The 144179-nt window shown below is 40.5% G+C and overlaps 2 long non-coding RNA genes across 3 annotated transcripts; one reads left to right on the forward strand and one right to left on the reverse strand.

Moving 5' to 3' along the window:
- Positions 1-19004: 19004 nt before the first annotated feature.
- Positions 19005-74705, reverse strand: LOC144370605 (uncharacterized). 2 transcript variants are annotated; one of them, XR_013430515.1, is made up of 3 exons: positions 74590-74705; positions 73808-73857; positions 19005-19584 (listed from the first exon to the last, which is right to left on the reverse strand). It is a non-coding gene; the product is annotated as an uncharacterized LOC144370605 (long non-coding RNA). The 2 variants fall into 2 exon arrangements; XR_013430514.1 differs by lacking the exon at positions 74590-74705 and having other exon boundaries at positions 73808-74349.
- Positions 74706-111889: 37184 nt separating this feature from the next.
- Positions 111890-115229, forward strand: LOC144370359 (uncharacterized). The gene is made up of 2 exons (XR_013430344.1): positions 111890-112192; positions 113865-115229. It is a non-coding gene; the product is annotated as an uncharacterized LOC144370359 (long non-coding RNA).
- The last annotated feature ends 28950 nt before the right edge of the window (positions 115230-144179 follow it).

Raw genomic sequence — 144179 nt, forward strand, 5'->3', positions numbered from 1 at the left:
GGGCAGGCCAGTGCGCAAGGTGGTGGTGCTCCATCACCGCTGCCTGCCGTCCTGACTCCTTGCCACATTTCACCCCTCTGCTGACATGTTATGGCAGAAATAGCCATATTCCTGAGAAAGCACCATGTTCCGCCATAAAGGCAGATAAATAGGAGATTAAATTAAAAGTGGAGCACCCGGTTTGTCTTTGTGGCTAATTTATGAGCCCAGTCCCCTGGACCTTCTAAACATGCGGGCGGTAACGGATGCCTCTGTACCCAGAAGTGCCCATTAGAGTCAGACTCCCCCGCTCAGTCCTGGCGCTGCCCCTGCTGTGGACACTGTGACTTATCACCCGACTACAGCACAGCCCGGCAGGCACTGCACCATGTAACTCATGTAACTTCAGTGAGGACTTCCTCCCAGGTCCAAGTTCAACCTCTTCTCAGATTAAGTGGCTGCAAGAAGGAGACACTTAGTGACTTGGGAACTCCACTGGTATGGCTCTCCAGGGCCCCTCAATCACCAGCCATCTCAGGACTCCACACGCTCCCTGAGGATGCTTGTGCTCCTGGGTCCTGCCCCCAAGGTCAAGGGCTCCGACTCCCCCTGAAAGAAGCATTCAGCTCACAGTGGCCAGTCCTGACCCATCCTTCTATCCCAGACAGCAGGCCTCTGCGAGTGTTCTGGGAGCTGCTCCACTTGCTTGGAGGCACAGGTCAGCTTCCTGCCTGAGGCTCCTGCAAATAACAAGGATGGAGGATCTAACTGCTCCTCCCTGACCAGCAGTGTACCTGCCCCTCTCTCCCTCCTCAGGTGAGAGCGCCCCTCTGGGTCTTAGGATGCAGAGACTCCCTGCTCACACTTGCCAGGAGAGAAGGGCCAGCAGGGGAGGGGTGCCTCTTGTTTTAACTCCAGTCCACATGTGACATATACACAGGAGCGTGCAGGAGCCACCCCTCCTGGCTCTTGCTCACAGTCCACTTGGGGACTCATCATTGGCAGGGCCTTTCCAGGCACCCAGGCAGTGCTCGCTGCCCTGACTCTGGCCCTGTGTCTCCTGACTCAGGCTTCAGAGAGCATGTCATCTGATGTGCCCTGGGCCAGCCTGGCTTTGCCTGGTCATTTGTGGAGATGCGGGTTGGTTTCTTTGCTTGGCCACGGGCTGCTGCCTCCCATGTCCTGTGGGGTTCACATCATGGTGTTCTGATTCCACTGTCAGTGGGACTTTGAGAGGTTCACAGGCCCTTATGTCCGTGCCAAGTGCTGCCTGGAAGCGTGTGTGACTCATGGTGGCATGGCCATGCGTCTCTGGGCGGGGATGCACCATCCTTGGGAGCCGCCACTCAGCTCAAGTGGACACTGCTAAAAAGTATTCAACGCTATCCTGAGCTTGGCAAAGGCTCTGGGCTCCAGACTGTTCTGCGGCTGCCTCCCCCAGCCACCATCTCCCTATGGGCAAAAGACTTGGGGTGCAGATTCCCAAGATCCGGAGCTGGGTAGTGAGCGTCCCTCCCCACTGTCCCTGTCTGTGGGCATCAAGCAGTTAAAAGAGGTCATGTGCTCTAGTGGAGGGGTCATGTGCCCTAGTGGAGGCAAGAGAAGCCCAAGGTCAGGATGCGGAGGCCACACAAAGCCACTTGGGTTCCCACACCACCACGAGGGTGATCATGAAAGTCCTGGAGCCCAGTCCCCCAAGCCCCGTGATCACAGCGGATCCAGCACAGGTGGCAATCTGTCCCCAGTCTGTGGGCTGCCGGCCTTGGCATGTCCTGCTCCACACTCTCATGTCTACCTACCCCGGGACCTAGCCCTGGGTGGTTGCCTGTCAGGAAGAGGCAGGGGAGCTGCGGGCAGTTCCCACAGACGAGTCCTCATGACCAGGATCACAGCTACAAGGACCAAGGCCAAAGCCATTCACCTGACTGAGCCCAGAGTGTGGGGGTCAGTCCCACCCACTGCAGGAAGAAGTGGCAAACCCATAAGGAGGACATACATACAGGGTGAGGACAGAATGGGGGTCCATTTGCCTACCTGCCAGGAGTCCCTAGCTATTTAGGGGTTGCTATAGCATCTAGTCTTGTCACCTGTGTCAAGGGGACTGCTCACTCTGGGGTATGCCCAGCTTGGGTGGAGGTCTGAGCCCAGGGGTCTTCTCCTGCAAGGCCAGGGTCCTCCCCCAGCACAACAAAGCACAAAGTAGTAACAGTCCCCCTGGGGAGAGAGATTAGCACTGGGCTGAACAGAGGAGGGGGCAGGAGGAACAGTTGTCTGCAGAGGCCCCTCTGCCAGGGCAAAGGCAGCCTGAAATCACTCCCCTTCCCTCATTTGCATTTCTAAGGTGTATTTCATCCCCACACTTCAAAGTTCCAGGCTCACCATCTCTCCTGTGGGTTTCAAATGGAAAATGTCATATCACAGTTCTCCATCATGTCTAATTCGGGGAGCTGAATGTGAGGCTTGCCTAGCCTGAAAGCAAACAGGCCCCTCTCCTCCTGCCTGCTCCTGGGGGCATGGAGCGGGCTGCCTTCCTGCAGATTCAAAGGAGAGGAAGGCTCAGCGTGCTGGTGATTGGCATCGAGTCCACACACACCGCCAGCTGTCAGGGCTTCCAGACAGCAGCGTGGGGTTGTTCACGCTGTGCCACTTGTTGAGACAGAAGAAGGGGCCGCGTGCGCCTGGACATCCATCCTGGAGCCTCGTGGACATGTATGTGGCCTTCCATCGACTCTGGGGCAGATCCCAGTTGAACACCCCAGGAAAGGAGAGAAAGGGGAGGTGGAATTTGTTGAGCCCTGCCCCTGCTTCAATTGGTGATTGTGGCCTTTGCTTAAAAACGAGTATCCCGCAGGCCTGGCTTCATCAATCTCCTCACGTAGAGGACTGCAGCAAGACCTGAGAGTTGAGTCAAATGGCCAGAAGTGCTGAGCCTGCTCCCAGCCTGGGCTCCCACAGGTGCCTCCTTCTTATCTGGGGACAGTGGTGGCCCAATGGTAGAACTGTTCTGAGGACAACAACATCATCATCTTAGTCCATTGGACCTGCTTCACCATCCAGGACTGTCCTGTGAACAGCAGAGTGTGTTTCTCACAGTGATGAAGCTCTGGGGTGGGAAGTCTTACTGGGGTGCCAGGATGGCTGGAAACTGGGAGGGCCCTCTTCCAGAACACAGAGTCTCCTTCTCGTTGACTCTCTGAAGACCGTTTGATAAGGACATTACTCCCATTAGAAGGAATCCACACTGTGATCCCCTTCCAGCGGCCCCCTCCCCTAGTAGTCACTTGGGTCTGGGCCCACATCTGACTTTTGGTGGAAGCAGCTCTCCACTCCTCTTACCATCTACCCAGAGAGAGCGCTTGGGCCTTGAAGGAACCCACCTTGGGAATGAGGTCCTCAGTATATGCTCTGCCCACCACATCCCCACAAAAGGCCCTGGAAGGTCTCTGGCCACTGACACTGAGTGAATCCTGGACATGTGGCTTCCACAGTGTGTGCCCTAAGGATGAGAGAGTCTGAGGGCTGGAGTCCAGAGCTGGAGACCTGGGGGCCAGGAGAGCACCCTGTGAAAATGGCATTCTCGCCTCTCCTGAGCCAAATCATCCTGCACCAGCATTTGGTGACTCCTCTACCACCCACTGAAATGTGTGTGAGGGCATCAGAGAAGGGAAGGTCAGGGACTCAGGCACACTGAGGATAAGCAAGTGGCCACACTCTTGCTAGATCTGGGAGGAATCCCATCAACCACAGCAACTGGAGACAAGATTATGCTTAGGCAAATGACTCATGGCTTTTGCATGCCTTACCCTGGAAAAAGAGTGACCTGAACTGTATGGCCAGGGAGGACCAATGTCCTCCATCTCCTAGATTCCTTTCCTAGATCTGACTTGTGTTCTGATATAGGGAAGTCACCTTGGGACTGGCCCTTTCACTTAGGCTGTGCTTTCTGAGGTGGGCAGGAGGGCAGATCCTGTTCCCATTTCCCTCAATCCTGACATTTCCTGAGAACACCATGGAGGGATAGAGATCTCAGCAAATCATTCTGCAAGAGGCCTCCACAATGAGGCAGAAGTCTAAAAATAAAGACTACGGAAAGCAGAGCTGGACTGGAGGCTACAGGTTTTCATGTATCATAAGAGTTTGATCTAACAGAGAAAAAGACACTGGATAGTGAAAAACTCCATATTCACACATCCATCTATCCACTTATTCATCATTCATCCATTCACCCACCCATCCTCCATCTATTCATCCATCCTCCATCCACCCATCATATACCCACCCATCCATCTATCCATCTGTCATCCACCCATAATCCATTCATTATACATTCACCATCCATCCATCATCCACCCATCATCAACCCATCATCTTTTCATCATCCATCCATCATCCACCCATCATCCACCATCATCCACCCATCATCCACCTATCATCCACCCATCTTTCCTTCTCTTCATCCATTCATTTTTGGCAGTTGGATGACAACAGAGCAAACAACTGAATTTCCAATGTGGAGATAGAGGAAATAAAGAAACAAGTACAACATAAAGGATGTTAAATGAAACACACAGACACAGACACACACACACACACACACACACACACACACACACACACACACCCTGCTAGAGAGTAAAATAAATGAAATGGAGTTAGAGAGTGCCAGGGATAGTGTCATGGTGGTTTTTAATAGAGGCAATAATGGCGTAGGTCCATGGAGGGGCTGAGGGACTGCACAAGATTTGAGGAGATAGCCAGTGGCCAATACTGGAAAAGAAAGAAAGCAAAGCTTAGGAAAGCAAGGAGGGCAGTGACCGCTCCTGAGCTTTGAGCAGGGTGGGGTCCTGTTCCTCAGTTAAAGAGATAGTGTCAGAGCAGGCTGGAAGAGGAAGGATGACTAGGATTTTGGACTTAAGTGTCCAGTACTATCTAGAGGTCACACTCCTGCTACAGTGGTCACTATGTGCTGTCCTAGTCATGAAACACACAACAAGCCCTTAACACACTTGTTTTTAAGCATCCATCATCCATCCATCCATTCATCTATCCATCTATCCTTCTATCCACCCATGCATCCAACCATGAACCCATTCACCCATCCATACATACATCCAACCATCCTTCTATCCATCCATGCATCCATACATACATACATCTGTCCAACAACCTATCCATCCATACATCTGTCCATCCATCCATCCATCCATCCATCCATCCATCCATCCATCCATTCATTTATCCATCCATCTATCCATTCATTTATCCATCCATCCATCCATCTATCCACCTACCCTTTTATCCACCCATGCATCCAACCACAAACCCATCCACCCATCCATACATACATCCACCTATCCTTCCATCCATCCATCCATCCATCCATACATACATACATACATACATACTAATACATATATCTATCCAACAACCTATACATACATACATATATACATACATCTATCCAACCAACCTATCCATCCATCCATCCATCCATCCATTCTTTTATTCATTCATCCACACATCTATCCTTCTATCCATCCATCCATCCATCCATCCATCCATCCATCCATCCATCCATTCTTTTATCAATTCATCCATCCATCTATCCTTCTATCCATCCATCCATCCATTTATCCTTCTATCCATCCATCCATATATCCTTCCATCCATCCATCTATCCATCCAATCCATCCATTTATTATTCTATCCATCTATCCATCCATCCTTCCATCCATCCATCCATCCATCCATCCATCCATCCATCCTATCCTTTATTGTTCCACCGGGGAACAATGATGGATACCTAAAAACAAAAGAGGTGGGGATTTCTGCAAGGAGAATGGCTAAGAATTTACTTTTGAAAGTGATTCAGTGAAAGAAAATAATGAAAAAAATAGGCAATATTTTCATGGAAAAATACTCATGAGAAAAGAACACAGAAAGAGGGGAAGGGAGTGGCAGGGGCCTGGGGTCTTCCAGGGGTTCCCATCTGCTCTGTGCCTTTTGCCCTCTGAGGTCCAGTGACAAGTATGAGAAGGGGCAGTGCTGGCTTTGGCATTTTGAACCAAGAGTAGCAAGAGCCATTCACCACGAGTTTGCTCCCCACAGGAGTGCTACAGAGCTGGAGGAGAGTGGGAAGGAGCCAGGGTTGGTGCACAGCCCTGTCCCTGGGAACCCTGAAAAGAAGTGAGAGCAGAAGATCCAGCCAGGTGTGAGGGAGACATGGACGCCAATGCCTGGGAGTCCGGGGATCCAAGCTGTGGCTCTCACACCATGCTCTGAGCAGGAGGAGGTGGGTTCTAACCTGGGATTTGCCAAGTTAAAATATGAGAAAAAAACTGAGGAAAACTAAAAGGATTAAGATCATTACAAACAACATCCAAAATGGTAAGCAAAAAGGAGGAAAATAAAGACAAGTTGGTTAAACCAACGTGAGGAAAAATAAAACAAACAACAACATGGCCCACAAGAATGGAAAGGGGGACGTGAACCCTGGATTCCACACCCTAGACACATGCAAAGGGATGGGGCCTTCTGGTGGACACAGTTGGTCTCCACCTCGAGTAAAACACAAGGGAGTCCCCGCCCCCCAAAGCAGGTGTGCCCTGTGTGCCGTCCAGGAGTACTGGGGGACCTGGGATGTGGCCACTCAGGCAGCAGGGGGAGAGTGCATCTCCACCAGGACAAAACCAAACTGAAAGTTCAGGTTCTGCAGCATGAACCACCCACACCGCACAGAGCAGCCTCTGGCACAGACACCACTGTGAGCCAAGAGGGTGGTTTAGCACAATGGCACTGCTGGCCCTGGAGGACAGAGCAGCAGCACTGAGCAATACCCCCTAGTGCTGGGCCCCCTAATGCTAGGTACCCTTGAGGTAGACACAGCAGATCCAAATGGCACCTCAAGATGCCATGAACCCATCATGGCCAACAGCCCCATGCCACCAGGCGACTCACAGAGCTGACTGAAGGCCCAGTACACACACTCTGCCACTTTAAACAGCTCTGCTGGACTCAGCCACACCGGCTAGTTCACCATGGCTATGGCAGCCCTCAAGGGGCACTGGAGAGCAGAATCTTCCTAACAGGTCACACGGCCTGCAAAGTAAATCACCAGGGGTGTCATTGACTCCTTGCAGAAGAAGCTCACAGCCTCTGACGCAGAAGACCCCGAGCGTTGTGAGCCTGCTGCACCAGGAGGCATGGGCAGGACCTCCCTTGTGGCTTGGGAGAGTGCCCCGAGCACAAGCGACACCTGCAAACTTGACCACCTTCCAAATCCCCAAGAAGTCTCAGGAGTACTAAAAAAATTAATAAAGTACAGATCATGTTCTCTGACTGCAACTCGATAAAAATTCATTTCCAAATCATTTGTGGGCAAATGGAGATATGCGAATGGGAAAGAGAACATATTTGAAACTAAATATGTAGGGCTGGGGATGTGGCTCAAGCGGTATCGCGCTTGCCTGGCATGCGTGCGGCCCGGGTTCGATCCTCAGCATCACATACCAACAAAGATGTTGTGTCTGCCAAGAACTAAAAAATAAATATTAAAAAATTCTCTCTCTCTCTCTCTTCTCTCTCTCTCTCTCTCTCTCTCTCTCTCTCTCTCTCTCTCTCTCTCTCTCTCTCCTCTCTAAAAAAAATGTAATGAAAATGCTACTTATCAAAGTGCATGTGATGCTGTTAAAAAAGCACTTGAGAGAAAATTGATACCTTCAGAGTGACTGTTTCTGACAAGGGGAAAAATGGTAAAATTAATGACTGAGATGTCCTCCTCAAAAAATTAGGAAAAGAACAAGATAAAGCCAAGGAAAGGAGAGGGAGAAACCATTTTCATAAATAAGTGGATGTGAGTAGAAAATGAGTGGCGGAGTGACGGAAGGCTTGGGCAGGTCTGCCAGTCCAGCGCCTCTTCATCTGGGCCGTCTTCCTCCCAGGCTGTGGGACAGGACCTTCCTGTCTCCTGACCAGGACCAGGCCTCACTGAACTCCAGCTGGGTCTGTGTGCTCTACACATCTTGCTGTTACGGATCGAATTTGTCTCACAGAAAGGACCATGGAGTCCTAACTTGGAGCCCTGTGAAGGTGGCCTCATCTGAGCCTCTAGCAGGGGAGGTCAAGCTGAAAGGAGGCCATTGGCTGGCCCCTGCTTACATGGCTGCTGTCCCCACAGAAGTGAAACTGGATACAGGCGTGCACAGAGTGCAGTGGTCATGCAAAGACCAGGCTCAGGATCTGACCCCACAGGATATATGATAGCTTCAGCCTCAAGAAGCTGGAGCAGGTCTGGCAATATCCTTCCCATGGTTTCAGGGAGTGGGCCTGCTTCCCCCAGCCCCATTCCCAGCCCTAGAGCAATGAGATGGTGCCATAGTTACCGCTGTTGACCGGTGACGAGTCCTTGCTTCCCCAATGTTGAAGAATAACACAAGAGTGCACGCCTAGGCAAGGTCAGAGTAGAAATTAGAAGTTTATTAAAGGACAGCAGAAAAGTCTTCTCCCAGAGAAAGAAGGGGACCCAAGAGGTGGAATCCGTGGAAGTGCGGTTGTTTCTCCTTTTTATAGTTTAGGTGATGGAATGTAAGGGGGAAAAGTTGGGACACAGGTGGGCCAAATAAGTAATCTGGGCAGGAAAGACTTCATTATCACTTCTTTGGGATGGGCTATCTTCAAATCTGTTGGGGCTCTTATGGGGTGGACTTTGGCCTAGGGCCTTTCCGGGACTTCATTAACATTCCATGAGTTGTCCTGTGTTTCCCCGGAATCATTCTCGGCATGGCCTCCATTTTAGATTTCACTCGATATTAGACCCAATTTACCTAACTACACTGACTACCTAATTTTAAATCTGGCTTCATTCCCCCCTCTAATTTTGGGAACTCCTTACTACTGTAAGGAAGAGGGGCGAAAATATTTATGGCTTCTTCAGGCTGAAAAGGGACAATGTGGGGCAAGCAATTTGGAGTCCCCCTTTAAAAATAGGGTCTATCGAGTGGTCCATGATAGAAGTCTGATTGAGAAGTAATAGACTGGAAGGCCATTTGAGTGATGGGTGGTCTATAGGAGAAACAAGAATTCATTAGTACTGGAACCAGATTGATGCAGCAATAAATGTCACAGCACAGGAATATGCAAATGAGTATGATGACAAAGACAGAGACTAACAATGTTTTCCACCAGGAAGTACCAGAGAACCAGGAGCTAAGATATTGTTTCCATGACAAAATTGCTGAGGACATGGCTTCTATCTGAGCATGTAAATGTTTAAAGATATTTGTCACATTACCAGAATTGTCAGGAATGTAAACACAACATTTAACTTTTAGGGTTACATATGTCCTTTTCCTTAAGATAGAGTTTAATAATTTAATGTCATCTGATTTTGCAAAATTCTTTTATTAGTATGACCTCTGTGTCTAATAGAGAGATCTTTAATTCCGTTACTTAGGGATTGATAACCATACTAGCAAACACGAAGCCTACCTGTGTAGGTTAGGAATATCTGTAGGCCTCAAACTAAAAACTCCTCTGGCAGTTCCTTTTAATAGTTATCAGGCATTTCTGTCTGAGAATCTCTTTTGCAGCCTCCAGTTTACTTATTCTTGGAAGTTACATTTAACTATTATTATCATTTAAAATGCCCAGGAACAGCTGTGTTTTGGCTTTAACTGTCTTTGCTAGGTGTTTAAGATGAAGTAGTCAACTGACTTGTTTCTATCTATTGTTAACAGTCGGCTGAGTTTCCCTGGGAGTCCTGGGGGAACTTTACAGCAGTAGTGCTGTTTGCCCTAAGATGGGTCCAGGCCTTGCTTGACCATGTGGCTTCCCTTGGAAGCATCAGGGATGTCTCCCTTTTCTGATGACCCTCCTCTTCACAGAAAATGCACTGATTGGCTTTCTGTCCTCCAGTGGTCTCATTAATCTCCCTGAGTAGGAGGTTATGTGGCCCAGAGTTGCAAAGCTCTTTGGAGACGTCCCCTGTTTCCTGGATTCAGACTGACTCAGAAGGCAAGAGCCAAATATTGGTTTTCTTGGCCCTTTTAATTTAACTTTAATTTTAAAACTTAATCTTAAACATCCAGCAAATAAGTTTCAACAGCCTTATATTAAGAGTACTGGGCTTTAATATCTATCTCTCTATCCCGTAGGTGATAACTCCTTATCTTAAATTAACCCAGGTTGTGTGTTCTTAAATCAGTACCTCTGCAAAACACTAACAGGCAATCTTTAGACCATTTATAAGAAAACTACAAAATAAAATTAACAAGAGTAAAAACATTTAGTTCAAGCAATAGCTACCTCGATTTTTGGCAGAATTATACATTATAATCCCCTGTTTGAGATCCTAGTAATCTTGACAAAAATCAATTTTTGGACAGAACTTTAAATGTACTGAAATCTGGCCTACTTCTTTCATAATTGTGAGATGGGACACAGAGTCTTATCTCAGGTAAGGCAGGGCTCTTCATAAATCTTAAGTACTGTAGTTCTGAAACTGATCTTTACTTTTTAAACATCATTTTACAAAGCCTACATAAATTGTTTAAGTTTACATGAATATTAGCTAACACAATATAATATCACAACTAAAACATGAATTAAAGAAAAGCTGAAAGCTTTTAACCTTTTATAGAAAAGTAGCAAAGTACTTTTGTGTTTTACAATAAAATCTTTACACAGATTAGGCTCTCATTAACTTAAAAATAATTTAAATTGTATCTTAGTATAAAAAGTAACATAGAAATTTACATATCTTATTGATAATAAGTCCAGTTATAGAACACAAATGATATAAATAAATCTCCAACATGTTTTTCTTTTAAGCCTAAAATTACCATACAACTGTAGGACACCAGCTTGATAAAACGCTCTTTCTAAAGCTTCTACCTTACAGACTTGTATACCTGGAAGATATGAACACATTAATAGCACCACAACTACATTGATGCTTTTACATTAACCAAGTTTAGCTTTTAAAGAAATAACATAGCACAATTTTCTAAAACAACAGTATGTGTTTAACCAGCTGTTTAATTTCTTTAAGATTTCTTGCTCAAAACTTACACTTATAACCAACTTACACAAACCTTCTTTATATCACTTACTTAAACCCTCTTAATTACTTAATTATATAGACTTTTATCCAGAAACATATTTTCCCTCTATTAAATCCATACCTAGAACCTTCTAGTTTCTCTTTTCACCTGTTAACCGCATTCTGTTCACATTTTGAAACAATACTTGTAAATTTTTGAATTTAGGCAGATTATTTCATAGACATCAACATTTTATTAGGGCCTTTTTTGAATACCTAGAAAAACTTATAAGCTTAACTTTAAAGATGTCTTTACTTTTATCTGTTTACCTCATCTAAATTTGAATCATGTGAATCAAAGATATTTGGATCCATTTTTTAAATTTTTCATGAGTGCTCCTCATTTATCTATCAATTGTCATATCACTGCATGATATATGGACATACACACACACAGACATACCGGCACACAACACGTAACACAAGTGTAACACATAACACAATAGTAAAGGCCTTGTAGCTTTTTATCAGGTGAAATCTCATTGCAATGTTTTAAAAAAACTCCAGTTGATCAAAAATAGAACTTATCAGAAAAACATTAACTTGTCTGTAGGATCAAAATCATGAGCTCAAAAAAAAATACAGAATCTAAGAAAAGGCAAAAGTCCTAGAAAAAAAATGACCAGCCAGTAATTAATAAATGCCATACCATTTACTTTTTGGTTTGGACTAGTTTGAGTTCCCATAAAAAGACACTTTTACTCTTTTTTTTCCCTTGGGCCTCAGATCTGTCTCCTACTGAGCTCCAGGCTTCTTCTATTTGCATTTAAACTTAAATCCTGCCTGAGGTCTGGGAGGAGCAAGAAAAACTGGAATTCTGAAGAGAAACCTTATGCCTAAGGCATTTTAACCTTAAGTCACAATTTTCAGGTTTGGATGTTGAAAATTATGATACAAGTTTAAGATACAATTCTCAAAATTTTATAACTTCACATTTTCCTACACTAGAAAAACCTGCTCACACAAAACTGAAAATAGGATCTCTACCATCAAAAGAAATTTCTTTAGGATAATTGAGCCATATCTTTTGTTCTGAAGTTTCTAAAGTAGTATTAAGTTACATTAAATCTCCTGAAAAAAATTTCAAAAGAGAACCACACACTACCATGTATATCCAAAATTAAGCTTTAAAAATTTTCAAGACTATTGCTATTTAATGTCATTTTAATAAGCCAGACCAACGTTCCAATTCAACACTTTTTTTTTTCTAAATCCTACACACTGAGGAGAACAGATACCACATCATAATTTACTATCCTTGCCCAAGTTAATGCACTGGTACACCTAGTGAAATTTTCTCAGGCTACCCTGTTCAAAAACTGATGAAAAAAAAAATAAAACTAAATGATTGGGAGTTACTTGCCAACTTGAAAGTGGAGTTCTTTAATTTTCCATCCTAAGTATTTAGCATGAACTATCTGAAATCACAAACTAAACAATTACCTAAACCCAACTTTTAACTGCAAGATTATGCAATGCTTCAAACTCATTTAGATATTAGATTGTTACAATGAAAAATCATCTTTTAGATACACATTTAGCCAAGATCATCCCCAACAAACAATCTATAATAACCTTTAAAACAGAGCAGATAAGAGAAAAATCTCTCCAGGTTTTTAACTCCCATTTAATTATGACTTCTACATCAGTGGCACCATAGATTTCCGCATGAGTGGACCAGATGTATTCACATAGGGGCAACTACAGGTGTAAAATCAAGGGTCTCAGTGTGACGACTTTATTGCATTCAGTGTCCCCCCTTTTTTTTAATTTTTAAGTAGACAGAGATGGAATAATCCTTACAGTGCAGGGAAGGAATGAGGAGGTTCCCCAAAGCAAAATGGCTTTGGCAGCTGCTGGGAGTCCCTCAGTCTCTCCTTTTACTTATAGGATTAGCTCCTTTGGTTAGGTCCAAACCCAGGCAATCTGGCATATCTCCTAACTTTCCAGTAGTCATTTTTTTTCTGCCTTAGGTCTTGAAGGGGGAAGGGTTATGTACTTTGATTGGCCCAAATTCTCCTACTGGCATCTCCTGGAGAGGTAATATATTTGGTTTGACTGTTGGGGCAGACACAGCAGATGGAGATTTTGTGGGTCCTCCTGATTCTTTTTCCTCAGTGAATCCCCAAGATTTTCTCTCTTCATGGCAGACATCATAGGTAAGTCTACTTTACACTGTTGGCATAATTTAGGATTTTCCCTTAGAGCAAAGAAAATCTGAACATACAGCACCTCACACCATTTCCTTTTTTTGTAAATTTCATCAAACTGTAAAATTGTATTAAAATTGATATTTCCCTCTGGTGGCCAGGTTTCACCATCAGAGAGTTTGTATTGAGGCCAGGCCAAGAAAATGAGGCGGTTTTTCTTGAGCATCTGAGGGTCAAATCTATCCCAATTTTTAATACACTTCTAGTGGTGCACCTGGTGTATTGGAGAGAGAGAAGCTCCTATCTGACTGAGAAGAAAACAGGACTCAGACGCCCATGCTGTGCCAGAGAAAACTATTCTCATTAGGGATGTCTCCCTAAGCTTGAGCTTCCTAAATGATCCAGAAAACCCGTCTCTCACCTTGCTTTGCCAAGGGGTTTCTGGTCCCCTTTAGCAAAGTGCTAGGGTCTCAGTTTGCCCTGTTCCAGAGACCCTGGGAGGATTCAGACTTAAGGGCATTACTGCTTATTCTCCCGGCCACTAAAAACGCATTGCAAAAGAGAATCATGCACTCTTTTATTGCCTTTGCTCTGTAGACTAAAGGAACTGCCTAAGGGTTAAGGGATATCTACTGGTTGTAAGGTAGCGCTTTCTATCAGAGTGATTTCCGAAGGAGTTGATTCTAAAAATGCCTCTCTAGCAGCTTAAAGAGAACACATAGGGGCGGTAAAACAGACTAGTGAAAGTTACCTATGAACCTTAGGGAACCTGGGCAGATTTTACTAATTATCTCATGCCTTTCTCTCAGTCCTACAACCTGAATTGCTAACATTTCAGACCTTTGAAGGAAGGGGAGCATCCAGGGGGGAATGGATGCAGATTTGGGAGTGTTGCATAGCCCATATGGAAGCAAATGTAATCAGGGCTTTCCCTAAGTGCCATTCATCTACTGATCACCTTAGATACCCCTGAGGGCTGTCTGGGGGGGGGGCTCAAAAGAAAGGAACCTTAGGAATACATCTGAGTGTAGCCCAGATCAGAATTCCTCAGTTGTTCCAAACTCGTTCCTCCACCTCCACCCATCGAGGCAGATCAGGATTTGGGACACTGTGTACTGACGCCAATTGCTTTGCGGGCCCAGACAGAAAAGTTGGAAGTGGCTTTGGCAGAACCCAACATGCTTGCTCTGTATTGAACAGGTGATTGAGAGCTGCCTAGGCCAGGAAACCTCTTACCCGAGTCTTGAAGAGTGGCGGCTGCACTAATTGCATTTAAGTAGTCATCGGGTGCCCACCTCACCCTCCAGAAAGAAAGAGAAAGATACACATCAGATAGACATGGGGTGCGTGGAGAGGGATTACCTCGGTGTAGAAGAATCTCCGAGATTGGACCTCAAATATATTACCGCTGTTGACTGGTGACGAGTCCTTGCTTCCCCAATGTTGAAGAATAACACCAAAGTAGCATGCTGAGGCAAGGTCAGAGTAGAAATTAGAAGTTTATTAAAGGACAGCAGAAAAGATTTCTCCCAGAGGAAGAAGGGGACCCAAGAGGTGGATCCATGGAAGTGCGGTTGTCTCCCCTTCTTATAATTTTGGTGATAAAATGTAGGGGGAAGGGTTGGGACACAGGTGGGACAAACAAGTAATCTGGGCAGGAAGGACTTCATTATCACTTCTTGGCATGGGCTATCTCCAAATCTGTTGGGGGCTGTTTCCTCTGTTCCATTAACATTTCTTTGGGGTGGACTTTGATCCACTTTGCATTGAGTTTGCTGTATGGTTGTAGATAGTATATACTTGCTGTTGCTGAGGACAACATTTCTCAGAGATCTCTTTGTCTATGTTAGGCTGTCTGCTCTGCTCTGACCCATGTTGATGCAGAAAGTTTGAGTTTCAGAGGTCTCAGCCTATGGGAAGCCAGCTCCAATGCTCTGGTCATGAGGTGAGAAAAACTATCATGGAAGAAGGGTAGTTTGCAAGAAGCCTCTAAACTCATGGCTTCTATGAAGCAGAAAGAAAGGAGGACCAAGTGACAAAATATAATCTCCAAGGACATGCCCACAGTGACCTCCTTCTTCCAGACACGCACATTCTCCATTTACCAACCAATGCAGCACTTCTTCAAAATTATGAATCCACCCAATGGATTTATTCATGGATTATGGCACAAATCTCATAATGTAATAATTTCACCTCTGATTATTCTCACATTGACTCACTTCAGCTTTTGAGGTACACTGAACTCCAAAATTTTACATGCCACCCATGATCCCCCAAAGCTATTAACATCTCACCCTGGAAAATGTGTGCAGTATATTTCCAGTAGATGCCCAAATCTAAATAGTTTTAGCATTGCCCCAAACTGTAAGTTCAGAGTCTCTTCTGGGACTCAAATTAGACTTTTGGTTTTCAGACCTTGTAGGAATCAAAATCAACTCATGTATAACTAAGGTACAGTGGCACAGAGTAGGTATTTCCATTCCAAAGGGAGAAATAGGCACACAGAAAGTAAAGCTGGCTATGATCAAAACCTAAATGTAGTTGGGCTAACAAGTCCTCTTTCCCCATGCTCAGCATCTGGGCACATGTTGTGGACAGTGGGCTCCAAAGGACTTGGGCAGCCCTGACCCATGTCCTCTCACATAGGCTAACTGTATCCTTAGCCAGAAATCTCCTGACATATAGTCCACATTGCCAGCATCTCTTAGTCCCAGGGGTCACTACTGAAGCTTCAACTTACTTCTACAACTACACACACGACCCTCTCAGGGCCTACTTACATGAATTCTCACTTTGTTACACTTTATCTTCCAGGCCGACCTTTGCAATCTTGTGGAAGCCTTTATGACCATCTAACTCCAGGATCCTGCATGTCTGCAGAACCAGCACCACATGCTGGAAGCCACTGTCTGCCCCCATCTCAAGCAGTAGCCAAGCCTCTGAGGACCATGGAAGGGGCAAGTTTTGTGTGGCTGAGTGAGCATGGAGAACAAACTTCCTAGTAGTTTCTCTTCTCAGTAGAATTTGTATATTCATATCTTGTGAACATGATTTGTGAATCTGGCCAATTCCTGAAATGACCTTAAGCTACTTCTCTACTGTGTCTGTGTAATTTTTTAGAATCTCTTTGGTGACTGTAATGCATTAACAACCACAATTCCTGAGGCTCAGAATCACTCTCGCTTTTCTGACCAGAATGCAAGCTTACACTCTTCCTTGTGCTCCACCTTCTCCCAGTAAACATGAATAAAAGCTGCTAGAAACATCCATATCACTGCTTGAATGCTGTGCTTCCTTGACATTTACTCCATCAGAGTAATGAGTATATCACCTCTAAATTTAGCCACAGGAATGTAATAGGAAATATGCATAAAGTAGACAATATCTTTGCCAGAATGTAACATAAATATCTTCTACTAACTTTTCCAGCAGAATCCTCCTCCTGTGCAAACTCATGAGCACAGTGTTTCCTAGCAACAATCCTATCAGCATTTTGTTCTTTAGAGCTTCTACCAGAATCACATGATAAGTTCACTAACAATGTTCAGAGCTTTTCCAGCTTACATCTCCAAACTATTCAAAGTATTATCCCAATTATCAAAGTCCCCACAACTTTCTGAACCAAATATTCAGGCAAGTCACTGCAAACAACTCACCTGTTGACACCTATTTCTATTCTAGGTGGCTTTTTTTTGTCTGTATGAAAGAGATGACTAGAATAATTAGAGGAGGAAAAATTTATCTTTCTTCGATTCAAAGGTAATTCACAGTCAGCTGTGTTCCTAACTCTGGGCACAGTATGAGGCCAAACATCCTGTCAGAAGAATGTTGTTTAAGAAAGCAGCTCAGGCATGGCCACTTGGAAGCACAGAGCCGGCAACTCACCAGGCACAAAATGGAAACCCCTCGGCACATTCACATAGAACTACTTCTTCTAGCCAATACCTACCAGCCTACACTTGTCTCTTGTTTAATCCTATGCATGCATTAAAGCTCCTATAACTCTATCTTTTCACCTCAAAACTTTCTTGCAATAAAAAGTAGAGTCTTGACAATGCATAAAACAATGCAGCAGTGTGACCATTCTTCCTGGTATAGTCTGTCAGAAATTATTCACTTCTTTTGGTTTCAAATGCTTCATTAATATCCAGTCATTTTTTTCTTGTAGAGAAATGTTTTACTAAATCCTATTTAAATTTTCCAATTTGTCTGTGGATACTTTTTTCTAAAACTCATATGAGGTCTTGGCTCAGTGTGTAAACTAATAGTAATTGTCCCTACTCCTGAGTAGAACATGATGAGGTCAGTTAAATTCAATGAAGAAAGTCCATATGAATTATTCAATTATTTCTTTAGTGGATAATGAAGGCTTGACCTGTGTGCAAGTCCACAGAACTCTAAGTACATTTGATCACCACCTTCTGGGAGAAGCATATGTTACTGGAAGAAAATAGAGTAGCAATAAAAAGTCGTGAGTATTGGGTGGTGTGATGTTTGCACTGTGGGAATGTGCCTGAGGAACTTTGATACCAGACAGTTGAGCTAAATAGAGTCGTAAACCTATAACAGAGGTTCATGCCAATAAAAAGCAGGTAGGGTACAACTTTATCTGAACATCATCCCTAACACATTGAGAAGCTGTCCGAAAGTGAAAAATGTAATTGCAGATGTGGACTAGTAGTAATGCAAAATAAAGCCATTCCATGAGCACCTTCAACTCTTGTCATTGTCCAAAGATCCCTTTGATTGTCTTCTCTGTTTGTTAGTTCCTAACATATGACACAGTAAAAGTGAAAGATGGTCGACCACCTCTGTGCAGAAAAATGAGGCCCATGAAATTGTGCTGCTCAGTCTGATGATCTGTGCTGTTCTCCCTGTAACATACAATAGCACCCAACTCTGGCTGTCTTGTACAGAGTTTGCCCAGGATCATGGGTGCTAGAAACCTTGACTCCTCCATTGCAGAGTTGGCAGGGTGTGTAGCATAAATCTGCAGTGCACGACAGCTCTTAATCTCAAATGAGCAGTGACTGCCAGTTGACCTCTGAGGACATTTGGGTTTATTCAGTACCTGCAGTTTTCATGTCCTCAGTCTACTTTGTGCATCTGCAACTTGAAGGTGTAGCCCATTCATCTACAGGGTGATCTGGTTTAAAAGCAATGATGGCACTGTCACTGAGTTGACAGAAGCACTTGTTGTAGAAATTTAAAATAATTATGAGGGAGAAACCAGAAGAATTCCTATGACTAGTTAACAATTGAAATATTTTTGTCTGCTTAAAAAAGTTAAGAAGAAATGTTTTCTTATGAGGGTACTCAATTTTAGGAATTGGGAGAGAGATTCTAAGCGGTGGGTGTATTCCATCAGGTAAGAGAACATCTGGCCTACCAATGGCATTGTAGGAAAGCCTTGCCCAACTGACATGTTTTGTCTTTCAAAATTAATGCTTACTGGTACATGTCATCCAACTTTGTGACATGGAACTAACTCGTGCATCAGTGTGTGATAGTACAAAAGTCAGAACAAGGTTGTGTGGAAATCCAGTCTGGCTGTAGAATGTTCAGTCACCTTCTTGGCTGTGGAAATGGAGACTGTCCCAAGGGTTGGATCAGAGTGAAAACTCCAAACCCACCCTCCATTCTCTGAGCAGGGATAGCCTTTATTTATTGGACAAAAAGGAAGCAGCTGAGATTGAGAGATTGCCTGGCCTTTCTAACAGTAGTCTAGTGCCGCGGTATGGCTGGGCACAAAATAACCGAGCTGCCACACAGCCTTGTAGGTTCAAACAGCAACCTTTATTCCCAAACTCTCACCAGCACTCTACCCACACTTCCCAGGAACACACTGCCTCCACTGAGCTCCATGTGCCAATTCTCCCAGAACCCTGGGAGAACTCAACAGGGACTCCAAAGTAGCAGGCTTGAAAGGCAGAAGGATCCACCCTAATCCCAGCAGGATTTGTCCTAATCACAGAGCCACCCTAATCCTGGAGCAGGGTCACCATTTAACCATTCCCTCTGGCAAAAATGCCAGGCATCATTCTGACTAAACTGTGGCTCTCAACAGTCTAGTAGGTGACTAGCACCACCATGAGAGGAAAATGCAGCCATGTTGTGTCCTCTTGTTCCCATGCACAGAAGCCACACAGGGTGGCACATATATCTGGCTTGTTTAGTTCTTGATCTCAGATGCAGAGAGATTCTCTTTCACAGCAGTCAGCCACTGCAGAACTTGGGTGGTCTCCATATAGAGCATGTCTCCACCTTGAAACCTTTGTTACTTTGGGGAAGTTTGAGTTCCCTGATGGGCCAGTCCAGGTGGTGAGTTCATTTCTGTGGCAAAGGAGGTGGAGCCTGCAAATGAGAAGGAGTAGAAAAATCAGAGTAAGAAAGACACTTCCAGGGAAAAGAATATTTTGTTCATAATATTCTCTACTGGGTGCTTCCATCTTGCCCTCTGTCAGAGATAGCTGCTCAGGTATATTTATTCTTAGTTCAAAGCTAGTTGAGGGCAAGTATCAACAAATATTCAACAAGCCTTAGCTTAATTCAACAATCGTTAGCTGAGCAAGAACCTCATTCCCTTGGTGCTGCAGTGCTCTGCTTTCAACCTGTGATGGGCTGAGTTCTCTGCTGCTTGGTACTGATCCTCGCCAAGGATAACTGCTGTATTTGATGACAAACACCCCACCTGAGGATCACTAGGCCAGACCCAATGTGACTACTCATGTCCCACATGTTAGAAAGGTCTTCCTCCTATTGAGATGAAATGGAATGTTTTTGAGAAATAGAAAGCTGCTCTACTCCAGATTCTTCAATATAGAGAATGTGAAGCAAAGCAAAGCATAGAGTACAAAATCATGGAAACAGGAACCTCAGCGTTCTCATGAGGGCACACATCATGGAACAGTTTCATGGTCAAAGTCATGGTGCTATCAAACTGTTGACAACTTACATAACTTCATTGCTGCCCTGTTTCTGGTCTGGTCACATTTCCTCCTGTAAAGCCCAATTCTGCTTTCTATGTAAACACAACATGCACTCTTTCTTACATCAGTTCCAATCCACTGTGATTTACGCTTTATAGTCATTTTAGATGTTTTCTTTTCATTCTGCAGGATTTTCAAACTTTAGAATTCCATCAGACTGTTAAGAGAATTTTTATAAGGCCTTTCCTAATTGATCTAACCAATCTTATTGAACCAATCTTTTTGAGCAACAGCTTTTAAAGATTTTAATATATCATTAATGAGGGAGACAAGTCTATATTATAATAGTTGGAAGATTCATCTATACATGTGAATTATTGAAGTCAGTGTATTTGAAAATGAATGCCAAACTTTTCTTCCTAGTAGGGGAGGGAAGACCACTGAAACTTCCTGGATGAACTTTATTTCCTGTCTCTCCATGAGAGTTATTTGGAATTTCTAGGAGGAGTCACAGACTTTTCACATTTTGCCACATGTACTTTATCTTGCCTTTTCCCTATTTACACTTTTCCCAACAGAAGAAAATACTCCACTCTTAATACTGTCAGGACAACATATTATTGGCCAGCCTCCAAGTGTGCTTCCCAAATTTTGGAGGTTTATATACATTGGTTTGAAAAATATTTCAAAATCCTTTCATATAGGAGGTAGTCAATAAACCATGTTAAACTAATATATCACGGAATCTGGGGATGGAAAAGAGGCTTCATTCCATGTCTAATCCCTGAAAGTTGCTATGGAAGCTACTGGAAAGACCCTGTTAGAGGCCAAATTGCATGTAAGTGAAAATGTCTTTGAGAGGAAAGGTTTTATTTTCAAACTCTAGAATTCATGATAGAGATCAAAGAATCAAGCCTCTGGTACCTAAGTTGTCACATAGAATTAGTGACAACCTAAATCCTTGTGATTGTTTTGTTTCAACTCTTGGGTTAAATTCCCAGGTTATATTAGGATGGCATATTGAGTCCCACAGCTTTATTTCTCACCACTTTTTGATATGAATGAAGAATTTTAAACATTTTAAACTTCTTGCATAGGAAAACAGTGCTTTTCAGGAATTTTTTAAAGAAATTAAATATTCTGTGCTTAGGAAACATCATTCTTCCCTCATGGTGAGTATCCTAGGGAAAGCCTCCAGCACATCTTTCCCCACTGGGCTACCTGCTTCCAGGCAACATCCCCATTGTATTAGGAATGAGCCCCTTTGAATAAGACTCTCCTACTGACCACCTCCCAATAGCTTAGTGCACTCTTGTAACGCAGGGTGATAACCTATCGTGGTCTTCTCATGATACTTTATGAGCTGTCCTGGAACTATTAGCACCCCATGTTTCTTAATCTCCACCATTTATTTGGCTCCAGCAAACTTTGTCTTGCTGTTTCCTCAACTGCAAATAAGTCAAGTTACTTCTGTCCTCAGAGAATTAACATTTTCTATGGCTTGCATTCAGACTGATCTTACTTCAGAAATGGACTTCTCCCTCAATCTTTTTAGGTCTTGTGACAAATGTCACCTGAGTTCTCAGTAATGGCACTGACCACCTTATCAAATGCCCTGTCTCTCTCTTTGTTCATACCTTGGTTAACTATTTTTATAGGACTTATTACTGTCTAACATTAGATTATATCTTTGTTCATTTTCAGTCTTCTTCAGCACAAGCAGCTGATTCATAAAAGAAAGACTGTTTCTCTGTCCCCACATGAATGATTTTGCTCCTGCAGGAAGAATTCAGACTCTGTGCAAAGATAATCAAGCAAAGGAGTCTTGCCAACAGTGCAAGGTGTTTCTGGGAAACTGAGACAGCACATAGCTCTAACCCTTAGGTCCAGGTTTTATAGAATCCTCTTTGAGGAAACAAGTGAATATCGGTTGTTACAGATTGCTTAATGTGAGAAATACACAAATGGGGAAAAGCCAGTTCCTGAAGGAGACCCTTGCTCTTTCACAATAAAAAATCCAGGGATTTCACTACAAACCTCAAAATGCTTTGATAATACTTTCAATTTGTCATTACTTATTTCTATGCTTTTTACTTTCATAAAAAGCTTTTAAATAGAAAATTAATTTGTGAATATGTGAAAGTTATTGATTATCTCTTGAATAGAAATGGACTTAATGCACTTAAATCCCTTAGAAATTTTGAAGCATTCTATAAAGCTGTGTTTGGCAAGGGGACAGGGTTGGACAACTGAAAATAGAACAACCCAGGGTTTATGTAATAATCTAATGGAAACCCTCAGGTCTGTCCTTCTCCTAGCCCATCATTCTAACATATTATTTCTGAAAAGGGTGATCTAGGATCACTGAGCATACTGAAACTTTTCAGGGAGTCCATAAGATTGCCATGGTAATTTCATGATATCACCAAAGTCTTGTTTACTTCTTTCATTATTTTTGACACAAGCTTATACTGGCATTCACCAGAGGCTAACTTGTTTGTGGTAGTGCAACAGGTTAAATGTAGAAACAGATATGAAAATGGAGTTATCTTCTATTCAGCCAAATGTTAGAGATATTTGCAAATATGAAAAACAATATCACTCTTCTCACTGAATAGTTTTGTCTTGGAAATGTAGTTTGGGTGGAGTTTGTGTAGCATGCACTCTAGTAGTTGAACCCAGAGCCTCACCCGTGTACAGTATGTGCTCCAACACTGAGTTTTACCTTTAGCCCCATAAAATGTACTTGTATTTAAAAAGTATTAGTTGATAGACATATAATGAATATATTATTATATATTTTAAATGAACTAACAATTAACAAATTATTTTTATATTTAATGACTTCTGAATTTTAATTTCTAATAACATAAATATATATAGATAGTCTTCACATAAGCAAACATTTGAGTGCAGAATAACTTTTAAAAGCAGAAGGAAGCTCACAAAGTTTAAAAACTACTGTTCTAAGACATTAAGCTGTCAATGGATACACTCCAAGTGAATATTTTACAAATTAAACTTTAAGACAATGAAGACATAGTGAGACTTTGATAATTTTCATTAGCTGATTAATTTTAATTAGCTATATTTCTCTGGTCTCCAAGATAATTGTGATTCATTTTTTTGTATTCATTATGTATTCATCTTTCCTCAAAGGTTTTTACTATGAGATATTTGTTTCAGCTTGTCTGTACATACAGTTAAATAAAGTCTTGCAGATATGGAACCATGGAAATCAGTGGGAATTTTTCTGTCCTAGAATTGTGGCAATGAGCACAGGGTCCTGAACTGAACTGCCTAGGTTTATTCAAACCTTGGGCTTCCTTAAAATATGGGTTATATTACTAGTTCATTCAAAGTTCTTGTAATATGATTACATAGCTTCATACTTACAAAGAATCCAGAATAGCACTAGACACACTTAACAAGCGTTAGTTACCCTTATAGCTAATTTAGTAACTTTAGCTATCATTATATTCGTTACTGAGAATAATATGAAAATAAGACTTGGAATTCTGGAGGGAAAGGGCTATTAAAACTTAGGAAGTATTGATGAATCAAAGGAATTAGGAATTGGATGGTAAATTAAATCTTCAAATGAGTCAGTTTCCTTTTCTGAGAAATCCTTTATGTTTTTATCCATGAGTGAAGTTCCTCTCTGGTACATGAACTAGTAAAAATATAATAAGGCTTCATTATGCAGTTTTAATATAAAAGCAAAGAAAACAAAGACTGCATGTTATGAAGACTAGTAACTATTGTAAAGGCAATCTGTTAGCTCCCAAGTATATCATCTCCTAATGACATTGTTTCCCAAGATGGGACACCATATTTAAAATGATATTGCAGGAGGATAAAAGTCCTGACATAGCATCCTGAGAATCAATGAAAACCAGCCTTATAAAAGACAGTCTGTTGAGACCTGTTTTCATTGTTTGCACTAGGACAACAATAGGAATAATTTTTAAAAAAATATCCTAGATCTTATAAAATATTCTTATATTTGCATTGTACCTATGATGACCTGTAAAATGGTAGTTTTGCAATTTCTTTTTTTCATCATGGAAAACTGAACCCAAGGACTCATGCATGCTAGGCCAGCACTCTACCACTGAGCTATATCCTCAACCCAGGTGATTTTTAATCCTAATCAGTATATGCAGATGTTTATATTGAATATCTGTTCATATTAAAATTAGAGTCACTAAATATATTTTTCAGAGTATCAGTATTAGGTCCAATGGAAGAATACACTTTCAAATATCTGGTGTGGCCAATCATGTTTGAGGTGGTAAGTGCCCCACCATTGGCTGCATAGAACAAAAGTCTACATATCTTCATTAGAAAGAAATTTAAAATCTCATAGATTCATTTAATTCTTCTCTTTACTCTTTCCATTAATGTTCAGCAAACAATTCCACTGCCCTTCCTTTGCCCATGTCAGAAATAAACCTTTCATATGCTGGACAACTCTCATTCAATTATTCAACAAGTTGGCTCTCTGAAATTACTCTCCCTAGATACCATTTTCATTCTATGATATTCTCCTACTCAAAAAAAAAAAAGAAAAGAAAAGAAAAGAAAGAAAAGAAAAAGAAAGAGGTCACTGAATCATTAATCTTGTTAATATTTTTTATAAGGTCTACCCTGTTTGTTTAGGCCATTATGATCCTGCAAATGTCCAGGGTCGAAGTTGAAGTGACTTGGTTATTTTGTATCATGAGTTCACCCTCTTTGAAAGCAGAAACCACAGATTGTGCCTCCCTCTTCTTTTATCCTCCTATGCCTCTTTTCTGCCCCATATATTGTTTTTTACTTGTAAGAACATGCTTAAAGCATCACAGTGAACTGTAATATGTTGACTATTTCCTTATTTGAGTCATTTAATACAACCTCCATTTCTGCTTGCTGGATATGACCTCTTACATTCAAAACTCTCTCAACTAGATATTTGGACTTGATACTAAATTGCTGGTTTTGCCTTGATATAGTCATTGTACAGCAATATATCTGTCACTATTTAGCACATTATGAACGTGGGATGGATGATGAGACAGAGAACAAGAGAAGAATGATCAAAAAAGTTACTTATCCTATGTTGAAAACACAGCAAATTACAAGTGCTTATTATTTAAATAAACTTTGACTTCCAAAACCTGATATAACCATTAAATTTTAAATTATATCTATTAGACATACTGTTACATAAACTATGATACATCTAGCACTATCCCTTACAAAACATTTATATACTAACCTCAAAATCCATTTTTAAATCTCAATATTTTAAGTAATGATTTATTTTTTGTCATTTCTACAAATGTTACTACAGGGGGAAATGAGACCCAAAAAGATAAATGGTAGAAATTAAAATAGAATCATCTCTCTTATGCTAGACAATGGATTCATAAAGCCACATAAAAATATAAATCATCTTTATGGCAATCATTACAAGAATTACTAGTATTAGTCTTGCTTTAAGTAAGAAAATAAATTGCTTTGCTCAAAATATAGAAGACATTAAGGAGGAAATTAAAAACTTCTTAGAGTTAAACGAAAACAAAGACACAACATATCGGAATCTATGGGACACATTGAAAGCAGTTCTAAGAGGAAAATTTATTGCTTGGAGTTCATTCCTTAAAAAAAGAAAAAACCAACAAATAAATGATCTCATACTTCATCTCAAAATCCTAGAAAAAGAAGAGCAAAACAACAGCAATAGGAGTAGAAGGCAAGAAATAATTAAAATCAGAGCTGAAATTAATGAAATCGAAACAAAAGAAACAATTGAAAAAATAGACAGAACTAAAAGTTGGTTCTTTGAAAAAATAAATAAGATCGACAGACCCTTAGCCATGCTAACGAAGAGAAGAAGAGAGAGAACCCAAATTACTAACATACGGGATGAAAAAGGCAATATCACAACAGACACTTCAGAAATACAGAAGATAATCAGAAATTATTTTGAATCCTTATACTCTAATAAAATAGAAGATAGTGAAGGTACAGATAAATTTCTTAAGTCATATCATATGCCCAGATTGAGTCAGGAGGATATAGACAACCTAAACAGACCAATAACAATAGAGGAAATAGAAGAAACTATCAAAAGACTACCAACTAAGAAAAGCCCAGGACCAGATGGGTATACAGCAGAGTTTTACAAAACCTTTAAAGAGGAACTAACACCAATACTTTTCAAGCTATTTCAGGAAATAGAAAAAGAGGGAGAACTTCCAAATACATTCTATGAGGCCAACATCACACTAATCCCTAAACCAGACAAAGACACCTCCAAGAAAGAAAACTACAGACCAATATCTCTAATGAACCTAGATGCAAAAATCCTCAATAAAATTCTGGCGAACCGGATTCAAAAACATATCAAAAAAATTATACACCATGATCAAGTAGGATTCATCCCTGGAATGCAAGGCTGGTTCAATATAAGGAAATCAATAAATGTTATTCACCACATCAATAGACTTAAAAATAAGAACCACATGATCATCTCAATAGATGCAGAAAAAGCATTCGACAAAGTACAGCATCCCTTTATGTTCAAAACTCTAGAAAAATTAGGGATAACAGGATCATACCTCAACATTGTAAAAGCAATCTATGATAAGCCACAGGCCAGCATCATTCTGAATGGAGAGAAATTGAAGGCATTCCCTCTAAGATCTGGAACAAGACAGGGATGCCCTCTCTCACCACTTCTGTTCAACATAATTCTCGAAGCACTGGCCAGGGCAATTAGACAGACGAAAGAAATTAAAGGCATAAAAATAGGAAAAGAAGAACTTAAATTATCACTATTTGCTGATGACATGATTATATACCTAACAGACCCAAAAGAGTCTACAAAGAAACTATTAGAGCTAATAAATGAATTCAGCAAAGTGTCAGGGTATAAAATCAACACGCATAAATCAAATGCATTCCTGTATATCAGCGACAAATCCTCTGATACGGAAATGAGGACAACTACTCCATTCACAATATCCCCCCAAAAAATAAAATACTTGGGAATCAACCTAACAAAAGAGGTGAAAGATTTATACAATGAAAATTACAGAACCCTAAAGAAAGATATAGAAGAAGACCTTAGAAGATGGAAAAATATACCCTGTTCATGGATAGGCAGAACCAACATCATCAAAATGGCGATACTACCAAAAGTTCTCTATATGTTCAATGCAATGCCAATCAAAATCCCAACTGCATTTCTTGTAGAAATAGATAAAAGAATCATGAAATTCATATGGAATAATAAAAGACCCAGAATAGCAAAAACAATGCTAAGCAGGAAGTGTGAATCAGGTGGTATAGCGATACCAGACCTCAAATTATACTACAGAGCAATAGTAACAAAATCAGCGTGGTACTGGTACCAGAACAGACGGGTGGACCAATGGTACAGAATAGAGGACACAGTAACCAATCCACAAAACTACAACTATCTTATATTTGATAAAGGGGCTAAAAGCATGCAATGGAGGAAGGATAGCATCTTCAACAAATGGTGCTGGGAAAATTGGAAATCCATATGCATCAAAATGAAACTGAATCCCTTTCTATCACCATGCACAAAAGTTAACTCAAAATGGATCAAGGAGCTTGATATTAAATCAGAGACACGGCATCTGATAGAAGAAAAAGTTGGCTATGATCTACATACTGTGGGGTCGGGCTCCAAATTCCTCAATAGGACACCCATAGCACAAGAGTTAACAGCTAGAATCAACAAATGGGACTTACTCAAACTAAAAAGTTTTTTCTCAGCAAAAGAAACAATAAGAGAGATAAACAGGGAGCCTACATCCTGGGAACAAATCTTTACTCCACACACTTCAGATAGAGCCCTAATATCCAGAGTATACAAAGAACTCAAAAAATTAGACAATAAGACAACAAATAACCCAATCAACAAATGGGCCAAGGACCTGAACAGACACTTCTCAGAGGAGGACATACAATCAATCAACAAGTACATGAAAAAATGCTCACCATCGCTAGCGGTCAGAGAAATGCAAATCAAAACTACCCTAAGATACCATCTCACTCCAATTATTTCTTTACATATTTACTAAAGTTAACAATATTTTAATTGCTAGAGGGCAGCCAAGGACCTTAAACTCTTTGCAGGGAACAATTGACATGTTTATCATTACAAAATCTCTAAATTTTTACAGTAAAATTAGACTAAGTTGTTATAGAAGCTTGTTTGTTTTGATTAACCTGACCTATTAAATTAAGTCAAAACCATCAAATAATTTTTGACAGGGACTAATAATCCCATGCCTAAGAATACCCAGTTTCATAACACATTAGAGTAGGGATATTTAGGTAGCAGTAAATAATATATATATATATCAGTAATAATACTCATCATAACAAGAGTTTCTATTTTCCAAGGCTCATGACATTTTATGATTTGATTTTCAATTTCATAAGAATTAAATTATCTTCTGTTATTTTCTTGTTTACATACCTTTTTTTTCTTCATTCAGAGTACTGCCTTTTGGATATTGTTCTAGTAATTTACAGTTTGTGTGCTTTTGAGGAAGATTCAGTAAAAGGAAACAAAACACACACAAAAATTGCCTTTGCTTTTTGATATCTGTAAAATGTTGTTAGAGGGGACACATTTATATTTAAATTTAAATTTTGGGATTATAAGAGTTCATTTGCCAATGTTGCAGAATTATGTCAGTAACATATACAATAGTAACTTGGAGTCAAAAAACCACAAGGCTTAAAAATGTATGAAGATGCACTAAAATCATTAGAGGTTGATAACTTTTTTAACTGTTAAATTTTAAAATTTAGGGGATCCAACATGGCAGCTGGTGAGGAGAGATCAAGTCTCTGACCTCTTCAGCTACGAAGGCATAGAGAGTTGTAAACCATTTAAATGCTGTTTGCTCAGGATCACTAAGCAATGCTGAGCTGACGTGGATCTGGGGAGAACAGTCTGGGCCTCTTAGAACACACACTGAGCCTGGACCAGCTGAATTCAAGCTCCCTTTCTTCTGAGTCTCGCAGACTAACCGCTGTGACTCAGCACTAAACGATCCTGCTGAAACAACTGGTCAGCCCTTCTGAACCTGCGGAGGTTAATACCATCCGAGCCTTTATAGGCAGTGGCCACAAGTTTGAGACGGGGCTTGGGGGAGCCAGTCAGGACCCACACATTGCATTGGTCACCTGTAAAAGGGAACGAACTGTCGCCATTTGCATGGGATACCACCATGGCAGAGAACTGACGTCACCAGAATGCAGCAGAGGAGATAACTACATTGAAACTGGAAGCGACAGGTTTCAATGTAGCTCTCCCTCTCCACACAGCAGGGAAACCTTAAGGGCCCCTCCCAGCTCTCCCGTGAGCATGATAGTGAGACTGAGGGAATCAGGAGTGACTCAGGACTTGTGGTGAGGAACCCCCAGCTACCTCTCCCACCATTGCTGACAACTGAGGTCTCTTGCACAAGTACCAGGGGCATGGCTACCGGAGGGCAAGCAAAATTCGCTGAGGGTTGTCAGCCCCAAGCTCCACAGACTTAGGGTCTGAGGGAATGGCAAACAGGGAGAGTGTGCCCACTTGTTCAAGAAAATAGGGCTCCCGGGAGCAGCAGACCTGGTGTGTAGCCAGTATTGTGGTGAGCGTCACCTGTGAGTGGGGCCTGGCTTGAGGAAAAGTGGGGAAGTAACTAGACACAAGAGAATGCCCTAGGCACTCAGGATTGGAGACTTGCACAGTCTGGTTGGAGGAGCTGTTGCACAGTGATGTGTTCCGGAGAACTGAGAGGTGAAGCTTGGCCCGGTGGGCACAGCTCCACCTACTGGAAATGAAGTTAATCAAACTCTAAGACTACATTAATTAATTTTTTTAATTTGGTTTTTTTTTTCATTTTTTTAGTTTTTAATTTTTTAAATATTTTCCATTATTTTTTAAATTGTAATTTTTTGATTATTTTTGCTAGTTTTTTTTCTTTTTTCTTTTCTATTTTTTCTTTTGTCTTCATTTCTTTTCAATTTTCATATTCCCCCTTCCTTGAATTCTACCTGCTTACTCTCATTGTCTTTAGTGACTTCTTCCCTTACCTTCTAATACCTTTCCTCCCAAGCATCAAATAAATATATAGGAGTAAACAGTAACTCAGCAGTCAAACAGAACAAAAAGTGACATGAGCAGCATGAAAAAGCAAGGAATAAAAGGAGTTCAAACAATGCAGGACAGTCAAAATATTCAGGAGGACCTGGAGGAATCAGGAAAATGGTCAAATAAAGAACTCAAGGAATACCTTAGACAGATGGAATGGAACCTTAAAGAGGATATGAGACAGCAAATTCAAACAGTGAAAGAACACATTGAGAATGAATTACATAAACAGATAAAAGAAGCAAATAAGCATCTTTATCAGGAGATAGAGATTGTAAAAAAAATCAAACAATAATTCTAGAGATGAAGGAAACTATAAACCAAATTAAAAACTCAAATGAGAGTATCACTAACAGAGTGGAACAAGTAGAAGCCAGAACATCAGATAATGAAGATAAAATACATCATCTTGAAAAGAGTCTAGCCAACTCAGAAAGGCTGGTAAAAAATCATGAGAAAAACATCCAAGAGATATGGGATAACATAAAAAAACAAACTTAAGAGTCATCATGATAGAGGAAGGTATAGAGGTTCAAACCAAGGGAATGAGCAACCTGCTGAATGAAATAATTATAGAAAACTTTCCAGAATTAAAAAAGGAAACGGATATACAAATTGTTGATTCATACAGGACACAGAGCATACAAAATCACAGTAGACCAACGCCAAGACACATTGTTATGAAGATATCCAATATAAAGAACAAAGAGAAAATATTAAAAGCTACAAGAGAAAGGAGACAGATTACATTCAGGGGTAAACCAATAAGGTTAACAACAAATTTTTCATCACAGACGCTGAAAGCGAGGAGATCCTGGAACAACGTATTTCAAACACTGAAAGACAATGGATGCCAACCAAGAATTTTGTATCCAGCAAAATTAAGCTTCAGGTACGACAACAAAATAAAAATCTTTCATGATAAACAAAAGCTAAAAGAATTTGCAGCCAGAAAACCATCATCAAAAAGCATCTTGAGCAAAACACTACACGAGGAAGAAATGAAAAACAATAACCAAAACGAACAGTGGGAAGTTCCTCAGTAAAGACAAAGGGTGGGGGAAAAGCTAATCATGGAGAAACAAACTAAATTTTAAAAAAAGATAAATAATCAAACATGGCTGGAAGTACAAACCATATATCAATAGTAACTCTAAACGTTAATGGCTTAAACTCTCCAATAAAGGCTGGTAACATGGATTAAAAAGACAAATCCAACAATATGCTTCCTCTAGGAGACACATCTGATTGTAAAGACATACATAGGCTGAAGGTGAAAGGATGGGAAAAAATATACCATGCAGATGGTCTTTGTAAGCAAGCAGGGGTGGCCATCCTCATATCAAATAAAATCGACTTCAAGACTAAGTTAATCAAAAGGGATAAGGAAGGACATTATATACTGTTAAAAGGAACCATTCACCAACAAGACATAACAATTATCAATATTTATGCACCAAAGAAGGGTGCTGCGACGTTCATAAAACAAACTCTCCTCAAGTTTAAGAATCAAATAGACCACAACACAATAATTATGGGTGACTTCAACACACCTCTCTCACCATTGAACAGATCCTCCAAACAAAAGTTGAATAAAGAAACCATAGAACTCAATATCACAATCAATAACCTAGAATTAACTGACACATATAGAATATATCAACCATCATCAAGTGGATATACTTTTTTCTCAGTAGCACATGAATCCTTCTCAAAAATAGATCATATATTATGCCATAGGGCAACCCTCAGTAAATATAAAGGGGTGGAGATAATACCATGCATTTTATCTGATCATAATGGAATGAAACTGGAAATCAATGATAAAAGAAGGAAGGAAAAATCCTACATCACATGGAAAATGAACACTATGTTACTGAATGATCAATGGGTTACAGAAGACATAAAGGAAGAAATCAAAAAATTCTTAGAGATAAATGAAAATACAGACACAACATATGGGAATCTATGGGACACAATGAAAGCAGTTTTAAGAGGGAAATTCATCACCTGGAGGTCATTCCTCAAAAAAAGAAAAAATAAATAAATAAATAAGCTCACACTTCATCTCAAAGCCCTAGAAAAGGAAGAGCAAAACAACAGCAAATGTAGCAGAAGGCAAGAAATAATTAAAATCAGAGCGGAAATCAATGAAATTGAAACAAAAGAAACTATTGAAAAAATTGACAAAAATAATGTTGATTCTTTGAAAAAATGAATAAGATCAACAGACCATTAGCCATGCTAATGAAGAGACGAAGAGAGAGAACTCAAATTACTAACATATGGGATGAAAAAGGCAATATCACAACAGATGCTACAGAAATACAGAAGACAATTAGAAATTATTTTGAAAACCTATATTCCAATAAAATAGAAGATAGTGAAGACATCTATAAATAAGTCATATGATTTGCCCAGACTGAGTCAGGAGGATACACACAATTTGAATAGACCAATATCAATGGATAAAATAGAAGAAGCAATCAAAAGACTACCAAGCAAGAAAAGCCCAGGACTGGATGGGTATACAGCGGAGTTTTACAAAACCTTTAAAGAAGAATTAATACCAATACTTTTCAAGTTATTTCAGGAAATAGAAAAAGAGGGAGCTCTTCCAAATTCATTCTATGAGTCCAACATCACCCTGATTCTGAAACCAGACAAAAGACACCCTGAAGAAAGAAAACTACAGACCAATATCTCTAATGAACATAGATGCAAAAGTCCTCAATAAAATTCTGGTGAATCTGATACAAAACACATCAAAAAAATTGTGCACCATGATCAAGTAGGATTCATCCCTGGGATGCAAGGATAGTTCAATATACAGAAATCAATAAATGTTATTCACCACATGAATAGACTTAAAGATAAGAACCATATGATCTTCTCGATAGGCACAGAAATAGCATTTGACAAAGTACAGCATCCCTTTATGTTCAAAACATTAGAAAAACTAGGGATAACAGGAACTTACCTCAACATTGTAAAAGCTATCTGTGCTAAGCCTCAGGTTAGCATCATTCTGAATGGAGAAAAATTGAAGTCATTCCCTCTAGAATCTGGAACAAAACAGGGATGCCCTCTATCACCACTTCTATTCAATATAGTTCTTGAAACACTGGCTAGAGCAATTAGACAAAAGAAATTAAAGGCATAAACATAGGAAAAGAGGAACTTAAATTATTACTATTTGTGGACCACATGATTCTATAACTAGAAGACCCAAAAGGTTCTACAAAGAAACTATTAGAACTAATAAATGAATTCAGCAAAGTGGCAGGATATAAAATCAACATGCATAAATCAAAGGCATTTCTGTATATCAGTGACAAAACTTTTGAAACAGAAATGAGGAAAAACTCCCCATTCACAATATCCTCAAAAAGAATAAAATACTTCGGAATCAACCTAACAAAAGAGGTGAAAGATTTATGCAATGGAAATTACAGAACCCTAAAGAGAGAAATAGAAGAAGATCTTAGAAGATGGAAAAATATACCCCAGTTCATGGATAGGCAGAACTAACATCATTAAAATGGCGATATTACCAAAAGTTATCTATAGGTTTAATGCAATGCCAATCAAAATCCCAATGGCATTTCTTGTAGAAATAGATAAAGCAATAATGAAATCCATATGGAAAAATAAAAGACCCAGAATAGCAAAAGCAACTCTAAGCAGTATGTGTGAATAAGGCGGCACAGCTATACCAGATTTCAAAGTATACTACAGAGCAATAGTAACAAAAATAGGATGGTACTGGTACCAAAACAGGAGGGTGGACCAATGGTACAGAATAGAGGACACAGAGACTAATCCACAAAGTTACAACTATCTTATATTTGATAAAAGGGCTAAAAGCATGCAATTGAGGAAGAATAGCATCTTCAACAAATGGTGCTGGGAAAACTGGAAATCCATATGCAACAAAATGAAACTGAATCCCCTTCTCTCGCCATGCACAAAAGTTAACTCAAAATGGATCAAGGAGCTTGATATCAAATCAGAGACTATGCGTCTGATAGAAGACAAAGTTGGCTCCCATCTACATATTGTGGGGTAGGGCTCCAAATTCCTTAATAGGACACCCATAGCACAAGAATTAATAACAATAATCAACAAATGGGACTTATTTAAACTAAAATATTTTTTCTCAGCAACAGAATCAATAAGAAAGGTAAATAGAGAGCCTACATCATGGGAACAAATTTTTACTCCTCACACTTCAGATAGAGCCCTAATATCCAGAGTATACAAAGAACTCAAAAAATTAAACAATAAGATAAAAAATAACCCAATGAACAAATGGGCCAAGGACGTGAACAGACATTTCTCAGAGGAGGACATACAATCAATCAACAAGTACATGAAAAAATGCTCACTATCTCTAGCAGTCAGAGAAATGCAAATCAAAATCACCCTAAGATACCATCTCACTCCAGTAAGATTGGCAGCCATTATGAAGTCAAACAACAAGTGCTTGCGAGGATGTGGGGAAACAGGTACTCTTCTAGATTGCTGGTGGGACTGCAAATTGGTGTGGCCAATTTGGAAAGCAGTATGGAGAATTCTGGGAAAGCTGAGAATAGAACTACCATTTGACCCAGCTATTGCCCTTCTCAGACTATTCCCTGAAGAACTTAAAAGAGTGTACTACAGGGATACTGCCACATTGATGTTCATAGCAGCACAATTCACAATAGTTAGACTGTGGAACCAACCCAGATGCCCTTCTATAGATAAATGAATAAAAAAAAAATGTGGCATTTATACACAATGGAGTATTACGCAGCACTAAAAAATGACAAAATCATGGAATTTGCATGGAAATGGATGGCATTAGAGCAGATTATGCTATTCCTAAAAAACAAATGCCAAATGTCTTCTTTGATATAATGAGAGCAACTAAGAACAGAGCAGGGAGGAAGAGCAGGAGGAAAAGATTAACATTTAACAGAGACATGAGGTGGGAGGGAAAGGGAGAGAAAGGGGAAATTGAATGGAAATGGAAGGAGACCCTCATTGTTATACAAAATTACATATAAGAGGTTGTAAGGGGAATGGGAACAAAACAAGGAGAGAAATGAATTACAGCAGATGGGGTAGAGAGAGAAGTTGGGAGAGGAGGCGAGGGGGGAATAGTAGAGGATAGGAAAGGTAGCAGAATACAACAGTTACTAATATGGCATTATGTAAAAATGTGGATGTGTAACCGAGGTGATTCTGCAAACTGTATTTGGGGTAAAAATGGGAGTTCATAACCCACTTGAATCTAATATATGAGATATGAAATGTCAAGAGCTTTGTAATGTTTTGAACAACCAATAATATATATAAAAATATATAATAAAGAAAAAAAGACTGGATAGTGGTGTCAGTTCTGAGTTGTTTTAAAAACATAAAACACATATGAACATAAAAAATTAAAATTTAGATATATGCAGCATTTTTAAGTCTTTAAATATCATCTAAAATTAAAACTAATGCTAGTAGGTGACATATGTATGAGAGGTCTTCCAAGTCTTTCAAGAAAAACCTATGGTTTCATTTTCTACTGAAAAAAAAAAAACTTAGACCATACCATTTGTGCTTAATTGGCTCTGCTATCAGTATTTTGTGTTTGACACAAACTCCATAGTAACACTTTATAATCTGTTATTAAAACCCATCAATTTGTGTCAATCCTTTGCTTTAAAATAAGCCAGCTCTTTATCTACAGAATACATTTTTATAATAGCAATAATCCCCTTCTTATCCTGACCTTAACTAGCTTTAAGTGCCTTGTTTACTTTCCCAATCCTATGGAGTTCAACTTCTAGGCCTTTTCTCAATTGACAATACTCTTCAATATTATTCTTTCTGTTGGAATGCTCTTAATTTCTAATATGTGTGATATATTCCTAAGCATTTGAGAAAACATTTAAAATGTCTCTCTGTCTCTCTGTCTCTCTCTGTCTCTCTGTCTCTCTGTCTCTCTCTCTCTCTCTCTCTCTCTCTCTCTCTCTCTCTCTCTCTCTCTCTCACCCATAGACATACACACACATAACACCCACACACAACTAAAATGAGGTCACAAAATTCTTGAGCCTGGGGAAATGTGAAGTGTGAGACTGCAGTCCCATTGGTCACTGTGACCTGGAATATAGCAATTTTCTGTGATCCCATGATTCCATAAGAATAATAAATAACTTTGGTAAAAGCCTTTACCTTATTATTGTTACTCTTACCTGGAATGAATAAGTGACCGGTTGACACTCTATGTCTTGTGTTTTCTTGACACCCAAGGCATATTATAGCAAGGGAGTTGCTGTAACCTCCTTTGTTTTTATTTTGTTAGCTATAAAGCTTCAGACCACTCAGATGTCATTTCAGAAGCACAAATTCTAGGATGATTAGATGGTTGTTTCCTTGGATGATCATCCTTATGTAGGCCTGAATAAATTCTTTATTCTCATACTCAGCATGCCTCACCTTGCCTTTCAGTTTGACACATCCATCAAAGCCTGGATGATGGTTAATCTTGGTTGTCAACTTGACTCAATTGAAAGATGCCTAAAGATTGGTAGAGCACAGTTTTGGGTGCTTATCTGAGGATGTATCCAGAGAAGATTGTCAAGGGGATCAGCAAGCTCAGTGCAAAGGCCCACCCACAGTGTATGGCACTATTCACTGAGCTGGGAGCCTGGATGGAACAAAAAGCAGAAGAGGAGGAAACAGACTAGGGAGCATTTGTTGTGTGTTGCTGCTGCTGTGGTCCATGGATGGACATCAGATTCCAGATTCTTCAGCCTTTGAATGCAGACTTGCCCTAGTGACTTTCCAAGGAGGTTCCAAGTCTTCAGTCTCAAAATGAGGCTGCATCATTCATTCCTCTTGTTCTGAGACTCCAGCTTCTTGGCCTGGAAGCTACTGGGTCCTCTGGCTCTGCACTCCACAGATGGCCACTGGGGACTATCCACAATCATATAAGGTGTCTAAGAAATCCCATCTTCTAATATTACAGATCAATATAAATACAATTTCCTCTGTGAAATCATTACCTACTTCAAGGAGGAGTAGATTATTTCCTCCCTATTTTCTAAACAGATATTTATTCATAATTACTATATCAGGCATCTAATTTGTTCACAAAAATTACAGAAAAAATAATGTGGTATATTGATGATAAATTACCACCTAGATTTGAACCCTGTGACCTCACAGGTTTTTACATCAGATGATGGATAAGTAAGTCCCCAGCCTATTATATCTGTATATGAATGTGTTAAAGCCTTCTATGTCTCAATATGTAATGATAACCCAAAGATACACTTAAAATATAAAAAGCATATTAATTATAAATGAAAGAAAGGATGCACAAGATGGGTTATATATATGACTTGGTGTATTTATATGCTCAAAGTCAATCTCTATAAAGATTCCATATTCCATGGGCTGGGGTTTTAGCTCAGTGGTAGAGTGCTTGCCTAGCACATGTGTGGCACTGGGTTCGATCCTCAGCATCACATATAAATAAACAAATGAAATAAAGGTGTTATGTCAATGTACACCTTTAGAAATGTATATTTAAAGACTCCATATATTTTCAATATGGCTGCAGAAAATTAAAACTATATCCCCTAATGACTTTTAAATGGATTTTTTATAAGTGGTAAGAATGATTCTTTTGTTTACACTTCTAAATCTTTGTTAAAAATATTTTTGTTCATTTTTACATTTTACCTTTTTTATTTTGGATCCAGTCTTTTTCAAAACCTCTGATTTTGAATAATAGTAAACGATAAGTTATAAATCTAATAAAATATGTTTCTAGCTGAAGGAGTTCTGGTAATTTCCAAGAGAAACCCCCACAGGTGGCATGTTAAAATGAACCATAAAAGAAGTACAAAAGGGAGAATCAACAGAGAAGATAAAACCCAACCCCTACATTCCCTACCACTAGTAATGAATAAGTCAACAAATCCAAAATAAGCAGGGGAAAAGAAAAACTAAAATAAGCCATGTCATCAAACTAAGCAGATTGATGGGTTACATGCAGAAATTACTGTTAGTTCAGATATTCAAGATGATTTCTTCCACAGATCTAGACTATAATACACTCTTTGTGCAAATTATTTGAGTGTGTCTTTCCTAAACAGTTTAGGAAACTGTTACTCTGATTTGGATTGCTAACTTGCATAGGCAGCAAAAATAAATTTTCTTTCCAAATCACCTATGAATTAGAGGCATATTATTAAAGCAGTTTTACTCAAAATAAATATCAAATTTGGTTTCTGCAATAATTTTATGCTAAGTGAAAAGCTACAGAGTTTGTCTCATAATCACTGAGTAGTCCTGGTTAGAGCAGCTGGATTCATTATCTAAACACACAGATCTATACCAGCATATCTCAAATATATTTCTGGCTGTGGTGATTTAGAGGCTGTGTTAAGTAGGTAAATTTTCTGTATCATTTATGATAAAATGTCCTCATAAACAGCGTTGCAAATAGGGCCAAAATGAATGTGCACTTACATGTGTATCCTCTCCATGTATGCAGCATTTAAAATTGATGACTTGTAAACCATTTAGGGAACACTTCCAATCCCAGATGGCTTCTTAATTTTTATCATGAATTTACTTGAAATTCTCAAACATTAACCAATGATAAGGTATATTGACAAAGATATATGTGATTGATTAAAATTGATGTTTTTAGCAGGTGGCCAAATTATATTAACCTGCTCTGCTGTGAAGCTGTATTAAAAACACCAATCATAAACATAACCTGCCATTTTAAGGAAACAGTTGGATCCAATCTACTAGCTGTTTATTTTTAAAAAACTTTACCATTTATGTGACTATGCCCTACCAATACACTAATATCCATCTGGGACATAATCCATAAAAATAATCCAAAGCTGCCAAATGGAATGATTATCAAACTCTCACTCACTCCCCCAAAATAGTAGGCGAAAACACTCCTAAAGTCGTATTTTCTCCTTTTTGTGTGTTTAATTTTATACTATTTAAGGAACTTGTGAGAAAAATGTCACAATGGCCATAAGAAACATCCAAGTTGTCTTTATGTTCTACTTGGATCTATTATACACTCAGTAAGATGGTGAATAATTAGCTTGAAGGGTTTAAAGCTCATATAGGTCTGGTAACAGGTCCCTATCTCATTAGACAGGTAGAATATAGGACTTTGGGGAGAATTTGAACTGACTCCAAAATTCAAAGGTATTATAAGAAACAGTGATAGCTAAGCTGACTTTGGACCTCAGGAGGTGTCCGTGATCAAGTGACAGAGGTAAAAGAAGTCAATGCTGATTTACAGATATATCTACCAATAAACTTGTACTACCTTCTGAAATTTCAGTTCCACAATGTAATGACCCTTAAATAGAGCAAGAAAGGAAATCTTCCTAGTAGTCAGAAACATGTTCATTTTCTTTTCTTTTCCTTAAAAAACCTACACAATGGACAGTGGATAATGATTTTCCCATTTCTCAGAATTTTGAAAGTAACAAAAACTGAGGCATGGATAATAAGTTCTGAATAAGAAGCAATAAACTTCTGGAAATGGCAAAAGTCTGAAAGTATTTGTGTTCTAAGTTAGTACCCAACTGCAAAGCCTTTTTTCAGTAGCAAAGTGGAGATGACAACCCTTTCTGTGACCATCAGTCAACCTTTCTCCAGTCACTTCAGCTTGAACAATGGGCTCATACACAAGACAATCAAGGCATCAGGTATAGAAGATAAACATGTGGTCATAAAGGATAGTTTTCCCTTCAACAAGACTATTCCAGCTGTCACTGTTGTTAAACATATAACATGCCATCAGTGGTGCTTGATAGTGACTCTTTGTGGCTCCATTCCCACTGGGATCTGCTTGCCATGTTGACTATTTCCATGATGGAAGAAGGAACATCCTTCACCAGAACAAACAGAGTAGATATAAATTGCCTTCCCTGAGTGCTCTGCTTTTTCAATAACTATGAACCATAGGCTAACAGTTACTATGGTTCTCTATAATGATACCTACACAACTCAGCTTCTGGCCAAAGAACATATTTACCAGCAAGAAATGAGGGAGAGGTTCACACCCATGGAAACTCTTAGCCCATACCACATCACCTCAGGTTGGCTTGCTTGAGACAGCAGTGAAATATCCTATTAAAGAGTTATAGTACTGGCTAAGTATTAATAATACCTCATTAGGGATGTACTGTACTACAAGATTTGGTGTATTTTCTGAACCAGCAACAAGCATGATACTACCTTTTCCCATAGCCAGAATATATGCATCAGGGAACCAAGAGGTTGGAATGGACATGGTTCTTCTCTCCTGCTATCCTTAAGGGCCAGTCACAAAGCTTTGCATCCTGTTTTCCCCCTTTTGGCTCTGCAGGTTGAGAGGACTGAATTTCTGAGAAATAAATGCATCCATTAGAAGACCTAACAATGAGTCCATGGAACTTACCTAGTCACTTTGATTTCTTTATACCATCAAGGAAATGGGCAAAGGATTTGCATACTAACTGATGCATAATAGTAATATTGGCCTTATAATTCAGCCTTGAATTATTATATCTTTGGCATAATGATTCATAATAGTAACATCAGACTTATAACTCAGCCTAAAGGTTTCACAATATTAATGGAGATTGGAACCAAGTCCAGAAGAAAAATGAATATCACTCAGAAACAGATGCAGTGGTTGACATAATTTTGTTTCCACCCCTCTGTGGAGAGGGTAAACTGGGTGGCTATATAAGGCAGAGTTATCATATCCTGTGGAAGATGAAGTCTGGTGGTGGTTTTTGAAGCTCAAATATGCATGGAAGAATATAGGTGGATTCTGAGTTGACAAAATTAGGACCAGTTGAGATTTCAGTTCAAACTGATATCATTACTTTCCCTCTCATATTTTTGTGTGCTTCAAAGGCGAGAAACCTGAAAGTCCACTTTCCAGAGCTCTTTTAACTGGATGATTACAGAATTAGTCTGCAAATGACCAATAGGCATTATGATGCAGAAGGAAGCAAAAAAAAAAAAAAAAAAAAAAAAAAACCTAAGAACATAGTATTGCAGCCTTCTCCCTAAAGAAGGCAAAGAGTACATAAAATTGTAAAGTCTAGAAATCAAGAAAGAAAATTGTAAATTTCTTTTACAGGAAAAAGTATCAGTATTTAGTAAATTTTGATATCTCAAAGGAAACTTAAAAATTTTTTGATATTATTTGACACATAATAAGTAGCCTTGGGGGTATTGCAGAGGAGACATGGAAAAGCACATAGAAACTATTCAAATGATTCATGAACTGAAGTTTGAGTTCCCAGATAAAGAGCTGAAATATATATACATGTTTCCTATAAAGAAACTTCCAGAGATTGGTAAATACTGTTATTGTGTTTACTTGCAATTTGAAACTAAGAATGGAGGCTTCTACAATGCATTCAAGATGATAATTAAGTCATAAACTACCTCTTTATTTGCCCACCTTAGTCAGCTCTCCTTTTTAAAATGTCTTCCATGCTCAACTTTAGTTCATGAAATCTAGGATAACTTTCCCTGGTAACGTAAAGGGAAAAAAAAAACACATGTAAATAAAGGGTTTCTGTGTCTGTAGGTGACATGAGAGCAAACCAGAATCTTTTCAGTACCTGCACAAGTTTCAGCAACTCCATAGCCTTATTTGTATCTCATTGTTCTCTAAACCAAGGTAATCGGATTAGAAGATATCTACAAAATTTCCAGGCTGTCTTTTATGATTTTGTGCGTTGAGCTGTTAACCAATGCTGACTCCAGCGATTAGTTTTCCATGGGAATGTCACCGACCATGTCATGTACCTTAATTTCAACTCTGGTTTATTTTGTTTTGGTATGAACTGCATCACTTTTGTAACATAAACATCAATACCTATTTGTTTAAACTGATATTGTGATAACTGACATGATGGAATTTTGTTTCTTTGAAACCTCTCATGGAAACTACCCCCTAGGTGTGTTCTAGAAATAATGCCCTGTCCACACATTTTAAATACCTGGCAATGTCCTCTTTTCCTCCTTTAACAAAGGGGATCAGTTTCATTGGTCCTTTTCAATGAGGTAAATAAATACCTCATTCTTTCCAATCTCTCCTTTTCTTTCCCAACTTCATTTTATATATTTTAACAAGTGACTTTGCTGAGCCTCACACACTATGTGACCAAACTCACTGTGACTTTAATGTCTGAAAAGAAAGCCCTTGCATTTCTCTTTTGATCATTTGAAGAGTATGTCAATCTTTTTCTTATTCTTGCAAGAATAAATCTGGTCACCACTGCCAGGTGATTATCAAATTTCTCTTGCTTTTGCAATAAGCGTTTGAGATTTCAGCTAACTGAGGGAGGGCTCCCTGAGACTCTTGCTGCAGCTGGATTCCCTGAATTATCTTCATCTGGTCCACATCTCAGTACCTCACTTGAGCTAAGGCCTGACAGCTAGATTATAATGTTGCCTTTGTGTAACATGAAAAAGTTTCATATTTGTCTGTCAAATGTAAATTTACCAAGTCTGGCATCTACCAGAGAATTTTGAGAAAAGAATGCTTTTGGAGGTGGTCTCTTTTGAGTTTTGAAGCAGCAGAGGTTTGTTGTTGTTGTTGTTTTATTTCCAAACCAGTAATATAATCCATTCCTTTAAAAAGAACTGTTGTTCAGGTCTAGCAAACTTAGTCTAGAAACTTCCTTTGTAATGGTCTCCATGATAAATCCTGTTTACCAAAACCCATATGATTTTGAAGAGTAATGCAGAATTTGGAGAAATAATGCCACAGACTATGGCCCAGGTTCCCACCTAGGACAGTAACCAGAAAACCATCTCATCTGGGTGGTTCAGTGGAATATGTTGACTGAAAGAGAGACAGGCACCTAGAGAGGATCCCCTCCCCTCACTTGCTCCCCCATCACTCTCCTTCTCTGTGGCCTTATGATAGCAAGTGCTCTTACCTCTGTTCTGCTGACCTACCACCTCTGCAGACCTGCTCTTCAATACTGATTTTACCTCTCATCAAATTACAAACACACTGTTTAGAAGTACTTCATCATAGCCAATCACACTGAGGATGTTCTCCAATGTAAGGGTTATTTTAATCACTGTATTCATTTGTCAGGGCTGCCCTAAAACAAACTACCACAAACTTCTTTGCTTAAAATCACTGAAAGTTATTTCCTTACAGTTCTGAAATCCAGATGTCATAAATCAACATGTCACAGACTATAGTCCCCAAGTCCCTGGTGTCCTGCTTCGCTTCTTCCACCTCTAGTGACTCCCAGCACATCTTGGCTTGGGAGCTCATCATTCCAATCTTTGCCTCTATCATCAGACCACTGCCTCCTCTTCTGTTTGGCTTCTTGTTGGTAGGTCTGCATGGAATCTCCCTCTGCCTCTATTTGATAAGGACTCTTGCAACAGTATTAGAGTTCACCCAGGTAATCCAAGGTAATCTTTTCATCTCAAAATTTAGTCCATCTGCAAATGACCCTTTTTTTCCAAATAAGGTTAAAATATAAAAATTCCAGAGCTTAGGACTTGATATTTGGTGCAGGAATTATTCAACCTACTATAGTTCAACAGAAGTTCAGGGCCATAAAAATTTTAGCTCTTAGGATCCTTAGGCAAAAAACAGAAACAAACAAACAAAAAACCCGATTTACCTCCATGTTCACATATATCACACTATAAATATGTTCACATATATCACACTATTAATATTCTTTATTAACTCTGAATATTTGTCCCAAGATAGGACATTTATCCTATGAAATCCCCTACATCAAAGTAATCTCTGTATTTTATGTCATACCCACATCCTACTTATTCTCTGAAACACTCTTTAATATTTTGCTTAAGAAAAATATTGCTATATTTTAAAACTATATATTTATTTTCAGGCAGGCACGTTATCTGCCTGGCAATACTAGAGGTAACATTCTTTTCTTCATCAACTATTTCTTGAGTTCCTTACACTGTACCAAGGTCTCTGAGAGAAACTGCCTTTAATGCCCAAACCCCTTACTTTGAATTTACCAAGGTGTCCTAAGGATTCTTAGGAGAACATTCTGGTAGCCTGTATTACCAGAGAAGTCCTCAGTGGAGACAGGCATATTTGTAGTAAGGTGGAGCCAAGTTTTTGAGAAATGAGGCCCACTTGATGTACCCCTTTGACATTCCCAAATTTTAAATGACATTTGGGGCATTCAATATATTACTGGAAAGTCCTAACAGAATTCCTTCAGGAAAGCAGAAAGTCAGCCAGGGTGCCAGTGAGCAAATGAAGGTAGAATGGAATGATTTACATCTTCATCCCAGAATGTATTCAGATTGCCGCAGTCTGGCTGGGCACAAGATCACGAGCCACTCACAGCTTTGTAGATTCAAACAGCAATTCTTTATTCCCGAACTCACACCGGCCCTGTACAAACACGTTCTGGGGGAAATCCAAGTTCTGCCGCAAAATACACGTACTCCACCAAAGTTTCCATAATAAAGTGTATGTCTAAAAAGTGTTACTAGGTGAAGTCTGATTGCTGCCTTTTTCTGACAGAGTGCTTTCTGATGGTTAGAGCCAAAAACGCCACCAAAAACCTGAGAATTCTTTGTTTGTTTGATATTAGGGAATGAACCCAGGGGCACTCTGCCTCTGAGCTACATTCCCTGACCTTTACTTTTCAAATTTTTATTTTGAGAAGGGTTCTCACCAATTTGCTCAGGCTGACCTTGAATTTACAATCCTCCTGCTTCAGCCTCCATAACAGCTGGGATTACAGGTATGTGCCATGACCTACCAAGACCTGAGATGTTTTTACTGGGGTAAATTGAACAATTAAGATAGAAGGTGGGTCTACAGCATCTCCATAGGGTCCTGCACTGCCCACTCCAGAAAGAAGGAAAAATTCTCTTTATTTTTTCTAAGTCACTTTAGAAGGTTTTTTTTAATCACATACAGTTGAATTAATTCTAACTAAAACAGTGGCTTTGAAAGTTTGCACATTTTTAAGGCTTCCTGTGTAAATTGCCAAATTTGAGTCCAAAAAGGGTGTGCTGATGAATATTCCTACCAATAATGTGTCAGTTGGGGTCCCATTCTCCATTTATCCAGGTAACACAAGGTCTTATAATTCTTTTTAAATTGTTGCCAATTTGGTAGTTGATAAATGATCTCTCTTTGTTTTAATTTGCATTTCCAGGATCATCCTTCTGAACCTTTTCCCCATTCTCTTTTATTCTCCCCTGATACAACCCTCCTTTTGATTAGAGATGCTGAGACATCATCCAGGTTAAAAACATGGCTCTGATGATGAACTACTTGGCTTTGTTGTCATTAATATCTTTCTGTCTCCCATTCAAGAAAGCAGGACAAATGCCCCCAAGGCTCTTACCTTGCTTTTCACTGATGAATTTCCTTCTCTGACCTCCTGTTCTGCCTGGGTGCAGCAAGTTCAGCTGTTTGTTTAAAGTGATCAGGCTGTTTTATAGCTTTAAGAGCAATATTAGGGTACAAGTAGCAGGTAAATTGAGCAAATCCCAAATACACAGAATTTCAGCATTCATGGTTGCATTTATTTCTCCTTGCCTCTTTTTGCCTTTGTCATCTCTTCCTCTCACTTATCTACCTGGCCAGCCTATGGTATCCTCTTATATATACCCTCTCTCTCTCTCTCTCTCTCTATATATATATATATATATATATATATATATATATATACATATATATATATATATATATATATATATATTTGCAAAAAGTGTGATGTGTGATTTGAGAATTTCAAATGTGAGAATAATTGATTGGAACCTGTGATTGTCTAACTTTTGATTAATGGGTTGACCTAGAAGTATTCAGGGAACTGCCACTGAGGAAAATGTTCTGGCCTTTGAATTATTGTTATTCAACAAATTTTGACATCATGGAAAGACATAAACATGTTTGGTCTACCTTAATGACACAACTCACTAATGACACTGGAATAAGTTTTCTTCAGTGATCCATCAAAATTGTTTTCTTTGCATTCAAAGAAAGAACCCCCATTGTATAGCCACTCTAGACTTTTCCTTTAAAACCCCCTTTCTTTTCCTATAATGATCATGACCATAGGGAAAAAAACTGATTAAAAGACAACAAAACAAAAATAACAACTTCAAGAATAAATAATGCTTAAAAAGTAATAGAGAAAAAGTCCTAATACAAAATTTCCGACATTCATAATATATGTCACTCATCCTCTTCTCTCTCTCTCTCTCTCTCTCTCTCTCTCTCTCTCTCTCTCTCTCTCTCTGTCTCTCACCCTGGTTCTGTTTGTTTGTTTTCCCCAATAGCTATTCTTATCAGCTCTGCTTCCCTCCACAGCATCTTGTTGCAGATACATTGCCCTGGACAGGGTCATTTCTAAATGCACATCTGCACACTGATAGTCACTTCTTATTACCTGCATTGCCATAACATTAGCATCCAGAAAATTCAATTGAGTTTTGAGTAGCATGACCCTGACCCACATGGGCTTCTTCCAGATCCAGTTATGAGTTTTAGTAAAGGTAGGTAAAAATAGTGACATACTATTTTTTCCATTATCTCTCTCTTTACAATCATACCACTTAGGATTCCCTATTCCGTTATCTTCCCTAAAGATTTAAGAAACTGCTATGAGTTCATCCTGGAACTTAGGTTCCATCTTCCCTGTTTTACCTGACAGTCTTCATTTTTCTCCTTCTTTTTGGTACTGGGAATTAAATCAAGGGTACTTTACCACTGAGTTATATCCCCACATCTTTCTATTCTTTCTATTTCTTTCTTTCTTTCTTTCTTTCTTTCTTTCTTTCTTTCTTTCTTTCTTTCTTTCTTTCTTTCTTTCTTTCTTTTTCTTTCTTTCTTTCTTTTTTTGGAGACAGGTTCTTGTTAAGCTATTGAGGATCTTGCTAAGTTGCCCAAGCTGGCCACAATTTGTAATCCTCCTGCCTCAGTCTCCTGAGTAGGTGGGTTATAGGCAGGTGTCAAGAGCCCTGCTGATAGTCTTCATTGATTTGCATTACTTCCTCTTAATATAAGAAGTTATTTGGTATCCACTACCATACTCAATCACTTTGCATGGTCTAATTCTCAAGATAAATTTATGAGGCAAATGGTATTAGTAGCTCCATCTCTTGTCCCCGGTATTAGGGATTGAACTCAGGGGCACTAGACCACTGAGCCACATCCCCAGTCCTATTTTGTCCTTTATTTAAAGACAGGGTCTCACTGAGTTGTTGAGTACCTCATTTTTGCTGAGACTGGCTTTGAACTTGCAATCCTCCTGCCACAGCTTCTGGAGCTGTTGGGATTACAGGCATGCGCCATTGCTCCCACCAGTAGCCCATCTTAAAGGAGAGTACACTGAGTCTCAAACATCTGCCAGTAGGTGGGGGAAACAGGATTTAAATCCTGAAAACCTAAAATGGTTTGCATATCATCAATGAGACTCTTCTACCTCTTCCTAATTTCCTTCAGCTTTTCCTCTATAAGCCCATTATTCTTCATGTTCATATTGCTCTTTGCCAATCTGACACCTTTGTTGGAAAGACTTTCTGCTATCTACATATCAACTTGCATTAGACTGAACTCTTGACCAGTAAAATCCTGTAAGTTTAACATCAACAAAGCAACAATTTGGTCTTCTCATCCCTTAGGGCAGGTGAGAATCAATGGAGGCCTAAGTGGTATCAATTGCAATAAAAATCAAACTGCAGAAGCAGGTTCTCCAAGAGTCTGCTTTTCTGATGATAATAGCTAACAATAAGTTGTTGTTAATACTGTTATCAGACTGCGCTGAGCTCTGGCCCTGCACCAAGAAGGCACCTTTACTGTTCTCATTTTACAATAAGAAAACTGAGATTAGAAGACTTTCAGTAAATTGCTCACCTAATACAATGAACACCTGGAATATCCATCATTTGAGACCCTGTCTGCTCAAATTCAGAACTTACTTTAACTACTTTACTACAATGTCTTCTCTTTTTAATAAACTTTATGATATCATTTGAAAATATCAGAATCCCATGGGAAAAAATACTCAACAATGTGTCCTAAATCAATTTTTTTTCATTTATATCATCCAATACATGACTATGCTTATTTACACTACATAACATTATAAATTAAGTTATATTTTTTCTATATTTTTCATTAACATTCCATCAAGCATGCGACTCTGGCAATAAATTTGAAATCCTGAACAAACTGATGATTTCCTAGCAACATCAGTTGCCAAAATTGAACCAATAAGTATAAAATTTGAATGTCTAGTTATCAATGAAAAGAAAACAAAGGTACTAGGATTAGGTGGGTTTCCAACTGAGTTAAACTAATCTTTAAATAATTGGTATTTCTGTGTTATTCAAAAAATTCAGAGATAAAAAGATGGACATTTATTCATCCATTTATGTGTACATTTTAATACTAAAATATAACAAATATGCTATAGCAAAGAAAAGCACTGTATGTTCTTAGTACAATTGCAATATTAGAAAATTGATTCTGCAAAGTTATTAAAATAATAATACATTATAATCACAGAATTTTTATTCCAGGAAAATCAAGGTAGTGAATATCAAGAAATGTATTTGTACAATACACGGTGTCAAGAAAATAAAGAATAAAGCATTTGCAAAATGCTGAACTTTTTGGAAATCTTAAGTAGAATTAAAGGTGAAAATAAACTACTAAACAAAGGAGAAAATATTCATTAAGTGGGTGATATTTAATATTTAAAGTAAAAAATGAGGCAGAAATTTTCTTGATTACTATTATAATTTAACATTAGCTTAGAGGTACTAACAAATAAAAAGACTCTAATACATAATTCTAAAAAAAAGAAAAAATTGTTTTTGTTTTCATTTTTGATTTTTGGTACCAGGGATTGAACCCAGGGGCACTTAATGACCATTCAATGACCACATCCTCAGACTTTTTTATTTTATTTTATTTTATTTTGAGATTGGGTCTTTCTGAGTTGCATAGGGCCTCACTAAGTTGCTGAAGATAACTTTGAATTTGTGATTCTCCTGCCTCAGCTTTCCTATCTGCTGTGTTTTCACTGAGGTATGGCACCATGCCTGAATGCAAATATTGATTTTTAAAGATTGTATATTCTTGCTTAAAAAAATTAAATTTACAATAGGACTTATAAGTTAGGAATAGCCAACTATTCATAGAAATAGGAAGAAAATATCCCACACTAATAGAAAAAATAAATTGTAAAAGACTTTAGAAATAAATTGTTAAAATAACATTATATGAGCATGATAAATTATATAAATCTTATTACAATATGTAAACAAATGGAAGACATGCCATCTCTTTGGGTAGAAGACATAAGGTCACAAAATATAAAATCTCCCTAAATTAATAAATAGAACAACATTTCAGTTAAATGTCAAGAGTCTTTCTTATGATCATAAAAACTGATTCTTAAAGTTTATATGGAAAAAATAAGCTTGAGATACTAGTCAAACATTAAAAAGAAGAAAAGAAATAGAAAGGAGAGCTGTTACTGGCCATGGGCATGACTCAGATGATTATAAAACTACAGTAAATAAATCAACATAACATTGGCCAGAAGAAATAATGACATTAAAAGAAGACAATAGAAAATCTAGGAATACATCAAAGTTCATATCAAAATCTTAACTCAGTTGGAACAGAACATATTTTTAATAAATGGTGTTAGAGCATTGGTTACCCATTTGGAATAAAATAAATTGGACCTTGACTTATATATGAAAAGCTTTCCAAGTAGATTTAAGACTTAAATGTGGAAAATGAAGTAATAGAGCACTTAGAGGTTATCTTGAGGACAATTTTTACAATCCAGGGGCAGGAAAAGCCTTCTGACACAGGCTAGAAACTTCAAAGCTATAAAAGAAAAGATAGTTGCATTTGACTACTGTCTTATACTACTGTCAGGTAAGCATGATTTTAATCTCCACTTGCTGAACAGACACAGACAAGTTATGTCACCCTGCCTTGGGTTCCTATATTGTAGGGCTGAGCTTCCAATTCAGCCTTCCAACTTCAGTATCTGAGCACTTAACCACTAACCCATGAAGCTGCATGATCCAAGGAAAGAATAAGCAAACAAAATATTATAAAAAAATACGTGAGACTGGGTGATTTATGTTCATGGTTCTGGAGGCTGAGAAATCCAAGTTCAAGGTCCCAGCACATGCAGTGTCTGGTGTGGTCTCATTCCCATGGATGGCACCTTCTTGCTGTGTCCTCATGTGGCTGAAAAGGCAAACAAGATTCCTCATGCAACTTTTATTAGGGCACTAATCCCATGTATGAAGGCTGTGGCTTTGTGGGTTAGCCACTTCTCAAAGTTCTCAGCTCTTAATACCAACAGATGGGAGATAAGAATTAAAAATATGAATTTTGGAGGAGCATTAACATTCAAACCATAGCAACTTTGTTAAAAATTGAGCTGGGCCTGGTGGCACACTCCTTTAATCTCAGTAGTTTGGGAGGCTGATGCAGGAAGATTGCAAGTTCAAATCCAGCCTCAGCAAAAGCAAGGTGCTAAGCAACTCAGTGAGACCCTGTCTTTAAATAAAATAGAAAATAGGGCTGGGGATGTGGCTCAGTGGTTGAGTGCTATTGAGTTTAATCCCTAGTAACTCCTCCAAAAAATTGATAGTTTTGAATGACAAATCATATCATTAAGTAAATAGACAAATATTAGATTTAGAGCCCCAAAGCTAAGATCCTCCTATAAATGACACCAGGGTTAAGCAACATGGGAATTCATAAGAATTTTAGCAGACAGTAAACCCCAAACCCAAAAAATTAGAAAAGATGTACAAACTGATTAATAGCTAGGAAATAAAAATTTAAGCAGCAAGCTGTCACTACATTATGGCAAAAAATGGGTTCGATCCTCAGCACCACATAAAAATAAACAAATAAAATAAAACAGATACAAAAATTTTTTGGGGGGTAATCTAGGAAAAGAATAAAAATGGCCAAATCCTATAAATGAATATCTTTCTGAAGGAGAATAGTTGATTATGGTGCATCCACGTTGTACAATTTTTATAGCATTTTTTAAAAAAGATGAATTAGAGTTAGTCCAATTGACTTGGCTTTATTGATACATTCTTTGAAAATGCAAAAACTGAGCTCAAAATAACCTATTTTTTTAAAGTGAGAAAAGACAAAAACTCTGTATCTGTGATTATGACATAATCATGCAGAAAACTATGGAAGTGTACAGATTATATTTTTAACAAGCGATAGGAGAGTATACAGGTGGAGGATTTTATTGACTAAACTGCAGGAAGAGAACAAGTGAGTAAGAGAATAAAAGATTCCACTAAGTTTATATGTATACTAAGTTTATTTTATTTGTTTTTGTAAAAACTATGCCTATGGGTATATTTATAAAGAAAATATGTAAAGAAAGAATCAAAAATGTATAACACTGATATTTTCCTAACTTGATTTTACTACCATTTCTCTGTTGTGTTTGTATATATGTCTTAGTTCATTTTCTTTCTCCTTCCCAAATAGGTTAAAAACACTGATGGCCCTGAGTGTCAGTCATAATCATTCATCAACTACATTGTTATTTATCATAGTAAAAGTAGAAGAATTAAGACTATAGTCATATAAATTATTGACATTTGCATTATGAAATTGTTAATTTCCTTGAGTCGTATCAATTTCAGGTATCTCTCTTTTAAGTGCTAAAAGTTTTTCTTATTAAAGTCACAAATCCTATTCCTGGTTTCCAAAAGATGTACCATAATATTTGTGAATGAGTAACTCTGAAAGAACCAAATATCAGAATCAAAGTTCAGTATTTGCCAAGCTTTAGAGTCAGGGTCCAGTGTTCTTCCTGATCCTGTCTAACTAGAGAGAAGGGAGTGGTGTGGTAGAAATCATTGCACCAGACCTCCAGTGCCAAGAGAGATCTCTTCACACACCAACCTCTTTGTGAGCGAACAGGACACCAGCCCCACCCAAAATACTGTTAACCACTGACTGTGTCCCAGAGGGGACACAGACATCCTGTCAATCTTCTAAAAGTGATATAAGGAGGGCTCATATGGACACTGCTCTTCTTATGTGCCAGGAACTGGGCTAAGTCTTTTACTTAATCAATTCATTGAATCCTCATGATGGCTCTGTCAGGTAAGTATGATTTTAATCTGCATCTGCAGAGGAGATATAGAGAAGTTATGTAATTCTGCCTTGGGTCCTACATGGTAGAGTTGAGCTTCCAACTCAGCCTTCCAACTTCAGTGTTTGGGCGCTTAACCCCGACCCATGCTGCTGTGTGATCCAAGGGAAGCATGAAGCAAAAAAAAGATGCAAGTTCAAAAGATGTTTATTTTCAGATGTAGGATGATTGGTTTGAAACATTGTAGCCTGTTTCAGTCCCCCAATGTCCAGCAGTAACTTCCTCCAAATAACTCAATATAACCATTCAGATGGATATTTACTTACCTGAGCAGACTCAGAATAATGAAAATTTGCCCTGTTTGGTGGAACAGATATTCTTTATAACTTTTATTTATTTTTGACATGCATGTATTGAATTGCACTCTTATGGTTTTATCTAATCCTTATTGGCTATAAAGCTGATTTTACCCACACTAGATTTGTCAGACATGGTTCTCTTAGATTTGGTTGGAGTCATGGTAATGATATTTCCCCAAAGTTTCTTCATCAGCATTGGTAGGAAAAGAAGAAATTCACTTGGCTGGTAACAAGCTGTGAGGAGCTTCAGGGGAGGTGCTGGAGATTGGAGAAAGAAGTACCCCCATCTGTTCCTACACTACTGTGAGCTCCACTCAAGTAGAACAGATCCCTGTCCTGGGATGGAGTCCTTCCTATACACTCTCAGAATAGCCCTTCTCTCTTACCTTCATTTACATAAAATAAAATTGAGTAGTCACTGAGGCTTTCATAAGAGACACAGTAGAGACATATTTATAACACCACTCAGAATTTTACTTTTAAATAATTCACCCCTCAGATTTGTCTCTTCTTTCTCAAATTCTTCTCTGGACTTGTTTCTGGGTTTCATATCTTTCTGAAGATCTCTCCCATTAGACCGCCTCCAGTTTCTTCCATGTTTCCAGAAACTTCTCCCTTCCACCACGTTTTCTCATTTCTTACACAGAGCCAACATTTCAGCAGTGAGGATAAGAAGCCATTATACAAAGGTTGGCTTTGAACTCCAAACAAAAGAGAACAAAGATATCCCAAAACTATTTGATTTCATCCTACCTAGAATATGGTAGGGCACAAATGTAATTTTTCCCCACCACAAAATGTATTTCTTGTCACTTTCTAAAAAATATTTATTTTGTTATAGTTATAGGTGGATACAATACATTTATTTTATTTTTATGTGGTGCTGAGGATCACACCCAGTGCCTCATGCATACTAGGTGAGCTCTACCACTGAGCCATAATCCCAGCCCTTGTCACTTTTTTTTTAATCTTATAAGTATTCATTTATATGTGCTCAACTGGAGGGAAAATAAATTCTATGTGTACAGGTCTTCCACTGTAACTGATACTTTTCTTCAAAGCCCAAATTTTTGAAAAGTAGAATTATCTTAAGAACAGGCCTGATGAGATCTAGCCCCAATTATTATGCAAAGACTGTATCTTAAAGAAACAAATCATGTTTGGCTTCACCAAACTAATCATAATCCAGGCTTTTATTTCCCTGTTTCCTGGGAACATTGACCTGGTTTCAAAGAAAAGTTTCAAATATATTTTAAGTAATAACTACATCATTGCAATAAGTGTAGAGCCTCGGGTAAAGTCTTGATATGCACAACACAAATGTGCTTTTTAAAAACACCATCAGTCCTTTTAACTATGGTCACCCCTCAGAGGTTGCACATTCCCTATGGGCAGTGAAATTAAAGAAGAGGTAAAATACATCATCATTTGCTGTTTGGATTTAGAAGGGAACAGAGTAAAGAGTATAAAAGCATGTAAGTATTACCAGGAACAGAAAAAAAATCATAAAAAAATTCACTACCAATTAGGTGTCTGCATGCACACTAATTGCTATCTGCTAGAGGTGTGCCATTAAGAATGGCAGGCTTGTCTATGTGAATGGGGAAAGTGTGAATGAGTGAGCATGCTTGTTCGTAGGTAGAACAAATTCTTATCTCACAGGTTCAAATTCTCCAGGCTCATGAATATGACACATTAATATTCATTAAGTGGAACACATTATCATTTTAGAAGGAGATTACTAATGACTCACTATTTTCATTCCATCACATTTTTCAATTAGGAATCCCACTTTTGCAAATAATCAGCTTTCTGTTGCCAAGGGCTTTTCAGCTGCTTTCTGGCAAGGGGGTTTGGAGCTAAGTTCAGCATCCATTTAAGAATGAGGAAAAAAACTGAAGTACAATTATGTGTTTTAATGACAGGTTAATCTTGCTGTCAGGAACCTGATCAGAGAAGAACCAAACTCAGAAAGGAGAAGGCATGAACTCCTTTTGAGGAAAAGGAGCACAGATAATGAAGCTTGAGGAGTTCACAGTTTTACTGGTCGCCTGCAGTTACAGAGAAAAAAAACTCACCCTGTAAAGATCTTGGAACTGTCATTGAGCCAGGAGAAGCCATGTAAAAGGAGACCTGGGGCTATGGAAATGAACCAAGTTCAGGGTTGACAACCATCCCTGAAGGCTGATAACAGCAGGGAAGGAAACAATGAATGAATCTGTGCATTTCCTCCAGATTTGGAGGAAAATTAGACAATTTTGTTAGGCTTTATGATTTTGTTAATGAATTAACCAGAAGAAACAGTAGTCAAAGACCAATTTGATTTTGAAAAGAGCCAAATAAATTTGGGATAAACTGTTTTGATATATCAATGTTTATTAAGCTTTATCTGTAATTGAAACAAACTTTCTAGATAAAGTTACTTGATTTCTATTTAAACTACATGCTCAAGAATTCACTATGAGAAAATCTCTAAAATTCTTTTTCTGATGAAAAATAATCTTAGTTGTTCTACATTTGAATATTTACAAAGAATTATATATATATATATATATATATATATATATATATATATATATATATGGCAAGAGGAAAATATATGTAAAAAATTAAGAAAAACGTGAGTTTCCCCAAATAGCCCCCTAGTTCCCAAGCCTCCTTCCCAGAAGCAACCACTTAACTAGTTTCTTGGGTCTTTTTTTCAGAAAGAGAATATGCACACATGAGCAGAAATATATTTGCTTCCTCCTACAAAATTGAGAGCAAGCTCTATGCACTCTGCTTCCATAATTCCACTAAGCATCTATTCTGGAATAACTCTATATCAATATTTATAATGACTCATTGCTGGGGAAATAGACTGCAGGAAGATAATCTAAAAAACATTCTAGTAAATAATAATAACAAGCCCAAAGAGGGATCAGAACTCAGAATCCAGAGTTTTCAAAAAATACTAGCTAAAATATTCAGTTTCCAACAAAAAGAATTTGAAACATGCAAAAAAAAAAACACAGAAGTTTGACTTGTCCATAAGAAAAAAAACTACACAGTAGGTAACATGAACTGAGTGAGTAGCTGTCAGATTTAACAGAAAATGGCCTAAAGAGAACTAGGAAAAACTGTGATTAAAGAAGTAAAAGAAAGTATGAGAGCAAAGTTTCATCAAGCAAGAAATAACAAAAGGAAATATAAGTCATATCTTAAATAATGAAATGGAAATTCCAGTTTTTAAAAAGTACTATATCTAAAATGAAAAGGCACAAAAGTGTATCATGTATAATCAGAAGAATGAGAAATTATACTCCATTTATGTGTAATGTATCAAAGTGCATTCTATGTCATTCAGAACTAATTAGAACAATAAGAATATAATACATTGATCCTGTAACTTTAGGACAATGGAGAGTTATGAATTACTCCCACCAGTGTGGGCTAGAGACACATTGAATCTAGGCATGAACCAGTTCTCCCACCACTTCTGTGGCATAAGACAACTATGGCTCTACCTAAAGCCATGGTGATTCCTTGAAGTTACTTTAAACTCATGTTTTGACTAGAAATGGAATGACTTAGTAATGGATCAATTTCATGCCCCTTCAATGAACTTTAAAAATAAACAAATCCCCAAGTCACATTAATAATTTAAGTTTATAATAGACATAGCACAGTTAAACTCCTTATTTTTAGTTATGCAATGTTTGTTTGAAAAAAATCAATGTATAATAGTGGGAATGGAAAAAAGAAAGAAAAGAAGAAGGAGAAAATAAAGGAGAGAGGAAGGGAGGGAAGCTAAAAGAAACTAGAGAAAAGACATTTCTGAGGGACCACACAGCAACCAGGACCTCAATATCATCCTCCTGTAAGTTCTGCACACCCATGGCCCATGGAAACACAGCCTTTCTATCCCTGAGTTTACAGAGATGTTATGGTGTGTGATAATTGATATTTGTATAGTATTTTACGATTTTGATTTTTAAAGGCATTTTCATATTATATGCTCCTCATGGAAATCCTGTAATAGGCAGAGTAAAGATTTTGATCCCTGCTTAAAATGTGAATAAGAGTCTCAGAAAGACCTTCTGTCTCTTTATCCTTCTCCCTCCCTCCCTCCCTCTCCTCCCCCCCCACCACACACATGCACACACATACATTAAACTGGCATGTACAGAAGGACAAAGACTCAAATCATTAGACTCTGACTCTGACTCTAGATTGACTCCCCTTACTATTCTATCCAGACAAGTTTTTTGTTTGTTTGTTTTGAAGCATTATTTTTCTATCAGTCATTTATTCATACTTGGACAAATATGTATAAGGAGGTACAAGGTTCCAAGATTACTGTAGTGAAATGGATAAAGTCATTGCTCCATATGCAATAAGTCAGAAGTTAATAAATGTTCTGATGAAGGGGGAAAAAAGCCAGATAAGGGGGACAACGACAGCAGAGGTCTATAGGAAGATATCATTTTATCTTCCTATATATCTAGAGATAGAATCTAGTTTACACGTGGGTAGAATACAATCCCTTTAGTTGGGGAGAGGGTAGAGAAATTTCATTTTCAAGAACAACTTGTGTAATGAAAGAAACTCACATAGGCAGGGTGGGGTATGGTCCTACCATCCCTGCAAAAGGGGTGTGTATTCAGAATGGACCATAGAATTCCAAAGAGATCCTAATTCGGAAAGACCTGTTGCCTCTCTTTGCCTCATTTCTCAAACTTGAAAGAGTACATCAAAGATAAGGAATATCCCTGGAAACTAAGGTTATGTCTAGACAGAGCTTTACAGAGAGAAATAAATTGTACATAGAAGAAGTGCTTGTCATAAGAACAGCAGGCATGGGATTCTAGAACACACCCAGGTTGACATTACTACCATGGCTCCATGTATCATCTGTCACTTTGCAGAGGAAAACAGGCATCAAGGGGTGACAGATTATGGGCCTGGTGAAAGCCCTCCAGCTGACCAACATCATCACCCTCAGCCAGCTCTCAGCCATCCCTCAGTGTTCAGAAGCAGGCACCTTGGAGCCTGTGTGGCGGCTTGTTCAGAATGCCTCCCCGGCTTTATCCTGAGCAAGGCATGCTGAAGTCTTCATATGCCCAACAGAGAAGTAGAGAGGCTACTGACAACCATAGCCTATGAACACAGATGTAAGAGATTATATAATCTGGAAGTAAAAAAAGGAAAGGAGGGCTGGGATGTAGATCAGTGGCAAAGCGTTTGCCTTGCATTCGCAAAGCCCTGGGTTCAACCCCCAGTTCCAAAAAAAAAAAAAAAAAAAGAAAGAAAAAAGAACCCCACAAAAAAGGAAAGGAAAAGTTATCTCTTTAAAAAGTACTCAACACATAGTTATAAACAGTCCACTAAGCCCAAAAGCACCTACTATGCATTGCATCATCATCTAGATATTTATCACAGGCCTTCTCTACCTTATGACCCTTTAAGGTTGCATATGGCTTCTAAGTTTGTATTCACCAAAGAATTTTATCTTTTAAAACAGAAAAGGAAAATATGTTGTGTGCTCCTGTTGATAGTGATCGATCAATCATGCCTACCTGGAGTACCAGCTGGAAGAGCATCCAGGTGCATTGGGCTCTTTGGAAACTACCACCATGATTGATTAGCAATGTCTGCCATAGCCTCAGGAAAGAAAGGCTTCAGAACCAGCATTGTGATTTAGAAGCATGTTAGAGGAACAGCAACGAAACTGTGGATTCTCACATAGTTTCTAAAGGACTCAGAAACATAGTGGTAATCGTTCCATTTTGAATATGAAATCTAGTTTAGGATTCACAAATAAAGTCAAGATAAAACATCATACATTTGAGACATGAAAATAGTAACTCATCGGGTCATTTTGGTCAAACAGTCTTGGGTTCACATTCTCTTCCTGTACCTTCCTCTGGGTAACTTATTTACTGTCCACACTATTCAATTTACTCTTGTGCTGATAATAATGAAAATACGTACCCGTACTGTTGTGAAGATGAAACGAGGCCATGACTACAACTGAAATGTACAGACAGCACCTGGCAGAAGGTAGGAGGCCTAATAAATGGTAGCTATTTCTACACTTAATCATAATTTAAGGCAAAACAAATCATTTTCTTTCTGGTGCTTTTAAAACACTGTTGAAAACTCTGCTGTGGAATTATTGTACTACATCGCGGTTGGGGTTTTTTTGTTTTGTTTTGTTTTTTGCTACTTGTCTTTCTTTTACTGTGAGCTTTATGGGATCAGGAATCATGGCTTGTTCATCATCGATCCTTGGGATATAATTCAGTGTCCAGCAGAGAGTAAGCAGCAAAAAGTGTTGGCCTATGAAAGGAAACAGCAACTGAAATGGGTAAACTATTATTTGCAAATGCATGTTCCTCATTTGCTAGAAAGTTTAACTGAAAAGTATAGCTCGGATACCGAAAGAATTCTTTATTAAGTTTCTTGTTTTTATTTGAAGCTATTCTAGCTGTGGCTGGGTAATGGAATAATCCTGCCACAGAGGAAAAAGTTAAAGCAAAGAGACAGATGTTTCAGGGATCCTGTTCCTATATTCCACTTATTGTCACACTGACCTACAAGTTATACTCTAGTTATGATGACCATATGCCCCTTACTTCCTTTGTCAAGCCTAACTTCCAATACTTTGTTGCAACATTGTATAAGTAAATATATACTTGTCACATCCTAAGTTTCAGTCTTAAATTCTGAGTACCTGGTCATTGTAGCCATTTGCAAAGACCAGAGTCTAGGCCATTTGAATATTCTCTCCCATCTGAAGCAGACCATATTCTGCCTGAAAGTGTTGAGTCATAGATCTTAGATATATGTATAATTTCTATATTTCATGCTGAGAAAAACATTTCTTTCTTCTTCTGTAAAATCCCTATTTGCTTCATTTGTTTTTAAATTTTCATTGTTTGTCTGAGTCATCTCCTGCATCTTCTTGTTATTATAATCTCTTTATTTTTTTAGTTATCTTGGGTTATTTATTTATCTTTTTATAATTTCATTTTTTCAATGTTAGTGTGCAAAAATACAACGGATTTTTTTATTTAGATTTTTTTCTTTTTTTATTGGTTGTTCAAAACATTACAAAGCTCATGACATATCATCTTTCATACATTTGATTCAAGTGAGTTATGAACTTCCGTTTTTACCCCAAATACAAATTGCAGAATCACATCAGTTACACATTCACAATTTTTACATAATGCTATATTAGTGACTGTTGGATTCTGCTACCTTTCCTATCCCATACTATCCCCCCTCCCCTCCCCTCCCATCTTTCCTCTCTACCTCATCTGCTGTTGTTCAATTCTCTCCCTTGTCCCCCACCCCTTTCCCCTCACAACCTCTTATATGTAATTTTGTGTTACATTGGGGGTCTCCTACCATTTCCATATGCTTTCCCTTCTCTCTCCCTTTCTCTCCCCCACTGGTCTTCCCTGAGGATCTTAAAAGGGCGTACTATAGGGATACTGCCACATCAATGATCATAGCGGTACAATTCACAATAGCTAGACTGTGGAACCAACCTAGATGCCCTTCAATAGATGAATAGATAAAAAATGTGGCATCTATACACAATGGAGTATTACACAGCACTAAAAAATGACAAAATCATAGAATTTGCAGGGAAATGGATGAAATTAGAACAGATTATGCTAAGCCAAGCTAGCCAATCCTTAAAAAACAAATGCCACATGTCTTCTTTGATATAAAGAGAGCAACTAAGAACAGAACAGGGAGAAAGAGCATGAGGAAAAGATTAACATCTTGGGTTATTTAAATGGTCATTTAGTTGACTCTTCCAGTTCCCTGATGTCTCCATTCCTTATCTCCTTGTCTCCTGTGTCTCCCTTTCCTCTTCTCTGCTAGTCTTCAGTTCTCATGCATTATCTCTTAGACCTTGCTCATTCCCCTCCATTTCTTGATAATGAAATTCAGATAACCACATTTGTCCTATCTTCTTTCATTCAGATATAGTTTGGTTTGTATATGATTTGTCCCCTCCAAAAACTCAGGTGGAAGTTTAATTTTTATCATAAGGAATTAAGGGTATGGAAATTTAATTTAGCTCTAGTGCTTGGAGGTACAGTCTTTGGGAGATGATTAAACTAAAATGAAGTCTTTGGGATGGAACGGCCCAGATAGAATCCCAGTGGTCACATGAGAACAAGAGAGACCAGGGCTACACACACGGGTACACTCGGTATCTCTTGGCATGTGACACCCTATGCTACCTTGGAACTCTGCCAGCAAGAGGGCCATCACCTACTGCAAGCCCTCAACACTGGACCAGAACAGAGGGCCACAAAAAACCTTTGTTCTATTAGCAACAGGAAGCAAATGAAGACAAAGTTCTTCCAATTATTCCCACAAGTAATTTTCTTTTTATCTCTCTCTCTTTTTTTTAAATTTATGAGAGTGTGCAGTTCTTTGACCTCTCCTCATTGTGCAAGTCTCTTTTCTTCCCTGTGCTTCCTATTTTGCTAAGAGTCCAAAGCACAGCAATTCCCATGCTTTTACCAATTTCCTAAGCTCCCTGTTCCCAGTGACTTTGGATCATGGAAGTCCGGCCATGGTTCTTCTGGATGCCATCAGCTGCCTTGCAGGTTCACCTCTGAACACAGGCAAATGCATGCTGCTGGAGAAAATTCCATGACTGAACACATAAGCATTTGTAGATGTATGGTCACCAAAAACTGCTGACACATGACGACCCGCTCTTCCCTTCCCCCATAGCCTTATTTCTAAGCCTCCCACTCTCCCCAAGACAACCGTTTCCTCCTCCCTCTCATCCAGCAGACATCTTCAGCTGCTGTTGCACAGAGAAAAGACATAATTCCAGAAGAGACATTTAACTTCTCACCTCAACTCCTGTGCCAACACCTACTTTTCCTCCTTTATTCCTATGATAAAGGGAAGAGTTAGAGGCAATAAATTCAGCTGCATTTCTAGATCCTGTCAATTCTGATAACCCAGGGGATTTTACTCCTTTAGTTTTCCTTTCTCTTCTGTGATCCATGCCTCAAGCATTACTAGATCCTTCTCACAACCACAGAACCTGCACTAACTCACAACCACAGAACCTGCACTAACTCCTCCCATGCTCCTCTTAAGGTCCATCTACTGTTTCTTATGTTGCTAATTGGCTCTTCTCTTTTATGTAAATCTTACCATAAGGTAGGAGGTAGGAGGCTTAATAAATGGTAGCTATTACTACACTTAATCATAATTTAAAGCAAAATAAAAGGAATTGTCAGCAATTGTGGTCGTTTTGTTCCACCTCCCACTCACCTGTTGAGCAACTATATTTTACTGAGATCATCCACGACCAATGTGTGGGGGAAGCCTGATGCTCACAGTCCTACGCTGGTTGCTCCACAATGCCAGTTCTCTGTATTTCCATACAGAAATACTCCTTTCCCTTCTCTTCAGCGCTGCAAGATTTTGTTGGGTTTCCTTTCATGGTTCTGAGCATTCCTAAGGCTGTCTCTTTTGTGAGATCTCTTTCCCTAACCAGTATTCACATATCTTTGTTCTTTAATGTTTTAATCCTGGTCCTCCAAGAAGCAGATGGATGAGAATAAACATTTTAAAAATACATTTATTTTCAAAATTTTAAAAATAGGGTAGCAGGCTACAAAAAAAAATTAAGGAGGGAGCCAAGGGACAGAAATCCAAGTCTGACTTTGAGTGATCGGAAGAGGAAAGATAAAAAGAAAGGCAGTGGGGGAGGAAGAAAGACAGAGCAGAAGGGTTTAGGACTGTAGTATGCTTATAAGGAAGCTTGATAAAGGCATTGAAGGGTCTGCAGGTCAAAATCTTCTCTTAGAAGATTCCCACATCACCCAGAAATGGACATGCTTACATGACCCTGCTGTCACTCATTGCCTGGATGCAGCCTAAGGGATCTGTGGCTTTGTACACCAAGCTATGGATTTCAGAGCACATCAGCAGAAGCCCTCAGCTTCCTGCAATCAGTGATCTGAGTGGTAGATTCACACGGTTTCCACACTCCAGAGTCGTACTAAGTCCTCGTTCATTTTTTATTTTAGAGCGATATGCAGAAAATTCAAGTAGTATGGCAACTTGTTGAAGGTGACTAGGTGGGTAATAATTAAGTTATCATTTAAATTAAAATCTCAAGTCTTCACATAAGAGTTGAGGATAACAACAAGCTAAGAAACAAATATCAGGTACAAAACCTATATGATAAGAAGGATTTTGATTGAACAAAATAATAATAATAATAATAATAATAATAATGCTAATTTTCTTAAATAATACTAAGCAAAAAAGTAAATGGTGTAGTCAGAGAAGAAAGCAGGTGCACAATACTAATGGCTTTAAATTCAGAATCAGAAGTTTGGACTGGATTTTACCAAAAATTTAACATATGAAAAGATGCTTAATACTTTTAGTGAGGAAAATGGGATATTGGAGGCTCATATTTTTAAAATACCATTGAAAAATAGAAACAACATAAATATCCACAACTTTGTGACTTACAGATATATGCATTAGAATATTACACAACTGTTGAACAGATAAGGAGACTATTTACAATGATACAGACTTATCATCAAAATGATAATTTTGGTAGTAAGTAAAAAGTGTAAGATGCAAAATAGTTTGAATAAAGTCATATCACTTTTAAAAACATGAAACATGTATATGCTAACCTCAGAAAGTGGTAGAGACAGGTAATATATTCTTATATTGGTAATATTCAGTATCTGGCCTGAAAGTGTTGAAAAGTGACTCGATTTTTGTGTACACTTTGTACTATTTGGATTTTGAAACCTTCTTCATTTGTTAGTAGATCAATTAAAATTAAATACAATAGAGGAATACACTACTATTCAAGCAAAACACTGAGTCAATATCTCCAACTCAGAGTGATCTCCTAAGCTCAGGCATGTGGATCTGGCTGACTATGGAATATCTCCACTTGGATAATTTCATCAAGTCAACGTGACCGAAGCTGAACTCAGCCTCTCCTTTCCAGCCACCAGGCTTTGGCTTACACATTATCTATCCAAAGGCTTTCTCCCTGGCCTGATGTGTGCTCCTATCTCCTGGGAGGGCATGGCTCCAGTCTTCTGCCCCGGGCCCACACATCCAACATGGTATCAAGCACAGCCCACCTGTTAACCACTGTATCCTCACTGGATAATGGAATCCATCTCCAGGATTATGTGTGATTTAATAAAGACGGTTCTTCACAACAATTACCTCCTAAGATGCCAAACACATCATTAACTGAACTAAAATACCACTTAGAGAAGCACATTTGTAGGTTTGCTACCTGTTGTGGAAAGTAATATAATATTTCCTTTCATTCATTCTTAAATGGCTTCTTTTGATTTTACGATCTGCTTCCTAATTCTGCTCTTCTGAGATCTTATGAACAAGCCATAATTACTGTTTCCATAATGCCAATTATTTTATGGATTTCAAAGTGAAAGATTAATATGGAGAAGTGATATGATTTAAGACACAAGGGATAGATATATATTTAATGTGGCTAAGAAGGAATTCCCCTTACTAGTTTAAATCATAAAACAATCAGCTAACTAAATTTTTGGATGAATAAATAGATACATGCATCTAAGCTATATATTTATGTATAGAAATAATCAAGCAATAAACAGACAGCTGAACCAACACTAAGAAAGGAAAATTCTCATGTTCCTAGTAAAAAGATCTAGTGAAAACAGAGTTGGGACACTGAGCAACTGCTGAATCTGGTGGTCACCTAACATCAGTGAATTTCCTTCTAATCTTGGGGATAGAACTATAGACTCTTTCGTACATGGAGCTGGAACTACTGAGGTACAAGAAACTGGCATTTACAATGTGTCAATGTCACACCTGAAACATGGCTAAGAAAACACACATGCACACACACATTTACATGACTTAGATAGGAGGTAGGGATATTTAAAATCTTATAGGAATTGTGCTTAAAAATAATTATCTGTAAAAAAATGGAGTTAAAGATTACGTATGTAACTTTGAGATTCAAATTTATGTTTTCCCCATGAGACGTAAACCTGAAGCAGATAAAGTAACTTAAAAAATAGCTTAGGACTTAGAAATTCATAATCTCCTTTCAGTCTTCCACAGTTCACTACCCAAGACATGTAAGACTGACACAGAAAATAACTAAGGCCAGAACTGAGTGTACATTTACAAGCTTTGGTCGTCCATAATTAAAATAAAATAGAATTTTGCCCAAGTAGAATTTTTAGATAAGAAAAATATAATTGCATAATAAAATGAAACAAGGTTTCTGTGATCAATCTGAACAACAGACTAGAGGTAGTTGATGAAAGAAAAAGTGAAAAAACATCAAATTGCTAGACTAATCTGAGAAAATTACCCCGAATGTAAAACATTATTTTCATAAAATTTAACAAAAGTCAAATATATTTTCAATTCTAATTCTCAAACTTAATAGATTTGTGATTCTGAAGATATGATCTCTTGTGTCTCTACTTCTCTCATCTCTAAAATTAGAATTCACAATACATGACTTCAAACTCACTGAGTCAAATTAAATGAGATTATGGTTGTGAATGTCATACTAAAGTGCACATAGAAAGCATTCCATTACTATTATCATAATCAATATGTGTATTAACACTTTTATGATGCCCTTAATTCAGTTCCTTACTCTACTATAGACCGCCACTAAAAGTAAGATTTTTTAGTTCTTTATTTTTGTAGTTAATGTCTAGAACTTCTGGTTTTAGATTTTAAGGAATACACTAGACTTAGTTTTTAGAAAGATTATTTGTCTAATTTTAATACATGTTTTTGACCCCTTTTGTGCATACTTAGAAAACATCCTAAAATGACCTTCAGGATTTACATTCCCAAAATAGCTCATTTTTTTAATGTTTGAATAGTGCATTATAGTTATACCTAATCGTGGAGCTCATTTGATATAATTCTAAGGTCCAGAATATAATTTGCTCGATTTCAGTCCCCAGTACTTCCCTTTTCTTTTCACCCCTTGTTTCTCTTCCTCTACCCTACTGGTCTTCCTATATTTATTTATTTTTTTAAAATTTGTGATTTGTAGATATCCATAAAGGTGGAATTCACTGTGGCACGTTTAAAGATGTACACAGTGCAATTTTGTCAACTGATTTTGAATGACACAAATTTATGAGGAAGAGGATAGGGTGCAATATCATGTTGACTTTGTAGAGACATAGGAACATGTTTAGAAGGAGGCAGAAATAACAGAAGGAGTTCTCATTTTTAAAAAAAATGGAAAAAATTTAAAATTTTTTTTAAAAAAATTAGTGCATTAGTGCACAAAATGTTTAATCAAGAAGTTTTCTAAATTCAATCTTCTGTGTACATTAGCATATTAAATTATCTGAAAATCTTTGCAGTAAAGACATTTTTTAAAGAAATTTTACCTCACTATTGTGCAAACTCATTGACCATTGGCCATTCTATAAAATGCTCACTTAACCTCTTTACAGGTTATCTTAGAAATCCCTAACTTGCAGTTTCTCTGTGCACATCGACCCCTCTCCATGGCTTGCTCTGTCTCAGTTCCACTTTTTTGTGTCCACCCTTTGACTTTGAGTGCAGTTAGTTATTCATCATTGTGGCTTGAAGTACAAAGTCCTGGGAAACGTGCCACTCCCTGAGCTGTCCTATTGGTTTTGGACATTGTTCTGAGGAGACCTAAGCCAAAAGGCTGCCCAGGGGTTGACTGAAAGCCACCTGTCATGTACAGCAAACGTCTTTCTTTGGTCATTAAATGCTAAAAAGCTTAAAAGTTTGTAGCAGTGTGTCAGTGGGCCAAGGGCAATCCACTCTTTTGTTTTATGTTTGGATTGTTAAGTGGGCGGATGGAAACTACCTTCATGCATGCACAAAGCGAAGGAACTTTTGTGTTAGACATCTAACGTTCAAACCTCCACTCTGGCCAAACACCAGTTTCCTGACACCTAGAAAGATAACTTCTAAGTGTCAGGTTCCTTTCCTGCAACACGAGAATGATACGTATTTCTTACACATTTCTGTGAAGCTTCAAGATAATGTAGAGTGGATTTTTTTTTTGGAAAATTTTTTTATTTAAAATAAATAGAAAGATATTAAGACATGTATTTGTATATCTTAGTTTCTGTGGGTCAGGAGTTCAGGCACTAGCATGCTATATAAGTCCCCTACAAGTCTGCAGTCAAGGTACTGGGAAGACTGTGGTCTCATTTGAAGGCTCGACTGAGAAAAGCTTCACTTCCGAGCTGCTGTGGTTGCTGGTTTACTTCCTGGCTATCACTTAATGGCTGCCCTCAGTTCCTTGCCATATAGACCATTTCATGTGGTAGCTTATCTCATTAAAGCCAGCAAGGGCAAGTCAACAGACAGAAGTCATAAATCATAAATGACATAATCATGGAAGTGAAATCTCATTACCTTTGTGATGTCTAATTGAAAGAAACAAGTCACAGTTCCACTTCTCAGGATAGAAGATTATACAAGATCAGAATCCCTTCAAAAAAGACCATAACTTGAGGGCCATAATAGAGTCAAATGAAATCAAATCACAAATATTGGGTTTTATTTGTATTTTTGCTTTTTATGCTGTGCTCCCTCCTCTTCCCACATTCCTCTAATTCCATCATCTCCCATTTCTACTCTCAGGTGATCAATTTAAACAAGCTGGTTCATATAATCTGATATTTTTTCTTCAATCAAATACAGAAAGGTAGAATAATTCACAGATGTATATATGAACATATATATGTGTGCATGTACATATTTGTGCATGTTATATATTTAGGGAAATATATAATTTTTCATTTAACAATGAGATTATATTATACCTACCTTTTTGCATCCTGCTTTTTTCACATCATGGGAATTGTTTCATGTCAAGTAATGTAGTACTAAGTTGCATAATGTTCTGTAATATTCTCTGTAGTCAACCATTCCTCTTCTAATCAAAATTCACTTAGCTTCCAGGTTTTCAAAACAAACAGTGATGCAATAAATATCCTTGAACATGCATCCTTATCTGCCAATACCTTTGTTTCTCTAGGACAGTTTCCCACAATGAAATGTGTGGGTCAATGGATAGTTTTAACTTAATAGATATTGCCAGATTTCTTTCCAAAAAAAAAGCTATAATAATGCACATTTTCACCAGCAATATATTAAAATAGCTCTTTCCTCTGTATCACCGCCAGCAGTAGGTGTTATTGCTCTGCTCAGTGCTTGCCAGTCTGATGTGCATAAAGGGATATCTCATTACTTTAATTTGCATTCACTGATGATTGGTAAGGTTGAGTATTTTAATGTTTGTTGGCCATTTGGAATTGCCTTTTTGTACACTGCTTCTATACAGTCTTTGCTAATTTTTCTATTGGGATGCTTGAAAGAGCTCTTTATATAAAATGGATGTTAATCCGTATCAGTTATATTAATATTTTCCTTCAGATTCATCATTGTTCTCTATTCACATATCTGTAGAATATTTTCACATGCAGAGTTTTTAAAAGTTTGTATGGTCCATAAACACATTTTTTTTTACACAAATGTTAAATAATACATGAGTGTCCTAAATATTCCTTTTCTAATGTACTATGGTTCTATTATTTTTTAAAATTAAATCAATACTCCTTTCAGTATTATTTTGGGTTTTAGGTAAGATAGAGATTAACTGTGTTTTCTTCTTCAGAGAGAGCTAATTATTTTACCACAATTTTTAAATAATTTATGCCTTTATACTGGTCCAAATATTACTTTTATCATGTATTAGAAACTTATTTCTCCTCAGTTCCAGTTCCAAGGTTTCCAGGATGTTTCACTAATGTGTCTAATTTTATGCCAATACTCTAATGAACTGATCTGGATGGATATGTCAGATGATCTTTTATGTGAGTCATTTTCCATTTCTGTTCTTTCTTTGCATGACTTTCTGGCATTATTTTTATCCATATAAATTCAGAATAATTTTATTCAATTTCAAAAGGAAAGGTATAGTGGAACTATAATTGGCATTATGTTAAGTAATATGCTGGTTTTAGAAGAATCAAAACTTTTAGAAAATTTATCGACCATTTAATGCCTTTCTCTTTCTTCAGAATTTGATTTATATCTTTTAATTTTGTAGAAATTTTACTTATAAAGCTTTTTATTATGTTATTATGTTTATTCCTAAGATTTTATTGTTCTCTTTTCTGTCATTATGAATATAATTTCAGTTCTATTTTAATTTCTAGGCCCTTATTGTCATATCAGCCATTGTTTTCAAAATGTTATCATGTACAATTGTCTTTATCAATCAAAGGAGAACTTTGCTTTTATTTTAATTACAGGCTCATGGGTTTTCTAGGTATAAATAATTTTATCTAACAGATAAACATTTACCATTATTTTGATCATGCTTATATTATTCTAATTTCCTTATGCAAGAATTTTAAGAAAATATTGACTGACAATTGTGTTCTTACTCTTGGTTGAAATTGAAATGGTTTTAGTAATTTGTGATTGAAAATATTGGTAAAATTAGCAAATATTTTTATGCCTATTTTGCTTTCTAAGGAATAGCTAATGACTTTTATAATTTTATTTCCTAGAAGAAATGCTACTTCATGGAATATGTTGATACCTTCATGAAATCTATCAGTCTACTTTATTTAAGCCTTTTGCATGTACATTTATAAGAAATGGCATTGATTTTTCTTTTCTGATATCCATTTACTTTAATCAAAAGCACTTCAATGAGATACAATTTATATACTATAAAATTCACCTATTTGCAGCATACAATTCAATGATTTTTAGTAAATTTGCAGTCATACAACTGTGACCACAAAATATCCCTTGTTGGGTGAGATGTGGCTCTTGTGATTGAGTACTGGACTGTGACATATGAGGCCCTGGGTTCCATCCCCAGCACAGTAGTGGTGGTAACAACAACAATATCCATTGTACCCACAAGTGGCAAATTCCTGCTTTCACCCAAACCTTAGGTTACCATTAATCTGTTTTCTCTGTTTATAGATTTGCTTTCTAGGAACATTTTATATAAATGAATCATATAATATGTGGTTTTTATGTCCTGATTCTTTCATTTGAGATACTATTTTGGGTATGTCATACATTTTGAGGTCATGCATTTTGTAACATATATCATTATTTCACTTTTTTTTTTGTACCAGGGATTGAATCCAGGGGTGCCACACTCCAAGCCTTTTTTATTTTGAGGCAGGGCACAGATAAGCTGCTGAGGCTGTCTTTGAACCTGTGATCCTCATGCCCCAGCCTCTTGAGCCACTGGGATTACACCATGTCCAGCTATTTCACTCCTTCCTTCTAAAAGACATATATTTTAATTTAGAAATTAAAGTTAAAAAGACTTCTTAAAATGACTTGGAATTTTTTTAAATCTTTTTGATGCTCTATAAGTAATTTTATAATATTAAAATTAACTTTTCCTTAAAGAAAAGCTAGGATTTAACTGTGAACCCTTTGGTGAATTCCCCTATCAGATGTGTAATTGTTTTTCTATTGTTTTTATATTCATCAATCAATTTAGGTTTCTATTTCTTCCTGGATAAACTTTAATAAATTTATGGTTTGCTGGGAAATAATTTATTGTTTTCTAGGATTTCAAATGTTTGCTGTGTATTCTTTTATCTTTCTTACTTGTCCTTAACCAGTGTGTTTGTAACAATACTTCTTTTCTTCTTGTCCTTAACCTTATATTTCATTTCTTCTTCTTCCTCTTTTTTTCCTCTCCCTCTTTCTCTGCTTTCCTTTCCATTTTCTCATAAGGCTCATAATGTAGTTTATGGTCTTTTCAAGTAATAGTTTATTTAATTTACGTAATCTTTTTACTAGTTTTAAATGAAGCTTAGCTTTTTTTTTCTTTCTTCTAACACATTACAGTGTATATATTGATGGGATACCATGGGATGCCTTGACAAATGCATACATTGCATAATATTGAAATCAGGTACATACACACTCATCTCTTCTTGTGAACAGCTATCATTTCTTTGTGGTGCGAACACTCAATATCTTTTTCTCTAGGATGTGTGTGTGTGTGTGTGTGTGTGTGTGTGTGTGTGTGTCAGTATTTACAGCCTGGGGTGCTTAACCCCTAAGCCACTTCCCCAGTCCTTTTGTCAATTTTTATTTACTCTCAGTTACTTAAAGCCTTTCTAAGTTGCTGAATCTGGCTTTGAACTTGAAATCCTCTTGCCTCAGCCTCCTGAACTGCTGGGATTACATGCAAGTGCCACGATGCCTGGCTCTTCTAGCCTTTTTTGAAATATGCATTATTGTTATCAATAGTCACCCTCTCATGCAAAAACCCCCAGAAATTCTCTTATATAACTATGACTTAGTGCCTGTTGAAATACCTTTTCTGTTCCTCCCTCCCATCAGTTCTCCCCAGCTGCTGGTGACCACCCTGTTATTTTCAACTTCTCAGTGATCAACATTTGAGGTTCTTCATATGAATGGGATCAGGCAGTATTTGGCATTTCTTTTTTGTTTTTGATTTTTTCTGGCTAGTGTTTTTGTTTTTGTTGTTGTTGTTTTGTTTGGGTAGTTGTTATTTTGCTGTTCTTTTGATATTCTAATATCATAATCTAAGTAATATCTACTACTTCCATTTTTAATATCTTCATAAATCCACCCTAATGTAAATTGTGCATTATGCTAAGTTTTCTGGTTTTGGTAAATAGCCTTTTCATTTATTTCTGCATAGTTTTTATTATCAGGTTTGAATTACTCCACACCCTTAGCCCTACTAGCAATACTAGGAGTTGAACCCAAGGAGAATTTATTGCTGAGCTATAGCCTCAGTTCTTTTCATTTTTAATTCTTAATTAAATGCTTAATCACTAAACTTAAATGCTTAATCACTAAACTTCTGAGGCTAGCCTTGAAGGAGCAATCCTCCTGCCTCAGTCTCCAGAATCCCTGGGATTAAAGGCATGTGCTACTACACCTTCATTTTGATTTACTTTTTGATTCAAGGAATACCTATTATTTTTTTTCACAATTCTAAGCAAAGAGATTATTGTATTAATTTTTTAAGGTTACATTTAATTTCATAGATTTTTAATCACAGAATGTGGTCCATCAAATCTTAAATTTGGCAAGGATTTACTTATTAAATATTATATGGATTCACAAAAATATATGTTATTTCTTTTAAAAATATTAAAGTCTGTTATTAAATAAAATAATTAATTGTATAACTAAATTCCTTCATGTCTTTAGTTATTCCTGCTTGCTGGATTAATTCAAAATAAATATAAGAAATCTTTTGCTATATTAGATACTTAATCAAATTCTCCTTGATTATCTAGTGGATTCATGTAAGATGTATATATTTAGCTGTTGTGTTATTTAGTATGTATGGGTTTATGATAGTAGTAACTTCTACATTAGTTGAATCTATTATCATTATATTATGTACATTTCAATTTTTTTGTTTTTATTCTTAAACTGCACTTTGATTACATTAATGTTGTAGTTTCTTCTCTCATTTTTGCTCTTACTTGTTTAATATCTCTTTTTATCCTTTATTCCTTAAATTTTAAACACATTTTAAATGCACCTTAAAAAAATAAATGGTGTGCATCAAACCAATATTTCATCCTTTCAGTCACTTCCAATGGAAAAATTTAATCCATTCCCAAATATGTATATTAATTTTATTTCTCCCATCTTTATATCTATTACTTAATGCTTCTGGTGACTTCCTAATATTTGGGGGGAGGAAGGTACTGGGGACTGAACTTAGGCCAACTTGACCACTGAGCCACATCCCCAGCCCTATTTTGTATTTTATTTAGAGACAGGGTCTCACTGTGTCTTAGCCTCTCACTTTTGCTGAGGCTGGTTTTGAAATCACAATCCCCCTGCTTCAGCCTCATGAGCTAATGGGATTACAGAAATGCTCCACATTGCCTGGCTTTTCCACCAGTTTGCTAAAGTTGGGATTGATTCCATTTCTCAACTTCTTAATTTGGATATTCCAGTACATTTTCCATATTCTGACTGAAAACCTTTCACTTCCAAAGACTCATAATCAGACTTCCCTAATTTACTAATAAGATTTCAAGTCTTTCCTAAGCCATATATCAATGAAGCTCCACCTCCTTGCCCTTTTTTGAGATGAGTCCTTAGAATACTTCCATCTTCCCTTTCTCCTTTTATTCTTTTCATTGTTCAACCCTCACTCAGATTGTGCCTTTCAAAAATTCCTTTTTCATTCCCTCTCCCACCTCTGATTTCACAGAGCTAATTAACTCAGTTCAGATGCAAGTTATTATAATTTTCATTGCAGATGCTCCTTCTGTTTTAATAAACCACATTAGTACTCTATTTCGTATTACCAGAGAATCTTTCATTGTTCATTTAGATATATGTGTGTACACCACGGTCCATTGCTCACCACATGTTCCTCTCTTCTCCTATTTCTCCTACTTTGAGGTCTCTATTCTAATGGATCTGTTCATTGGAATTGGTCATTGAGTATTTTCTTCTGATGGAATAAGTGATCTACTCTGAATCTTAATGTCTTTGCAACTGTATTTCTTTTGTCCTGACAAACAAATAATAATTTGACTAAGCATTGAGTATTTCCATTCTAGCTCTTTTAAAAATTTTCAAATGTTTTCGTACCATCACCTAACCTCTGTTCTTACAGATAATAAGAGCGATGACAGTCTGATTATTTTTCATGATAGTAGAGTGCATTTTGGCATATTGTACATACAAGAAATATTATTTATTCTAATTGGGATTTGGTTCCTTTTCCATTTTAGGTAATGTTATGGACTACATTGTGCCCCACCCAAAATTTACATATTTAAGTCCTAATCCCAAAGTGATTGCACTTGAAGATAGTGTCATTAAAGGGGTACTTACTTGGAAGTGAGGTCATGAGGCGTAGCCATAATCCAAAAGGACTAGTGTTCCTATAAGAAAAGGAAGAGACACAAGAGATCTTCCTCTCAGCTCATCACCCAGAGGAAAAGAGAGGAGACAACTCAGCAGAGAAGTAGCTGTTACAAAACATGGGAGTCTCACCAGAAATCAACCCTGCTTGTACCTCGTCTGGACTTCAGTCACCAGAACTATGAGAAAATAAATTTCCACCACTTCAGCCATCCAGTCTCAGGTATTCTGCTGTGATGGTCTCTTTTTCTTTTTATTTGAATGTTTATAAGATTGTCCCTTCAGCATTAGAGCTCTAGAATTTTGTCAGGATGAATCTAAGTGTGCATCTTTTTTCATCAACTCTGTCTGGAACTTGTATCATTTTAATTTCTGGATATATCCCTTACCTCCAACCCTCAGGGAATTTTTCTTTTTGATCACTTATTTCTGCTTTTCTTTCTTTTTTTCCCCTTTGTAAAATCCTATTATTTGCATGTTTGGTGAAGGAGATTTATTCTCCAACCCTTTTATCTTTCATCTCAAGGTGTTTGTTTGTTTGTTTTTAATCTATGATGATTTGAGATATTTCTTCTCACTAATATTCCAGTGAATGGATTTGGGTCTTAGTAATGGCTGACTATTCTCTCAATCATTTAATTTATTGCACTTTATTATTTCAAAAATTATGATTTAAGGTATCTAGACAAGTTTATGAGTATTGTGTTAGAATTCTTTTTACCATTTGTTTTATTCAAGAAATTCTAACTTACCTGACAATTTTCTGCTCCCATTAAATAATTTACCTCTACATGATTGACATCATAATACTCATACAGTCTTCACTGGAAAATGTCTGATGTCACTGCTATGGCCCAGGAAATCTGTGAATAGGCGTAAAGAACATAATTAAGAAAAAATCATTTTTCTTGGCATGAAACCAAGAAAGCAGCACAGACACTGCCACGGCCAGGCCAAAAGCACCAGCCAGAGAGGTCCCTCCATGAGCATAGTGGAGGGATAAGGGAATTAAAGGAACATGCATTTTGGGGGAAGCTGAAGGCTTGTCTGGGTACAGAGCATTTAGAGACCAAGGACATTGCCCAACAAACCTGAAAGATGTGCTGCATGATCTCCTTGTGCAGGGAAAGAAGCTGACATCTCTGAAGGCATCGAGCAGAGGGCAAAGGAAGGAACCATTTTGCAGCCTTGGCAAGGGGGCTGGCAGCCGAGGAAGCCAGTTCTTGGCAAATTCAAGTTTGGCCCAAAACACAGGCCCAATAAACACATACTACACAACATAAAGTGTGCTTAAATGATCAGAAGAAAAGTAAACATGGAGGGAGGTTTACAGAGGGCACAAATGGTCATAGAAACCCACCTGGCTCTATTGCCCCCCCTCAAATTTGATCTCTTGCAGGACCTGCTCAGATAGACACGTCTGGCCAAGATCTCAGTGGGGCTGGAGTGGGAGAGATTGGACTGAACCTAAGACCAGGAAACAAGGGTGTGCAGGTAATGTAGGGGACTGAGAACTGGCTCACCACCACATGAGTGGAACCCAGGAGACATCACTAGGATAAAGTTTTCTAGTATGAAACAGCAAGTACTGGGCACTGGAGGTGTGCTGACATAAACTCTTCAGACCAACTAGCATTCAGGGAAGAGACTGGAACCTGAATGAATACATTACTGGAAAAAAAGAGAAAAGCTCCAAGTAGAGTTTTCTCATAATAGCACAGAATAATACTTATAGAGAGACAAAGTCACCATGAGACCTGTACAAAAATTCCATAAACTAGAAAGTCACCATGAGACCTGTACAAAAATTCAACAAAACTAGAAAACCAATGGATGAGCAAAGCTGAGCACATACTGGTATGAATGTGGGAGATGTGAGCAAAAAGTAAGCAGGCAGAGAACAACACAGGCTGTACTGTACATCCTGAATGAAGAAATACATTACACAAGATCTGGAATGTTACTACCTGTTCTTTGGTTTTGCATTATACTCCAAAATAAAAGTACTGTGCTGGCACAGGAGCTTTCTAAATTTCTTATATATGGTTAGGATTTAAGCATGAAAATAGATTTTAAAACATAAGTAAATATTGTAGAATTTCAAGCAAAATCAATTTGTAGAGATGGTAAGCATCATTTAGGGAATTTGCATACTCCTTCAGGAGCCCTGGGTCTCTCTCAACGCCCAAAAGCAACCCTCACTGCTGTCCTTCTCCCTGCTCAGTGCATGCCCAAGGAGATAGAAATTATTCTGGAACAGCTCCAGAGCATCAATGGCCATGGCTTATGGTGGCTGATTGCAAAATTATTGTAGAGCCAAGGCTGCAGGCACAGTTGACTTCAGGGTTTTTCCATGGTGAGATCTCTCCACATTGTTTTCCCCCATCCCTTCCTCCTCCTGTTCCTCTTGTTTCCAGAGTGGACCAGGACACCGTAGCTCCTCACAAAAGCAGTAACAGGATTCCTGGCCTATTCCTTGCTTCTCAACCCATAAGCCTTGCATTTCTTCTGGGCTCCCCATGGACCTTTGGTGCTAGCGTCTTTTTCCCTGGGAGTGCCTTGTCCAGCTGAGAAAACCTATTGCTCTTCACTGAGCGCAACCAGAACAAGACCACCAGCAAGCTGTGACAGTCTAGTTGGGATGCCAAGCTGAGCTAGTTTGTACCCTAACAGCCTGAGGACATTTTCCTGATCCTTGTTGCCCTCTCCAGTTAGGGACATGCTGCTTTCAATGGTGCACCTGGCTTCTTCCTACATTTACAGCTACAGTAGCTGCAGCTGCAGAGACGGCCAGTAACTGGTCTATGTACCTAGCACCCACTGCTGTCTTTCTGGCCTATCTTCAATGGGGACCCTGATTGGCCCCAAGTCTCACCCCACAGTCCCCCATAAGGCAGAAGAATCAATGTAGCCAGTGGTTGGGCCAAAGAGCCTGACTTCCCTGGCTAGGCTAAGGTGCACACCTTGGTTCTTCCCCTACTGGCCAAGCCCTTCCATGGCCAATGGCACTATCCTGGAGGCTAAACTGTGGTGGTAAACAGGGGCTCTGGCAGCACGAGAGGCAGTGGCAGGTGCACCCTGGCGCCCATGAGCAGCCAGGAGCACAAGTACAGCTCAGTGTCTATGGCATAGCTCCTGAACCAGACATACCACTATTACCACCACCAATACTGAGTCCATACTCACTCTACATGAGTGCACCACTGATACCTGCCTAGCTCCTGGAGCCCTATTCCAGTTCCTGAGTAACCCAGTGCAGACCTGCTGGAGAACCTGGCAGAGAGCCCTTACTGTGTGAATTGTAGCTTCTGTGGACATCTGGAGGACACTGGCCATTGCCCGTGCAAAGTTTGTGGTAGCTAATCCCATACTAAAAGTCTTTACAACAAGATTAATGGCCTCAGATGACCCCTCATCAGCCAGAAGCATGTGCCTTCACCATGAAGGCTTAGACTGTGCCAACTGGCACACCACAACCACCTTATGGTGCAGAAACCTTCAGGGTGAAACTGTATGCAATGCTTTTGGACTCTACTTGAAACTCATGGGGTGCTTTGACCACTTGATATGAAAAAAAGAAGTTTAAACCAGGAAACAAAGTAAATAAGTAAATAAGTCAAAGACTTGCTCTGCTCATAACAATAAATGCATTTCTGTGACTCCAACTGCCACCTCTTCTAAGAGGATTGCAGCAAAAATATTTCTTCTCCAACGCATCCAACAGCCTCAAGTGCAGGTGCCCCAGTAATGGCTGGTGCAGGAGGGGCACCAACCCAGAACAGCAAGCTCAGGGATTCCAGTCAAGATGGGCGGGCTCTACATAGACATCAATCTGGCCTTGCTTGCTGGTGTCCCATCCTCAGAGCAACAGGATTTCAGGTATGCTCTGGCCCTGGCCTGAGTCCCTGCTGCCAGGAGGCAGGGAGAACACCACTGAAGAAGGCCTTGCACCTCCTATGTCTGATTTTGTCTAGTAGCCCCGACAGTGGTCAATGCCAACAGAACATTGCTCCAACGTGTGATTTCTGTGCCTTTGAGTCTGAAAGAGATGTATTTCCCCAGGAGGCTTGCTGAAGAGTAAAAGAAGATGAGGCTCCTCTGGAGAAGAGTCAGTGCAGCAGGAACGTGGCAAGCTCCATCCACCCAGGGCCACCTCCAGTCAGTCTGCCTCTGGGTTGACTCCTGCACTCCTTGCAGAAAATGGGATTGGGACCAGGGCCTTGCCTGCTAAGGAAGATGGAGAGAGATCCTATATCCTCAAGTCTTGTGTTTCTTCTGATTGATTCTGGTTATTCCAGAATTTCTGCATATCTGTTCCATAAGCAGATTAACAAGCATTCAGGGAGAAGATCATTGAAGGCCACTTGGGATACATCTTAGAAAATGAGTGAGTTCCTGGATCTTTTGTAAAAATATTTCTCAGTTTCCAAAACTTCATAGATACTCTAACATACACTGTGATTGGTGTTTCTCAAAGTTCATCTTGCCTGACTGATCAGTTGGAATTTGAACACAGGTAGCAAACAAGATATTTTTCTTCCATGTATACAACATATTTTTTAAAGGGTAATTTTCATTGCAGAAATATTTTTCATATGTTATATTATTTGCATAAGATTTAAGAGTGGTTTTATAATGAATATAAACCTTTTACCTTAATGGTTCTTACAATAATGTAAAAGAAAAATGCTAACTTACACATTGTTATAATTCTTTTATATCTACAACCTTTTCTATATTCCCAATTGTTTAAGAAAACTATTTCAAGAACAAATCTTCTCTCTGGAAAATTGCCATTTTCCATTTGTTAGGAATTTTTATAGAAGAACACCAATATATGCCCTTTCTTTTACTATGGAATATATTCTGGAAAAATTGCAGCAAACCGTTACTACCTAATGAATAATACTTGTAAATCTTCTAGAATCTGTAAACATATTGTGCAATTCTGTATATCTTGAGTAACCCACAGGTTGGTTTACATTAAATTTTTAAATGGGATGTCATATGGAAAACAATTTCACGAGAGTTTTTAAAATAAAATGAGTATTATTTTTTTCTGTCTGGAAAAAAATGAAGAGTAAGTTTCTTGGCAGTCACTTTTTTATTACTGTGACCCAAATACCTGACAAAAACAATTTAGAGCAGAAAAAGTCATTTTCATAGTTACAGAAGATTCAGTCCATGGTCAGTTGGTGCCATTGCTCTGGGCCTGAGCAGAGACAGAAGATCATGGCAGAAGGATACATCAAAGGAAAGCTCTCTAGTACATGACAGCAGAGAGAGAGAGAGAGAGAGAGAGAGAGAGAGAGAGAGAGAGAGAGAGAGAGAGAGAGAGAGAGAGAGAACACAAACTCATAGGGAGTAAATATAGCCACTAAGGACATGCCCCCAGTGACCTCTGTCTTCCTGAGTCACATCACCTGCTAGCAGTTACCACATAGTACCTTAGTCATCTCAAATGATTAAGCCATCCGGATTAGTGCCCTGTTAGGACACAGCTCTCATAATCTAATTACTTCGCTGTGAGCATTACTGCATTGTCTCCCATGAGCTATGGGAAAACTTATACCCAAGGCATAACACATTTAATTGCCAAACAGTAAGAATTATTTGCCCCATATCTAAGTAGGTTGATCATCACCAATACATACAGGGAGAAATTCTGTCCATCTTTAGCCTGGTGAAACTGCTTTCCAATACTCCTTTGCAAACTCCGTCAGATAGATACATCCAGGACAGCAACACTTTGGATAATATTTAAAAACAGTTAGGTCCCATCCCAAGTTACACTCCCAAAGCACCATGACTTACTGAATGCAGCAGTCGTTCCTATGCTCACTGGAGCCCTTGAAGCATGGCTGCATTTTTAGTTCATGCTTCTCCAAATATGAGAGTTGTTTGCTATTCAGAGTCCCACACTGCCTTTGTCTTAGGGATGGTGCTGCATCTTCATACTTCACTCCACCATCAATTAATGCTAAAGCACCCAGCACTGGAGCTCTCCCAAGGTTCAAATGCAACAAGCAGTAATGAAACAGCCATGTGGTTCATGGAAGTTAATTGTTCAAACTTAATGGGTCAACAGTGATCTGGCTGGAGGATGGTACAACATCCTCAACAGTGCAATCAAGCATATTGGTGCCTCTTTTCTCCACAAGAAGAGTGTCCTCAGTGCTTACTCTTAGGGTAACTCCACACTTCTTAACTTCCTCTGCAAATTGGTTCAAGCTCACATTGGCTGCATTGTGTGTAGTAAGGCAATTTCCTTCTTTCATACGACACTCGAACAAGGCAGTTTTTTAGATCCATTGGAAATAAGGTAAAAAGCACTCAAAGGGGCTAAGAATGAAATTGTAATAACTGAATGAAGAAATGATATCCACTGGAGATCCTCAGTGATTACTTATGAAGGTGGGCATGAAGGGATGTGAAATGCAGTTCCTCTCAAGAAGCAGCAATTCTGCAGTCCAGGGACACTGAGGCAATAGTAAGGAGGAGCAGGCACTGCGGTTCACCCTGTCCAGGCTAGAACTCCTGTGACATGCTCTGTGGGTTCAGTTTGACCCTTCCACATCGAGGTGAAATACTTTTATGGGTCATCCTGTTAGAGTAGAGATGAATTTCTACAGTTCATTTATCTGCATCAATGTCATTATTTTCCTGGCAATAATGTCCACTGACTTTGAGGCACTCATAAACCTGTGAGGAATTGAGGAATAGGTTTGCCCCTTGAAGACTGTGACATCCTCATGCAGCATGCAGTGGTTTCCTAGGGGAGACCACACAGGTGGTGTTGGTGTTGGTGGCTGCAAGGCAGGGATTGCTGTATTGTTACTGGGCAGTGGCAGCAGTGATGCTATGAAGCAAATAACACCGACTTGGGAGATGGAGAACCTTGATTCTGGTCCTGGTTTGGCCACCAGATCACTGTGTGGCAATTTCAAAGCCTCTTACTTCTCTGGGCCTTACTTGCCACATCTGGAAATTAATGATTAGATTTGATGGGACCTCCCCAAGCAATAGACAGGATCTGCTCATCACAATGGCAGCAAGACTGAGGGGTTTCCATGCCCGGGAGTGGGAGAAGCACAGGTTGGCTGTATTCCCTTCTTACTCACCCAGGGGGGCTTTGATTTTCAGTGACTTCAATAGGCCCAGAGCAAGGGCAAGGTTTTGGAGAAAACCTCTTTGGGAGAGGGCATGGATCCCTAGACTGTGCAGCCCCAGCCTCCTCATGTCCCTTTAACTCCTCCTCCAGCTAAAACCTCCAGCTTATCCACTTCCTAAAGATCATCACAGAGGCTCCACAACCTTTCCTTTTTAAAAACTCTTGCTGATGGAAAATTCTTCCTCATACCTGCTGCAATTTCAGTCTATTTTCTCTCGTTCAATCCTTACTGGAGATGGAGAACAGCTGGTCGCCATCCTCCATTTAACATCCCCTCCTAAACCAAAATCAGTTATGACATCACCCCTCAGCCTGTTTTTCTTCTGGCATAACATACACCATTCCTTCCGACCTGCCTTCATGGATTCTAACTCTGAAAGCATCGCCGGTCACTGTGGCCCACACTGAAGGTAGCTCTGCAAGCTCCACATCTTTCTAAAGCTGTGGCATCCACAGAGAGCTATAGGGCTCTGTAGCAAGATTGAGAGAGATGGTCAGAGTACAATGAGAACATAGTCCAAGCCCCTGGCTTTATCCATAGAGGGAAACTGAAGGTCAAAAAGGGTAAGTAAATTCAGTGTCCAAGGTCAAGTCTCAGGGATCAGGCTCCAGGCACGAGACATCAAATACTGCCACAAAGCCCTGAGTGGCCACAGTGTGTCCTCAATGTGGGTAACTACCTTTAATTGAAAAGCAAAGAGCCATGGTCTCCCAGTGTGCTGTCTACTCAAACCATCTTCCCAGTCCCACTAGCAGATGTCTGAATTTCTACTACGCACATCTTTGATTTCCATGAAAAATACAAATACTGGACTGGGGGTGTAGCTCAGTGGTAGAACACTTGCTCAGCATGAGTGGGCCCTTGTTTTAATCTCCAGCATCCCAAAATTGTAAAAAATTTAAAAATTTAAAAGATTTCAAATACCTCTCTAATGGGCAATACTGTTCACTGTTCACACCTTAGTATGAATGAGTGGATTTAATCTTTTCCAACTATTGATAGACAAGAAAACAGAGAACAAAGAACCTGGGAGAATGATAGACCAGTGGAGCTGCTTGCTAATGTTTCCAAGGTCAGTCGGGGCTGGGTGTGGGGCTGTGGGAGGACATAGGCCTCAGGAGGGTGGAGCAGCAGAGCCTTGTGCTGGTAGGAATTCCCCAGGCTTTGATATATCTGCCCTGTCTGCCTCACACAGGTCACCTGCAAGGCCCCAGGTACTCTTGCAAGATCTGCAGTAGAACAGAACTTGGTGAAAAGATTACCTCATTGCTCCCACTAGGCTGGATCCTATGAATATTCCACAATTCCTAAAGTATTCTGCTGAACTCTTTTCCCAAGTAAGGTGAGCAGGGCACCTAAAAGCAAATCTCAACCTGATGGTGCCCTTACATGACAGGAAAGAAGAACCAGAGGGAAGGAGGAACAAGCGGTGTAAGAATGAATATGATTATTCAGATACCTGCATCAAGGTGAAAGGAAGGGGCAGAGGAAGGAAGGGGCACGTGAGTATACGGAAGCATGAGTCAGATGAACTATTTGCTTAAAACTCTGCCCATAAAATTTTCCTAAGTGAAGAATGTGGGGGACAATAACAGAGTGTGTTGAATACATTGCAGAGCCTAGATTTCAAAACAGCCTTTTCCCCACTTTGAATAAATAGGAGCACATTGTGCTCCAATCTCATCAACTTTCAGGGATGTTCCAGACTGCTTCAAACCTCCAGACACACCCTCCCTGAGGATCAGTGGGGGAGTCAGACGTCCACAAAAGAAAAAGGAAACATTGTGACAGCATTTACCAAAACACCTAACCCAATCAATGTGCTTATTTGATTTCCCCAAAACCACAAAATTAGATTTTAAAAGAGAAGACAAAAAGGCACTTTTCTGATAAAAATTACAATATGTTTTCCATCTTATTCAGGGGACAGTTTTCTTTAACAGCAAAATTGGCACAAAATGACAAGAGCAAATCAGGTTGGCAAAGAGGTTATTTATTAATGTGTGTAGGACAAAAAGACATGACAGAGAGGATGATGAAGACAGAAGGTCGGGAAAGTAGGGATCAGACATTTACTTGCCAGGTAAATTGCACTGGGCTTGGAAAAGCAGGAGATGCAACCTCTCTACCTACACCACAGTAGTCAAATGAGAGAAATCCCAGTTGGGCTAGTTGGGGAAAGGAAAAAAAATGCTAGATTTCTGAATGGTGCTTATATACAGGGTCCTGGCTAAAGCTATCATGTTTGATAAAATGAGAAGTAATAAATTTAATTTCCTGAACATCAGTCGGTCCCTTCATACACAGACAGGCACCCAGCTTCACAAGGAGTTAATCAGCCTGACACCAGCAATTAAATTCTCCAAACTGGATCACAGCAGAGACACAGGATCCTGGTTTTTCACACCCCAACCCACCCAAGGTGAAATGGCAATGATGGTGTTTTATGTTTTGTCAATTATTCTTCAGCTCCTATATATATATATATATATATATATATATATATATATATATATAAATACATATATATATATGTATTTCTTTAGCGTAAGTTGTTATTTTAATGATCTCTGTTCCAAATGGGGAAATACAAGGAAAAGGAATGAGGAGGAGGAGAGGGAGAAAAAGCAAGTGCGCCAGCGTGTCCCACTTGTACTTTTCAAAGCTCCCTCTGCTCCCACCCCCCAGCCCAGCCTTTTTCCTCAGTGCATGAGTCACCGCTCAGGAGCTGTTTTAAATGCCTTACTTTTAATGTTCTCTATCACTGTAGAAATCCAGCAGATCAGCATCACTTGAAGGGATCACTGGTTCGGCTCCTGCTTCCTGGTCCTAGACACCCCTCAAACTCAAAAGCATTTTCTAATTTATTACTGTCTTCATGAAAACCAAGGGATCTGCCATCAAGACCACCGTGGGCTAGTGTTGCCTCTTCTGGGCTCCCTGGGGGTCGCATGCCCTAGAAAGACCACAGAGGATGAAGTCCTTGACCAAATGTTAGTTTCCACTCCAGGTCCCCAGAACACACAGGAATCACACTGTGCAGGCCTGCAAGTCGGTTTGGTTTACTGTCAGACAGCATGTGCAGAAGAGAAAGCTGAGTGCATCCTGACCCACAACAAAAAGTCAGACAGCTATTTTTTCAAACCATTGTGAAAACAGGAACTGTGTGAGCAAACGCAGGAAAGAAGTTCAAACCCAAGTGCATCACCTTCTCCCTCACAGGGACACCACTTCCTAAAGTTTTGCTTTCTTAACATCTCCCACTGGCAGAAGCTGGAGAAAAAGAGTTTTCCACAGGACCCAAAGTAGGTCTCAGAGCAAGGGAGGCCCTTATGGTCCTACAATGTAGAATGCTCAGAGATGATGCTGGACTGAACCACTACCTGCCATGGTGAGCTTTTCTACTTGAAGAGCAGTTATTAATTAGTAGCAGTATGGATGGTGACTTCAGCACCATCTTTCTGCACCTGCGTACCTAAACAACCTGCGCACCCATAAAGAGGCAGCCCTGAACCACTTGTCCCTCCCACCAGCCTCAGCTCACAGAGCTGTCAGGATGCTCAAGGATGGACACTTCTCTGGTAAGGGTGTAAGCCACACATGGGATAAAATTTAGTTCCATCCCCATTTTGGGGGGACACACCAAACCTGGAAAGTCTGTCAGAGTTTCCCGGAGCTAATCAATGAAGCGATTCTCCTCCTCTGACAAAGATTGTGTTGGTTTCTCACCAAGTTGTGTGACACGCAGATGCTCACCAGGTCAAACAGGACAGGCCCCCAGACCCCAGGAAATGTATCTTCTCATGGAATAAAATGAATAGAGACAGAGTGGGCAAGGAGCAGAAGTGAGAAGGAGACAGAAGTTTGAGAAAAGACTGAACTTGAAGGTCACAATAGTTTGGGGAAGGCAGGTCAAGGTAATGTAGACGGGGTAGACCCTATGGCAGAACACCCAACCAACCAATCACATTTATCAGAACCATCCTTCCAATGATATGTCACAGAATCGTCCGTGGTGGGGGGCGGGGGTCAGAAAACTGCACATCCTGGGGTCTAGCTTCCTTCACCCAGCGAATCGGAGTCTACACCTGAATCCTGCAGGCTCCCTAGCCCAAGATCAGACCGATTCCCACAGATCTGAGTGCAGCTAATTAAGAGTAGTAAACAAGCCCAGTTCTTGACAGCGCAGAAGTTTTCCAAATTGTCAGCTTGTTTTCCTCCCAACAAAAGACAGTGGATTCCTACCTTTGTCACATTTCCTCCCCTAAACTTTTCTTTCTGCAATCCCTGCGCCTCTGCTAAACTGCAAGCCACTGAGAACCGACATGCAGGAGCGCCCCCCCCACCCCATGCAGACAGAGGTACCTTTTCCGCGGAGCAGAGGGGCTGCTGCCTAGAGGCTTGCTGCCCTGCCGAGTGGTGGAAGGATGCTCTAGGGATGGAGCACGCTGAGGATTAAGCGTTCCTGTCTCTGCAGCCAGACCTTTCAGCAGCTCAGACCAACAGTGCTAGGGATGCACTTAGCAATTATCTGCTGGTACCGACGCCCCGCCCTCTGCTCTTGTGATTGGCTCTCCAGTCCCGGGCAGGACTGCATTGGTCTCAGCCAACCTCACTCATTGCTTTGGTTGCTACTATTATCTAAGCCATCAAAGGAAATAATTCCATGTTTCATTGACAACCTGTAAGGCTCTCTCTGGCCTGGTGTGGGGGCAGAACTGGGAGTCCAGTGGAGGGATGGGAGGAGAGTAGGAAAAGGTAGGGGTTGGGGGAGAGAGAGAACTGAGAAGGGGGGTGGATTGGGCAGAGAGAGAGGAGGAGAGAGACAGAGAGGGAGGGAGAGAGGTGGAGCTATGAAGCAATCAGATTCTCGCTCTAGCATTTTAACTTCCACAAAACAGAGCTCATAGCAACAATTTTCTGGCCTTATTTTCCCCCTTACTGGTAAATGTTCCTGAGGGCAGAGAGAATTATAACCATGGGGTTTCTGCTGGTGTCAGACAAGCTTTGGAAAGCAGAGCAAGATTGAGGGCTGAAGGAATATAGTGATATTTTTACATCCTGGAGGGCATGTGAAGGTCATTTTAGATCGTTTGGGAACATATTATGTACCTAAACTAGAGTTTACCTGTCAGTTCTTTCCCTGCAAGTCCACTCAATACCCCAACATAAGTAGGCAATTTCCCTTTGCACCCTATTCAAAGAATCTCCAAAGAGCTGTTCTTGAAGTCTATAATAGTCTAGAGTTTTTCACTGTCCTCATGGAAATGTCCAAGGGCCAGGCATCCTTGATCTAATCATTCTGCTGGGACTCTTGGTTTTGCTTATTCTGATCTGGCTTCAGTTAATTGCTTAAACTCACATTATCAGTCAAAGCAAGAAGAGAGTGGAGAACCAACCTACCAAGCAGTGGAAACAGCTTTTCCTTATTCATCAGAGAATCATAAAGCCCAAGTTTTGATCTCCCCCCTTTAAATATATTTGTTCACTACATAGAAAGGACATTATTTAGCAGCTGAACTTAAGAGGAAAAAAATAATTTAGAAAGGGTCTTTGAAATAAAGCTGTTAGGTAATCAAGTTCTGGGGCTGAAGGTGTAGCTCAGTGGCAAAGCCCTTGACTAGAATGTATGAGGCCCTAGAGTTCATCCCCTGGCACCACGAAAATAGAAAATCAAGTTCCAGATCAATCAGAAATTAGTCCTCCAAGCTTCTCGAACTGGGACCCTACTTCTTTGACAGGCTACAGTTCCAGCCTGTCATACAACTGTAATTCTTTCCCTCCTCTGCATCCTCAGTAGCATGTCCTCCACCACCTGGTATAGCGAGTCCCTATTTCATGTGTACATGCCTGGCCTGTCTAAGTACATTCCAAGCTCTGGAAGGACAGAGATAGTATCGTGTATATCTTTATAACTCCACAGACAGCACCTAGCTCTCAATAAGCAGGCTGACTGATAAAACGTAATTCAAAACATAAAGTGTGCACAGCTCTGAGCTTCATGGAATCATGATCTCACTATGATGCTCACCCAACTGGGTGGAGTGGGGAGGGGGTCCACCCTTGAGTCTGGGAGCCAGAGATTCAACACTGAACACTAGGAAATGCTGCAGTTACAGAAGTCACACCAGGCTCTCAGCACCACTGTTTTCTCTCAGGAAAATGAGGCAGCTCTTCACTCCATGTCTTTCTTCTCCCTCAGGCATTTGAAGGAAAGGAAAGAATGGGGATACATGCTTTTCTTGAGAGGTCTCACCTCCAACATTCAGTTACTTCCACAGTGTCTTTCTAAATCACGGCCTGTCAGAGAGTGACAGTATATTAGGAATCAAAAACTAGGACAAGGAATGTATCAAAATAATTGTTTTCTACCTTACTACTTTATCTAGGTAAACTTCCTACAAATGTACAATGATAGAATTTTAACAATTTAAATTTAAATGAAACATTGAAAATTGACATAGTCCCAGAAAAATTGGTCCATTTAGTCATGGCATAAAAATCATAAATTACACTTCTATAATGGAAGTAGTATTATTTCCAATTCCAAGAGGAGTTTTGTTCATACTGGCCCTCCCCTCATGCCAAAATAAAGAAATAAATAAATTATAGAAACTCCCTTGGGCAACTATCAAAGGTTTGGTTGTCCCTAAAGAAAAAGGAAAACATATCAAATGATTTTCTAAAATGCTTTGTCTGAAACAGCATGTCCTTATGTGTACCTTTTTCTTTTTGAAGATGAGAGAGAGGAAAGAGAAAGAGAGAGAGAGAGAAAGAGGAAAGAGAGAGAGAGTTGCAAACAGTTGTTTATGTCAGTGCCTTTTTAACTGCCTGGTCATAAAATATTCTCTTTGAGAGAAGGATGATCCCTTTGTGTCCCATAGATCAACTGTTTAATTCTGAGAGTTAGAGGATGCATATTAAGTATGCAGATTCCACTGGTACTTGCATTTGTATTAAATATTAGCTCCATACAATTTAAATTCATTTGGCTATGAAATGTACAGAATTCCATTTTGTGGGCAGTACTCTGACAAAGTAACCTATTTTGAGTTAACAGTTTGAGTGCACTAGTAGTCTGAAAGGATTTGGGGGGTTCTCCTTCCTTTTTTAGTGACATAATTAAAGAAACAAAAAGAAGTGTTTTTTATTATTAAATTCAAACTGAATAACATCCATCAAAACCACCATCTTTCTTGTGGGTAACTGCTTGTTATAACAAGTTATCTCCTATCCTACGGTAGGAGACTAGAGAAACTGACATTTACTCTTCAGCTTATACCATTTTCTCAGTTATCATTTATTTATACCAAATTCTGTTCCTAAAAGGGAGAAGAGGAGAATAAATCTAGGCAATGCCAAGAAAGAAAGAAATGTGTGAAAACGGGAGGAAAAAAAAAGGAGGGTGATTTTCAACACTACATCTTTGCTTATTGACTTGAGCCACCCAATATCATTTAAGTAGAATGACGACATTAGCAGTATTTCTTTTTTAAAAAATCTTCTTATTAGCATTGGATATATGAAAGAATTTTCAGAAAACTTCTCCCAGCAGTTTCCTAAGTAAAGAAACTTGGAGGAATATACTCACAGCTTTCCCTTCTCACTGAGGGTTGTTGTAAAACTGTATGTAATCAAACTCCCTCCCTCTCCACCTCCCCAACCCATTCCCCCAAATCAAACCTACGGAGCCAATAGCATTTCAACAAAGTGTAAGAGGAGATTCGGCTGCCAGGAGGGTGTCAGTCACCATGGACCATTCTTAGTGATTTCATTAATTACTAATGAGTCTTCCAGGAAGTTGGTGTCAGATAGACAGGGCTTCGTGAAGTTTCAAGACTGTAAGGAATATTTTATTATATAAAACACTCTGTTAGATAAAACCATGTGATTCTGTTCATTCAAATCATGATTGTGTTTATTAGTGAGCCAGCATTGTAAATAACCTGAAAGAGAAAGACAGAGACTGAGAGACAAAAAGAGATTTGCAAGGCTAAATTGCCCATCTAAATTCTGTTTTGCTTCAGTTAAATTCTTCATAAGAAATACAGAGCTGAAAGCTGTCATGAAATATTGTCCAGCAAAGCACCAATTGACAGGAGTTGGAGAATTGAATTAAGAAGGTCAGCATCCCTCCCATGAGGCTGGCAGATCACGTGTGACATGAAGCACTCTTCCAAGACAAAGGGCTGCACACATGATTGTGGCTGTTGGAACTCCTGCCAGCCAGGACCCATGTCCTAACAGAGACACTTTCTTCAAAGAACTCATCAAACATATTTACAACGCCTGCCACATGTCATTGCATTTATAAAAACAGGTGATAATACTATTTCTAAGGCTATTAAGAGAATGATGGCAAATCAACCTACAAAGGACTACACAAATGCCCTATCATGGGATATTAAGCCTAGTGATAAAGCAATAATGTCTTGGCATGGGCCAATATAAATGTGATGCATAACCATCTGGATCTATTAGACCAGATGTCAGATCAGCTTTCAGAGTGATACCTAAAGATACTCAGAGCACCAGAAAGATGCTCCACTCAAAGGGCCACAGCTTAGGGCAATGAGGCCTCACTTCTTGTTGTCTAATGAATAGGCAAACTCTTCCACCAGTACACACCAGGCTGGAAAAAAGGATCTGGGTGTGTGAAGGTTTCAAATTTCAGCCCAAATTTCTTCAGATACACATATTTTATTACTCAAATCATGCAAACTATAAACTACATGCATGTTTGTTTTAGGGCATGACTTAAAAAATAATTTGCCCCAAATATTTTTGTAATACTAACTCTTCAGGAGGATGCCCCAAATTTGTGGAGCATGAGGTTTGAGCAGCACAAGGTTAATACCTCTACACTGCCCTTCTATCTGACTTCCAGAGGTAGCTGAAATCGGACTCCAATCCATCTACCCAACTTCATTCCACTCTCATCTCCTCTGCTCCCATCCATTACAGTCCTCCCATGGTCACATACTGTCCAACTGCCTGACTTTCCCATGGCTTCCCCAGGTTTTGCTTGCCCCACCTCCACCTTCTTCTAGTGCTATTACACTCACTCTTCAAGGCTCAACCCACAACTCTTCCTTTCTCACCATTTCTGTCTGCCAGGCCATTTTAATTTTACCCACTCAAGTTAAAATTAATTATATTCCTGTTTGTATTTTCATTATTTTTTTCATAATAACCCACATTACCCCCCAATCAACAATGCTGACAGCAGCCAGCACCATGTTGGACACACATTTAGAAACAACAGAAATGAAAACCTCAGGACAAAGGAGAAGGATCTACTTCCTTCATGGCCAAAGGCAATGGACTGCTTTCACAAAAGGAAGGATATCAGGTCGCCCTGGCCTGTTCAAGATGTTCAGGGGAGAATGAAGTGACCCATCTTTGCATCTTTGGTCATCCATACACAAATCTCTCAGCATCAGAAAGTCCGGAAATATCACAATGGTGGCAGCACCGAATTTTCCCTCCTTTCTACTCCCTCATTCTTTCCCCAGCAGGGAAGGAGTCTTAGCAGGGCCTTAGAGATTTGTTTTTCAGCAAAAGACTGTGTTTAAGTTACCTAGGAAAGTGATAAACATAAGCAAAGAAACATTGATCTGTCTAGAAGATGTATTTGCAGAAAGTCCTTTCTATCTTAGTGTTTCGGAGCTAATATATTTGCTCCCTTTGAAAGGATAAGAGAAAAACCAAAAGCTGAATATTCTCTCTGATATGCAGATGCTAACCACAATAAGCAAGCGGGGAGGGAATAGAAGTTCAGTGGATTAGACAAAGGAGAATGAAGGGAAGGGAAGGAGGATGGGACAGTAGAATGAATCAGACATCACTTTTCCATGTTCATATATGAATCCATGACCAGTGTAACTCCACATCATGTACAACCACAAGAAAAGGATCCTAATTAGAATAAGTTATACTCCGTGTAGGTATATTATGTCAAAATACACTCTACTGTCATGTATATCTAAAAAGAACAATTTTTAAAAAAATTAACAACAAAAAACAGAATGAGAGGGTCCTCTAGGGAGACCAGAGGTAGAAAAGCTGAAGGGAGGTGAGAGATGAATTGAAGAGGAAGGTAAAGGAGGGAAGAGTTCCTAAGTGCTCCTCTGAGTAGTCGCTGTTAAATTTAAATGTGATTGATGGAAAAAGATAACCAACCCTTTTATATAATCCTCTGCACTCTACTATACTCAAGATTGGCTAATAGTGAGTGTCTTCAGATTTGTAATTAACTGTGCATCTTTCCCATCACTGTGGCACAACCAATAAATTACATTATAATGCAACAGGAGCAAATAGTAGATGTTACAGTGATACTCTGAAATTATTAAGATGAGATTATGCTTAAGTACACTCTCTTTTAAGGCAGCATCAAGTGTCTAGAAAAGAGCTCTCAAGAATAACATCCCCCAAGGGTTTTGTCTTAGAAGCTACCTCAATAATCTGTATTTCAAAAGCTAAAAAAAAAAAAAAAAAAAAAAAAAAAAAAAAAAAAAAAAAAAACCTAAGTAGAAATTAACTATACATGATCATCATGTGCTTTGGTTATCTAAATGGTTAGCTGAGTTTGCCTTTAGAGGACACTTACTTCCCCTGGCTCAGATTCATGCAAGGACCATGACTCAGTACCTGGGTCATCTCTTCTGGGCATGTGATTTTCAAGGTGGGGTTTCCCCCATAACAACTCCAGAACTCCAGTTTCCCTTGATTTTTCCCCACAAAGGCCCTTTCCTTGCTGGTAGAGCTCTGAGTCTTTGATCCTCTGTCTTTGCCAAAGGCTCTGAACTGCTCTTCCTAAAAGAGAGCTGATAAGATCCCATCAGATGCTCCTTAGCCACCCTCTCCCCACTAACAAAACCTCCCTCCTGCTTAGTGAGAGAGGCTTCTATTTTAACACCTAGTTTATTAAAGGGCCAGACACTTTCTCTTTGAACTTCATTTTATGATCCTAAGAAAAACAGGATTTATTTAAACTAGGTCTCTTCACATATGTGAAGGGTAGGGAATGACCCATTATTAGCAGTTTCCATAGGGACAGGGTTGGGGGGGGCGACGTTAGGGGGGAGTGTTGGTTTGGTGCTGCTTCTATGAAGAAACATCCTGGATCCTACACTGGAGGACAGTGTCAGTTTTTGTAGTGATCTCAGGCAACAAGAAGACCCTCCTTTCTTATTGGAATAGTTGAAAACAGAGTCTTCCTGAAGGCTCCCCATTGGGTTTCCTCTTTCCTCTACATCTAGCAGTTGATCTCTGTTGATTCCACCTTCCTTCTCCACACGTCCCTTTCTCTCATGGCTTCCCTTTTTTATGACTCTGACTTTCCTTTTCTGTTTGCAATATTAGACCTTCATGATAAATATTCCCCAAATTAACTTCTTTCTCTTGTAAATCAAATATGCTGATTAGTGAGCCTGTTAGAGGAAAAGGAAAAAATCTAACTAAATAGAGGGAATAAAATCTCACTTATTTGTCCAGATTGGTTAGGGAGGAAAATACAGAACCGCAAGTAGTTTTTTAAAGATTTTAAGCTAAAAGGTGTTTATGAGGGCAGAGTGACATCAAGTCATAGCATAATGGTTTTATGAGCTTTTTATCGATTTTTCTCAAGAGTTGAGTTGGGAGATTATTCTCGGGTAATCTCAACAAATGACTCCACAGTGCTGAGATTCATTCAGATCAGTCCCATTCCGGATCGATCGTGACATGAGTGTCTGAGGGGGCTAGAGAATCAAGCAGGGTGGCAGATGAAGAAGAAAAGAATGGCGGTGCCAACATTTTGGCTTAAATCTTCATAACATCAGTTTTACAAAATGTCTGAGTGATGGAGTTTCGGAATCCAACTCCGCTTTCCAGCTATTAAAGAACTGTTAAGAAGGGCTTAAGCTTCCAGAGGAAAGCTTTGAAATTGACACAAGCGCCTTAAGACAGTCTCCATAGCCCAAGACACTGAAGAGCTGGAAACGGACAGATCTACCAATGTATTTATAGCAATGCCACTGCCATTATTGGGGGGTGGCCTTTAATCTTTTCTCCAATTTTCAAGGCACTGTTGGGCTTTCATGAATTATAGCATCTATGAACTGGTATTCCTTTCATGATTCTTCCCTCTCAGCTCCAATCAGAGCAGCATTTGTGTAAGAAAATATGGTCCTTCTGCCCTTGTAATGAGCACAGTGGAATACCTGATCGGCACAAATGTTACAGAGTCATAAAGGGAAGTTTCAATAAAGCTTATCATCAGTGGCACAGAGAGACCCAGCTGGGATTCTCCATCCTGACTGGTTACAAAAATACTTCCTGAGGTTATGAAGCAAAGGTGAAGCTTTTGAGACTACTGCTGGGCCCCTCACTTTGATAGTGAAGATCTTAAGGGGCACCATAAACGAGGTTTTATCAAAGAGCTCTGGCCAATACAACCCAAGAGAATCAGAAACCCAAGAAGATCAACCAAAAGGTTTGCAATTTGAGAGGTAAAGATGATGTAAGTTAGAGAATCTAAGTGATCAGCTTCCTGACCTAACCAGAGCCCAAGGCCTGGCACACACTAGGGCTTCATAAATATTTGGGGAGTCCTAAATGGATGGAGGAATGAATGAATGAATGAATGAATGAATGAATGAATGAATGAATGAATGAATTTTATTATGGCCCTAAACCTTTGGCCTACTTATGACCTTGTGTTTCCAGGATGATATGGGTGTAGGAAGGATTTTCTTTCTTGACATCACATTTAAAGATGGCTAATGTCTCCTAACCATCACATCTTTGTAAGTCTGTATGCCACATACAACTCCACACAAAGCTATCCTCAATTTATCTTTTAATTTGTCTTGTCAAATATCTTCATTAAATTTCCAGAGGTTCCTTAACACTGACTAAAACTGCACTCTGAACAATGGGTACATGAGATTAATAAAGAGCTTGCTTACTGATTTAGTGAGACTCTCTGAAAGACCTCCTCACCTCATTGCTCACCTTTCCTTTGTTTATAGCTGGTCACAGCCAAAGCCACTGGTGCTTAGAAGGGATTAGTGAATAGTTCTAATTTTAGGAAACTATTCTTTTTTAGCATTATTTATTTATGTGATTTATATCATCTATGAACTGGTTGTTACTATTATTATTATATTTTTAATTTTTTGTTCTAATTAGTTTTATGAAACTATTCTAAAATATGAAGTGCTTGCATCTGTCAGCTCAAACTGCCACCACAACATACTGCAAATGGAGTACCCTAAGCAAAGGAAATGTGTTCCCACAGTTCTGGAGACTGGAAGTCCCTGTCCATGTCAGGTTCAGGCTTTTCCTATTGGTTTTCTCATGGTGTCCTCAGTTGGTGGAGTGAGAGTAGGATCACTGATATCTCTACATATGAGGACATTAGTTCTATAAAATCAGGATGTAGTTTATCCTATGATCTCAATTAACCTTATTTACATCCCTGTCTTCCAATACAGTCACATTGGAAGTTAGGGCATCAATATATGAAATTGTGGGTGGTGAGAAGACATAATTACACCCATAGAAGTGGTATTTTATCTTATTAGAATAGTTTGAGAATTATTCTCCCTAGCGATGAAGAAGTAGAGTGAATGGGATAATACCTCAATATCTCATATCCCCTAATAGTAAATGTTTGTGGCTTCTGAAAACTACCTTCCTTTCCTTTCCTTTTATTTTGCCTCTGCCTTTTCTTCTCATCAGTGTTGCCATTAAGTCCACTAGTTTTCAATTGCAGAATATTAAAGTAAAACATAATAAAACAAAACCTCCATTAATGAATTAATAAAAAGAATCACTTAATTGTTTGTCCAGTACCATGGATTTAACACAGGGATGATTTACTACTGAGCTACATCTGCAGCCCATTTTATTTATTACTTTTTTGTGAGACAGAGTCTTACTAAGCTGCTCAGGGCCTTGCTAAATTGCTGAGCCTGGACGTGAATTTGTGATCTTCCCATCTCAGCTTTCCAAGTCAATGGGATTACAGGCCTGCACCTCTATGCTCAACCAAGTACTTTGATTAACAATTAAAAAGAATGAAAACTGAGTTTAGAGGCACAGGCCTGTAATTCCAGCAGTTTAGGAGGCTAAAGCAGGAGAATCACAAGTTCAAAGCCAGCCTCAGCAATTTAGCGAGGCTGTAAGTAACTTAATGAGACCCTGTCTCAAAATAAAAAATTAAAAATTAAAGAGGAAATAAAGGGATGGAGATACAGCTTACTGGTTAAGCACCCCTGGGTTCAATCCCCATAACAAAAAGAAAAAAATTAAATACCATTTATGCAAATATATTAGATATAACCAATATGTACCTGAAGTACCCCAAAACAATCTTTAATTAAAATAAAATCAAAAATTAATAAACTAGAAAACTACAAATGGAAGGATTAAATAAGTTAAATGGTTCTTTGTCAAATGCAAAGACTGAAATTAATAAATAGCTAACTCAATGAGGAAAAATTGACTAGAGCTATCTGGGGGCAATCGATGGTGGTTTGACTCTGGACGGGTAGAGTCATGTCCAGTAGAACTGTGGAGAGATTTTTGGAGGCAAGTGGAATGACTGCCTAAGTAACCCAGAGGAAAGCAGCCTCAGGATGACCCTCTGGAGGGTGAGAATAACTGTGCGGTGGGTGTGGGAGAAGAAGCAGCGCAGAGTCAGGAGGAGCCTAAGCTCAGACCAAGTGGGGGTGGGGGTCTCTTCACCCTGGAGCCTCCCTTTGACCAACCGCCTTGGCCCAAGTCCTTTCTGCGTCACAGGTTCCATCCACACACGTCACAAAGGCTAAACTCCAGTTCAGCCTTTGGTCCAAGGAGGAGCTGGCTTCTCAGCCAAGCTGCTCTGTGCTGACCAGCGTTGGACTAGTGTGGACTTCTGCCTAGTGACGAGCCCCCGTGCCCTCCATGGGCAGTCTTCTCACCAAGTGCGGTCGCAGGCTGCGCCGCAGGGCGCTGGTGGCCCGTCAAACTCCCCTGCACCTCGCCCGGGAGGCTCCCTCTCCTCACAGGGACCACCTGGCTGCACCTGCCGCTCCCCCCAGCCCTGCCAGCAGGCGCTTCCTCCAGGATCCACGACCTCGGGGGCCTCCTGCTGCTGGCAGAGACAGAGGCCCGATCCTCTGTAGGGGGATCCTGCTGCCCTTGTCCTGGGGGCCGTTCCCCAAAAAGCCGGTGCTATCGAGGAACAACTCCCGGATGTTCGGCCCCTGGACAGCAGTAAGGGTCCCCCCTCCTGGGCGCTGGCCACGCCTCCTGCCTCCAGTTCCTCAGCTCATCCACCAAGCTGAGGGGCCCATGACAGCTGCTCGCTGCCCTCTTGGTGCGGCTAAGGAAGCTGAGCTCAGGGCCCAGGAACATCCAGAAAAGACCAAGATCCATCAGGACCAGGAGGAGGAGAAGGAGGAGGAGAAGGAGGAGGAGAAGGAGGAGAAGGAAGAGGAGGAGGAGGAGGAGGAGGAGGAGGAGGAGGAAGAGGAGGAGGAAGAGGAGGAGGAGGAGGAGGAGGAGGAGGAGGAGGAGGAGGAGAAGCTGAAGGAGGAGGAGAAGGAGGAGGAGGAGAAGGACGAGGAGGAGAAGAAGACGGAGGAGGTCACTCGGGGAGACCTCAGTACCCTGGAGGCCAGTTCTTGGCCCCCAGAGAGAAATAGTGTTCTCGAGAGGCCCCCCGTGTCGCCCAAGAAGTGGATCTGCCTGTCTGCCTCCCCATCCATCCAGGGAGAGCAGGGCCTGAAGCCCACCTGTGTTCTATCCCAGGGTTGGCCCTCACTAACTGCTGCTTCCAGGAGGCCGCATAAAAGAAAGCTGCTCATGCCAGTGGCCCTGCCATCACTGATTGCCTGGCATCAGGATGGGCAGCCCCCACCTGCAAAGCGGCCACTTTTATGTTCAAAAGGCACCCTGAGGAGGGTTCACAGTGCCAGAAGTAACCACATGAAGCCTGAGACACAGGTCGCCCAGGGCGGAAGAGAGGCTCTGGAGGACTGCACCACCACTGTCCATTCATCCTCCCCACCTGCAGGCCCTACCTGGAATGCAGGCCCCCTCCCCCCACCCACTGACCCCTCCCCCATCCCAATGGAATTCCAGCCTGCTGGGCCCCTGAACCTACCCATCCCTCCACCTTCCCCCTCATCTAATATTCCACTGCCTCTTCCCAGGAAACCTCCTTCTCCCTTCAGCCCCAGTCCCCATGTTGGAATTACCCCTAATGTGTTTCACCTTCCCACACCTCCTACCCAGGTCCCTTTCCCCTCCAATCCTACCTCTTCCAGAATGGAATCCCCAACCCCCATGTGCATAGATCCTCCTCCCCCTCCCCCTCCTTCTCCTTGTCCTCCTCCTCCTCCTCTTCCATTTCCTTCTCCTCTTCCTTCACTTTTTTCTCCTGCTCCTCCTCCCCCTCCTCCTCCTCCCCCTCCTCCTTCTCCTCGTCCTACTCCCTCTCTTCTTCCTCATTCCCCTTCTCCTTTTCCTCCACCTCCTCCTCCTCCTTCTCCTCCTCCTCCTCCTCCTCCTTTTCCCTCTCCCCCTTCTCCATTTCCACTTCCTCCTGCTCCTATTCCTCCTCCTCCTTTTCCCCTTCCTGCTCCTCCTCCTAGTGTTCCCTCTTCTTTGGCTGCTCCTCCTGCTGCTCCTCTTCCTCCTCCTCCTCATTCCTTCCCAAGACCCACTCCTGTCCCTTCCACCCAAAACCCCAATACCCAGGGCCAGCACTCCACTAGGAGTGTCCCTCCCACCCTAATAGCCATGTCATCGGCTCACCTTCCCCAGAATCCCGCTGTGCTGCCTGAGGACATGGCCATGGACACCACTTCCCCTTCCATGGCGGTCATTTTGTCCTCTCCTGCATCCAGTGACAGCAATGTCCATGGCCATAGGCAGCATAGGCAGCCAGCAAAGGGACCAGTCCTCCCCAGCCCTGCTGCTCCTCTTCCTCCTCCTCCTCATTCCTTCCCAAGACCCACTCCTGTCCCTTCCACCCCAAACCCCAATACCCAGGGCCAGCACTCCACTAGGAGTGTCCCTCCCACCCAAATAGCCATGTCATCGGCTCACCTTTCCCAGAATCCCGCTGTGCTGCCTGAGGACATGGCCATGGACACCACTTCCCCTTCCATGGCGGTCATTTTGTCCTCTCCTGCATCCAGTGACAGCAATGTCCATGGCCATAGGCAGCACAGGCAGCCAGCAAAGGGACCAGTCCTCCCCAGCCCCCCAACCCGTCAGTTCTCCCAACCCAACCTCAATCTGTCCCATTCCATTGTCCCACCACCCACCCCTCAGCCTGCTTCTAGGAACCCTGCTGGACAGCAAAGAGCCTCTCTTCCCAATGCCCCCACGGTTACCACGCTGCCAGTGCAGGACCACTCACCGGCCTCCACCCTGGCACAGAGGGCATCAGCACCACCAACCTCCCAGGCTGCCAGTGAAGAGCCCATGGATACGACCCCTCCTTCGAAGGCTGTCAAGTTCTAGTCACCTCCTGCCTGCCAAGTTCTTAGACTGACTCAATTTGGTAAGCAGGGCAGACACGTTGACAGCTATTTCTATATTGTAGGCCTGGTGCCACATATTTGCGATTTGTTGGCTTTTCACATAATAGCTGAAGACATAATCACCAATGAAGCAGTGCATATGTGTACGTGCACACACACACACACTCACACACACACATACACAGAAATGCCACAGTGTTTGTCTCTAAATTTCAGAAGTAGGCAAACTTGAAAATTTTCTGAAACTATAAAGGAGACTAAAGAGATGTGATAAGTGTATGAACTGTGGGAGCCTGGACTTAAACCAAGCATGGAGGATGACAACAGGACAACTATGATATTGGGCTATAGACTAGAGGAAAGTATTGTGTCCATGTTAGTTTCCTGAATGTAGGAATTTTCCAGGGTTATGGGAGAGAATGTGCTGTCCTGGACAATTCACAGCACAGTAAAGGCATCAAGTGCACAGGGGTAGGAGACACAAATACTCTTCTCAAACTGTTCAGAAAGGTTGAATTAGGGAAAGAGGCAAGATAAAGTACATGTGGCAAAATGTGAAAAGTCTGTGACTCCTCCTATACATTCCAAAGAACTCTCATGGAGAGACAGGAAATAAAGTTTGTCCAGGCAGTTTCAGTGGTCTTCCCTCCCCCACTAGGAAAAAAAGATTGGCATTCATTTGCAAACACACTTCAGTATTTCACATGTATACATGAAACTTTCAACTATTATAATATAGACCTGTCTCCCTCATTAATGATGTGTTAAAAATCTGTAAAAGCTGTTTGCTCAACAAGATTAGTTCAACAAGATTGATTAGATCAATTAGGAAAGAATTCCCATATGGAATTCTCTTAACAGTATTTCTAAAGTTTGAAAATCCTGCAGAGTAAAAAATATCTAAAATTACTATAAAGAGTAAATGACAATGGATTGGAACTGATGTAACAATGACTGCAGATTGTGTTTATATAGAAAAACAGAATTGGGCTTTACAGGAGGAAATGTGAGCAGGCCAGAAACAGGGCAGCAATGAAGTTACGTAAGTTGTCAAGAGTTTGATAGCACCATGACGTTGATCATAAAACTGTTCCATGACGTGTGTCCTCATGAGAAACCCTGAGGTGCCCGTTTCCATGACTCTGTACACTATGCTTTGCTTTGCTTCACATTCTCTATATTGAAGAAGCTGGAGTAGAGCAGCTTTCTATTTCTCAAAAAGGTTAAATTTAATCTCAATTAAAGGAAGACCTTTCTAACATGTGGGACATGAGTAGTCACATTGGGCCTGGCCTTGTGATCCTCAGGTGGCGTATTTGTCATCAAATATAGCAGTTGACCTTGTGGGGAGGATCAGTATTCAGGGTCAGTACCAAGCAGCAGAGAACTCAGCCCATCACAGGTTGAAAGCAGAGCACTGCAGCACCAAGGGAATGAGGTTCTTGACTCAGCTAACCATTGGTGAATTAGGCTAAGGCTTGTTGAATATTTGTTGATACTTGCCCTCAACTAGCTTTCAACTATGAATAAATATAACTGAGCAGCTGGCTCCGACAGAGGGCAACATGGAAGCACCCAATAGAGAATACTATGAACCAATGTTCTATTCCCTGGAAGTGTCTTTCTTACTCTGATTTTTCTACTCCTTCCCATTTGCAGGCCCCACCTCCTTGGCCATAAAACTGAACTCACCACCTGGACTGGCCCATCAGGAAACTCAAACTTCCCCAAAGAAACAAAGCATTCATGGTGGAGAGGTGTTCCATATGGAGACCACCCAAGTGGAGGAAGGGGAAAAGAAAATCAGACACACTGGCCTGAGAACTGGTCCACACTGTTTATTTTTTTGCATTAGCTTCAACCAAAGGAGGAATGGTAGTTTTATTGTCTCAGTGAGACCCTCGATATCATTCATTGTCTTCTGAAGAGACTACTGGTCACTGCGGAATAGAAGAAAAGATACTCATGCTCAAATTCCATTCCACTGTAAAGTGCACAAAAAGAGTACTACCACATGAAAAATTCATGTGTCAGGAAAAAGAATTCTGGAAAGAATGATCACAATTTTTATTAGATGTTTTGGCCATGAGTCATTTATTCCCTTTATGATTTTTTTTTTTATTTCTGGGGAACTAAAGCAGAACTTGCAAATGAGAAATGTTAACATTCTTCACTTTTAATAAAATATGGGTGTGTTTTATAAACTAATTCATAGATCTTACATCTTATTAGCTTCATCTCTTTAATTCCAGTCTGACAACAAGAATAACTGCTCAATAAACTTAAGATAATACTACTAAACTGAATAAAAAACAGATTAATAATAAGATTTCATCAGTTCATCTGTCAAATCAATACTTCGGAATTAATTGTGGATTGTAAATTTCATTTTAGTTTACTTAGTACTATATATTTGGGTGCTTCCCTATGATCTTGATCTAAATATATAAGGAAATAATATTTTTAGATTGCTATAATAAAATCTGTCAAAGTTATGTTTATTTTTATGGTAATGTCTTTCTCTTCCATTTCAAAGTGTGAGGGAAAAGAAATTTATCTGTTCAAACTCTATTTTATGTTTTGTATTAACAATTACCAAAAGTATTTCTTGAATATATCATTTCTGGAAGAGGGTGATTATGATAAAATGTGAGGATACAACTAGAGTAGTAGTTACAACACTAACTCCATATGCAATGTGAAGGTCAAGAGTAATTACTCATTCATAAGTATTTATTGAGTATATTCTCTGCATGGTACTACCTATAAATTGGTGATGAGCAAAATAAATATGTCCATTACTTTCAAGTAATTTCAGACTAACAGGAGGGTAATGCTTCTAGGAAACAAAAGTCTGAAAGAATTGCAGTGTTTAAGCACTCTATCATAATTCCCTTGGTGACAGGGACAGAGACTGGAGACAATAAAGATCTTTTTTGTCTTGGTTTGGAGGAAGTAACTAATTTTCATATATAAAAGTGTGGTTATGTTAGGAGACATCAGAGGACAATAAGGTAATAAAGGATAAAGAAATACTGTGGTTTTCCTAACTAATGGGGTGATTTCCATCAGGAAGGATAGAAACTGTGTAAAGTTTGAGGTATAACCTAAAAACTTAACCTCCAGTTATAAAGAATGCTCTGGGAGAGCAGTAAATTGAATGTAACTAAAAGAGATCACTTTATGGAAAAATACTAGACAATACAAGAAAAGAAAATGCTACAAGGGAGAAAGGAATATAAACAGACATACAAATATCTGAAAACTTCCAAAAGATCACAAATCATGCCTGTGGACCTTGGGAACCTAAAACTTAGAAAGAATTCAGAAAGAACTTGTTAACACAATTATGGGATGTTAAGAGCATATAACGAAAGTAGTTTTCACTGTATATATGTTATAGTCTCTGAAGTTAACTCCTCCTAAGTGGAGTCATCATTCACTGCATTGTCTATGTTGAGTTTGTGTGTATAAATACAATCCAAACAAAGTGACATAACACATTCAATTAGTGTAACCCATCCAGGAAGCTCAGCCCAGGCTGTGGGCTTGAACTCACCAACCCTTCAACCCTGAATAGCAGCAATGGGCTGCTTGGTCTTTTGGATATGATGTCAACCCAGATGCCCTTGTGCACATCACTCAACAGCTGGCTAGGCTTTCCTATAGTGCAGTGCAGGGGTTTAGAGTCTCCAGGACAGGCTTGGACTTTGTCACAGGTGGGCTGGATATGGGACATCATATCCAGACTTCCCATTTGCCAGCTTCCCTCTCAGGCATGAAGTGGTCTTGAAACCTGCACTGCTGGGCCTGGAGGGAAAGCTGGTTTTGAAGTGCTCATTCAAGTCCTGGGGTCCACACTGAAGCCCAGGGTTAAACACTGTGCATCTAAAACACTCACTATGGAGCATAGGGGAGATCTGCATGTATGCCTGACCTGACACCATCACAAAAACCACACTCTGGTTTGATGGTAACCTGCTTGATCTGAGCTGGGCAATTTTCCTGACCTTCAACCTGGCTAAGATATTCATTGCTAGCTAAAGGGGCTTCCTAAAAACTCCCGTGTTTGCCTCCATGGCCTTGCTCTTGCCCGGCAAATGTATGTACATTTTATTGTTTCTAGTTTTTCTGACTCTTTTTATGCACCTATCTTGCTTTCTGATTAGATGTCAAAGAAAGATGTGACATATGTTCATGGTAATGTGTGGAGCTAGACATTATGCAAATTTGGAATAACAACATGTTTTGTGTGTGCAGAAGACTGAGCCAAAGGTGCTCTTCCATTGGGCTTTACAAAAATCTTTTACTTTTTATTCTAAGACAGGGTCTCACTACTTTTGGGATACTGCCCTAGAACTCAACAACTTCTTGCCTCAGCCCCTGAATTACTGGGATTATAGGAATGCACCACCACACCTGGATTGACTAATAATTTTTAAGTCCCTTTCCCTTATTTCTTAAATTTGAACCACATATTTTAGAGGAAAGCCTCATCTTCACCATGGTATGGAATGTAATCTCCCATCGAACAGCATGGTCCAGTGCTGCCTGAGAATCTGGGCTAAGCACTGTGTGTCCTGGGCTCACTAGGTCACTTCTGGTCATCATTACTGGGGGGTGGATGTGGGAACATGTATAGATTGGGACCTGGAAGATAATGTAGCTTTCCATCTCTGTTTAAGACAAGCGAGTGGCCAATGAGCCAGGAGGCCCTTGTGACTCTCAAGATCCTACCTCTGTGGTTAGGTCACTTATCATCCTTTGTGCTCTGTCTATCCCTCCAGTTGCCAGCATAGCACCAGCCCGTGGAGGAGAACCAGTTGCTACCCAGGAGCCCTGCGTTTCACCTTGAACCCTCCCATCAAGTGCCCCAGGACAGTGTTCAGACAAGCCATTGACCTTCCCTCTCCACAGCCTTTGTAGCACTACTCAGTGGTGAAAATCACCTACTACAGCACTGGTCAATCTCTTTCCTCCTCTGTGGCTCCAGAACTCCAGGTTCACAGGCAGGTTTCTATCCAAATGTGACAGATGAATCCCTTCCCTTCAAGGCAATGGAATGTGTGAGAGGAAGGTGATTCTGGTACCAGGGGGTCAGCCCATATGAGAAGACAGAGAGCCTGATAGTGACTAGTCTTCAGACACAAGGAAATGGTAACTGAAACAGTTGGAGTGGTCCTGGGTGTGTGGGAGAAAGAATGCTATGAAACCATGGCTGCCTCTCCCTGAAATCTGAAAAGTTAGAACAGCAGAGCATCTCCATGCCCAGATAAATAAAGGTTGACCCCAGGTACTGCCCCTATTTAAGGGATACTGGGCTCCTTAGGTGACCCAAAGCCTGAAATTAAGGGACATACAATCCAATTCATGAACCATCACACATGGAACTCCCTGACAGTGCCAAAAATGACTAGCATAGGAGGGTAGAGGTGCTTTGATCCTCAGACAAGGGCCAGTGGTCCCCCCAAACAGGGCACTATCACCCAACCCAGCAGGACTGACAATGTATCAGCTAGATTCGAGGAGCCCACTGCCCCTTCTAGCCACACCAGCCCATGATTTCACAAACACATTCGTACCATCCCCACTACAGCAATCCTATGTACCAAGTGCCCACTGGGATACAGCCAGCTAAGTGGACCCACCCTTCCCTTAACTGTGACAGGAGCCTGCATCCTTGGAGATACACAGCTTAAAGGCGTAATTGCCATTATTGAATCTCTTGGACAGACGAAGATAGTGGGGTTGGAGGTTTGGTAGGAAACAACCTGCAGCCCTCCAAGTCCAGACAAGACCAGCAAAGAGACAGACTGCAGCTCACAATACAATCCCTTGTAGATCTTTCAGGCTTTCAGGGTAGCCTGCCCTCCACCACTTCGGCCTCCTATGGTAGGGCATGGGGGTGCAGGTCTGGGAGATGTCTTTGGAGGGACCAGCCTCCTCCATGTGCAGGTTCTCACTAGGCCACCCCTCTCTGACCTGCCACCAATAGCCAGGCAGTTCATGACAGGGGAGTTGCGATTCTTCCCCTGTCTGGTCCCACTGGTTCTCTTCCTTGTCCCTCCATATCTGATCAGGCTTTGGGCACTAGATGGGGTCACCAGCCTCTTGACCCTGAGACATCTACCTCCTAGTCCAGGTGAGTTCAGTTTGCACCCCCCTGGAGGGCAGATTACTTGGCCAGTGAGGACAGTGTTTGGGTAAGAGGGTGTCACCTGGTCATGCAGCATACATGGGATGGGGCTCTAGCATACATGGGATGAGGCTCTCCAACAGGGTCATGTTCCATCTTCTACATCCGGCTTGTGGCTTTTGCCAAAGTTGCCATGAATTTAGGCACTGGAGTTGGGTTTTCAAAATAAAAGGAGCTTTCTGTCTGCTCAGGACCCCAGAATGAACAAGGGGAAATGTAGAAATAGCTCACCATGCCCTTTGAGAGCCCTGCATTTTGTCCAGGAGATGTACTAAAAGCTGCTTGCTGTGGCCATTATGCCAGGTGCATGGGGCATGGAGAGATATGGGGTTGGGGATAGGAACAGAATTCAGGTGCTACCCAGTGGGTGTCCCTTCCCCACCAAGCACCAGTTTCCAATCCTGATGCCTCTTCCTTACATGCACAGGCTCATCTCCAGTGCTGGTTATATCCTTTCCTACCTGCAGTTCTCAGCAGCAAGTGCTCATCTGTGCCTGTGGAGGTGAGAGGGCCCCTAGGCTTTGGGAGCCACAAAGGCCACTGCCTGGCTGAGTGGTAGTGTTCAGGCCTGTAGGCCTGGAGGGGTCCACAGCTTCCTTGGGAGGCAAGTTCTGGCTTCTGCTTTTCAGGATCCTTGGGCACCAAAGCCATGAGAGTGACTCTAAAGTCTGCAGAGGAGGAGTCCAGCTCCTTACCTGGGTGACCAGGTCCACCACTGGGCAGAAAAGATCACTGTGGCCAGGCTCTTGTACTCTGACTTCTCAGACTAAGAGATGCCACCGCAGCTGTCCAACCCTCCAGGAGATTGCAAAGTCTGCACACTTCCTTGGCAAGAGGGTATGTCCCTGCCCTGCTGCAAAGGTCATCAGAGACATTATTGGAGAGCTGGATCCTAACTACTAGAGGGGCATGGGACTGAGTGGGGAAATTTTCCCAAACCAGGAACCTACCCAGAGCGTGGGTACCCAGCCCACAGATGAATTCAGAGTTTAAGCACAGCCAACCCTGGTCAGCAATCCCTGAACCTCTAGTTGTAGGTTTTAATGATGAAAATAGAATATAAACATTAATAACACCCTCATCCTTAAGATGAATAAGCTCTTACTTGATATTCAAAGGAAAAAATAACTTTAGAGAAGTTCAATTCCATAGAATTTATCTGAGCAAGCAGAAATACAAAAATCAACAACTGGAATGACTGGATTCTCTGAAAGCCCTCACAATCACAAAATGTCCATGGAACTAATGTGTGCAGTGCCATGTGGCAGTATTTACGAACTGAAGTGAGGCACAAAATCCTTTCCTTGCTTACAACAATATTACGACTCTGCACTGGCCAAGTTCAGCTGCTGTACTTGCCTGAGGCAAGGCTATTCAAGAAAGGAGGCTGTCAGTCAGTCAAACTACTAAATTGTATTGCAGTTTTCAAAAGGACTCAGTTTGAGTCCCTACATAGGTTTGCCACTGATGTCTGCCTGGACAGCTGGACCCTTGGAGACTCTACTGCTGCACAGTCTGAACAGCCAAGCCTGAGGCTTGCTTGCAGTGCCTCTGGGCCCCACTGCAAACCTACTGGAGGACCTGCCAGAAAGCGCACCAAATGCATAAACTGTGGCTCCATCTAGACACTACTTGGTGGTAGGAGGGAACTGGCCCCTACCTGTGCAAAGCCTGCAGCCTCTACACTAAGATGAATGACCTCAGTGTGCCCCGCATCAAGCAGCAGAAGCACGTGCCTTCATCTTGGTGGCTAGGACTATCCCATGACAACTGGCACACCACCATCATGACCTTCTGGTGCAGAAACACTGAAGGCAAACCTGCATGCAATGCCTGTGGACTCTATCAGAAACTCCATGCAGTGCCTCAACCTCTTCCTACGAAAAAACAGGGAATTCAAACCAGAAAACCAAAACCTAAAAACAATGAAGTCAAAGACTTGTTCTCCTAACAGCAATAATTTGGTTCTTGTGACTCCAACTTCTCTATCTTCTAACTCAGAGGATTACAGCAGAACTACTTCCCCTCCAACAGTTCCAATAGCCTCAGGGACAGGAGCCCCTGTGAGGTCTGCTGCAGGAGAGGGCACCAACCCTGAATACAGCAAGCTCCATTATTCAGGTCAAATGGGCTCCACATAGGCTTCAGTGTGGCCTTGCCAGCTGAAGTCACGTCCTCAGTGGGACAGGATTCCTATTGTGCTCTGGCCCTGGCCTCAGCCCTTGTGACAACGAGGTGGGGAGGGATCCACCCAAGAAGGCCTTGCACCTCTTGTGTCTGAATTTGTCCAGCAGCCCAGACTGTGGGGACCGTGTAGACAGTGCATCCCACCCATGTGTGATTTCCCCAGGAGGCTTGCTAAAGAGAAAAAGAAGATGAAGCTCCTCTAGGAAAGGGCCAGTGTGTGAAAACATGGCCTGCTCCATTGGGCCAGGGACACTTCCAGCCAGTCTGCCACAGGTTGGCTCCTAAACTGCTTGCAGAAACTGGGACTAGGAACAGGGCCAATTGCCGGCTAAGGAAAATGCAGAGATTCTTTCCAACAAAGTTCTATGTGAATTGCCCCAAATCATGTGTTTCTTCTGATCAATTATTCTGATCAATCAATATTGGTTATTCCAGAATTTCTGCACACCTCTTCCACATGCATATTTCACAAGCATTCGTGGAGAAGATCATTGGAGGCTGTTTGGCACAGTCTTGAAGACTCAGTGAGTTCCTGGCTCTCTTGTCAAAATATTGTTCAGTTTGCAAGACTGAGTAGTGACTCCAACAGACTCTGCGACTGATGTTTCTCAAAGGTCATCTTGCCTGACTAGTCTGAGGTCAGCTGGAATTTGTGCATAGGTAGCAAGCAAGATATTATTCTTCCATGTATATATTTTTTTAAATAAGTGAAATTTCCATTGCAGCAATCAGAGTTAAATCATTTGCAGAAGGTGGGACAACATTTTTATAATGAATGTAAAAATTTACCTTAATGTTACTTTAAATAATTTAAAAGAATAACATGAACTTAAACCTTCTTATTCTTCTTTACATTTATTTTGCATTTCTATATTCCTGATTGTTGAAGAGAACTATTTCAAGAAAAATCTTTTTTCAGAAAATTTTGCTTTTTTCCATTTGTTAAGAATTTTTAAACAAGAATTCCAACATATGCCCTTTCTTTTACTGTGGAAGATGTACTGGAAAAATAGCAACAGAACTTTACCACCTAGTGAACAACACTTGTAAATATTCTAAGCATCTATGAATGCTCTGATGAAGTCTGTATAGTCTGCTAACCCACAGGCTGGTTAACATTAATTTTTTTTAAAATGCAGTGTCATATGGAAAACTATTTTGATAGAATTTTTAAAATAAAAGGATATTGTTTTTTCTGTAAAAAATGATATAAATTTTTTTATTGTGGTCCTTTTTTTTTTTTTTTTGTTACTGTGACCAAAATACCTAACAAGAACATCGTAGAAGAAGAAAAGATATTTTCACAATATCAGAGGTTTCAGTCCACGATCAGTTGGCACCATTGCTTTGGGCCAGAGCAGAGGCAGAATATCATGGTGAAAGCCCATGACAGAGGAAAACTACCCTGTCCCATGGCAGCAGGAATGCAGAGAGACAGAGCAAGCTCCCAGGGAGAAAATGTAACCCACAAGGGCGTGCGCCCATGACCTCCTTCCTGCTGACTCACATCACCTGCTGGCAGTTACCACCAAATACCTAGTCCTCTCAAATCATCCACTCAAAATCATCAAGATTTGGAGGTCTAGGGTTATGGCTCAGTGGTAGTGCACTTGCCTGGCATGTGTGAGGCACTGGGTTTGAATCTCAACACCACATATAATAAAAATAAATATCTATCAACAATTTAAAAAATTAATAAATAAAAATAAAAGTATTTTAAAAACTCAGGATTTGTTAGGTCCACTGTTAGGCCACAGCACTCACAATCTAATCACTTCACTGTGAGCATTTCTGCATTGTCACCCGTGACCTTTGGGGGACAACTCACACCCAAAGCATAACGCATTTAATTACCAAACAGAAAGTGGTTTTTGCTCAGTGTCTACGTAGGTTGATCATCACCAGATCATTGATGATGTAATTCTGTCTACCTTGTGGCCTGGTGAAACTCCTTTCCAGTATTCCCATGGAAGTTCCATCAGACCCATCCAGCACACCAGCACACCAGCACACTAGCTAATATCTACACCCAATTAGGTCCCATCACACGTCCCATTTCCAAGGCAGTAGCATCAGGCACCACGACTTACTGAACGCAGGAGTTGTTCCTGTGCCCCCTGGAACCTTTGAAGCACAGCTGCATTTTTGGATGATGCTTCTCTGAATACAAGAGTTGTTTGCTGTTCAAAGCCCCACACTGTTTTTGTCTTAGGGACTGTGGTGCATCTTCATGCCGCAGCGCCCCTTCAACTAATGCTAGAGCAACCCACACTGGAGCCTCCCAAGGCCTTCAGGGCCACAGACAGCAATGAAACAGCCAGGTGCTGCATGAAAGGTAATTTTCCAAAGACTTAAGAGCAAAAAAAAATCTGTTGGAGGGTGGTGCAACATCAGTAAAAGGCCAATCGAGCACATGGTTGCCTTCTTTCTCCACAAGAGGAGTGTCTAGAGTGGCTTCACATAATCTTACCCTTGATGTAACTCCAAACCTCTTAAATTCTTCTGCCAATTTGTCTGCATTTGCATTGGCTAGATCCTGTGTAGGAAGGAATCTTCTTTCATACACGTGACATTCATTGGAGAAAAGATAGTTTCTTCAACAAATGATGCTGAGAAAACCGAAAATCCATATGTAGAAAAATAAAATGAAACCCCTATCTCTCACCCTGGTTGAAATTCAACTCAAAGTACATCAAAGACTTAGGCACTAGAACAGAGACCCTGGGTCTAGTAGAAGAAAAAGTAGTCCCATGTTGGCCGAGGAACTGACTTCCTTAACAAGACTCCTAATGCACAAGAAGTAAAATCCAGAATCAATAAATGGGATATATTCAAACTAAACTGTCTCCTCAGTAAAGAAAACAATCAATAATCTGAAGATAGAGCCTACAGAATGGGATAAAATCTTTACCACATGCACCTCAGATAGAGAATTTCAGGAATATATAAAGAACTCAAAAAACTCAACACCAAAAAAACAAATAACTCAATTAATAAATGGGCTAAGGAACAGAACAGACACTTAACTAAGAAGATATACAATCAACCAACAAATATATGAAAAAATGTTTAACACCTCTAGTGGTTATAAAAATGCAAGTCAAAACTACTCTAATATTTTATCTCACTCCATTCAGAATGACAATTATCAAGAATACAAGCAATATTAAATATTGATGAGGCTGTGGGAGAAAAGGTACAGTCATACATTGCCCGTGGCCTTGCAGATTGGTGCAAACATTATAGAAAGTGGTATTGAGATTCCTCAGAAAACTGGGAATGAAACCACCATTTGACCCAGCTATCCCACTCTTAGGTTTATACTCAAAGCACTTAATATCAGCAGACTACAGTAATGTAATCACATCAAAGTTCATCAATATTGATCAATTCACAATAGATAAACTATTTAACAAACCTAGGTTCCCTTCAACAGATGAATGGATAAAAACATGAGGCATATGCACACAATGAAATATTACTCAGCTTTAAAGAAGAATGAAATTATGGCTTATGATTTCATGACCAGTATGATTCTACATCACATACAAACCAAAGAATGAGAGGCTATACTCCATTTATGAGTCATGTGTCAAAATGCATTCCATTCTCATGCATAACTAATTAGAAAAAAATTAGAAAAAGTAAAACAAAGAAAAAAACTGACTATGTTTATATTATTTGATTCTCAGTCACAAAAGGGGGAAAAAGGAAGATAAGTAACCACAATCCTGATCTTCCACATGAGTACTGCATTGAAATGAATAGGTATTGGACTTGGTTGAATGTGGCATATGTGCAAAAAGTGATATATATCTTGACACACCACGTCCTTCAATCCTCAGATTGAGAAATGTGTCCCAAGTCCTAGGAGGCTTCACAGCAGCTGAGGGATTCCAGGACTGGGATGTGTCCCACTCGTCCTTGAAGCCATACTGTCCCTGCTTGAGGCCAGGACTGCTTGCCCACAGGGCTGCAAATCTGGGTGCAGTGGGTGGTCCTGCCTGCATGAGGAGCCTGGGAGACTCTGAAGGCCAGGTGTTCCCAGTCCTTCCACACCCAGTGATTCACTGACCATGGCCCTGATGAGTTGGGGTTGGACAGGCAGAGTGGTTGTCAGTCCCTGCAGAGTAAGAGATTGAACCTCTCTAGTGGCATCTCCATCAGGGACATAGTGGGCAGCCCCCCACCCCAGTCACACACCCTGGTGCCAGCAGCACCTGCAGCCTCTGCGTCTGGATAAAGGAGACACGGAGCCTCATCCTGGCAGCAGGAGGAGCAGCTATGGAGTGGTGATGGATTCCCTGGGAGAGTGTTCTGGGGCTGCTTCAATGAAATACGTGGATTGTCCCATGGGACAATTGTCCAATGGGTTAAAACATAATAAACGCACTGTACAATTCAAAGGCAGCATCTCCATCTCGCCACTCCTCCTGCCCCTTGTGGAGTCCTGTCAAGTCCCCACTGTTCTTTCTCAATATTTTATGATCATTTGGCTTCCTTGTATCTCCATGTGCTTCTAGAGAGCTTTAAAAATTCTTTTTTTTGTAGTTTGCTGATTTATTTTTAAATTAAGTAATTAATTTTAATTAGATGTATATGACAGCAGAATGCATTGTGATTTACCGTACACAATTGCAGCACAACTTTTCATTTTTCTGGTTGTACACGATGCACCATTTGTGCATTCATACATGGACCTAGGGTAATGATGTCCATCTCATCCCACCATCTTTCCAGCCTCCATTTCCCCCTTCCCACTCCTCCCTCCCTTTGCCCCATCAAAGTTCCTCCATCCCCCCTTCTCCAATTATGGATCAGCATCCACTTATCAGAGAGAACATTCAGCCTTTGATTTGAAATAGCTGCAGAGTCCTGGGCTTTCCTTGGCGGCTTGGCGGCCGAGTGGCCGACCAGCCAGCAGGGGGCGCACTGTCCGCCGCGCTCCCTCACAGCGCCCGCTTCCGCTAACGGAAGCCTGGACGGCTGGAGGCTGCGGGATGGCGGTGCCTCTCAGGTCCCGCTCTGGTCGCTACCTGCGCTGCCCGGGCACGGCATCCACTGGCCCGGCCTCACGCTCCGCCCGTCGCCGGCAGGTGTGCAAAGCCGGACCGGCCGAGGCGGCCATTTCCGCGGCCTGAGACCCGCGGCCCGCGGCAGCTGAACCAGAACTTCGGGCGCCTCTTTCCCGCTAGGACGCTGCCTGCCCCGCGCGCCAGGGCGGCCGGCGGGCAGGTGTCCTCCGGGAGGAGCCTCTGGGACCCGCGGCGGGCGGGCGGGGATGGCGCGCAGCAACCGGTGTCTCTCTTACCTTTGTGCCTGTGGTGTCCGCTGATGGGGACTGGGTGCCGCGGCCCACCCAGGCCGGCCTGCCGCCTGGGGCGCTCTGGAGCTGGGGAGGGGCGGCGGTTGAGCACCTGAGGGAACCTGCACCCACCTGTCCGCTGGCGCGGGGTGGGGGCCAGGTGAGTGGTCAGTGAGCATGCGTGGGCTTCAGGTGGTGCAGAGGGAACACCGCGGGCTGTGCCAGTTGTGCCTCCAGGCAGGAGCACCAGAGGATGAACCACAGGCCTTGCTTGGCTGCCTCCTAGCTTTCCCTGAGGATGACCACTCACTCTGAAAGCTCCTTTTTCCACTGCTTCCTTTTGTACCTGGGCAAACACTTTGTGATGTGCCATGCTCTGTGATTTGTGTTTCTAAGTTTGATTATTCACTTTCTATAGATCAATTATGAATCTCTCCAATTAGGACTTTAATGTTTTTCTCAAAACTCAGTTTTTGTTTTTGACCTACAAGCAACCAAAAACTTAGCATTTAATGCATGCCTTTTTCTTCATTAATTCAGCTAAGAAATATGTATGGAACACCCACTGTGTGCATTGTGCTGGGCACTGTACTGGACACCCTCCATGCATATTTGATTAAGGCATAGGCTTTTGCTTCACATGTCCTTTCAGTTTGGTGGAAAAAAGAAGAGAATCAATGGCTCATTATCTTTCTTGCTTGGAATAATCTCAGCCAATACACTCAAATTTCACTTTTGTTCAAGGATTCTGATTCTTGCAAGAACATTTTAATTTCTTTGGGGAGTTCATTTAGTATCTGAAATTTTGTGTGTATTTTATGCTGCCTTTCTATAATATGCCTTTACTGGCTTTTTAAAGTGCACGTATATTAACTTTTCTGAAGACAAAAATGAGGCCTTTACCTATAATGGAGTCCTGTTTGGTTTTTAACACAGTATGCAGTGTGGTTACTGCTGAAGCTGAGAACCTGGTATTCTTTCTCAGTAGTGGTAATGTTTTTCTGGCAATTGCCATACTAGGCCTTTCACATTCTTGGAGTATATTGGAACTTTACGAATATAGAAATGTTTAACAGGCTTCTGACTTTATCCCATGTAACACTTCAATTGAGAGTCTCTTGTTTTCTTTGTATATACTCATACCCCAAATTCACTACTTAATTTTGAAGTTTATCTTTCATTTGATGAACTTTTCCCCCTCACAGAGAAACCAAGTTTTTCTCAACTCATGAAGCCGATGATACATAAACAACTGTAAAGAGAACCACAAACTGAGATGTGTTTTCTTTGCTATCTTCATCTAGACACAGTTATGTCTGTCTCCTATCCTACCCCACCTTGGCCTTATGATAAAAATTCATAACCCAGCAGAATTACAAAGTGTTAAGTCCACAAATAATTGCCAAGTCCTGTTCAAAGTCATTCTTTCTCATCTGCATTTACCTGTGCTTTGATTTTGAATAGCTTGTGCTGTTTTGGAGCCTTCGTTTCTTAAAAGTTAAAATGGACTGGTAGAGAATAAATACAGCACAGGAGGAGTGATTTCAGTGACTTAGTCACGAACCAACACAAAATATTTTAATGAATGAATGGGATTCAATTGTCATTTTGTAAATGATCATCTTTCTTCCTTTTCTGGTAGGGTTTTTAGACCCTGAGGAGGAATTGGAGCTGATCCACATTATGGGAATGGAAACCACGGAACCTGAGCCAGACAGTGCAGTGCAGCCTGCCTCTTGTTCTGATGACCTTTCATGCCAAATGAGACTCTGAGAAGATCACTCCATTGAAGACTGTTCTAAGAAAAAGCAGGATCAGAAGAGATTGGGAACTCAAAGAGGTCTTGAGACCAATGTTGAACCCTTTGCTAGAATCTGGATCAGTTCATGGGGATTTTAGATCTAGAGACGAGAGTGGTGATGAGAGCAGTTTAGTTTCCATGAACCTATGGAAATGAAACCTCTGGAAATTAATCCATCATGTCCAACAGAAGAAAATGATCTATCTGTCCTGATTCCTGTGGGGGACCAACTACCAGAAGCCCATCTTTCCACTGATGTTCCAGAAAAAACGGTTCCAATCCAAATCACAGCTTTTCACCAGAAACCACCGGTGAGACAGTGGTCCATTCGACCGCAGGGCACTTCCAGACTGAACTTTTTAAAAAATTTATTTATTTGTTCTAATTAGTCATACATGACAGCAGAATTCATTTTGATTCATAGTACACAAATGGAGCACAACTTTTTATTTCTCTGGTTGTACACAAAGTAGAGTCACATCATTCGTGTCTTCCTATATGTATCTAGGGTAATGATGTCCATCTCATTCCACCATCTTTCCTACCCCCATGGCCTTCCCTTTCCATCCCTCCCCTTTGCCCTATCCAAAGTTCATCCATTCCTCCCTTGCCCCCTCCCCCATTATGGATCAGTATCTACTTATCAGAGGAAATATTCACATTCAGTTTCAAGTGATATTCCTACTAGCCCCGACTGCATATACATTGTAATGGATTGATTATATTCCAGGGATTTTTCAAGACAACAGATTTGGACATTTGGACATCAGTGATAAATTGAGTACTGAGCTCTTCTAGGACAAAAGTGAGGAGGCTTCCCTTGACCTAGTGTTTGAGCTGGTAAGTCAGCTACAGTGTCACACTCATAAAGAGAATGGAATTGAAATTTGCATGGAGTTTCTGCAAGGCACTTGTGTTTATGGCAGGAATTATTATTCATGCTTAGAGCACTGTATATTATTTTTCCTATTTCAAGAAAATTTACCATTTGTAAAAGAAACCAACTTCCCATTTAAAATTGTCTGTTAACTATGAAAGCTGTGTACTTGAGTCATTTGTATATCTCTTCATACTGTAGTGGTCTTTCCTTTGTTATTGACTGATACAGTACCCTGATTACAAGGTTATTTTGTACTTGTCTTAATACATTAGTATAATAACAACTGCTTAAAAATAAAATAAAATAAAAGTACCATGTGACATACATGTATCTTGCACATTGATGATTACTGTAATCAAGCTAATTAACATATCCACCCACTCACATATGTGTGTGTGTGTCTGTGTGTGTTTGTGTTTGTGTGTGTGTGTAGTGAGAACACTTTCAAGCAGAACAATTAAAAAAAATTTTTAGTTGTAGTTGGACACAATACCTTTCTTTTATTTATTTTTGTGTGTGGTGCTAAGGATTGAACCCAGGACCTCACATGTGCCAAGCAAGTGCTCTGCAACTGAGCCATAACCCCAGCTCACAGAGCAGCAAATTTAAGCATACAACAGAGTGTTATTCACTGTGGGGACCCAGTTGTAGGACAGATGTCCAGAATTGGCTCATGCTGCATCACTGAAGTTTTGTACTCTTAGGGGAACAGCTCCTGTTTTCCTAAACCCCGAGCTCCTGGAAACCACCATCCTGCTCTCTGCTTTTACAGAGCAACTGGTTTTGATTCCACACTTCATTGAGGTCATAGAGCACGACCTTCTACATTTGCTTTTTTTCACTTAGAATAATGTCTCCTAAAGCTCATTAGGGTTTCAAATAACAAGATTTCCTGCATTTTGAAGGCAGAATATTGTTCTGGGTGTCAAATGGTTGACATGTTTTTGTATGTGGACATAATCTTAAAACACAGTTAAGAAAATTAACGAGATTTTTTTCAGAAGTGATTTATGAAACATTATTTTTATTTGTTTTAGTACCAGGAATTGAACCCATGGGGGGTTAACACTGAGCCATATCCCAGCGCTTTTTGTTTGTTTGTTTGTTTGTTTGTTTGTTTTCAAATTCTGAGACAGAGTCTTGCAAAGTTGTTTAGGGCCTTGCTAAATTGCTGAGACTGGATTTGCAATTCTCCTGCTTCAACCTCCCAAGCTCTGGAAAGTAGTATAGAAATCCCTCAGAAATCTTGCAATGAAACAAGCATTTGAACTAGTTATCCCACTCTTTGGCATATACCCAAAGTACTTAAAATTGGCATACCATAAGGATGCACCCACATCAATATTTTTTGCACCTCAATTCACAATAGCTAAGCTCTGGAACCAACCTAGATGGCATTCAACACATGAATGGAAAAAAATACACACACATACACATACATACACACAAACATACACACACACACACACAGGAATATTACTCAGCCATAAAGGATGAAATTATGACATTTGCTGGTAAGCACATGGAACTGGAGATGGAGACTATCATGCTAAATGAAATAAGCCAATCCCAAAAAACAAAGATTGAATGTTCTCTGATATGTGGATGCCAATGCACAATAAAGGGGTGGGGAGGGAAGAATAGACGTTCATTGGATAAGACAAACGGGAATGAAGGGAAGGGAAAAGGGATGAGAAAAGGAAAGACAGTAGAATGAACCAGATGTAAACTTTCCTATGTTCACATATGGATTCGTGGCCAGTGTAAATCCTCATCATGTACAGCCAAAATATGGGGAGTTAAACTCCATGTACCTATAATGTGTCAAAATGCATTCCACTGGCATGTATAACTAAAAAGAACATAAAGCATTTAAAATCCATCTGCCAGAGGCTTTACCGGGGCCTATTCTGGATCACAGGGTGGGCAGTACATGGAACAGCGGTGTCAGAATGGCCCAATGAGCGCAGGAGGAATTGTGTGGTCCATGACAGGAGGGTGGGTCTGTGCACATAGTCAGTTGCCTGCCTGCTGGACCCCATTTTGCACTGTTGCAGTGGTCAAGCAGAGTCTTCTGGGCAACCAAGACACCTGCAGGGACCGAAGGAGGGGGTGACAGAAGCAGCATTGGGTGGTGGGGTGGGACATGGTTTCCACAGATAATCTTACTTCCAATAGTCCTAAAGGTGTGGACAAGTGTCCCAGCAAGGATGCAGGGTGGTGGCAGCTGCCACATCTAAGCCCTGTCAAGGTTCCACAGGATGATAGCAGCTGGCTACCTGGCTGTGCGACAGGGTGTTGGCCACTGTAAGTCCAGCATGTGGACCACTGTACCCGACAGGAGAAGATGGGGAGCGTGTTGTGGCAGTGACAAACAGACACCTGTCCCTTTGTTTCCCGCCTTTCCAGAGGGAATGGGGTGTGTGCCCTCTGATCCTTAGCCTGCCTTCTCCATTTCCTGATCCCAAGGTGGAAGCAATATGGGTCTTTGCAGTGCAGGGTCCAGCAGAGGTCACAGCTGGGTGTGGTCACAGTGATGCAATAGGCAGCAGGGACAGCAGACTACCATGCACCATGGGGCACCTAGAAGAGCATGTCCCTACACTGGTCCACAGTGGAAGCAGCCAATGTGAGTGTCAAAGTCAGAATTGTGCCTTTTCCACTGTTTCTTAAATAGAAAACACAAGGATGTTGGACGTGCTTTATGTTTGGATATGGAGTGACCAGGAGAGAAAAGCAAACACAAAACCATCAATTGCAAAATGAAACCCACCTATCCCACTCCTCAAGTTATGCCTGAATGACTTAATGTGACACAGCCACATTAATGCTTATAGCAGCTCAACTCACAATAGCTAAACTATGGAAGAAACCTAGGTGCCCTTTAGCAGATGAAATGGAAAAGAAAATGTGGTGGATATATATAAATATATATATACAATGGACTATTACTCAGTCATAAAAAAGAACAAAGTTATGACATTGGCAAAATAAGCTAATCCCAAAGAACCAGAGGCTGAATGTTTTCTCTGATTTGTGGATGCTAATTCACAAAAACGGGGGAGGGTGCCTAAGGAAGAATAGAAGGGCTTTGGATTAGACAAAGGGAGGGGAGGTGGCATGGGAGTAGGAGGGATAGTAGAATGAATCAGACATTATGAGCTTATGTGCATATATGATTACATGACCAGTGTAATTCTACAACACGTACAGCTGGAAGAATGAGAAGTTATACTCCATTTATGTATGATGTATCCAAATACCATCTATTGTCATATAAAACTAATTGACTCTGGATGGGTACAGTCATGTCCAGTAGAACCGTGGAGAGATTTTTGGAGCCAAGTGGAATGACTGCCTAAGTAACCCAGAGGAAAGCAGCCTCAGGATGACCCTCTGGAGGGTGAGAATAACTGTGCGGTGGGTGTGGGAGAAGAAGCAGCGCAGAGTCAGGAGGAGCCTAAGCTCAGACCAAGTGGGGGTGGGGGTCTCTTCACCCTGGAGCCTCCCTTTGACCAACCGCCTTGGTCCAAGTCCTTTCTGCGTCACAGGTTCCATCCACACACGTCACAAAGGCTAAACTCCAGTTCAGCCTTTGGTCCAAGGAGGAGCTGGCTTCTCAGCCAAGCTGCTCTGTGCTGACCAGCGTTGGACTAGTGTGGACTTCTGCCTAGTGACGAGCCCCCGTGCCCTCCATGGGCAGTCTTCTCAGCAAGTGCGGTCGCAGGCTGCGCCGCAGGGCCCTGGTGGCCCGTCAAACTCCCCTGCGCCTCGCCCGGGAGGCTCCCTCTCCTCACAGGGACCACCTGGCTGCACCTGCCGCTCCCCCCAGCCCTGCCAGCAGGCGCTTCCTCCAGGATCCCCGACCTCGGGGGCCTCCTGCTGCTGGCAGAGACAGAGGCCCGCTCCTCTGTAGGGGGATCCTGCTGCCCGCGTCCTGGGGGCCGTTCCCCAAAAAGCCGGTGCTATCGAGGAACAACTCCCGGATGTTCGGCCCCTGGACAGCAGTAAGGGTCCCCCCTCCTGGGCGCTGGCCACGCCTCCTGCCTCCAGTTCCTCAGCTCATCCACCAAGCTGAGGGGCCCATGACAGCTGCTCGCTGCCCTCTTGGTGCGGCTAAGGAAGCTGAGCTCAGGGCCCAGGAACATCCAGAAAAGACCAAGATCCATCAGGACCAGGAGGAGGAGAAGGAGGAGGAGAAGGAGGAGAAGGAAGAGGAGGAGGAGGAGGAGGAGGAGGAGGAGGAGGAGGAGGAGGAGGAGGAGGAGGAGGAGGAGAAAGAGGAGGAGGAGGAGGAGGAGGAGAAGCTGAAGGAGGAGGAGGAGGAGGAGGAGGAGGAGGAGGAGGAGGAGAAAGAGGAGGAGGAGGAGGAGGAGGAGAAGCTGAAGGAGGAGGAGAAGGAGGAGGAGGAGAAGGACGAGGAGGAGAAGAAGACGGAGGAGGTCACTCGGGGAGACCTCAGTACCCTGGAGGCCAGTTCTTGGCCCCCAGAGAGAAATAGTGTTCTCGAGAGGCCCCCCGTGTCGCCCAAGTAGTGGATCTGCCTGTCTGCCTCCCCATCCATCCAGGGAGAGCAGGGCCTGAAGCCCACCTGTGTTCTATCCCAGGGTTGGTCCCCACTAACTGCTGCTTCCAGGAGGCCGCATAAAAGAAAGTTGCTCATGCCAGTGGCCCTGCCATCACTGATTGCCTGGCATCAGGATGGGCTGCCCCCACCTGCAAAGCGGCCACTTTTATGTTCAAAAGGCACCCTGAGGAGGGTTCAGAGTGCCAGAAGTAACCACGTGAAGCCTGAGACACAGGTCGCCCAGGGCGGAAGAGAGGCTCTGGAGGACTGCACCACCACTGTCCATTCATCCTCCCCACCTGCAGGCCCTACCTGGAATGCAGGCCCCCTCCCCCCACCCACTGACCCCTCCCCCATCCCAATGGAATTCCAGCCTGCTGGGCCCCTGAACCTACCCATCCCTCCACCTTCCCCCTCATCTAATATTCCACTGCCTCTTCCCAGGAAACCTCCTTCTCCCTTCAGCCCCAGTCCCCATGTTGGAATTACCCCTAATGTGTTTCACCTTCCCATACCTCCTACCCAGGTCCCTTTCCCCTCCAATCCTACCTCTTCCAGAATGGAATCCCCAACCCCCATGTGCATAGATCCTCCTCCCCCTCCCCCTCCTTCTCCTTGTCCTCCTCCTCCTCCTCTTCCATTTCCTTCTCCTCTTCCTTCACTTTTTTCTCCTGCTCCTCCTCCCCCTCCTCCTCCTCCCCCTCCTCCTTCTCCTCGTCCTACTCCCTCTCTTCTTCCTCATTCCCCTTCTCCTTTTCCTCCTCCTCCTCCTCCTCCTCCTCCTCCTCCTCCTCCTCCTCCTCCTCCTTTTCCCTCTCCCCCTTCTCCATTTCCACTTCCTCCTGCTCCTATTCCTCCTCCTCCTTTTCCCCTTCCTGCTCCTCCTCCTAGTGTTCCCTCTTCTTTGGCTGCTCCTCCTGCTGCTCCTCTTCCTCCTCCTCCTCATTCCTTCCCAAGACCCACTCCTGTCCCTTCCACCCAAAACCCCAATACCCAGGGCCAGCACTCCACTAGGAGTGTCCCTCCCACCCTAATAGCCATGTCATCGGCTCACCTTCCCCAGAATCCCGCTGTGCTGCCTGAGGACATGGCCATGGACACCACTTCCCCTTCCATGGCGGTCATTTTGTCCTCTCCTGCATCCAGTGACAGCAATGTCCATGGCCATAGGCAGCATAGGCAGCCAGCAAAGGGACCAGTCCTCCCCAGCCCTGCTGCTCCTCTTCCTCCTCCTCCTCATTCCTTCCCAAGACCCACTCCTGTCCCTTCCACCCCAAACCCCAATACCCAGGGCCAGCACTCCACTAGGAGTGTCCCTCCCACCCAAATAGCCATGTCATCGGCTCACCTTTCCCAGAATCCCACTGTGCTGCCTGAGGACATGGCCATGGACACCACTTCCCCTTCCATGGCGGTCATTTTGTCCTCTCCTGCATCCAGTGACAGCAATGTCCATGGCCATAGGCAGCACAGGCAGCCAGCAAAGGGACCAGTCCTCCCCAGCCCCCCAACCCGTCAGTTCTCCCAACCCAACCCCAATCTGTCCCATTCCATTGTCCCACCACCCACCCCTCAGCCTGCTTCTAGGAACCCTGCTGGACAGCAAAGAGCCTCTCTTCCCAATGCCCCCACGGTTACCACGCTGCCAGTGCAGGACCACTCACCGGCCTCCACCCTGGCACAGAGGGCATCAGCACCACCAACCTCCCAGGCTGCCAGTGAAGAGCCCATGGATACTACCCCTCCTTCGAAGGCTGTCAAGTTCTAGTCACCTCCTGCCTGCCAAGTTCTTAGACTGACTCAGTTTGGTAAGCAGGGCAGACACGTTGACAGCTATTTCTATATTGTAGGCCTGGTGCCACATATTTGCGATTTGTTGGCTTTTCACATAATAGCTGAAGACATAATCACCAATGAAGCAGTGCATATGTGTACGTGCACACACACACACACTCACACACACACATACACAGAAATGCCACAGTGTTTGTCTCTAAGTTTCAGAAGTAGGCAAACTTGAAAATTTTCTGAAATTATAAAGGAGACTAAAGAGATGTGATAAGTGTATGAACTGTGGGAGCCTGGACTTAAACCAAGCATGGAGGATGACAACAGGACAACTATGATATTGGGCTATAGACTAGAGGAAAGTATTGTGTCAATGTTAGTTTCCTGAATGTAGGAATTTTCCAGGGTTATGGGAGAGAATGTGCTGTCCTGGACAATTCACAGCACAGTAAAGGCATCAAGTGCACAGGGGTAGGAGACACAAATACTCTTCTCAAACTGTTCAGAAAGGTTGAATTAGGGAAAGAGGCAAGATAAAGTACATGTGGCAAAATGTGAAAAGTCTGTGACTCCTCCTATACATTCCAAAGAACTCTCATGGAGAGACAGGAAATAAAGTTTGTCCAGGCAGTTTCAGTGGTCTTCCCTCCTACACTAGGAAGAAAAGTTTTGCATTCATTTGCAAATAAACTGACTTCAATATTTCACATGTGTCTATGAATATTTCAACTATTATAATATAGATCTCTCTCTCATTAATGATGTGTTAAAATCTTAAAAAGCTGTTTGCTCAATTAGATTGGTCAACAAGATTTGTTAGATCAATAAGAAAGGCTGTATTGTGATTCTCTTAAGAGTCTTATGACATTTCCAAAGTTTAAAAATCCTGCAGAATAAAAAACATCTAAATTTTGTATAAAGAATAAATAACTGTGGATTCGAACTAATGTAAGAATGAATGAAAGTAGAATTGGGCTTTACAGGAGGAAATGTGACCAGTCCAGAAACAGGGCAGCAATGAAGTTATGTAAGTTGTCAAGAGTTTGATAGCACCATGACTTTGACCATGAAACTGTTCCATGATGCGTGCTCTAATGAGAACCCTGAGGTGCCTGTTTCCATGACTCTGTACACTATATTTTGCTTTGCTTCACATTCTCTACATTGAAGAACCTGGAGTAGAGCAGCTTTCTATTTCTCAAAAACATTCCATTTAATTTCAATTGGAGGAAGACCTTTCTAACATGTGGGACATGAGTAGTCACATTGGGTTTGGCCTTCTGATCCTCAGGTGGGGTGTTTGTTATCAAATATAGCAGTTGTCCTTGGAGAGGATCAGTATTCAGGGTCAGTACCAAGCAGCAGAGAACTCAGCCCATCACAGGTTGAAAGTAGAGCACTGCAGCACCAAGGGAATAAGGACGCTGCTCTTTTACATCCACTCTCCAACAGTTTTCATCTTCAATCAGAGTACTTAAGTAGGATTGATTGTTCTTCCAATGGTAATGTCCAGTTCTTTGTTCTCTCAAGAGCAATGCGTACCAATTGTAGCATAAAATATTTTGCTTAGAGTTTTTCTATTACATTGAGCCTTTATGGTGTCATACTCTCTGTGCAAAACATCACATCATTTCATGTAAATTTCACAATTCTCTGAACTAGACATTATGAGTCCCATTTTACATGTTCATAAAATGAGCTTTACGGAGGGAAGCTTCGTTACTTTTCTTCCAAAGACACTCAGTGGTAAGAAAGAGCAGAGGTGATTACAAATCTGATTCCAATCCATAATGATTAACCTGTATACTCAACAAACTTTACAACATGGACTTGCTGAAAAGAGGCTTATAAACTGCTTTATGAAGAGTTTGTAATTAGGCATTCAAAATATGCTACCATCCATTCAGTAACCATGTGTGCCAAATGTCTTGTAGGACCATGAGAATGAAATAACTTGTTGAAATTAATCATGGAATAAATATAGAGCAAAAAATGCAAAGAAGAGATATTTTCACCGATTATTTAAAATTAGTATGAAAAGTACATTTTAAAAGGAACTAACAAACTGTAATAATATTCAAAATGCAATATTTGAGTCCTATTTGTGCTTAGCAAAAAACTAAATCAACACTGTCTCCAAATCCTACGACTTCTCTGAGGATAAATTTAAATTTATTTTTGTGAATGTTATTCAAACCAGAGCTCCATTAGGCATCAGATATTTCAAAATCTCTGATTTCCTCTTAAACACTAACCCTGTGCCTTCCATTTTTGATTTCATCTTCAGCACTAACCCCGTCCCTTCATTTAAAGAAAGTTCAGTGAAGTTCAATGCCCCCCAAATTACTGAAAAATATCAAATTCAATTTTTTAAAGGTCTGAAAGAAACAAGAGTTTAATAAGATGCCGACCTTGGTTTCTGTCCCTCTCATCATTTCCTTGAAGGATCTTAACTCAGCTAACCATTTTTAATTAGGCTAAGGCTTGAGAGTATTTGTTGATACTTGCCCTCAACTAGCTTTGAACTATCAATAAATATACCTGAGCAGCTAGCTATGACAGAGGGCAAGATGGAAGCCCCCAACAGAGAATAATATGAACCAATGTTCTTTTTCCTGGAAGTGTCTTACTCTGATTTTTCTACTCCTTCTCATTTGCAGGCCCCACCTCCTTTGCCATAGGAATGAACTCACCACCTGGACTGGCCCATCAGAAAACTAAAACTTCCCCAAAGTACCAAAGGATTCAAGGTGGAGACTTGTTCCATATGGGGACCACCCAAATCCTGCCGTGGCTGACTACTGTGAAAGAGAAATGTCTCTCCATCTGATATCAAGAACTAAACAAGTCAGGTGTATATGCCAAATGTCTTCTTTGATATAAGGAGGGCAACAAAGAACAGAACAGGGAGGAAGAGCATGAGAAGAAGACCACCATTATATAGGGATGAGAGGGGGGAGGGAAAGGGGGAGAGAAGGGAAATTGCATGGAAATGGAAGGAGACCCTCATTATTATACAAAATTACATATAAGAGGAAGTGAGGGGGAATTGAAAAGAAAACAAGGAAGAGAAATGAATTACAGTAGATGGGTTGGAGAGAGAAGATGGGAGGGGAAGGAAGTGGGGATAGTAGAGGATAGGAAAGGCAACCCATATAATCCCTTGGTGCATGGATGGCAAGTGCTCATAAATGGAGTGAACATGGTTCTGGAAGATGATACTTTCAGTACAGGCTGCCATCCTGCTTCATGAGCACCAAGTGAAAATGCCATTGCCTAGTCTGTGCACATTTGGGGAGGAAAGGGAATTTTGTATTGTCATTCTCTAAATGAATACATTACCTTGCCAAATTGTCTGACCACCTTTTGATCAAGGATCTCATGAAACTAATGATGTAGAAAAGAATCCTTTGGTAGCTGCTACTACTATCCCTATATTCCTTGTGATGATACACCTCATATGCATACTATGTGGCTTTCACCTGCAGTGTCTTAGGCATATCTGTTCTTGAACAATATATCTGGTGCTGCAGAAAGGGAAACAATGAGACTGTTAATGCCCTGGGGTGCAGCTCAGTGGTAGAGCATCTGCCTGCCTTGCACAAGGCCCAGGTTTCAGTTCCCAGCCCCATGAAATAGAATGTTATTCTTATTGTAGACTAATAACTTGAAAATATATTTTCAAAGAGTAGATGAAAGTCTGATCAGGGCCAATCACTCACCCCTTCCCATCCCAACTTCCTTCTTCAACTGTGCCCATTCTTCAACTGTGGACTGTGTCATATGTATATACTTTTTTTTCCCCCAGGGCTGGGGATGGAACCCAAGACCTCGTGCATGCTAGGCAAGCACTCTGTCACTGAGATACGTCCCCTGCCCTGTACATACTTTTATTATCAAGCATTCTCCACATCTGTGATACCTAATTCTAGGAAATAATTTTCATTTCATTGCTTCACATGAGCTCAGAGAGTCTTTCAAGAATAACCAAAACTTAAGTTTCAATAGGTGAGGGCTTGGTAGACTTGGGCATATAATTCTTGAAGTCTCCAAGGAAACATCAGTTCCCAAATCTTTGCAGACATGGGATCATTCTGCAGTCCCACTTCTTGCCTGGAGACCATAAACAAGAACATGGTTCCTAAGCTATAGAACTCAATGTGGTTCTGTTACAAAACACAGACACTTGATTGGCCTTTGTCTTGGCACAGTAGCTCCAAGCTTGGAAGAAATACACCACAAGGAGACATTAGATCTTGCAGCATTATTTCATCTCATGTGTACGTTTTCTCTGTGATTTTGCAATCTTAGAGCATCTGAATAAGAGGTGGTAAAAGTCAGGGTTATAGATTTCCTGCTGGCATTGTTACAAATTATGAAAATGGAAAAACAATAGAGGCTAATACAATATGGCCTAGAATTGCAACATTTTCAAAAATACCATACTTTAAACATTTCTGTAAGGCCCCAAAGGAAAATTGTTTAATATGGTTTGGGTTTCAATTTGAGATGTCACATTGATGGACTGATATGGGTGGGAGGTTTGGGACTGAGGGTTATTTTGTTATTTACTAATAAGTGAGATTACTTCATCACAAAAATATATCACAGCATTTCATTTTAATATTTGGCTTAGAAAATAATTGGTTCTCCCCAAAAGATGACAAAGTCCAATTTCTCATGCCATTGTAAAGATTGTTTTTTTTTCATTTGTTTTCAAACAGAAAGGAGACTGTTCTGAGCTGCTCCCCACATAGAATCTGAGTTGCTTTTTGTGTCCATATGGAGTATTGTTTTCCTCTCGGTGACATATGCAATGTTCAAGTGAATTGGCTACTGAGACATGAAGTGATTCATGAGGTCCCCTGAACCATTTGCTCTGAGGACACATCATGTCCTCCTGCTGATCCAGAAAGTGCCCAGAAATCCACAAAAAATGTGCTGAAACCAAGCAGCTTCATTATAAATGGCACTACCTAGTCACCAAGCTGTGTCATCTCTTGCCATTTAAAATGAACAGATGTTATTTTTGCTTTGAACTGGATTGCAAAACATCTAATTTTTTTAGCTCTTTTTTGCCAGTGAAAATCACATGAACAACAATACCTGAGCTACTTGCCAGAGTGCCAGAAATATTTGTTCTCCAAATCAAGCATGTAAGGATCTCAGAAGGTGAAGGATTTAGTCTGGCAGCATTGAAAGAATGGACTGGAAGGAGGGCCAGAGTTTCAAGGTGTTGGTCACTAAGAACCAACCTGTTGTGGCCACTCTGCTTTCTCAGGGTGGGCCTGCAGTTAGAGAAGGCAGCTGTAAAAGGGTAATGGAGGTGTCGTAGTTTCTGAGTGACAGATTAGTATATATATATATTTTTTACCCAGGTAACTCCCTGCTCCTGAATTCTGCCATGCAACCAGACCTGACAGTGAGCCGAACATACAGTGGTCCCATCTGTCTACAGGACCTGCTGGACAAGGTACTCCTGACACAGTCCTCCCTCTTCAACCCTTTGTCGGACATCAAAGTCAAAGTGCAGAGCTCAATCATGGTTTCTCTGGGAGTGTCTGAGAGAGCCGAGTGCCACTGCAAGAATCACTCTGGGACATTTCCCCATGGAAACAATCGCAGCTTTAGTGCAATGCATCCCCAAAATAAAACGCCATACATCCAAAATCTGGCATCACTCCCCACAAGGACAGAACTGAGGACAACTGGTGTCTTTGGCCATTTAGGAGGGCACTTAGTAATGCCAAATACAGGTGGGTGGTAAGTGTGTGCTTGTGTACTTTCCAGAGTTTGTTTAAATACTTCATATAATTATATCCTGTCAAAGTCATTTTAGGATGTTTATCATCCGTTTGTCAGAACAGAAATGCCACCACTCTACAGGTCTATTGCATTAACACCATGACCAAGGCTAAGATTAGGCTTTGTGGTTGTTATCTCAGAAAGTTTTAAATGCCTGTTAGAGTTGGTAGACATATTAGCTGGAAGTGTCTAGGTAGATCCCTGGGTTTAAGCCCCTTTGAAATATGTTACCTAGGGCATGATCAGGTAGCCCCCAAATCATTATTTGGCATGACCACAACAAGTACCATGTTTATAGCTTTGCATGGCTTATATGCAAGTAGATAATTTAATGCAATGTCAGTCTCATTTCATCAGTAAATGACCTAATAAACACACTCAGTGTTCATAGACCTTGCTAAGCGTGTTACTTCATGATGAGCGATGATGAATAGTCATTGCAAAGCTGCTCCTTTGAATTACCACTTCAGTTACTGGGCTGTGTTGTAAGAGCAATTAAGTTCCAAGTATTTTCTTTCTTTCTTTGGGTTGGAAGAGTGGAGATTTTCTTGATTATTTGCAGAACACATAAGGTGCCCAGCTCTGCTCACTTTTAAAATGACGTCCTAACTGTGGATTAGTTTTTGGAGTTGCAGCCTGGGACCTAAGTGGGTGGCAGAATTTCACTTTGTCCCCTGAGTCCTAAGCAATGAGAATTGGGTAGTGTGCTGGGTCACAGGATGTCTGGCTGAGAGGGATGGGGCCATTGGATCTGCAAGCATCCTTAGATTAGCACAGATTCAAGGCTGTGGCAGGTTTCTCTCTAAAGTAAAGCTAACTAAAATTTTATCTCATAATATAAAATCTGTGATAGGACTAGTCCAATATTATTGTTCTAGCCAACTGAACTCTCTAACAGTTTACTAACTTGAAACTCAACTTTTCCTTAAGTTGATGAATATTGACTTGTTCATTCTCTCCCAAATTAATTACTTTCTTTAAACGTCATTTCAAAATCTGTTTTACTTCTTTTAAATAACCCTCTAATGCCACCCTAATGATTATATTTGGATAAAATTCCAATCCTTCATACCTTTCTTGGTTAGCGTTTTAAGACATGAAAGGATCTTGGTTGAAATATGTGTGAGCATCAGTGTATAAATGTTTGCATAGGATGTCACTCTTCTTTTGATGACTCAATGTAGAGTGAATCAGTCAACCATATTTACCAAGTACTCTCCCTTTAAGGTTTCATAAGTTACAACGGTGTGTTCTGGATGAAGAAATGTAAAAGACACATCCCCTACCCTCTCAAAGAACAAGATACACACATCATAACTCATACAAAGTCATGCATTGAATCATTGTGCTTTCACCTTATGTCCTCTTCCTAGTTCATGATTGGCATTGTTTCAGTAGTTATGAATTAAATAGGTTGCAAGTACTCCTCCTTTCTCTTCCCTTTGTCATTTTATAATGTGTGTGTGTGTGTGTGTGTGTGTGTGTGTGTGTACACATGTATCTTCTACACATATGGAAGGAATGCCAGGACCAACCCACTCATTAGCTGTGTTTATTTTATGTTCATTAAAGAAAGTGAGGAGATTAAATCGTAACAAACCCAAAGAGCTTTCTTTTCCTCCCCCTCTGACTTAACAAAGACCCAAGTTGAAAACTAAGAACTCTGATAGCTCTGTCAATGATTCCCACACACCTATTCTGTGAAAGGGGAATTTTCAAAGTTCTTGACAAGGAGCACTGAACAAGAGTCTCTGAATGTGTTTGGGGAAAAATAAATGTGGGGAGTTGAAACATATCTCCTGTTATTTGCAGGATATAAATGCAAAATATGCCCTGGGGATAAAGAAAGCAACACATAGAAATCAGATTGCTCTAATGCCATCCATCCCCAATTGTCATATACCACATGCTAGAAATGATTTATATTATGCAAAATATAAAACAGGAAACTCAGACAGGTGGTTGGTTCTGTTGTCATATTAAATAAAAAGCAGGTGGATTTGGGGGGGAATATATTTTTCTTTGATCAGAGTTGATTAGTGAATGACATACTGAAAATGAATACTTCTTTAAGAACCATAGGCATAAAACTTTCCCACAGTGTCTCTCATTCTTCATAATATAACTTGCCAAAAATACCACCTCCATCTACAACCCTTGCTTTGATTGACTGTCTTCAGACTCTGCATACAATTTGCATGTTTGGGTATGAGGAAGGAAATGTGTTTGACAGATAATAATAATAATACAATTTCTGATTGAAGAAGAGGAAAAATAGTTTAAAGCTCCAATTATCCTGTAGATTCTGGTTGAATTTAGGAGTATCATGAATAATATTTCAATCTAAACCCAGGGAATTAAGCTGACTTGAAAGACAAAAGATATGCTGTGCTGCCTAATAGCCCCTTTTCAGATAGCTTCATTTATATTTCTTCTCTTTGGATCTGGAAGTAAATCATTAAGCCATGATGATCTACACCAGACAACAAGATTTACAGCCTGGCATTTTTACTAGGAATTTTTAATCCTCTTCATTTATTCATATGTGTATGATCTGTTTAGTGTGTTGCTGCTCTGTGCAAGGCATTCTGCTAAGTGTTGTTGATGTGATGTGGCATTATTAAGAATAGGGGTTGCCTGTGTCTTTGTCATCATGGGCTAGAGAGCCTGAAGGGAAGGCAGCAGCAGAGAAAGTGATACGTCAAACTAAGACAAGGCACAATAACTAGGGCATGTTCAGGTTGACAACCAAACACACCAAATATCCTCTGCATTGCAACTTGTGTTCAACAGCAGGAAAGGATATCATGGAGGCCCCTTCTTTTGGCAACTCTGTTTAAGGAAAACTAGAAAATGCAAGGAGGCACATTCTTGACTGGAGGTCCCTAAGTGTGTTGGTTAGAGTTCTCCTATGACTGAAATTAAGGTCCAGAATATAAATGGGTCTCCTTGTTGTAAGACTGTGAGCAAGATTTAAATGTGCCTCATTCTTAGTGCTACTGAAAGATACTAATGATAACTAGCATGTTACTAAATATTGTTCATACATGTGAATTACAAATAACTTGTTTTGCAATGAGTCTTGCATTCCTCTACTGTATAGCTGCTAATATAGGCACATAGAAGGCTAACAAAAAACAAAACAACAGTAATAAAAAAAAACTTGCCATCTCTAGATTTAAATTAGCAGCAGCAGCCTGAAAGCTTTTTGTGTGATTAACTCTAATGAAAGAGAGAAATAAAAAGATGAGGAGAAAAGATGAGGAGATGCATTATTCAAAAAACAGGATGCCTTGAGATTTTATTATGTAAAGATTATATTATTACTCCATTTCATTTCTTTTTATAACAAGAAACTACATTAAAAAGAATCTCAGCTCTCCCTAGACCTCTCTCTTGGCCAATGTGAAATATTTTCCTCACTGCATTCAAGAGAAGAGAGTGGACATTTAAAATGCAGTGTGATGTGACTTCCTATGCCTTTCCTCCTTGCATTATGTGATTTCGCTCATAACACTGCTGGGTTTTTTTGCAATTTCACATTAATATGAATGTGGTTAAGGCACTTTTAGCTTAACTCTTTTAGCTTCTGTTTGCAAATTTGGGACCATATTCGTTACACAATAACCTAAAAGGTTCCTCAGCTTATCAGATGCTTTCATTTTTCTTAGTTTTCTTGGCAAACTGTGTAGGCCTCTGAGTACTACCTCATCTTGCTTTCTCATAACAGATTCACACAAATCTTAGCTCACCCATCATCCCAGGTACATTTCTAGAAGTGAGTGGATACAAACAAGATAAATACATTTTAAAATTTGGGAGCAGATAAACTTATGTATCAATATTCTCAGATATGTTTTATATTATATATATATATATATATATATATATATATATATATATATATATATATATTTCCCAGATATGTATGTGTGTGTGTTTGTGTGTGTGTTTGTGTGTGTGTATGAATACAAGTGACAATAAATGGGACTGCAAATTGATGCAACTACACTGCACCAATTGAAGATTCCTTTAAAAACTAGGAATGGAAACACCATTTGACCCAGTTATCCCACTCCTTAGTATATATCCACAGGATAAAATCAGTCAACCTCAGTGTCATAGCCACATCAATGTTCACAGAAGCTCAATTCACAATAGCTAAGGTATGGAACCAACCTAGGTACCCATCAACAGATGATTGGATAAAGAAAATGTGTTATATATACACAATGGAATATTACTCAGCACAAAGAAGAATGACTTTATAACATTTGCTGGTAAATGAATGGATCTGGAGACTATCATACTAACTGAAATAAGCCAATCCCCAAAAACCAGAGATTGAATATTCTAACATGTGGATGCTAGCACACAATGGGTAGGTGGGGGTGGGCCATGAAAGTTTAGTGGATTAGACAAAGGAGAATGAAAGGCAGGGAGAGGGGATAGGAATAGGAAAGACAGTAGAATGAATCTGACATAACATTCCTTGTACATATGTGAATATACCACAGTGAATCTCGGTATTGTGTACATCCACAAGACTGGGATTAAAATGCAATATATACTGTGATTGTACAAATACATCAAATAGGTTCTACTGCCATGTATAGCTAAAAAAAAAACAAATGAATTTTTTTAAGAAGAGAAAAAGAAGAAAGAAAAACAAAATTCCTTTTCCTAGCATGTTAATGGAGTTGTGGTTGGATGTGAAGATTTTCTCAATCTGCCATATTTCACTTTTGGTTCAGCTCCTGTGACTATACCTTTATCAGAGATTTCCCAGCAGACTTTCCCTTTCATCTCAACCCTCAGAACTAAGTTCCACTCCTAATCTCAAACTGACTCAAACAAGGAGAACAGACTGTCATGCTGATTTGGCGGGGTATGAATGTTTGAGACCACCACAGCAGTCCCTTCTGAGGTTTGGATGTGGTTGTCCTCCTAGGTACATGTGTTGGGATCCTCAGGGGGGCAGGATTGAGAAGGGGTGGATCCTATAAAAGGTGAGGCCAAGAGGGAGGCCTAAGGTCATTGGGAGAGTGACCTCAGAAGCACACTCTGAGCACAGAAAAACCGTGGTTTTTGTCTGGCTTTCTGTCTGATGATGAGATTTCTTCTTCACTATGTCACATCAAGTCACAGGATGTTTAGGTGATAAGGGGAGAATGAGCTCTTCTCCTGACAATGGTCAACTTTCCATGTAAGGCTAGAAAACGTGGTTACAAACACAGCACACTCCAAGTCATGGCATCAGATCTCTTGACACAAGGTCTTTAAGATATGAAAAATATAAAGATCCTTCCACTCAGACTCCATCCCCAGGTTCAAAAGCAGCAGTGTCCTCCAGCTGTTATACAGACCTGCTTCTATAGTGTCCTACCTTCAGTGTGACTGTCTAGTGGGTCATCCAATTCACTGCTGAAAACAAAGATGCTCTTTGGCATCCAACCATACAAAACAGAGACATAAACACAGGGTGGCTACAGAGTGGCTCTGACATTGCTCCTACCTCTGAGTCCATGCTGTGTGGACAGCATCTTCTTGCTCTGACTTCTGTTGCCAGGCTCTGACTGGGTTCTGTGCAATCGGAACAAAGCCTCTTCCACTTGGAGTTTCAGGAATGTATGCCTCTAATTTGGAAGCTCTTCAGCGAAATCTAGAGGATGTTCTAAAAGAACATAGAGTAAGTGTCAGTACATGGGTCTGGCTGAAGATTTCTCAGGCAGCAGGGCTGGAGTGGTTGGAGATGGTTGAAATTCACCCGGAGATAGAGTTGCTGCTGGGACTTGATCTATGGTGGACAAAGAAAGGTAAAGGCATGGATCAGTAGTGCATGAGAAGGAGAGCCTCGGCTTCTCCAGCTAAAGTCCTGCTAATCAACCTGGGATGGTGAATTTACCAATGGCTTAAAACATAATAAATGTTGGGCTGGGGATGTGGCTCAAGCGGTAGCGTGCTCGCCTGGCATGCGTGCGGCCCGGGTTCGATCCTCAGCACCACATACCAACAAAGATGTTGTGTCCGCGGAGAACTAAAAAATAAAATATTAAAAATTCTCTCTCTCTCTCTCTCTCTCTCTCTCTCTCTCTCTCTCTCTCTCTCTCTCTCTCTCTCTCTCCCCTCTCTCACTCTCCCTTTAAAAAAAAAAAAAACATAATAAATGCATTGTACAATTCCATGGCAGCATCTTACCACTCCTCCTGGCTTGTGGAGTCCTGTCAATTCCCCGCTGTTCTCTTTCAATGTTTCATGATCATTCGTCTTCCTTGTATCTCCATGTGCTTCTATTGTATAAATCCTCTCTCTATGAGAGCTTTAATATTCTTGAAATAGGTGCTGTGTCTTGTGCTCTCTTTGGCTGGATGGCGTGCACGCGACCCACTGCATTGCCTACAGACCCAAGGCCCCAGATGCAAGTGCAGATCCCGCCGGCAGGGCGCCTACTGTCCGCCCTGCTCCTCCGCAGCGCCCGCTCCCGCTGAGAGAGCTTGAGGCAGTACCTGGCGGGAGAGCGGCGCCACTCAGGTCGCGCTCTAGTGGTGCCCGGGCTCCCCCTGGCGTGGCGTCCGCGGGCCTGACCCTGCGCTCAGCCCGTGGCAGGCAGCTGTGCAAAAGCGGACGCGCTGAGGCCGCCCTTTCCACGAAGTTGGCCGCCGCCCCGAGAACTTCGGTGGCCTCCAGCTTCCCGGGACGCGGCGCGGGCTCCGGGCCATCCTAAGGGCGGCAGGTGAGTTGCTTATTGGAGGCGCCATTCGGACCCACTGATGGTGGGGATGGCGCGCGGCGACTGTGACCAACTGACAGTTGGTCCCTGTGGTGCGGGCTGATGGCAGCGGGGTGCCCCGCCCACCCAGGCCGGCCTACCGCCAGGGGGCGCCCTCAAGCTGGGTAGGGGCGGCGGTTGGGCGGTTGGGCGCGTGAGCGAGTGTGGCCCCCACAGGTCCCTGGGATGGGCTTCCAGTTGGGGGCGGGGGGGGGGGGCGGGGAGAATCCCTGGAGCTGTGACAGTTGTGCCTGGAGGCAGAAGCACCAGAGGATCAATAATAACCCCTGGTTTGGCTGCCTTCCAGTTGATTCAGGCCACCTGTTAGGTCCTTGCTTCCTGAAGCTTTCCCTAACAATGCCAGCTCACACCTAAAGCTCCTTTTTCCATCTCTTCATTTTGTACTTAGGCTAACTTTTTGTCACTCTGTGTTTTATGTTTCTAAGGTGGATTATTCGCTTTCTACAGATAGATTAAGACTGTCTCCAATGAGGCCTTTTATATTTATTTTTCTTGAAACTCAGTTTTTATTTTTGACCTACCAGCAACCAAGAACTGAGCCTTTAAGTGTGCATTTTCTTCCTTAATTCAGCTAACGAAACAGTTATAGAACACCTACTGTGTGCATTCATTGTGCTTGGTGCTGTACTGGACACTTACCATGCCACTTGTGGTCTAGCAAACTTCCTTAGTGCCCTTAACAGTTGCAGTGGTCAAGCAGAGTCCTCACGGAAACCAAGACACCAGCAGGGACTGAATCATGGTCTAATAGAATCAGCAGTTGGCACTGTGGTGGGACAAGCTTTTCATAGATGACATAGTCCCAAAGTTGTGGGTAAGTGTCCTATCAGGGATGCAGGAGTGGCAGCAACTGCCATAACCCATCCATACCAGGGATGCAAAGGGGTGACAACAGCTGGCTTGACTACCTGGCTGTGTGACAGGGTGATTGGTGACTTTCAGTCGAGCCTGTGGACCACTGTACCTGACTTGAACAGTTGGGAACATGTTGTGGCAGTGACCTAAACAGACACCCAGTTGTCCTTGGAAAGGATCAATACCAACCAGCAGAGAACTCAGCTCATCTCAGGTTGAAAGCAGAGCACTGCAGCACCAAGGGAATAAGGACATTGCTCTTTTACATCCACTCTGCAACAGTTTTTATTTTGAATCTGAGTACTTAAGAAGGATTGATTATTCTTCCAATGGTAATGTCCAGTTCTTTGTTCTTGGAAGAGCAATATGTACATATTGTAGTATAAAAATAACTATGTTGCCAAGAGTTTTTCTATTACATGGAGCCTTTATAGTGTCATACACTCTGTGCAAAACATCACATCATGTTATGTAAGTTTCACAATTCTCTGAACTAGATATTATGATATCTAGATATTATCCCATTTTACAGGTTCATAAACTGAGCTTTATGGAGGGAAGCTTCATTACTTTTCTTCCGAAGACACTCAGTGGTAAGAAATAGCAGAGGTGATTTCAAATCTGATTCCAAATCCATAATGATTAACCTGTATACTCAACAAATTTTACAACATGGACTTGCTGAAAAGAGGCTTACAAACTGCTTTTTGAAAAGTTTGTTATAGGAAACTTCAAAAATTAGGCATTCAAAATATGCTACCATCCATTCAGTAACCATGTGTGCCAACTGTCTTGTAGGACTCTTACAATGAAATAACTAGTTGAAATTAATCATGGCATAAACATAGAGCAAAAAATGCAAAGAAGAGATATTTTCACCGATTATTTAAAATTAGTATGAAAAGTACATTTTAAAAGGAACTAACAAATTGTAATACAATTCAAAATGCAAGATTTGAGTCCTGTTTGTACTTAGCAATGCCGAAAAAACTATATGAACACATTCTTTCCAAATTTTATGACTTTTCTGAGGATAAATTTAAATTTATTATTGTGAATGTTATTCAAACTATAGTTCCATTAGGCTTCAGATATTTCAAAATATCTGATTTCCTCTTAAACACTAACCCTGTGCCTTCCATTTCTGATTTCATCTTCAGCACTAACCCCGTCCCTTCACTTAAAGAAAGTTCAGTGAAGTTCAATTCCCCCTAAATTACTGAAAAATATCAAATTCAATTTTTGAAAAGGTCTGAAAGAAACAGGGTTTAATAAGATGCTGACCTTGGTTTCTGTTCCTCTCATCATCTCCTTGAAGGATCTTGACTCAGCTAACCATTTTTAATTAGGCTAAGGCTTGAGAGTATTTGTTGATACTTGCCCTCAACTAGCTTTGAACTATGAATAAATATACCTGAGCAGCTAGCTCTTACAGAGGACAAGATGGAATCACTAAATAGAAAATATTAGGAACAAAATGTTCTTTTCTCTGGAAGTGTCTTTCTTACTCTGATTTTTTTACTCCTCCTCATTTGCAGGCCCCACCTCCTTTGCCACAGGAATAAACTCACCACCTGGACTGGCCCATCAGGGAACTCAAACTTCCCCAAAGTCATAACGGATTCAAAGTGGAGATGTGTTCCACATGGAGACCACCCAAGTCCTGCAGTGGCTGACTTCTGTGAAAGAGAATCTCCATCTGAGATCAAGAACTAAACAAGCCAGATATATGTGCCGCCCTGTGTGGCTTCTGTGAATGGGAACAGGAGGATGCAACATGGATGCATATTCCTCTCATGGTGGTGTTAGTCACCTTCTAGACTGCTGTTTGTAAGCCCAGACAATCTCTCCACCTCAGCTGCTTCCTTCTTGTTCAGTAAACAAAGACCATCCCTGCTCAGGGAATGGAGGGTGGGTATGGAGTTTTCACTCTGATCCAACCCTTGTTACAGCCTCCATTACCATGACCAAGAAGGTGACTGAACGGATTTCAAGAGCCAGACTGGATTTCCACACAACTTTGTTCTCACTTTTGTTCTATCAAGCACTGATGCACGAGTTAGTTCCATGTCATAAAGTTGGATGACATCTACCTTTCTGCATGCGTTTCCTTCACTTTTGATTTCTTTACTTCTATCTTAATATACTGATTTCAAGGGCTAAGTCTACTGACCAATAGGCAAAACTTTTTTAGATGAATAGAATATTTTATGCATTCATAGAATAAATCAAGAGTTTGGGCCTTCCTGTTTTCTTAATATTTTTGGATTACAAATGCCAAGTCACAGATACCTTGTCTAGGATTTTCAGTGGGTCCTCAAGCATAGCTTATTAACTAGCCATTATACAGATAATTATTGGCTAACAAGGGAGTGAAGAGTAGTTTCAGCATTATGAAGGCTCTCAGATGTCTATTCTATTCATCTTTAAATCACAAGATTCTCCTAGCTTTTTAAAGTTTACTTCATATGATATTCTGCAAGCTAAGTTTCTGTAAGAGAAAGAAATTAGGAAGAATTATATTTGATACAGAATCTATAAATCAGAGAAAATTTATATGTTAAAGGAAACCAGGTGAGATATTTAAAATGTTATTTAAATTATTGTAATTTACTTCTTTATTAAAGAGCAATTATATGATTCAGATTCAAAGTATGGTTTCTCAAAGAAATATGAAACCTGAATTGGAAAGTGACAAGACCCATCACAGAGCTATTTTGTACACTAGTAATGCAACCCCTGGTCAGTTTACTAAAGATCCCAAGTGGCAGATTAATTATTTAGCAGTGGAATAAATTGAAAAGTTGGCCCCAGCTACTTCAATACAAATTGAAACAGCCGACTCTGCAAAACTCTCAGCAATAATCACAGAAAAATGCAAGTGCATTTGAAATCAGATATTGCATTTGGTCTAACATTATTGTCTCCCATTTTTTTCCCACTGAAAAACCCTCAAATCCATTCGCCCCCCCCCAGCTCATCCATTTTTCAGTCTCCAGTCCCACCCTTGACACTAACCAAATCCCTAATGCAGTATTTCTTGCCTGCATCTTCCCTCCTTCCCTGCTTCTCCCTTCCTTCCTACACATAATGTATACAGGGCACTGAGGGGTAGGTGAGAGAGCACAGGACATATATTTCCAAGAGGATAAGTTACCATCTAATGGTGAGTGTGGGGGACAGTGAGAATGACATGAAAAAAAGAATTAGGAATAAATGCAACAACAATAGGCACAATTGAGGTACCAACTGCTGTGAAGACACAGATGAAGGAGTAATTAATTTCTATCATTCTCAAGCAGGGATAGGTGACAAATATCTTCACTCTGCTTATTACCTTCCCATCACTTCTAATGAGGACAATTTGGAATCTGGCTTGTCAGGTTCTGCTACCAAAATATGAAATTGGAATATAAAATTTATTCTGATGTGAACCACAGAAGATAATGGATTTCACTTAATACAATGAAGGAACAATTTATCGATGAGGTCTCTGAAAGGAGCAACAATCCTTAGTCCCTGTAGACCTCAAACCCCAATGCTGGTTGCTTTCTGCCACTCTCTCCTTTATCCCTCTCTGCCCATTTCTCAACTCTTCTTGGGATTTAGAAATAAGTGGGAGGAAGAAAGAAGCCTAATCATTAGAGACATTCTTGTTCAGCTGTGTTAATTCTCCTTAGGCTGCAACTTTGGATATGAGCTCTTAACCCCACAAAATGTATTATTGAATGCATGGTCTATTTAATTAGTTTTAAGACATCCTCCTTCCTGGCTTTTCTGAAATAACAAACACAAAATATCTCAGGATAATGCACACAAACCTGAAGAATTTAAATAGGATTCAATGGGATGCTGTATAGCAGGTGCCTTTTATACCCCTTTTTTTTCCATCTAGTGTATCTGGAAAATCAAAATACATTTGGTGGGAAGGGGGTATGGAAAAATACTCACTGGTATAAAGAGAGAATAAAGTATGATGTAATGTCATAGAAAAATAATTTAGCAAATTCATAGTAGGTTAGTGTAAAGTCAAACATTCTTTTTTCCCTCAAAACTAAATCTCTTAGTAATATCACTGGACTAAACATTCTAAAAATGGGGAAAGCTCTCAAGTGAGAGTATATCAGCTCTGCAGTGACTGTCACTTTCCCATTCCTCTACCTCAATCCAATTCACACTTTTATGATTGGCTTCTTTTTTGACCCAAGTTTGTTAATCATGTCCATCTGTGCTGAAAGCCATAGCCAAGTAGGAAAATGCCATGCGTCATTCCTACTTGGCTATGGCTTTCAGCACATCTGTAGGCAAATTGCTCTTCCAAATTGGCAACACTGAGCTCTCAAGCTGCTCACATTTTTTTTCCTTCCCTTGATAAAATCTTTGGAGCATGCATTTTCTTGACACTTGTTTCTGAAATAATCCCCAATTATGGATATTTTAAAGGGTTCAAGGGGCTCACAAAATAACTCTGGTTTTGCATATAGTGTATTGCTTTTCAACTGATCCAAAATTGCCTAGAGAAGAGAATTTCCTTAGAGACACAGGCACATTGCCTTCAATATTCCTCTACTTTCTAGAGACTGGTGGTGAGATCTAAGTAGTAACTGGCAAGGGATTAGGGTTTCCTCTATTCCACCAGGCCAACACACTTCCAGAACAACAGCTTCCAAGGGTGTAACAAACTCCTTGTCTCCTTTCTGGATCTTCCTGATCTATCCAAGGGCTTTATTGTCAGAAATTCTCCATTATATTCTCTTTCCTCGCACTCTATGAAAACACACAAACACTTGAAAGAATTTTACCATAGGAAACTGTTTTTAATTTAGTGTTTTTTTTCTTTCACATTTCAAATATAAAATAGACCTGAATTTCCATATCCAATCCAAGGGGCTTTGCCTAATGAATTGTCATTGAATAGGAGAACTAAGTACATAGGAATTGGGGTGGGGAATGAGGTGTAGAGCCAGAAAACCCAAGTCAGAGTTACAGTTTTAGGATTATCAAGCTGCATAACCTTGGGCAAGTATTTTAATCCCTCTGAGCTGTGGCTTTCTTCATCAGTTAAGTGGAATTAATAACACTACTTGACTTTCCTGATTCCCAGGACTGGAGTGAAACTAGATTGAAATCACATGGGTGAATATGCTAAACAAACTGAAGAGCATAATAGAACTAATTTGTTCCTATTAATATGCTGAGAATATTATCTATTTGCTTATAAATGCATGTTGCCTGTACACTCACACTGTCATTGGGTAAATAAAACCTTGCTTCTGCTGAGCACAGGTTTGTGCATATAACCCTTCAGTGAAGAAAATTACATTTACTTTTAAGCAACTAGTTCATACTCACATCTGTTGACAAGTTTACATCTCCAAGAAAAACACATCTCTCATTCAATCCTCTGAAAAATCAGATTCAGGAATCTCATTTTTCTCTGCAGGAAACTGAGATATAAAGATACTAATTGTTGTTGAAGGGAGGGCTTCCCATATTTTCTTTCCTGTAACTCTAGTCCTGAGTGATATCCTTGTCACAGATGGGATCTTAAATGTCAACCAAAAATTCATCCGGTGAGATTTGGTCCTCAACCTACGGTTCTATTGGAAGTGGTGGGACCTTAAGGTGGGGAACTGGGGTAGCAAGGTGGGCCACTGGGTTGTGTCCATAAAGGGAATATTGGACCTCAGCCTTCCTCTCTTGGCTGCCATGAGTTCTACAGTTCTCTCAGCATGTACTTTCCACTGATGTACTGTTTCTCCATAGGTCCTGAGGCAATGAGGCCAACTGATCATGGACTGCAACCTCTTTAACCATGAGCCAGATTATCTTTTCTCCTTATAGGTTGATTATCTCAGCAACAGAAAGCTGACTAACACACTTGTTTATTAGTGTTCTGTTGTCTACAACTTTGAGATATGTTGTGTTCTTTTCCTTTTAAATAGATTTCCAGTGCATAATCCCATATTGGTAGGTAAGGGAAAGTTTCTATAGTAAAGAAATCTAGCTACCTTGGCTCAGTTCAGAGTTCTCTTAAGTTGATCTTAAGACCTTATTTTTCAATTACACATGTTAAAATGTGGTACAATTAGATTCTAGAAAAAACTTTTTTTTTGACAAGCGCAGGTTTAAGTTGCTGACTGTAGTTACTATGTAGTAACTCTGTAAGAATGTAAATCTGTGCTCTTTTAAAACGCTATTACTAAACAGGCCACACAAATAGGAAAACAGAGAATGGTAGATATAAAGATTTGTAATTCCATCTCTACTGCTAATTACTTTAATACACATATTAATATATTGTTGTACACTTCCATTCTTCTCTAGAAGTTTCATCTTCCTACACTAAAATTCTGTGTTCTTTTTTACCCAGCATTCTATCATAATCATTCTTCCATTTCACAATTTACTTTCTTCATGATTTTCATTTGTAGTGATCATGAGTTATTCTCTCATATAGTGCTCACAAATATACCTATTTACTGGATATTTATATTATTATTTTCATATATTGGAATATGTCCCTAGAATATTCTGCCTACTAAATTAAATGTTACTAGTGATTTTAATGTAAGTTATGAAGTCATTTCTCAAAGTTATAGAAAAATTTTAATTGATCTATTGATTGGTATATTCTTTTAGTCTTTCAAATAAACACAAACTTAATAAGTTTCTAAAATTTGCCAGACACTTTGGTATATGGAAGAAACACATGATCTTCATTCAAATGATTTTAATTCCTATGGGCCAGCATTACTTAAGGACCCCAAGGACAAAAGGACTGACTTGTTCAAATTTTAATTGAGAAGACATCATTGTTAGTTTGCTAATTCCCTTTGAGAATTTCCCTCTTTCTCTTCCTTTCCCTCCTCTGCTTCTCACTTGTATAAGTGTCCTGGAGTCAGTTACTTATTTCCTCCTTTGTCAAATGAGAATAATTGTACTATGCCAAGGGACTGTTGCCTGAAATCAGAATTGTATGTCCCAAGACAGTGCCTAATATATAGTAAGCACTCTCTACACATTACTTTTTATTGTTGTTATTTCTATGATAGAGAAAGTGAAATAAAACCTCTCAATTGTCCCAAGGAATGGACAAGTAAGAACTGTGGCATCATGTTCATCTTTAAAGAAGCTGTTTGTGTTTTTAATCAAACAAATGACATAGCAGTAAATTTCATCTTTCTTGCAAGTATAGAGGTACAAATGAATTAGTACACAGATAGTAGGGTTTTGTTTGTTCTTACTGTGGCAAATTGTTGCTAAATGGTACAAAGGCCTGCTAAGTCCCTAAAAAGAAAATATATGTCTTTCAGTTTTTGGTTACCTGTAACCTAGGAAAGTTCCTAAATTTAAGATATGGGAATGGTGACAGTGTGCTCAAAGTTATATGTGTTAAAACATCTACATTGTACCCTAAGATAAACTTAACTATGCTGAATTGAACTGATAGTGGTCTGATAGGTGTGCTGAATGATCAAGCCACACAACTCAACATGCTGTTTAATCAAACTTGTGCTCTAATCAGATTTTTAAAGAAGTCCATTCTTCCTTACATGTATGTATAATATACATATAAGCAACATGTCTGTATATACATGTGGTATTTATTTTCATTTATATTTCTAGGCTTTGTTCTAAGCCTTGTCATTAACAGCATATATTTGATTAAAGAAATATGTGGCTAGGTAAGTCCTATGAATGGTATATATTGAAATTCACATTTTCTTGATTTAAAAAGGCTAACTCAACAAGGATGCATACCTTAAAATGTCTGACATATGTCAATCAACAAACTATTGTTAGAAATTACATATGACACAAAAATTCTGAGTAAGTTTTAATGATTCCATTGTGATCATACCTATTTTTGCGAGCTGCTACATATAAAAGTATGTACCATACGTTCTTACCACAGAAGCAAGTCAGGGTGGTATATGGCAAAATTCCAAGCTGCCAAAGGAGTAAAATACTTCACTGTCGTAGCTTTACTTTCCTACAGATCGGTCCATACAACGCTGCTTTCATTGTTGGGCTAAAGTTGCTTTCTTAAATACTTACATCTTAAATAGCTACAATATATTTTTTTAAAATCCAAAAATCTTTTCTACTCCATTAGACCTGTATGAAAGGAAAGAATACACCGAGTCCTGATGCAATTCTTAGGTGATAGAGAAGTGGGAAAAGGCCAGAAGTTCTCAGAACAAGCAGGGAAGTCAGTGAAGCAGAAAGTAAATTCAAATATTTGGCCAATGACAAGTAAACCAGAAAGGAGACACGCCAGCCATTCACTCTGGAAAGTTACCGAACATTTATTCTGGTCCAAGTTTTATTTATTATTCGAAAAAGGAACAAGTTTTCTATGGGGGTGGAGTGTCTTACTCCTTATTGGATAAATAAGGAACTAAATTTCCCTGTAGATCGATATTGCCTTAGGGGTTGCGTCTACAGCCCTCTTTCTTCCTAGGAATAATAATGTAATGCCCATTGGCAAATGCTCTGGTGGGATCGCCGCCTTGGGGACATAACCCCCAGACACCTCTCCTCCAGCGGCTGTGGTCTGTCCCCTGTGCTCAACCTTTGCAGTCTGGCCACACTGTTGGCAAACTCTCCTCTCAAACTCCATCTTCTGGAGCAGGGCAGTGAGCTGTGCCGCATCCTCTTTCTTGCTTGCTACCTCTGAGTGGCTGCGGATGGTGAGGCTTAGGCGGCCAACACAGGCAGCAAGTGGCGCTGGGCACTGAGCACCCAGCCAATGCTGTTGTACCTCTTTCCTTCAGAAGGCGGCGGTGCAGAGCCCAAGCCCGAGCCCTAGCCCCAGCCGAGCAGGAGCAGGAGCTCGAGATCAAGCTGGAGTCCAAACCCCAGCCTGAGCCAGAGCCCAAGCCCCAACCCGCATTTGAGCCCGAGCCCGAGCCCCAACAGGAGCCCAAGCCAGAGCCAGAGCCCGAGCCCGAGCCCGAGCCCGAGACTCAACAGGAGCCGGAGCCCGAGCCAGAGTCAGAGCCAGAGCCAGAGACAGAGCCCGAGCCCGGGCCCTCCTTTCTTGGAAGCCTTCTGAGTCCACAGGGTGACGTCGCCCGAGGCTCCGCCTCCGCTCCTCCCCAAGCAAAGTAACTCAAGACTAAGGAGCAGCCTCTGTGGAGCCAGCAGAGCTCTGGCTGTGGCCAGCCAGAGGCACAGAAGACCCTTTGGGGCCCAAGGTTTCTCTGAAGAGGAAAGAGGGTTGGGGGGCAGCTGTGGAGGCTTGGTTTCTGTGAAGAGGAAAGAGGGTTGGGGGGCAGCTGTGGAGGCTCCGCCCTGAGCCTGGGAGGCCCAGCTTGCTACTCCCTGGTGGATTCCACAGCCACCCCTCTGCAGCTCTTTGCAAAGCTGCTTGAAAAGTCTCCTAAACTCCACAGGGATTTGGCAGAGGCGGTGGCGGCACTGCCTGCTTTTGTTGCGCTCTTGCTCCTCTCCCTTTGGTCACTT

The sequence above is a fragment of the Ictidomys tridecemlineatus genome, chromosome 14 (assembly GCF_052094955.1).
Source record: "Ictidomys tridecemlineatus isolate mIctTri1 chromosome 14, mIctTri1.hap1, whole genome shotgun sequence".
NCBI lineage: Eukaryota > Metazoa > Chordata > Mammalia > Rodentia > Sciuridae > Ictidomys > Ictidomys tridecemlineatus.